Below are 138,899 nucleotides of genomic sequence, written 5' to 3'. Positions count from 1 at the left end.
TCAAAAACAATCAGAAGCAATTGTTTAACATCACAACGACCTTAGGCCTTGATAACTATGGACACAAACACAAAGCTGACCAAACACTTAAAAGGAAAAGCTGAGGAATGAGATATTCATAGGGTGCTTTGAAAAGGTCCCACTAATTCCTCAGCCATTCGGAAGTATACAAAATGGTAGAGCAGTGCACATACCCAGGAAAGACCTAAATAAATGGAAAGATATCTTTTTCTCATGGATAAAGATTTTTTAAAAAATATATTTTATTAATTTGAGAGAAGAAGAGAAGAGGGAGAGAGAGATAGAAGCATCAATGATGAAAGAGAATCGTGGATTGGCTGCCTCCTGCACACCCCCTACTGGGGATCAAGCCTGCAACCCGGGTAGGTGCCCTGACCAGGAATCGAACCATGACCTCCTGGTTCATGGGTAGATGCCCAACCACTGAGCCACACTGGCTGGGCTACGTAGTTTTATTTTTAAAACAACTTAATGAACAAAATTTGTGGTCAGTTGATTTCTTTGAGGGTGCCAAGACAATTCCATAGGGGAATTCAAAGGAATCGTCTTTTCAACAAATGGTGCTGTGCTGGGACAACTGGATATCTACATGCAAAAAAATGAAGTCAAGTTGACACATAAAATTAACTGTTACATCACATACAAAAATGAATTCAAAACTGATCGAAGGTCTAAGTAAAAGATCTAAAACTATAAATCTTTTAGAAAAAACATAGGAGAAAATCTTCATGAGCAATGGTTTCTTAAATATAACACCAAAAGCATAGCAACAAAAGATTTAAAAAATTGTACTTCATTTAAATTTAAAACTTTTATGCTTCAAATGACACTATTAAGAAAGTGATGGGAGAAAATATTTGCAAATGATATATCTAATAAGAGACTAGTATTCTGAATACATAAAGAACTTATAGGGGAAAAAAGGGGGACATATGTAATACTTTCAACAATAAAGATTTTATAAAATAAAATGGAAGGAAGGAAGGAAGGAAGGAAGGAAGAAGGAAGGAAAAAAGAAAGAAAGGAAGGAAGGAAGAACTTACACAACGCAATAATAAAAAGACCAATAATCCAAGTTTTAAATGAGCAAAGTATTTAAATTACATTTTAAATTTAGAAAATGAAATAAAGCAGAAAACCCATACATTGTCCTACCACACAAACCATACCATTGTTAGCATTTTGATATATTTCTTATCATAGTTTGGGGTTTCCTCCCCATTTTAGTTGTAGTCATAGTATAATATGATTTCCACCACATTATTCAGATTCTTCTTAAACATTATTTTTAGTATCTGTGGAATTTATGTAGCCATTCAGCTATTGCCTTTGGATGGGGCTTATTACCAATTTTAATTATTTATAAATAATTCTTTAATCACTATCTTTATTCATAAAACATTTTCTGCATTGTGAGTTATTTCCTTAAGTAAAATTGCTTGGTCCAAAAAAGTAGCAATTGTTTTTTGAAACACTTATACAGATTAATCTGGGCATAAACTTTATTCTTTTTTATGCCTTTTTTAAAAATAGATGTATTATATTTAGAATATTCTTTTTGTTAAATCTTTTATTTATTTTTAATTGTTTTTATTTTAAATCGAATTTATTGTGATAATATTGGTAATAAAATTATATAGATTTCAGGTGCATAATTCTGTAATACATCATTTGTATATTCTTTTTTTTAATATATTTTTTAATTGATTTTTTACAGAGAGGAAGGGAGAGGGATAGAGAGTTAGAAACATCGATGAGAGAGAAACATCGATGAGAGAGAAACATCGATCAGCTGCCTCCTGCACACTCCCCACTAGGGATGTGCCCGCAACCAAGGTACATGCCCTTGACCGGAATCGAACCTGGGACCCCTCAGTCCGCAGGCCGACGCTCTATCCACTGAGCCAAACCGGTTAGGGCACATCATTTGTATATTCTATTATGTGTTCACCACACCAGCTCTTCTTCCATCACCATTTAGGCCCTCCTTTTCCTCTCCTACCTCCCCTTCCCCCCTAAACTTTATTCTTGAACACATAAAAAACCAGTCACCAAAATAGTTAGTCATGAATATTAGAATTAGTATATATGCATATGTGTATACATATATACATGAATGTCAACAATTCACTAGTTATAATTCTTCAATGACAACTCCACAAATGACTGTACATGAACTTTTATTAGTGAAAGAATCATGCCCAGATTGAAATTGCATTAATTTGTAAAAACATTTCAAAGCTTCTGTTGTTTTGAATAGAATATAGTCTGTGACTATTCAATCTAACAGTTTCCCATTGCATACCTCCCAGATGCCGGGCACTGTGCTAGAGAATAAGATACAGTATATGCATTCCCTCTTAACAGAACTCACAGACTAGGGGTGTGCTGGTGGAAAGAGAGAGACAAGCAGTGCGAAGGACTACGGTGAGTGCTGGGATGACATCTTCTACCTCAGATTTCAGGACATCTGATCTCAAATCAAATTGCCAGAGAAGGCTTCCTGAGGAAGTAATGTGGAGCTGGGACCTGAGAGGAGGAAAGCATCAGGACGAGTGGCACATTCAAAATATCCCAGAGGCCCAAACAAAAACAAACAAAACCAAAAAACATCCTGCGAGAAAATAGTTGGGCAGTTTCTCAAAAAGTTGAACACAGTTACCATATGACTTAGCATTTCACGCCTAGCTATACTGGTATATATTCAAAAGAATTGGAAACATATGTTCACACAAAAGCCGATGCAGAAATATTCATTGCAGCCTTATGCATGTTATAAATCTTTGTCCCTCCCTATACTCTCAAAGTGCAAGTTCTAAACAAAAACTCCATCAGAGACATCCATTTTAGTCATATGGGCTCTAAAAAAGGTTTTCATTCTATTTGCTTCAATGTTTGCTGTACTTTAGAAATTATAATAGAGTGCTGGGGGGTGGGAGCGGCCAGGAGAGGTCAAGGGGGGGGGGGGGGTGGGGCGGGAGAGAGGAGACTCATGTGATACTTTAAACAATAAAGAATTTAAATTTTTTTAAAAAGGGGAAAAAAGAAAAAATTACAATAGTAATAAAATCACATTTAAAATTTAGAAAATGAAATAAAGCAGAAAACCCATATGTTGTCCTACCACACAAACCACACCATTGTTAGCATTTTGATATATTTCTTATCATGGTTTGTTATTTTACAATGCCTGGAGAAGGTAGAAGAGAAATCTGTCCTCACATTTCAGCGAGCAGAATAATTACCAAAGCCTCTGGATTAAATAAGATTCCCCAGTCCTGGCCCCAGAAATTCTGATTCACTAAATCTGGGATGGAATTCAAGCCCCTGCCATTTTTATCTGACAAGCAAAGCAATGACATAGATGAGTCACAGACCACACGTGAGAAAACATGCTTTCCTTCATCTTCCAAGGTCTTGACCTGCCTCTAATTAAGAAGTGGTGAATTGTAATGAGGACTAGGGAAGATAAATTCCACAAAATACACTAGCCTACAGCACAGCTGACCCCAGCAACCCCAAGCTGGAGCACCTCACGTTAATTTGCTTGCCCTTAGGGAAAAACAGAAAATAGAAAAACAGAAAATGCCTGGGCTTTAAATCTGAAGGAGTGTCTTGCCACCTTGGGACAACAATGCAATACATGAGCAGTTAGTTACCTTTATCATTTGTAAGCTGGTTCCTTTGATGGTTCTGTTAATATAGAATACTAGAGGCCTGGTGCATGGATTTGTGCACCGGTGGGGTCCCTCAGCCTGGCCTGTGGGGATCGGGCCAAAACCAGCCGTCCGACATCCCCCAAGGGGTCCCGGAGTGCGAGAGGGCACTCTGCAAAGTTGCTGTCGCTCGGCAGGTCCTGCGTGGAGCGCCTGCCCCCTGGTGGTCAGTGCACGTCATAGCTACCAGACAGTCGGACGGTCAGATGGTCGCTTAGGCTTTTATATATAGAGATAAGCTAAAAAACTACGTTAAGCTTCCTTTCCTAATTCCAAGAACCTCTGCTATTCAGTCACTGTCTGGAGGAGCAATGATAGCACCTCATGGGCACAGCAACCTAATTCTATTATCTTCAAACTTGGAGGTGCAGCGAGTCTCCCTGTCTGGCAGGGATTCCTCTCCCAGAGACACATTCCATGCGATCACAATCGCAGTACTTGCCAAACACATAGCCAGCTGCTTGGAGTCTGTGCTGGAAGGAAAAGGGAATCTATGCTGGAAGCTTTCAACTAATTCTAAAGGGAACTTAATTTCATTTGTAGTGGGCCCTGCGTTCTTCTCCTGCAGGTGTACAATTAAGTGGCAATGATTCCTCAAGAGTCAGAGCCACAAAGAAAAAAAGAACAGCCTCAACAAACTGGTCAACCGCTGCGTTGCTGTCGTTCTTACCCTGTATAACATCTTCCTTCCTTCCTTCTTTCATTCTTCCTCTCTTTTCTTATTCAAGCTGAGCGGCTGGTACCTGCTTGCACGTCCACAGCTTCCCCGCCGTAGAGGACTTCTCTATGAAATTGGTGAGGTGGGGGAGGGGGGAGGGCAGAAGGCCGTGGGCAAGACCATAGGGAAGGTGCGGTCCTTGGGAAGCCGCCAGCAGAGGAGACAGGGCTCAGGAGACCCTTTACTGGGATTACCGCTTGGATGGCACTTGTACCTTTATTTACCCGGCCAACCAGCCCAGCCCAGCCCAGGGCTATTCTTTTTTTTTTTTTTTTTTATCCTCACCTGAGGATATTTTTTCCAGACCAGTAATACTGGTAGATCTGGCCCATTTTAAGTTGTAATCAAGCATAGGAAACATTCTTCAATCAGGTCTGGCTCACACCTGTCTCATGTCTCCACTGACCCCAAACACACAGAAAAGCTACAGGTGTGAGAGGTGTGGTCCCAGCGAGGCGTGCCCTCTTGTCTTTCTGTTTCCTGGAGGAGAGGCCTCCTACCTGAAAAGGCAGGCACCCAGAACCTGGGCCAAGACGCTGGTGAGACACAAAAGAACATTATTGCTTCAAGCCAAAGGAATTCAAGAAACGATTTTTAAAATAATTGAACGCTTGATACACTTAGGATATAGCCTTTGACTGCAGAGAATGGAAGTTAACATTGAAGCAAAAGTCTGGTCTACAAAGATTGTGAACTGCCCCACTTTCAGCCACCTAAAGACCTAAACTTCTTATTTTATTTTTCCTATTACCATTTATCCCCTCTGTGCTCTCTTCCACCTCCATCTACCCTCCACCCCCTGCCCCGAAATCACCACACTGTTGGCCTTGTCCATGAGTTATCTTTTTTTATTTTTTGCTCAATCCCTCCACCACCCCCAACACTTCTCCCAGAGCTGTCTGCCTGCTCTTTATGAGTCTGTCAGAAGACCTAAACTTTTCCTTACTTGAACTCAAGATGTAATACCAATTCCAATTCCTAATAATAAAGGAATATGCAAATTGTCCAGGATGCCATCACATAATGACCAATCAGGGTGGGGGCAGGGCGGGGCGGAGCCACGGCAGGGAGCTCTCAGCACGCCTGTGCTGGGGGTCCTCCGAAGGGTGTGGAGAGGAAGGGAGAGCAAATAGGCAGTTAGGGGGATCAGGCCAGGAGGGGAGCGCAGACAGGCAATTAGGGGGATCAGGCCAGAAGGGGAGCGCAGATAGGCAGTTAGGGGGATCAGGCCAGAAGGGGAGCACAGTTAGGCAGTTAGAGGGGAGAGCAGTTAGGGGGATCAGGCTGGTAGGGGAGAGCAGTTAGGGCCATCAGGCTGGCAGGGGAGCAGTTAGGGGCATCAGGCCGGCAGGCAGATGAGCAGTTAGGAGCCAGTGGTTCCAGATTGCAAGAGGGATCCTGGATTGGAGAGGGTGCAGGCTGGGCTGAGGGACCCCCCCTCCCCCGCCATGCATGAATTTCGTGCACCAGGCCTCTAGTAAATATATTAAACAATAAAATAAGTTGGAAATTACTATATACTGTGGTTTTGTTTTTGTTATTAATTCTGGAAGTACACATGCCAAAATAGTATCTGTGATTACTTCAAGGTTGAGAAATTAGGGCTTTTCTTGTTTTACTTCATCTGTTATCTAATTTTTTACAGTAAGTATGTATTATTTGTATATTTTTTCAATATTTTAAAATATAAAAATAGTTGTAAAATTTACAAAACCCAACCTTTCATCAACTGACTTTAGTTCTGTGCATCTAAAATGCAAAGATGATTGGTATTCACAATAATAAGCACAAAAAACATTTCAGGGTCTTGTATGGTTTTTTGAAACATAAAATACTTTGTTTAGTTTAGTGCTTAGTGTAGTTCATTGTAGTTCATTCTCTTAAACTGTTAATCATGTAAAGTATATATGAGAAATCCATATTCACTAGAATAATTAATTAATCAAAGCAATCCCGTTTTCAAACCTACCAGATAATGGGAGTGTTTGCTGTGGTATCTACACACATCACAAAATACTGCTTCATCTCTGCTCATACAAATGTTTTGTTTCCTTATAGGAACACCCACTGTGAGTTACTTCAAAACCATTTCCCAACATAAGCCAGTATCTAGATGCTATGGCTTTAAGTTTATAATGGATAATGATTTTCTTTTCTCAACCAGAGGAAATGAATAAAGACATAAGGAGTCTTTATGAGGGGGAAAATACACACAAAGACCTCCAAAATGAAATTTGAGTCAGCCATATACCACCATAAAGAGAAAACGTTAACTATGGCAGAATAGAGCCACTCTGTGCCTACAATGCAGGATTGCCTGGTGATACGGGTCCACCGGTTCTGCCACTCTACTTTTCCAAGTGGCTTGTAAAGCTCTTAGCAGGAAAACACCTGGATCTCAAAGAATCCCTGGCTGTACACAGAATTAGGAATTTTAGTAGTCACTGGGTCAGCTTCCTTACACAGATGCTTTCCTCCACCAAGAATATATACTGTGTGTGTGTGTGTGTGTTTTTATTAATTTCAAAGAAAAGAAGGAAGAGAGATAGAAACATCAATGATGAGAGAGAATCATTGATTAGCTGCAACCTGGGCATGTGCCCCCCCCCCCCCCCTAGGAATTGAACCCTGACCTCCTGGTTCATAGGTTGATGCTCAACCACTGAGCCACATTGGCCAGGTGGAAACATATTTAGAAAATACAATATATCTTGTGGTGTAAAAATATAGATACAATCACTCAATTCCCCATTATCCATGCTAGAACTATATGGAGAGGGGAGGGTGAAGTGGCATAGAATATCTATAACACTAATAATTGAAAATTTCAAGTAATTAAAAAATATATTTCCATACTATTTGAATTCCAGCCCCTGTCAGTTCCCAACTGACTGCCACAGTTGGCCAAAAACAAAGCTCAAAAGAGAAAAGCACGTAAAAGATCATTCACGTTGGACACAATGCTCCTGAGAGAGGTATATACAGTGTAACCATATTTGAAAAAGGGTTCTAGGACTCAGTGTTCCCAAAGACTTCATGACAGGTATCAAGAATCAGGGCAATATTTTGTGGTCTCTCCTCAAAGCATAGAAAGATGGCTCCACAGGTAGGCTTATTATACATTATTATGAAAAATTACTTTGTTTACATGCCCCTTAGGGATCAAGAGTTAAAATTTCTATTGTGAATATATTTGGCCTCCGGATAAAGCAAAATCAGCCTTCTGTTCTTTTTTCTCCATTTGCTGTTATCCATTGTAATATTGTACATGTTAGCATGGTCCATCCTGAAGATCTGAGGCAACTTGATGCTATTGGTATGTTTTTCTCCTTCCTCACCTCTCCTTTCTTCACAAAATCAAGGCTCACATTTGGCACGTAAACAGGTGGGAAACTGAGGAGAACCCTCAGTCAACATCCTAGCGCTGGAAGGGCGTGGCTATTCCTATGTGGGGGTGGGGGGAGTTGGGGGGTAAGGGATATATCCTAGCTCTTCCCAGAAAGAAAAGTGAATGCAACTCTCCCTGGACCATCAGTTCAGGCAAAGTTATTGGCATCTGCTGAATGAATATTCCTTTTGCTCACTTTCAAAAGTTTGTTTTAATTCAAAACTTCAATTGCTCTGATCTATAAACCCTTATAAGATTTGGCAAGCCTACTTCCTCAAACCACTAGGGAAATGGGACTATTTCTGGCCCTATGTCTCCTTGCCTCAGCCCTACCTTAGCCAGCCCAGTCTCTCAGGCAATGACACCCATTGTGGGATTGTGGCAAGTCAGTGTGTTCACCACATTCACGTCCCTGAGGCTCTTCCCTGATTGACACCAAAGGATAAGGGTTCACTAGAAAGCTAATTGTATGTGGGGACAAAAATATATTAACCAAAAGCTTCAAGTCCTATAAGATTAACAATTATGGTTTCAGAAAGAGCGATGGCACAGAAACACCTGTTAATAGCTGTTAGGTTTGGGAGTGTTCACTCTTCTCAAAAAGAGAAATCGAACGCATGGAAGAATTAGACCCTCTCAAAACAGAGTCCTGGTTTTGGCACCAACAGGCAATTTGATAAATATCTTTCTCCCCTTTGTCTTGTCACTTTCTTGTTTAATTGAGGTATGATTTACATACAGCTATGCCCTTTTTAAAAAAGCTCAAGTCTTAGAAGTAGAAAAGAGAAGTCCAACTTGGGAACTAGAAATCAAGAAGTACTATTTCCATACCAAGGAGAAGCAATAGTTCAATAGGGCAATAATTTTTAGTCCAAGATGAGACCTTATTTTGACAAAGTTAGTGGAATTTTGATAAAATTTACTGTATGGTTAAATTTAGATATTTCAATTTCTTAACTGATAGTGGCTCAACACACATGTGTACGTGCGCGCGCGCGCGCACACACACACACACACACACACACACACACACCCCTCCCCATCAGCCTCACCCCTTAAGAGCTCTGCCTGGGTTCAGTTCCAGGCCCCACCAGAGTTGCTTATTTGTTGGGTGTTAGTGTATGTAACTTCAATTAGACATGGTTCTGCTTAATGACATATCATAACAGCTAATGATTGTTACCCACAAGAGATAGTTGAACAGTCTTTTTTCATTTGAAATGAGAAACACAAGCATATTTTTATATAGAAGTATAGGGGAAAATGTTTTGCTTTATTAGTAAATCTTTTTCTTGTAGCACCTTCTAAGTCAACTAGAGGATTTCTATTTTTTTCAGCATAGATGAAATTTAAAGTGAGCTGTATATTTTTCATGGTGTTTAAAAATAATAATAGCTAACATTTATTGAGCATTTACTATGTGCCAGGTACTGCATTAATTCATTTGATCCTCTCAAAAAAATCCACCTTAAACATAAGACAATTGAGAGGTTGAAGACCTTCTCCAAGCGAGGACAGGAAAGCAAGCAGCCTTGCTTCATTGTCAGGAGCTTGAGTGCTGCACTATTCTACCCTTTCATCCCACCTTTTCAATCATGTGCTTGATGTTGGCGAGCATAAGCACACACAACAGCACTGCTGTGCTAACCAGCCTGAGATTGAATGTACACTCTTAGATCAGTGTCACCATGAACCTAGACTGTCGTCACAGTAATGAACTGAACAGGGCATCTGAGCAATGAGAGGAAACAGGGGTCTCTTTTTGGATCTTACCTGAGCCTTTCTAATTCCTATCAACCAAGGCAGCCCCTCCAACTAAAATTTTCTTTCCACATTGTAGACATCCAATCTTAATCACCTTATTCTGCTGATTGAATCAACAGTCCTAAGACAGCCTGACTGGTTTGGCTCAGTGGATAGAGCATCAGCCTGCGGACTGAGGGGTCCCGGGTTCGATTCCGGTCAGGGGCATGTGCCTTGGTTGCGGGCACATCCCCGGCGGGGGATGTGCAGGAGGCGGCTGATCGATGTTTCTCTCTCATCGATGTTTCTGACTCTCTATCCTTCTCCCTTCCTCTCTGTGGAAAATCAATAAAATATATTAAAAAACAAAACAAAACAAAACAAAACAGTCCTAAGACAGAAAACTAAGACAGTATAAGCACTTGACTGATTTCTGCTTCTCGCTTGTCTTGCTTACAGGAGCAGGAGAACTCTTTGTTTCACCTCAGCCTATTTATGTCACTCCGCTGCGGTAAACTGTCAGTGGCTTCCTCTGCCTGGTCAGTCGTTCTCACACTTAGACGAGAATTTATTGTGGTGATTGCACAACTCTGTGAATACTCTAAAAATCACTAAATTGTACCCTATACACAGGTTAATTGTATGGCATGTAAATTATATCTCAATAAAGTTGCTATTTAGGAAAATTTATAGAGGAATCAAAGCATCTGGAAGTCATGGCATGCCATGTGTAAGATCCTGAAATGGTGAACCGAAAGCAATTTCACTACCAGAAAATAAGAATATGGTCTATCGCGTATATATTTACAAGATTAAAATTCACTACTTTACAACTATAAAAAAGCAAGTGGTTGAGCTAAGATTATCAGCAGTATCTAATGTTTGCCTTTAATATTAAATTGCCATTTGTTATATTACTTTATTGCCTACTAGGAAGTAAGCATTAATATCAAAGATAGAAAAATTTAAAAGGGAAACTTAAAAAATACAGTATGTTTTTATTGACTTTAGAGAGAGAGGAGGGGAGAGAGAATAAAAAACATCTGTGCCGGGGATCGAGCCCACAACCCCAGCATATGCCCTGACCAGGAATAGAACCTGTGACTTCCCAGTGCACGAGAGGACGCATTCAACCAACTGAGCCACACTGGCCAGGGCTGAAAGGGAAACTTTAAACTTGAGCACCTCCCTAAGTAAATACTTTGATGTGTTGTGTTTTTGGTTTGTTTGTTTGTTTGTTTGTTTTGTCTTCAAATTGAGATTCTAGGAAACTATCTATATTTGTAATAACACTAGGTTTTCTGGAGGAGCTCTGACAATTCCAGCATCCTAGGAAAACGCCATATCAAAATTGACATACCCTACAGTAAGTCTTTTTTTCAACCTGGCCTTCAATTACTTGTCCATCTTCATCTCTTTCCACGCCACCTCACTGTGCCCCACAGCAGTGGCCACACATCCCTCACAACCACAAGTTGTGGCTTTGCTTCTGATCCTTCTGGAATATTCTTTCCTCCTTTCTCCACTTGCCCCTTCGAAGCCCATCTAACTCCCATTTTACCTTCCTGACCTCCCCTGTCCAGGAAAGTGCCGTGAGAGCAGGGAGCATGTATATCTTACTGAATGTTGTATTTTCAGCAAAATCATAGAGCCTGATACAGAGAAAATGCTCCACAAATGCTTCTTTGTCTTCTCATAGTCTCGATGCACGTGTCTATCTGCTTACCTCACTGTTCTGGAATTATTTTTCAGTGACCCCGCCCTCACACTCTCCTTGTCTTTATCACGCAACAGATGCTCCATAAATACCTAGTACATTTAGATGAATTGAAAATACGTTCTTTAATCTCCAGATATTCAAAGTCTTAAGGAAAAACAAAACTTTCAATTTGCTAAAATACTACATGGCAAAAACGGTAAGTGGGATGTGTGTACAATAGTGTGAGAATTCTGATAAAGGAGCTCTACCTCTTCTGGCTTGTAGGTCTTCACCCTGGACTCTTCATAGAGGCTGTGACACTTGAACTGTCCCTGGAAGACTAACAGTAAGTCCACCAGGAGTACAACCAAAGGGGTTCTAAGCTGAAGGAATTCAGCACCAAGACAGAAAGTGAGAGGGTAGGGTGGTTAGTACCCGCAGTGGGCTGATGTGGCCTCCGGGGTGGGGGGTGGGGGGGTCATGGCAAGCATTGGTTGGCAGGAGGCTGGGAAAATGTGCTTGGCCTGGCAGCTCTCCTAGCCTGAACTTCACAACATGAGCAAAAGGGTGATTTGATCAGATCTGTGTGTTTTAACTCTGTGCTCAACACCCTCCCCTGCCTGCACCCTCCCAACACACGTTGACCATATAAGAGAGTTGACCAGAGTTCTAAGCGTGACATGTGGGCAAAGGCCAGAGCGCTCTGAATCTTCATGAGAACCAAGGTGAAACCCAAGACGTTGTTCTAACCATTAAGCAATCAGCCAACACCAGTGCTATGCAAATCACACACTGAAGCAGAAGTTAAGAATGTGGTAGAACCAATAAAGCTGGTTTCTATGGAAAGCCAGTATCATTCACTAAAAGATTCCTGGCCTCAGTGAAGCCCTCTGATTTCCCCAGCACTTAATTCTGTACTTATGACACTTGGAAGTTTTTTTCCTTGCTTTATGATTGTTTTGTGTTCATTCTTGGTATCACATTTTTATCTCTTTGCCTCATTTTAAAAGCTGATATCTAATATAATGCAACTTTAGAAGACACCTTGGGAGCAAGATAGGGTATAAATCACTCAACAACAAATCTTGTTAGATTTTAATTTCAAGAAGGAAGAGGTCATGTCCCACTCACCTATATAAATCCCACAGCACGAAGCGAAACATATTTGTTGAAAAAATTGAAGTAGTGAAAAAATATGGTAAAGTAAAAACATTCTTTGGTTTTTAAAAGAAGTTGATATTTTTGTAATTTTTTTCCTTGAAAAACACCTATTTACTAAAGTATTTGCATTAGATGTTTATCTTTTTTTTTTTTTTTTCATCTCTCTTAACCATGGCTCCACTGGGATTGTCCCTATAGTTTCTTTCTTTTTAAATTCTCAAGCAAGGATATGTTTGTATTGATTTTAGAGAGAGAGGAAGGAAGAGAGACAGAGAAACATCGATGTGAGAAACATTAATCAGTTGCCTCCGTAATGCATCTGGACAGGGGATCCAACTTGAAACCTTTTGGTGTATGGAACGATGCTCCAACTAACGAGCCACCTGGCCAGGGCTGTCCTCATTTTTTTTTTTTTTAATTTGATTTCCCGAAGTGTCAGCCCTTGTATAAGTCTCTTTGAAAAAAAAAACAACCCTTAGATTTCTTTATTATACCTATATGGTTTATAATAGAACAGAGATATGTTTATTTCAGCAAAATTATAAAGTAAAACTACAAACAAAAAATACTTGACATTCACTGAGACACATATTTGCAAAGAAGAAAGTTAACAGTAATCAGCACAAATATAATAAGTTATAAAGATTTGTTAACATTTTAATTTTAATGGGGGTGGGGGAAGATAACCAGAATACAAAAATACTTTTAAAATACAGCATCATTTCCACAGCACATGAAAACATTTCCATAAAAAATTAACGATTTCCACTTAGACATTTCATTTTTCAACCCTCTTTGAATTTATATTCTGAAATCTTGATGTTCTCAATTCATGGATCCACATAGATCAGTCCTGTCACAAGTAATTAAAAGGAGCACTTCCTGTTAGAGACAGCACTTCAGGCTAATATTTAATCTTAATTGGCAACAAGTTCAGTGCAAATAAAATTATATTTAGCAGCGTTGAAAATTCCTGGTGGGAAGGCATTTACCTCTTAACCCTCACTGTTTCCCCAAAGCGAAATAATTTTTCTCCTTTCATGAGTGGGAACACTGGCCATTCAAACCTACTGAAAACTGCTAATGCTAATTCTGCTGTCTGTACCATAGGCAGCTTCCGTGAACGCTGGTTTCAGTCACGAGGCACATGAGCCACCAGTGTTTACATTGGGAAAGTTTCCCCTTAGGTTGATTTACACGTACAAACAAACAAACAAAAAAAACAAAACAGGGCCTGGATATCAGTCATAACTGGATCTTACCCAACAACTTCTCTGATCGTGGAGAAGAAACCCAAAGGAGGCACTAAATCATTTCATGCATTAGCTTCCAAAGGCAAACCAGGACAGAGCTGAGGAATCTCTTAAGTCAAATTCTACTCTCTGGTAATAAGTTCATTTCACTGATTTGAATGGGAAAAGGAGGAGGGAGGAAAGCAGTTACGGAGGGAGCGAGTGGGGAAGGGAAGAAGGGAGGGAGGGAAGGAGGGAGGGAGGAGAAAAGGAATGAATAAAGAAAAAGGTTTTTAAAAAGAATAAGAAAAGAAAAGAGGGGCCATCTGATTTCAAATCTGGAGCTTTCCACCCTCAGCCAAATTATTCTCCAAACGAACAGAAGCCAGAGAACTAACAGCCAGAGAGGGTTTTGTCTGAGCTTTGTTGATTCCTGGAAGTGCCTTCCTTCTTGTTAGACAGCTGTTCCCTCTCTAGCCAAGGCCTGGGAACTGCGGCTACGGAGAACAATGTGGCTCACTGTGCTCAGACCCCAGGAAGAGGAAGACACCTGCTGCTTTTAAGCACCTGGCTCTGCCCCTTGTAGAGGTCTCACTGGCCCAAGGATGTGAGCTGTCGGAAGCCTGAATAATCCCTGAGATCCACCAGGTGCTGACAAAACATCCAGGCAGGTAAATACTGGGTAGGCCATCTCACGTGGTCTCTCTCTTTACCAACTCCTCAGCAATTTTCCTATCCCCCCTGAATTCTTTCACTCGGGGATGAAAGGGGCTGTGTGTTGGAGAGAGGGGCCCACCTCAGTCACTGTACTCTTCCCTTTCCTTTGGAGTGGGGAATTTCTCATACTGGTTGGCCAATTTCCATTTGTTGTGCTGACTTTTGAGGAGTGCCGCAAGGGAAGTCTTTCGGGTGATGTGTCTAGCTAGGTCTCGGCTCTTGGCCTTCCGGGTGGGGGAAGAGCTTCGGGCCAAGGGATAGACAGGAAAAATGGGCTTGCCCCGAGGGGCTCCCAGGAGCTGCCATATTTCCCCAGAGGTATTGCTGGTCAGGTACTGCCACGGCTTCTTCCCGCTGCTGTCCCGGACGTTCACCCGGGACGCCAGCCTCTGCACCAGCAATTTCATGACCCCCTGGTGGCCGTGGATGGCTGCCAGGTGCAGCGGGGTATACCCACCGCTGGACTTCACATTCACATCAAGAGCAACCCCTGCTTTCTGGGCACTCCCCACGAAGTCCTGCAGGGCCCGGAGGTCACCGTGCTTGGCTATCCAGTGCAAAGCCGTGTAGCCGGTCAAGAAGTCCTTGTGCAAAGCCAGCTGAGGGTCCTCCCAAAGCAAAGTCAACACGTGAATCCAAGAGCCGGTGGCAAGCTTCACCATCCATTCATGCTCCCTGGCATCCAGGGGCACCAGAGACGGCTTGTGCTCAGGTCTGTGCGGGACCAAGGCTGCGGGCGCCTGCCCACCTGGGGCCCACACGCTGTGCAGCCGACCCCTCGCAGCAACAGCCGCCCTCAGATCAGCAGGGGTTCGCGTCAAGGCGGCATCCAGCCTGGGGCTGGACGCTGCTCCTGCCTTGGAGGGTTTCCTGGACCGTGGTGGGCGCCGACTCCTTTTCAGCAAGTCCTCCTCAAGACACTCCTCATCGGAGGAGGACCATTTGGCTCTCCCCGCCAAAGAGCTCATCCTGAAGGATCTCCTTAACCTGGGCGCCGGCCAGGGCAAAGGCTCCGGGGGCTGGCGGGCGAGACCATTGGCCCCAGCTGGAACCTGCGGAGAGGCGTGCCCATCCCCTCGGCGTCTGAGGCCTTGAGGGCTCCCACTGCAGCCGCCCTCCTTTAGAGAAAGGCCGCCAGCTGAATTCCTGAGCTCTCTCCAATCTGGGGCTCCTAGGGCGCCGTGCAGCCCCTCTTCAGAACCCCCCGGGGACTCTTTGGGCCCACTGCTGCTCTCCTCGCTGCTGTGACTGTTCTGGTCCACAAAGTCATCCAGTTCTTGGAGGGACAGCTGGGAACGGATGCTGCGAAAGACCGCCAACGGGGGGTTCCCGGGGCAGGATTCCGGGACAGCCGGGAAGAGAGAATGAGGGGAGACCGGAGGGTCTAAAGGCGCTGACTGAGGTTCTGGGACCCCGAAGCCCAGCTCCAAGGGGAAGTTCTCGGGCAGCACTGACCAGGCTCTGGTGGGGCCCTGGTCCCGGGCCTCGGGCGTGTGGGGATGTCTGGCCACCCATTCCCGAGTGCGCTGCTGCTGCTGCTGCTGCTGCTGCCTGGAATGATGCAGGTCGCCCGGGGTCATCAGCGCCGGCGGGTCTCCGGGAGGAGGAGAGCGGGACAGGAGGGCAGGCGGGGAAGCCGCGCTCCCAGCAGCCTCGACGGTTGGAGGAGGCGAGAGGGGCGCGGCGGTCCCCGGCGCGGGCTCAGCGGGCGCGCCTCCCAGCTCCGGGCCGGGAGCCCTGCGGTCATCGGGGGCAGCGGGAGCCCGCGCCGGCTCCTCCGCGGCGGTGGCGGGGTCGGGGAGTGCTCCGGCCCGCGGCTCGCCCGCGAGTGCCCCCAGGCCGTTCTGGAGACATTCCCAGCAGCTGCGGCCCTGCGTCTCCGCCGCCGCGCATCTCGCTCCGACCTGGGCAGCTGCCGCCGCGGCCGCGGGCACCGGCGCCCGGAGGTCGGAGCCGCGTCTTCTCCCGTCGCCGCCTCCCCGGGCCGCCTCCCGGGCGCCGCTGGCGGAGAGTCCATTGCAACCTGGACCAGCTGCCGGGGCTGCGGCACCTGCTGGCTCCTCCTCCTGCTCCTTCCCCGGCCGCCGCCGCCGCCGCCGCGGCTGCCGCGGCGCCTCCCCTGGGCGCGCGCTGGGCGGGGAGCAGGGCGCAGCTCCCCCTGCAGGGGCGGCGGCCGCGGGCGGGTCTCGGGGTCGCTGCAGCCCCTCCTCCCCCAGAAGGTCCCGGTACCTCTTCTTGAGCACCACGTACTTGGTGCCGTCGGGGTCCTGGCGCACTGCGGCGACCGAGTTGACGAAGCCCTTGAAGAGCTCGCGGCGGCGCTGGTGCTGGCTGGGGGTCGCGTCCGGGTCGCGGAGGAAGCTCTTGAAGTGGCTCAGCAGGGCGGCGTTGGCCACCCGGCCCCCGGCCTGGCACAGGAAGTCCAGGAGTGCCTCCTGGCTCAGCTCCCGGGCCATCGCTGCCCGGCCGCCCCCAGGCCCCCGAGGGTCCGTCTCTCTCCCTCCCCGAGCTCTGCCCACGCCAGCCGAAACCTCGGCCTGTCGAGTGTCACCTGCACCCGGGGCGGCGCCACCGCCTCCATCGGCCGCAGACGCCGGCGCGGCTGGCAGCCCCGAGCGCGCCCAAGGGCCGCGGATCTCCGGGGGAGAAGCCCCCCGGCCGAGTCCCCGCACCCAGCCCGGGTGGGAGAGGGCGGCTGCGGGGCCGGCCCTGCGCGACGCGGGCCTCTCGCCGGGCGCCCCGGCAGCTGACGTCCCCGGGTTAGGTCGGAGTCGGTTTCACCTGCGCCCTGGCGACGCCTCCCGCCTGGCCCTGGGGGATGGGCCCGGCCCGCCTCCGCCGGTCCCTCCGCCCTCCGAGGTCTCCCCACCCGTGCCGCCCGTCCCCGATGAGTCAGGCCGGTCCGAGCCGGGAGAGCGCCCGTGGGCGAGGGCGGGAGCGAGCGGGAGCTGGCCGCGGACCCTCCTGGCCCCGGCAGGTAGGTGAGCCACTGGCCTGTCCTCCGTGCCCTCTCCTTGAGCTGCCTGAGTAATGGCTGGAGCCGGTGGGTGCGGGGAAGGTGCTCCTTAACCGGCATTCCGCGGTCTCTCTAGGAGGGCCTGTCTTTACCCAGGCTGGGGGGCGGTAATTCCAGGTTCCCTGCGGTCCGGGGAAACTCACTCTGCATCCCAAACACCCTCTCCGGATCTGGGGATGCCGCCCAGGTACCGGCACCCCAGTCCGTACTGAAAAGAAACATCCCTGTGCAGGTTACAGGGTGATGTCGGCCTTTCCTTTTCCTCTGTGATTGCCTCGGATTGCGGTGCAGGGAACATCAGTTTGCCAGTCGATTATCCCACCAGCTAAAATGATCAGGAATTATGCCTTGTTAAGGTATTGGATGCCAGTTTTTATTTACCCTCAAATTTGTGAACCAAAGGGACTTTTTACCCATATTCGTTTTTATTTACCCTCAAATTTGTGAACCAAATGGGACTTTTGGACATGTCTTTTGTGTTGGCCTAAGTGAAGTTGTCTTTCTCCTCTGAATGTAAGTCCCCTCCCCGCACCTCCCCCCCCCCCCCCCCCGCCAGAATCAACGTGTTAAGCATATTTCAGAGTAGCCTGATTTGACCCCACTACCTGAACATTAGAACGTCCCTAGATTCTAATTCTCTATCCAGAGGCCGTGAACTTCCTAATTCGAGTCCATTTGTAGCTAGAGGTGCCTTTTTCACCGGCCTCTTCCAGACAGTAGAATTCAGCACTTTTCCTAGCAGCTGCTTTCCCCTCCATTTTATCTGTGCACATGTTGGTCCTGCTCTTTCTTTTATTGAGGTCCTTGAGTAGAGGTCCTGTTTCTTTATCAGTCCTGTTTACGTTCCCGAGATACTTTCATTGTCTTATCTACTCACCTATCTGGCTCCATGCCCTCCCCCATTCTTTTCTTAGCCGTCTTGGCATTTCTTTCCGTCATCATAGCCCCAAATGTCACAGCAAGACTATTTCTTAAAGTCCTCTGTCAGCTAAATGTATTTCCAATTATAAAGTCTCTCTTTTCCCCTGCTGCCGTTTGCCACTCTTCTTTCCTATACTAACCCTCATCTTTCACTTTCCTTCTTTTCTCCACCATTTCTGACTGTGTCCTGAGTCCATGTCCTTGCTGCCAAGGGAGGGTCTTGAAAGTATGTTGGCCCCACAATTGTCAACCTGCTTTAGCATAACTCATTCTTTGTGATGGCCACGTAGGCCACATTAGCTGAGGTTTATTTTAAGTCTCCAACAGTAACTGATATTTTTCTGTGAATGAATTGGAATCTTTGGCTTTGTTACCTATGTCAGAAAGGAGAAGTGGGAAACATTTTTGTCTATTTTTTTGGCATTTTCTAGATTTAAACCCAATACTGGGTTGAGAGGGGGATAATGGTTTCCACTGAGGTGGAACATTAGTTTCAAGCTTTTCAGGAGGGTTATTAAAATAAAGGTTTTGTATTAAACTTCAGCTTCTTTTTGTGTTTATTTCCTGGTGTTGCATCTTAGAGGGATGGAGAGGTGTGTTCACACCTAGGGCAGGAAGGAGTTCAGACAGGAAATTCAGGTAGGTGATTAAGAATGGCAAGTGGGGGGGAAAAAAAAAAAAACAACCCTTTGATACTTTTCAAAACGTTTGGTTAAATATAGGGTTTTTGTGCCCTGGCCAGTTTGGCTCAGTGGATAGAGCATCGGCCCATGGACTGAAGGGTCCCAGATTCGATTCCAGTCAAGGGCACATGCCTCAGTTACAGACTTTATTCCGGTCGGGGCGCGTGCTAGAGGCAACTAATCGATGTGTCTCTCTCACATCGATGTTTCTCTCTCTGAGTCCCTCCCTGTCCCTTCCACTGTCTATAAAAATCAATGGGAAAATATCCTCAAGTGAGGATTAAAAAAATATACAGGGTTTTGTGGCAAGAGGACTTGAAGCACTTATAAGGGCTGGGGAGAAAAGAAGGGGTCATCAAGAGCATGATTGTTGATGTGATATTATCTTCAGTTGAGAGTGAAATTAGTAGGTCTGGAGGAGCAGAAGGGAGAAGGGGAGGGGGGAAATGCAGTTGCTTTAGATTTCTGGGTGCCCAGATAGTTTAGCATTCAGACCTTCTCTACTCCACATTCTCTCTCTTGGTTAAGGGGATGGTTAATTAGAATGCTTTTCACCTTATCTCAGGGAGCATTTTTATGCCCCCCTTCAGGTACTGTTCACTATTACCAAAAATATTTATGGAGTGTCCATGTTGCCCCGGCACTACTGGAGATGGATAGAAAGAAGAAAACATACTCAGGAACTCACTATTTGTTGGGAGCAACTAACAAGAGACATGGCCCAAACCTGCGTGTTAAGTGGCTTAACAAAGATATGCACCAGAAGCTGGAAAAGTCGAGGGGTGGTGCATAAAGGAAGAACCCCGGCTCCGCTTGGGGAGTCAGAACAATTTTCCAATAAGAAGCAACTCTGAGTAGAAGAGGTGAGGAAGCGGCAGAGGGAACAGTGGTGCAAACGCACAGAGACCTGGCTCAGCACGGTGTATTTGGGGAACTAACCGCAAATAGATGCCCTTGGCCTTAAGGAAGAGGGTGTGTGTGGATGTGCTGGGAAGGAGACTACAAAAGTAGGAGGGAGTCAGAAGATGAAGCGGGGGAGCAGGGAGGAGGTCCTCTGAAGAATTCTTGGGAGGGTAGTGACCTGACCAGATTTTTATTTCAGAAAGATCATCCTGGAAGTAAGTGCTGGTTTGAAATCATGACCCATATTAACAAGTAAAAAAGCACATTGTAGAACAATAGTGTATTTGACCAAATCTAAGACACCATTCATTGTATGGTATATACTGCTTTCAGAGATGATAAAATGTAAAAAAAAAAATATTGCCCTAACTGGTTTGGCTCAGTGGATAGAGCGTCGGACTGCGGACTCAAGGGTCCCAGGTTCAATTCCGGTCAAGGGCATGTACCTTGGTTGCGGGCACATCCCCAGTAGGGAGTGTGCAGGAGGCAGCTGAATCGATGTTTCTCTCTCATCGATGTTTCTAACTCTCTATCCCTCTCCCTTCCTCTCTGTAAAAAAATCAATAAAATATATTTAAAAAATAAATAAATAAAAAATAAAGAAGATGCCTCTTAAAGTAGGAGAAATGCAGCATGTTTACAAAGATATTACTTTTAGGAAGAAGTGTGTGTGTGTGTGTGTGTGTGTGTGTGTGTGTGTGTGTGTGTAGGAGTAAGATTTGAGGGATGGCTGAGGGGTGACTGTAACTTACTTTTTTAGCTTGAAAAGGACACTAAAGATAATAAAAGATAAATGAATAACAGCGACAAAGAAAAAAAACAGTATCAAATCTTTAGGCTGGACGAGGTAGATGAAGCTGCCAGCAGGGAGAACCGTCCAGAAGTTACTGAGAAGATTCAGAACAGGAATGCAAAGGTGTGAGTTCAGCAGTGTCAGAGAAAGGGAGATGAACAGATGGATTGAAGAGAGACTTAGTGAGTGAATTCAACAGGATTTGGAGCCAGAGGAGCCTCGTGGTGAGGAACAAGCTTGGCTTTTCCCATGTGTCTGGCCTGAGCTGCCGGATGGATGACTGCTAGCATCTACACGTACAGTAAATATAAACGGAAGAGCTGGTTTTGGAAATGGGAAAGATGATACATTCAGTTTGGGGTGTAGTAAGTTTGAGATGCCTAGAGGCCATAAAAACAGGAATGTCTAGAAGGCAATATAGGTATGAGGCTCCAAGAATATATGTCTTAGCATCTATAAATGGCCATTAAGCCACAGGCAATGATAACATTGCTTAGAAAGAGATATACAGGCAGTGGGGAGGGATAGGGAGGAAGGTGAATCCACGTTTACCAAAGAGAAAGAGGAAGCCTGTTAGGGAGACTTAGGAGCAGCTGGCGGGGAAGAGGAGCCCCACTGAGCAGGGTATCATGGAAGCGGAAGTACAGAGGCAGAAGGAGGAACGGCTTTCTGGAGCGGACGCCAAGTTAGATAAGAAGTGAAATGTGACCATAGCCTATTCGGCCGCTGAGGCCCGGTCTGGAGCAGTTTCAGAAGAGAGGTGAGGACAGAAGTCAGGTTACAGAGGGGCGAGGAGTGAGTGGGATTAGTGTAGGGTGAAAAGGACTTGACCACAACAGGAAAGAGAAAAGAGGATGCCAGATAAGAAGAATATCAGATCATGTATTTATTTTTTTGGTAGTTGTTAGGAGAGATATCATCATGTCTATGTGCTGAGGGAAGGAAGCCAGGAAAAGATAAGTTGAAGACCTGGAGGAGAGAGTAAATATTTAATGAAATAGGCGGTGGGGCTGAAGTCCAGAGTTCAGGCTGAGTGGTTCTCTGGGACAGGACAGGGCCGAGCCGTTTTTGCCATTGAGAAGAGAAGTGGCTTTTACATTAATTAGGGGGCTAAGAGGTTAGGCGACAAGTTTTGAGGAGGTCTCTTTGAGGTCGAAAAGCAGGAAGATGGGAGTAAGGGGGCTATAAAATTATAAGGTTAGGATATTATGAGCAGAACATCAAATATTCTTAAGTCTTGGGGCTTAAGATTTGCAAAGTGGAATCGTTTGGAGATGATGACAAGATTCAGAGTATGGCCAAAACCGGTTTGGCTCAGTGGATAGAGCGTCGGCCTTCGGACTCAAGGGTCCCAGGTTCGATTCTGGTTGGGGGCGTGTACCTTGGTTGCGGGCACATCCCCAGTGGGGGGCATGCAGGAGGCAGCTGATCGATGTTTCTCTCTCATCGATGTTTCTGACTCTCTATCCCTCTCTCTTCCTCTCTGTAAAAAGTCAATAAAATATATTTTTTTAAAAAAAAAGATTCAGAGTATGACCAGGTAGATGAAGCATAGTGGAAGTGAGAGGCATTGGAGGCGACAGCATCAATGCGAGGGGTGCTGAATGAGTCTTACACAAGGATACTGAAGTCATCTAGGATGGAGAGGACACCAAGATTAATCTGTGTAAGTCCTTAAAAAAATATGCCTCTTAAAGTAGTAGAAGCACAGCATTTTGGCATGAGTAACATAAATGGCATTTTGCCAGCAGTGCTTGCTCTGCTCTCATTAACAGATACACTCAGCCAACAGTGTGATATAATGACTTACACACATGTGTCAAGTTCCAGATCACTCTCCTTTATCGGATCCTCAGATCAGGTATAGGAAGTATGTAGAACAGAGATCATTGCCTTGTAGAAAGTAGCTGTCCTTGCTATTAATATGTATGTATTTCTTGTAAGATACATTCTGATGAGTTTATTCTTTGCCTTCAGTACAAACTTCTACTGTGAATGTAGAGTGACATCTCCACCCAAGAAAGTAGACCTGCCCCATGTCAGTCATCCAGGTAGGTGGGCAGATCCCCAGGTGGAACTGGAGCTAAGGTGGACAGCAGAAAGGCAGGAGGGAAAACCTGAGCACCTGCCCACGCTCCATCCTTCCCTCTCTCTTTTATCTCCTCCTCCTCCTATTCCTCCCTTCTCTCCCCCCCCCCTCCAAGGCACTCTAAAGTAACAAGGGGAAGGCATTTTCTGATGAAGCAAAGGCTCCAATTTATAAACCAGATAATGTAATGATAGAGGGCTCTCTGCACGTAATTCCCTTCTCCTGTTGTCCGTCCTTCCTTCCTTCCTTCCTTCCTTCCTTCCTTCCTTCCTTCCTTCTTTCCTTCCTCCCTCCCTCCCTCCCTCCCTCCCTCCCTCCCTCCCTCCCTCCCTCCCTCCCTTCCTTTGTTTTCTTTCTTTCTCTGTCAGTATTCATTGAATGCCTACCATGTGTATGCACTTTTCTGGGGCTGAATACAAAGTGGTTAAACCAAACAGAAAGTTTGCTTTCAGAAAACTTACATTCCAGTGGGGAAGAAACAGACAATAAACATAAAAGCGAATAAGAAAATATTACTAGATAAGTGATCAGATACAAAGTTAACGGATACAGTAGAGACTGACTAGAGAGCTACTCTACAAGCATGAACTGGGAAAGCTGCTCTTAGAAAACGTCCATAAGGAGGAGACAGCCATGTGAAGATGGAGAAGAGGGGAGCAGGGTGGGGAAAGCCATTCCAGATAGAGAGATGAGGTAATATACACCAGCAATCAGCATGACGTGTTTGAGGAACAGAAAACTACGACTAAGCTGGAGCCTAGTGAGAGAGGGAAGCTGGTGTGAGAAGTCAAAACAATGAGAAGGGTCTGGATCTTGTAAGGTCTCATGGGTCTTGGGTTTTAGTCCTAATGTGATGGGAAGCCTTTGGAGGTTTACAATCAAGAGAGTAACATGTGATTTATGTATTAAACAGATTTGTGGCTGTTGTATGAGCAGATGAAAGGAGATGCTATAAACTAGAAGCAGAAAATCCAGTTGGGACACTACTATAGAGGACCAGGTGAGAGAGGACGGCAGCTTGGAATAGCAAGGTATCAGGTATAGAGAAGGATTGAGATTTGGAAAATATTCTGGAGGAGACCCTAGAGAATGTGCTTGTGGGTTGGACATAAATTTACCAAGATGGGGGACATGGAGGTAAGACTTAATTTGTGGCCAGGAAGTCAAGTGTTTGCTTTTGGAAAGGTTAAGTTGAGGATGACCACCAGGCATCTAAGTAATGATCTAGAGTAGGCAATTGCTCAGGGGTGAAGTCAGGCTGGAGGAATAAATTTGAGAGTTTGGGACATTGAGATGGTGTTTTAAAGCTATGGGATTGAATGAATTTACTTATGAAGGGAATCTAAAAGAGAAGAAAAGAGTTTCATGACCAGCTACAACATTAGGAATCCAACCTTTAGTAGTATCTTGCTTAAATCGTGTCTCAGCTGTACTATGGCAATGAGAGGAATTGTAAAATCCATGTTTTGTCCCCCTAAGGCCAGTCTGCTGCTTGTGTCTGCAGCAGACATTAGTGTGAGAGACACCCAAAGTTAATGTCAGGGTCTGGAGCAAGGTCCCTTCCAAGTAGAAAGTCTCCCTCCATTGCCAACTTTACAAGGTATGGATTTAAATTTGTTAAACTAGTCAGTAGATTTTCCATGCACATCCTGATTTTGCAAATAGAAAAAAAAAACCAAACAGTTTTAGAGCTTAGTGTCTTATGGAACTCATGCTTGAATTAAGTTGACCCGAATCTAGCATTTTGCTCTAGAATCATAATCTTTCTTCAACTCTCTGGAGTATTTGATCCAATTGACCATTTTCTCCCCTTGAGGTCTCTGTCTTGACTTCTACAACCAATAGCCTTTTCTAGTTCTTCTACCTCCCTGACCCAACTCTGAGTCAGCCTTGCTAACTTTTCTTTCCACATTCTTTGCTCATTCTCTGGATTCTACCTGAGTAACATCGTCTATTTCCCCAGATCCCCAATTACCGCCTGTATCATTATGATGCCTGAATCTCTACGTGAAGCCCATCAGAAAACACACAGTTTCAAGAAGTCTAGTTTTGACTCTGCCCCTAACTAGCTCTTTAAACTTGGCCAATTTACAAACTCTCTGGGCCCCAGTTTCTCCATTTGTACAATAAGAGAATTAGACTAGAGGATTCTGAAGTTCCTTCCAGTTGTTCACATTCTGATTCTAGACCTGATGCTACTTCTAATAATCTTAATAGTGATAATGACACGTATTGCATACTCAGTGCCAGCCATGAGCCAAGTACCATATATACATTAACATATTTAAGTCTCCTAACAAATCCCATGAGGTAGGAGCTCTTATTATCCTTATTTTATAGTTGAGGAAATCAAGATCCAGATTATGTAATTTCCTGCTATTTTATTACCCAAAGTGGCAGAGCCAGGAGTCAAACCCAGACAGTTTTCCTCTGCGTCAGCATCCCTTAGTCCCTGCTCTGCTCTTACTATTTCCCTTTGGAGACCTCGATCCCTGTGCTGCTTTGTCCCCTTAGCCCCATGTCACTTCTGCGTCCTCTGAATTTACTCCTGTTACCTCCTCCCTTGACTCTTCAACCTCTTTCTCTCTTCACCCCCAAACACTGTTCCCCCCCAAAAAACAAAACAAACAAAAAGGACCTTGCTTTGGACCTCCCCTTTCATTCACCACCTGTAGCTCAGCCTCATCATTCCTGTACGGTCACCTCCGCCCAGAGGCCGATCCTGACTCTCTTGGAAAAAATCAGCTTCCTACCTCCAGGCACTTCTCTTTGTGGAAAGTTAACTTTGGGATGCCCGTTAGACATTTAAGTAGAAATGGCAAGTGGACAATTGGATATACAGTTCTGGAGTTTAACTTTCACAGTACCTAACACTCCGGTATGCAGCTATAAAAAGGAAGGATCTCTTACCCTTTGAGACAGCGTAGAGGGACCTGGAGAGAATTATGCTAAGCGAGTGAGAGAAAGACAAGTATCACATGATTTCACTCATATGTGGAATCTAATGAACAAAATAAACTGGTGAACAAAATAGATCAATAGACATAGAAGCATGGAACAGACTGATAAATCTCTAAGGTAAGGTAGGGTGGATGGGTGGGTAGGGAGAGATTAATCAAATAATTTATATGCATATATGCATAACCCATAGACACAGACAATAGGGTGGTGAAGGCCTGGAGGAGTAGGGGTGGGGGTGGGGGGGGTCAATGGGAAAAAAAGGGGGACATCTGTAATACTTTCAACAATAAAGACAAATACTAAAAATAATAAAAATAAATTTAACTCTGTGTTTGTTTATTTTTGTGTGACCCCTCAACCAGAATACAGACTCCATGAGGGCCTGGACCGTGTTCTGTTCACCACCAGCAAAGAATTAGCTGTGGAGAGGGTTGCTGTAATGCATTGTTTCAACCTGGGTGGCTTAAAATAACAGGAATTTCTTCTCTCACAGTTCAGGAGGCTAGACATTAGAAATCAAGGTGTTGGTAGGACTAGACTACCTCTGGAGACCCTAGGAGAGAATCCTTCTTTTCTTCTTCCAGCTCCTGATCGCTCTCTGCATTCTTTGGCCTCCTTGGCTTGTGGCCACACTACTCCCATCTGGCTCTGTCTTCACATGGTCTTCTCTTCTTTCTGTGGTTCTCCTCTTCTGTCTCTTACAAGGCCATCTGTCATTGAATGTAGGGCCCACTCAGATAATCCAGGGTGATCTGATCATAAGATCCTTAATTTAATGACATCTGCAAGTTGTTACCTTTTTACAGTTATTTATTTTATAGTAACATATACAGGTTCCAGGGATTTAGACATGGGCATATCATTTGGGGGGGCAGGGGCGGGGAGAGGAACACCATTCAACCCACTACACAAGGGAACAGGAGGAAGTTCAGGAATGTGTTTCTCCAACCTTTATTCTGGCTAATTCAAATTTCCTTCACAATTCAGCTCAGTAGTTGCCCAATCAAGGGAATTACACCCCAGTCCCATTACATACCCCTCCAATAATAATAATAATAATAATAATAATAATAATAATAATAGTTATTGCATAGTCAACAGTTTTAGGACTTTATGTGTATGAACTCACTTAATTCTTGCTACAACCCTATGAGATGGTCTCTATTATCATCCTTATTTTACTGAATGCTAATCGTCTATTTTGTTGTCTCTTTTCCCCAGTAGACCTCTTCCAGGGCAGCAACAAAGACTTACGTAGTCGTCTCTCTGTCCCCAAGACACACCACAGCGCATCCCGGCTTTCTATAAAGGCTGGTGTGTTGAATAAATGACTGAACAAGATGGGCTGATATTAGACTGGGGAGACTTTTGGGTATCAAATTAAGACATTTGGACTTTATCTTTTATATCATGTGACCAAAATCATTTTAAAGCCAAGAAGTAACAGGATGGACCCCTCTTTCAAACATATCTTCTCCTTGGGAGACATTTATCAAATATTTATCAAATAATTATCACCTCCAAATATGTAGCTCCATGCAGGCCTTCCTCCCGAGCTCTAGAGTCACACTGCCAGCTTCTTGCTGGGTGTCTCTAGGCCCAAATCAGCATGTGCAGACCAGCCCTCATTATCCTTCCCTCCCGCAAAGTCACTCTTTCTGTATTATCTAGCTCACAGGCATCCAAACTACTGGTAGACAACTTGAATTAATTCTGGATATTTCCCTCACCCCCAGGCCAATTAGTCATAAAGTCCTGTCAACTCTATCTCCTGAACTTCTAATTTTGTCCATTTTGTTGGCCACTGACATATTTCAGGCTCTTGTACCTTTCACTTGGACTACTGCATCAGCCTGTTAATCACTCTCCCTGCTTCTAGTCTTCCTGCTCCAACTCCAGTCCATCCTCCACTCTGATGCTCATCTTATAGGCCTAAAAACTGGATCTGATCATGTCACCCTCTTACTAAAACAACAACCAAAGCTCCAAAACAACTCTGAATCGATTCTCTGTTGCTTACAAGATCAAGATCTTTAAAATCTACCTTTCCTCCCTATTCATTCACTCAACACGTATGTATTGAATGCCTCCTATATACTGGGTGCTATGCTCATTGCATTCATACGCTGGTAAGGAAGCTGCCCCCCACATACACAGATGGACTAGCTCATGGCACAGGCAGGGAGGGAAGTACCCTAAGGGGAGATACTGTAATGGGAAGGGGTTCATAGCATCATTCCCATCTGTTTTCTTTCAATACATACTGTAACTTTATTGTCCCTTTATCCCTGTGGAATGGGTAATGTAGATTATATTATCTAGTTTTAAATTAATCTTTACCAAGAAGGCAAATGATTTAAAGTAATTCTCACAAAGAAACTATGAATTAAAGATAACACTAAACGTTAAGCCCAAGGGACTGAGACTCCACCTAATACAGAAACATATGAGACAATGGGAGATACAAAGGAACAAGAAACAGAGGGCTGTGGGTTTAGAACAAGAGGCTTCGTTGCACAGGCAGCATTTTATAAGAATGCTTCTCAAGGTGTGGCCTGTAGGTCCCCCTGAATTTGACAAAAGCACATCTTCCTTCCTTACATGGGAAGGAAGTGTAATTCCACAGATTTTCAGTTTTGCATGCAGCCAGGGGACACTTAGTCATCTCCCGCATGCGTTATTACCATTTAATATTTATAAACTGCAGTTGGCACACATCTAGAGTGCTAAGGATTCTAATTTAGCACGCGACTGAAAAGCCTGGCAGCCACAAAAACGCTTGGCAAGTGCACATATGCAGAGAGTTGGGTTCCTCCCAAATTTCAAAGGGCCAATTTCTTACCATGTGTCATCACTAGTATACTGAGGTATCTGAGGTTCTGGTGATGACAAGTCTTTTCACTTATTAATAGCGTATTACTGTTAGTTTGGTGCTTATCATTATCGGCTTATTCTGGGTTCGTTCATTTGTTGGTGTCTCACAGGCTAGCTTTAGGCAGCAGCTCTGGAGACACAGCGTCTTCCATGAACTAGGGCAAGGTATGTTATTCTTCTGAGCCTCAGCTTTTCCATCTCAAAATGGGAGTGTGTGGCAGAAGTGCTTATCTCATTGGTGTGATGTGGGCAATCATTGGGTTAATGCGTGTAGTGTTTTCACAGATGGTACTTAGAGAAGGTGCTGGCACATAGCACGTGGTGATAGTAGGACTTGGTTCAGCTCAGCGTGACGGAAAACCAAAACTGCAGTCTAATTAAGATAGAAGTTTATTTCTTCACACAGAATCATGGGCAGCCCATAGCTGGTATGGCACTCTACAGCAAGCATGTCAAACTCAAAGGCTAACACGGGCCACATAAACAAGGTTTAAGTTTATGTGGGCCGCAAAAAAACAAAAGCCTCAATTGTCATAGAAACGTAGATTTATTTAGAAAAGTATAGTATATACAAAAAAAAGAACATGAGCCATGATAAAATTAATGTTTTCTTCCTGACACTTGGCATCTCTTCTCTGCTATATCTTTCCTTCTTCGGGGGAAATCTGGTTGGCAGTGATTACTTTCAAAACTGACCCAAGGTGCCGAAGCCGGTTTGGCTCAGTGGATAGAGCGTCGGCCTGCGGACTCAAGGGTCCCGGGTTCGATTCCGGTCAAGGGCATGTACCTTGGTTGCGGGCACATCCCCAGTGGGGGGTGTGCAGGAGGCAGCTGATCGATGTTTCTCTCTCATCGATGTTTCTAACTCTCTATCCCTCTCTCGTCCTCTCTGTAAAAAATCAATAAAAAAAAATAAAAAAAGTAACCTGACCCAAGGTGAATGTCAGTCATTCTGGATCTGACAGGAGACTTACTTCCTTTCATAATTGCTAAATTATGCTCACAATGTAAATAACTGCTCACAATGTTATATTGGCTGGGCCGCAAAAATATTCATTGTGGGCCACATGCAGCTTATGGGCCGCGAGTTTGACATGCTTGCTCTACATCTTGTTGTTTCACGATTTCTCAAAATGGGATTGACCTTTTATAGGTCTAGATGGCTGTTCTAGCACCAGCCGTCAATATCTGCATTCCAGCTAGCAGGAAGGAAGAATGACAAAGAGGAGAGCACAAACCCTCTCCAAGGACATTTCTCAGAAGTTATATACAGCTCTTATGCGTACATTCCATGGACCAGAACTCGATCACATGGCCACATCTAGCTGTAAAGGCAGGCTGGGAAAAAATATTTATATTGAATAGGTATGCCCCCAACTATGGAAAGGGGAGTTCATTGCCACAGGACTGGGTTTATCAGCTGGAACAGTATTGGCCTTTTGGGCAGGACACATCTTTATTGAATGAGGCTGTCTCTACATTTCAGGACATTTACACCTCCAGGCTCCAGACACACCTACATGCCAGTAGCATACAACGCCAGTCATTGTATCAACCCAATGCTCCCACACACTTAGGAGGCAGCATTAGCCTTCCATTTTAGGTTCCTGTGGCAGGCATTTTGTCTGCCTAGAGCAGTAGTATATAACTTTCCAGGGAAATACTCCTCATAGCCTTGTGTTGGATAGCCATCTTCTCATGTAATCCTTTCTCTAATAACAGAGATAAGAAAATAGGTCAGTCTCTAACTCAGGCCAGGCCAAATAAAATCTTTCCCCAGGTTTTTAAAAAATTGGACTTAGGGGAAGAATCTTAATTTCTTCACCGGGGAAGACATAAGATCTAGTACTCTTCATACGTTACTGATGAGAATGTGAAATGGTTCTGCTCCTTTGGAAAACAGCCTAGCAACTCCTCAGAAGGTTAAATATACATAGACCAAATGACAAAGCAACTCTACTCCCATTCATATATCCAAGAGAAATAAAAACACGTGCACATAAAAACTCATACATGAATACTCATAGCAGGGTTATTCATACCAGCCAAAAAGTGGAAACAGCCTAAATGTCCACAAACTGGTAAGTGGATGAGTAAAATGTGGTATATCTCTATAATGGAATACTATTTGGCAATAAAAAGGAATGGAGCCCAGCCAATGTGGCTCAGTGGTCGAGTTCAACCTTTGAACCAGGTTGTCACAGTTTGAATCCTGGTCGGAGAACATGCCCGGGTTGGGGGCTCCATCCCCAGTAGGGGGCGTGCAGAAGGCAACAGATCAATGATTCTCTCTCATAATTGATGTTTCTATACCTCTCTCCCTCTCTCTGGAAAAAAAAAATTAAAAACATTTTTTAAAAATTTAAAAGTATAGTGCTTTCTTAATTTTATGAGTCATTCTAGCGAATTAATCTAAAAAGAGTCATAGGAACCCCCAAACTTATAGTCAAGCTGATCTATCAGAAGTGCATATGGCCCCCTGGACTTGTGGCTGGGGTCTGAAATGGGGGCAGTCTTTTGGGACTGAGCTGGTAACCTGCGTGGTCTGCATAGTGTTCAGATTTGAATGGAATTGTTCAACACCCCTTTGGTGTTGGAGAGTTGTTAGAGTGCTCTGGGGAGGTAGCATTTGCTAAGTGGGCCATTATCTAAAAAGTCTGAGAACACTACAGCACAGGAAAGTACTTAGTACAAAAGCACCCAATCTTGAATATAGAAAGAAGGTAGCAACAGTGCTACTTGGAGGCACTTCTTAAAGTGAGCGATAAAGTATTGACATTTTAACAGTTGAACTGTACTTTATACTATGAATGTTTACTAAGGGTACTTTTCAAAAGATACTTTCTCTTCTTATTGCCCTTTTCAAAGACAATGAGTCCTGTTTACCCAAAATTATCAGGGGTGGATTTGCCTGGAGATGAAAGAGTAGAGTGAGAGGCCCTCTTTTAGCCATGTGATTACACATGTTTCCATTAGGAGAATATCTCCTGGGATGTTGAAACAAAATAGCTGCTGCTATCTAAATATATATGAATGGTGGTGTGAATGTAACACGATACTTCTTTCAAGACATAGTTTTATTACATTGATTCTTCTGGAAAAGTTGATTGTTTCCATACTTGCCCTGTACCCTCCTCTCCTCTTACTCTCCTCCTTTTGTGCCCTCCACTCCCAGGTAGGAAGAATGACCTTCTTGGGAATTTATATTTATAATGGCAGAAATACTCAGGACTTTACAGGGCCAAGAAACAGTGCATTAGAAAAAAATTACATCGCTCCAAAAAGGTGGGAATAAAGGATTTTATATCCTGATCTGTATGGCAGTGAGTACGGAAATAAGGACCATAGTTTCAGATTTAGACAAGGACAAAGCTTCAGAGCAATTCGTGTGGCAGGATATAAAATAAATATTTGTAAAATGAACATAAATAAGGAGTTTTTTTAACCAACTGCAAAAATAATAAAGAAAATAACTGGTCAATGTGTATGGATATAGAATCTTCCTTATGAAGAAAGGATGATATCATATCATTATCACATCTGTGACTGCTCTTATTAAATCAGAATCCCCACATTAACTCACAAGTTAAATAATAAATGATTTGTTTAATAAAAGATGTTTCCCCCACTAAATACAAGCAATGGTTTTACTGTTATTTCAAATGAGAATATTTACTATACTTCATTGAATTAGTTCATCAAATAGGGACAAAAATGGTATAATGACTTTTTTCTCATTTTAAAAGATTGCAGTTACAGTCTTATAATGGGCCTTTATAGATTTGCCTTTTGTGCTAGGAAAAAAGCACCTTGTGTTAGTTTCCTAATATTTTAAAACTACAGGTGTCTCTATTAATAGCACCCCAAGGAAATGGTGAACATGAAATAAGATTATGCAGACAATTTTTAGTTTGCTAATTGAGTAACACTTTAGTTCATCCCAAGTGGTTCCTAGAGACTATAACAAGTAGCTCATTTATTTTTAATTGCTAATTTAATTTCACTTTTATTTAGGAAATGACTTCATAGGAAAAAAGTGTTAGGCAGCAAGAAGAGAAATAATCAAATAAGTAATAATCTTCAAGATTCCATCAGGCACAGGGCTCATGATACTATTTAGAAGAAATGAAGCCATTCCGTAATTTTGGCTTTCAAATCTAACGTATATTACATTTGTAATAAAAATAAATATGCATCTTTTTATTTCTAAATGAGTTAAATACATTTGCCTACAGTGCTGTGCATTGCTGTGGAAGGAGCGCTGTGTGTGGTGGTCACGGTGTTGTGCTAGATCCTGTCTGAAACCATCCAGCACTGTGATCTCAGGCTTCCAAGTTAATGTCACATTCCTGATTCCTGATCCTTATTCTAGGAAACAGCCTCAAGAATCTCTGATGTCCCTGGCCAGTGTGGTTCCGTGGTTGAACATCGACCTATGAACCAGGAGGTCACAGTTCGATCCCCGCTCAGGGAACATGCCTGGGTTGCAGGCTCAATCCCCAGTGTGGGGAGTGCAGGAGGCAGCCAATCAAGGATTCTCTCTCATCATTGATGTTTCTGTCTCTTTCTCCCTGTCCCTTCCTCTCTGAAATGAATAAAAATATATATTTTTAAAAAAGAATCTCTGATGTACTTCCTAGCTCCACATTTCTATGATTAATTCCATAATCTTTAGGTTGTGCCTACAACATTAACATGTTTTAGGAGCAGTAATGAATATAGGACTGCAGTCACACTAAACAGTTCCCCAGGCTGCCACTTACTTGCAATGTTACTGTGGACAGGTAACCTCTCTGAATTCCAGTTTACTCAACTTTAAAACTGGCTTAATAATACTATAGCGGACACTGTTGATGCTCTGCCCCTCTGCCCAGCCCCTCCGCCAAGCCCCTTAGCCACTGCGGCTGCAGGACACAGCTCCCCATACTGTGTCCGCTGCTCACCTCTGGGCCTGCCTTTGTCTCCTTTGCTGCCCCTGTTCTTTCTGAAAAATAACTCATGTATCAAGAGTTTAAAATTATTCAGACTCTTAGATCTAGTAATTTCACTGCCAGGAACATTTCTTAAGGAAATGATTAGAAATTTAGACACATGTGTGCAAAGGTGTTTATTATCCAATTTTATAACAATCCTATCTAATAAAGAGGGAATATGCTAATTGACCCTCACACCATCACAAAAGATGGCGGTGCCCACAGCCAATAAGGAGGGGATATGCTAATTGACTGCCACGCCCTCAAGGATGGCGGTGCCCAGTCCCCTCAGCCCCGCCAGGGCAACAGGCGCGTGGCCGCTCCGTGTACCTGCCTCCGGAGTCTTCCAGTCCTCTCAGCCCCCCAGCCGCCCAGGGCTGGCCCGAGGTGCAGGCAAGCCTCAGATGGCAGCCGCTCAGCTGCCCAGCCGCCCAGCGCCACCCAAGGCTCAGGTAACCAGGGCCGGCCGAGGCTTGTGCTGCCAGTAGTGGCAGCAGCAGAGGTGTGATGAGGCGTCGCCTTCCCCTGATCGCTGGGTTGCCTCCCGCCCTCTGAGGGCTCCCAGACTGTGAGGGGGGCAGGCTGGGCTGAGGGACCCCCCTGCTCCAGTGCATGAATTTTCATGCACCGAGCCTCTAGTGCTTTTTATAATAGGAGGAAGGAAGAATGAAAGGAAAGGAGGAAGAAAAGAAGAAAGGAAAAAAGGAAGGAAAGAAAAAGAATTGGAAACAACCTAATGTTCAATAACTAGGGAATAGCTACATAAATTTTGATGTGCTCATATGATGGACTATTTTTCAGTCAGATAATTTTATTTATCTATAACATGGTTGATATCTCACGCATAAAAATTTCTATAGCTCAAGAAAAAAAGTTAAACACTCCTTATGGAAATAAAAGGCAAGTGAGTAGCAAAGTTAACAAAGAAAAAAAGGCTAGTAAAAATATTTTTAAGCTTCAATCACTAATGGTCATATAAACTTAAATGTAAAAATCTGTAAGCTATCATTCTTTACTATGAAAATGGAAAGGATTTTAAAATATGTACCCAGTGCTTCCCAGAGGGCACAGGGCTTTTCTATAAAATAGCAATAGGTATCAGAAACTTCAAAATGGGCAAAAAATACCCATAGCCTAATTGAGATTTCTTGAAATCTTTCTGTAGGAACTTGTTTCTACTCCAAGTTAGTTAGATTTTGAATGAAAGGTAAAAAGGAAATATGGTGCATATTGCTATCTGAAAAGGCTACATAATGTATGACCCCATTTCTGAGACATTCTATAAAATCTGTAAACAGATCAGTGGTTGTGAGGGGTTCAGGAAGGGTTGGCTAGATACAATACAGGAGGAGGTTTTAGGGTGGTGAGACCATTCTATATGATACTGTATGGATCATATATGTAATGGACACATGACACTATGCATTTGTCAAAACCATAACTTTATGGCATAAACTGCAAACCTTAATGTATGCAAATTTAAAAAATAACGTAGGAGGTTGGGGAATCCCAGGATGGAATACAGAGTGTGGTGAAAGACTCGATCTGTGTTACAAAGGTAGGGAACAACCTCACCGAAGGAGTGGGAGGGGAAAGGTGCTGACCTGAGTGATATTGGAAATGAGTGGAGCCTGTAGATTAAAGGCAAAAGAAACTGTATATAATGTAGAACATACAAACCTTGTGCTCTAATGATACAGTTGTTGCTAACGGGGTATTTGTTAACATCCTGAAACTACCACAAATGTACACTAACATTGGACAATGAGGTAAGTGGATGGTGGATGGTGAGAGCCAGGCTTCTCACTGGTGGAGTGAGAGGTTACAGATAAACAAGGAAGAAGGCGAGAATGATTTATGTAGTAATGGATTTCAGTTGGCATCATCAGAATGAACTCATGTTTATCTTACAACAGATACAAATGGCTACACATAGAAATATTTACTGATACTGTATGTGCATATAAACAGGTTAGTATACACATATTATTTCCATACTCAGACTCCTGAGATCGCCTGGAAGCAACCACACTCCAATGAGCAATAAGCAAACCTGGAGCCCAGGTTTTGGTTTCTAATACTATCTATGCATATAAAAGACTAATATGCTAAGTGTCCCATCCGACCGGTAGCTATGACGCGCACTGACCATCAGGGGGCAGACACTCAACGCAGGAGCTGCCAAGTTGTAGTGATTTGGCAGCGGTGGTTCTTGGGTGACGCACCCTGAAACCAGAGAGGAGGGAGCCTGATTCCTCATGGGGCCATGTGATTCCACTTTTGGCCGTGGGTTATGTTGTTGCTGGGGCACTGTCGGTACCGAATCTGGTTTATTGCACACTTGCATTTGCGTTCCACACCCTGTACAACAGCAACTTTGCAGAGTGCCCTCTAGCACTCCGGAACCCCTTGGGGGATGTCGGAGAGCCAGTTTCACCCAATCCCCACAGGCCAGGCTGAGGGATCCCACCTGCCAGAGGGACCCAGCTCACTTCGCAGACAAGCCATGGTACCACCCCAGGTGCAGCCAGTTGGGGAGGGACCCCGGGAGGTTGGCTCCAAGGCATGTCCGGCCCAACTCGCCCAGTCCTGCCCCACAGGCCACCTTATAATTAATTTCCTTTCAATGTGCACAAATCCGTGCACCAGGTCACTAGTTCACCAATAAAAGGAACCAGAGCCCTTCAGAAAAAAATGGCAGATTCAAGGGTTGGGGCAGGGAATATACAAGACACGCCTGGAACGTTTTGTAGTGCCCGAAAGTAAGGAAGTGCTCAAACAAACAAAACCAATGGTAAGGATGTGTTAAAGGGACACAGTAACCAACTGAAAGAGCTCCCAATGCTATTCTTATTACATCATATCAAGGGTACGACACTATCAGCATGACTCATGATTGATGTTGACCTCAATCATCTGGTTGAAGTAACTGTTTATCAACTTTCTCCCACTGTATGATGTAATGAGAATTGCATTTCACCTCTTTGATCTTCCTACCACAGACTCATAACCTGAGTCTGATCATGAGGAAAATATCAGGCAAATCCAAATTGAAAGACATTCTACCAAATGCCTGACAAGTACACCTGAAAAGAGTCAAGGTCATCAAAAGCAAGGAAAGTCTGAGAAACTATCATAGCCAAGAGGAACGCAAGGAGATGTGACAAATGAATGGAATGGAATATCCTGTAAGGGATCTTGGGACAGGAAAAGAACATTAGGAAAACAAAGGAAATTTGAATAAACTATGGATTTAAGCTAATAATAATGTATCAAGGTTGGTTCATTAGTAACAAATGTAACACACTAATATAAAATGTTAATAATAGGGGAAACTGGGAATGGATTATTTGAGAATTATATATACCATCTTCACAACTTTTCTGCAAATGTAGAAACATTTTTAAGTAGAAAGTTTATTAAACAATGATAGTCAATAAAAATAACTTTGAAACTGGAAAAAAATAAAAAGGACCTACGGCTTGTGATAAACAAATAAAACACAAATCGCTTTCAAGGAATTTGCTTCCCAGCCACCCGGAGTGCATTTAGCAAACAATCTCAACTATCAGCTCCTTCAGGGTCTGCCTCAACTGCAGAGAGATGCCCCTCCTAAGGTAGCCGCTTCCAGAAGCTGCCCATCTAGTGACGGAGCAGGGTGGGTGTAAGGGCCCAGGCATCTCTGCCTGAAGACACACAACTCTGATGGGCACTATTTACTCCCCACCAGTTGGCTGAGGTTTGATTGGGTCCACATTATAATTCAGATTCTCCCTGTGCCCAATCCTGCTTCTTCCCACTTTTCCCCACGTTTTATCTCCAATAAACATCTTGCACACAAAACTCCATGTTATCATCTGCTCCCAGGTTACTGATCATGGGCTTCCTCTTTTAACAGAAGAGTTTTATAGTATTAAAGATAATTTCCCTCTGAGCCTTGCCTGAATCCCCAATTGATGTTTAAATATTGAAACATATTTACTTAATGCCTTCTCTGTTATCATTTAAAGAAGTTTATAGCCCGGCTGGCGTGGCTCAGTGGTTGAGCATCGACCTAGGGACCAGGAGGTCACGGTTCAAGTTTCAATTCCGGGTCAGGGAACATGCCTGAGTTGTGGGTTCAACCCCAGGTGGGGGGCGTGCAGGAGGCAGCCAACTGATGATTCTCTCTCATCATTGATGTTTCCACCTCTCTCTCCCTTTCTCTCTGAAATCAATATATATATATATATTTTTTTTTCTTCTTTTTTTTAAAGAAAGAAAACTCTGGGTACACAAGACACTAAAAAGTATTTATTTCTTGAGGAGAGGGGTGGGAACTATACAGGTGGTGAATCGGTGGGAGACTTTATTCTATACCACTTTATATTATTTTATTTTTAACCATATAAATATAATTACTTCTGAGACTGATTTCCCCCAGTATCTATTTTTCATTTCTTCCTTTCACAAATAGCATCCGCCCCCTCCCCCACGTTTCAGTGGAGCGTGTTAGTGCCATATAAGAGATTACATATCCTAGCCTCCCCTGCAGCTATTTTCATGTGACTGAAGTTCTGCAAAGAATTGTGAGCAGAGGTGATATGTGCTATGCTCATGTCACTTCCTTTAAAGGAAATTGCTTTTCTACTTCCTCTTCTTCACTTCTCATGGGCTAGACTACGGCTACGGTGTTGGTGAATCAGTTCTGATCAGAGTAGATGAGGTAACAATCAGAAGTTGATGGAGCAACAAGATAGCAAGGAATGTGGACTCCTGGATAACCACAAGCAGCACAGCTGCCAGGCCTTTCTGGACTGCTCACCACCTCCTGGACTATTTCATGAGAGAGAAATAAACATCTTTTTGGGGAGGGCCACTGAGTTTTGGGGTGTTTCTACAGCACCTTAGCCTATATCCAAACTAATATATCAATTTAAAAAACTGCAAAGCTAATATTTGGCAGTGCAGGGAAATGTACAAATTGTCCTGACTCCCAAGACCATGTTTTTCACTGTAACTGATTAAGGAGGCAATCTTGCAATGGCCAATTCTATCTTACTAAAAGATGAAGCATGAAGTACAATCTGCCAAAATTTGTCATACCAACCAACCAAACACACTTCTGTCAATCCAGGTGGGGCAAAATGAAAGAGAAGAAACTTGAGACAAAGGGCTAGTGACTTTTGAAATCTTAGGTTAGGAAAGGAGGATTAATAGCAAATTGAACTGGGAAAAATTAACAAAAGGAGATGAACACAATCCAATAGATTAATAGATGAGAGGAAGGAATTTATGACTGAAATAAATAAAGGATGTTTTACCTCATTCAAAAGAAACAAGTCTACAAGAAAGAAGGTGAGGTGCAGGGTAACCCCATGTACAAGTTACTCAGCTGGTGGAAATTGAAGATGGTAGAATGGTGGATAGCAAATAGATTGAGACTAAAGGTGAGAATATACAAGTCATATTGTTGTCATAATATACAGTTATGTATGTATGTATGTATGTATGTATGTATGTATGTATGTACAATTCTGTTCTAAGTCAGTGGCAATATCTAGGGGGACTTCAACTACATAAATGGAGTCAGGAGACTTCAGCTGTATCAGTGTTCTAGGCTCACAAAAAGGAATAATACTGACACCACAATGACTGGCCACAGGGAGAAAGGAATGACCTGAGAATTACCGATGCCAGAACTAGGCGAACTGACCCAGCTCCAGGGCTGGCTGCCAAGGAGAGTGACCAGCAGGCCAAGTCATCATACTCCAGGGAGCATGTCATTTCACAGGATGCTCATTAATGAGATTAGATTTTAAAAGAGCCTGAATTAAAGAGGAGCACAAGCCTACAGGGATTGATATTTTCTTGTAGGCTTAGATAATTCTTGCTTTTAAAAAGAATGCCAATCCTCAAAAAACTAAAAATGAAACTCCCATTTGACCCAGTGATCCCACTTCTAGGAATATATCCCAAGAAACTAGAAACACGAATCAGAAAGGATATATGCACCCCTATGTTCATAGCAGCACAATTCACCATAGCTAAGATTTGGAAACAGCCTAAGTGCCCATCAGGAGATGAGTGGATTAAAAAACTGTGGTACATCTACACAATGGAATTCTACGCTGCGGTAAAAAAGGAGTTCTTACCATTTGCAACAACATGGATGGAGCTGGAGAGCATTACGCTAAGTGAAATAAGCCAGTCAGAGAAAGATAAATATCACATGATCTCACTCATTTGTGGAATATAATGAACAACCTAAACTGATCAACAAAATCAGATCCAGAGACAGAGAAACATCCGTCAGACCGTCAAACCTCAGAGGGAAGGCAGGGGAGAGTGGGGGTAAGGGGGAGAGATCAACCAAAGGACTTGTATGTGTGCATATAAGTCTAACAAATGGACACAGACAACAGGGGGGTGAGGGCATGAGTGTGGGGGGGATAGTGGTGTAATGGGGGAATAAGGACACATGTAATACCTTAATTAATAAAGAAATTTAAAAAAAAGAATGCCAAGACATTTTCAAAATTTGGTTTTTGTTTTTCAAATAATAGTTGCCACGAGCAGGCGAACAAAAAAGGATGAAAACCATTGCTTGGTGCTCAAGATATCATGCTTTCAGATTAAAAAACTTTTATTTTGTCTCCTCTCTGAAAGAGAATTACTTTAATGAAAAAGGTATAATGAACACAATCAAAAGGCCACTGGCATACTAGAAGTAATTATTTACATGTCCATTATATTAAAAAATGTGAACAACAACAACAAAGGCTCCTGAAATCCATTGTAGTAAATGAGCAACCAATTGTTTTGACTTAAACTTTCCAGGCCTAAATGAATTACCTATGGAAGACTTTGCATAAGTGATTGTAGAATCAATATTATTTGGTTTTGGGAAACCAGAGAAAAGTAAGAAATTCCAGAAAATTTGAAGAGGGGCAAATATTGTTCTGATTTTCAAAGAGAAGAAAAAGTAGCAGGAACAGGGGGAAGTTTGAGAATTATTGGTAAATTTAACAATTTCTAGAATGAAATTTTTAAATAAATGTTTTAACAATAGGGAAAGAGTTTGAACTCAAGATGACAATTTCAATCAAATTTTTTTTGTTTCTATCTATATCTATTAAGGTCTCAGTGGACCAAAAATTTATTGCAGATGTTTCAAATGAAGAAACTTAAAAATAAAGGGAGTACTTTAGAACTGTAAACCCTTTTTAGTCTAGTATGATCACCAGACCAGCAGTATCAGCATCACCTGGGAGTTTGATGGAAATGGAGAATTTCAGGCCCCAGACCTACTAGTTTAGAATCTGCATGTTTAACAGAATTCCCAAGTGATTCATATTTACTAAAATTTGAGAAGCACTGAAATAGGCAAAGTTAGAAGAACATATAAGAGATGGCAAGGCATCCAAACACTAGTAGCATTAAGAAGTCATTACCACTCCGAAGGCTGAAGGAACAAAGGGAGGAAATTATGACACTGGAACCAGTTGATATAATAAAAATAATTGACTTGTATATTTTAAGTGGGTGAATTATATAGTATGGGAATTACATATCAATATTAAGAAAGAAGAAAAAAACAGAAGATGTATGCTGAAATCTCCAAAATATTAAAGAAGGTGGTGAAAATAAATGGAGTGATATACCATGTTCATGGATTAGATTCAATATTGTTAAGATGTTAATTCTCCCCAGTGATTCTATAGATTTAATGCAATACCAATGAAATTCCACCATTAATTTTGTAGACTTTTACAACTTATTATAAAATTTACATGGAAAGGCAAAGGAACTAGATTAGACAAAATAATTTTGAAAGAGGATAAAGTTGGAGAGTTGATTATCCCCCATTTCAAGACTTATTATAAAACTATAGAAAGCAAGGCAGTGTGGTATTGGCAAAAGAATAGACATATTAGTTAATAATTAAACAGAAAATAGAGTTCAAAAATTGACAAACACATATAGTTTATTTTTTACTAAAGGTGCAAAGGCAATTCAATGGAGGAAGGATAGTCTTTTCAACAGATAATGCTGGAAAAATATATGAGAAAACTAACATCAATTTTTATCTCAGACCATATACAAAAAATTAACTCAAAATAGATTACATACCTAAATGTAAAAGCTAAGAATCCATTGCCAAATCTGAGATCATGAAAATGTACTTGTATATTTTCTTCTAAGAGTTTTATAGTTTTAGCTATTAGATTCAGGTCTTTGATACATTTTGAAATGATTTTTGTACATGATATGAGGTAAGGGGCTGAATTTATTCTATTGCTCTGCCTGTACAGTTGTCCCGGCACAATTTATTTTTTTAATTTTAAAAATATATAATTTTATTGATTTCAGAGAGGAAGGGAGAAGAGAGAGAGAGAAACAGCAATGATGAGAATCATTGATTGGCTGTGTCCCACATGCCCCACACTGGGGACACAGCAGGCAACCTGGGCATGTGCCCTTGACTGGAATGGAACCCAGGACCCTTCAGTCCACAGGCTTATGCTCTATCCAGTGAGCCAAACCAGCTAGGGCTACTTCCCCTTTTTCTTTTCAACAGGCTTTTAAAAGTAATCAGTGTAACCAAGGAGCTGATCCAGAGAGCGGGCGGCATTTGCCCCTAAAGGTCCTATGTGTGGAGAGGAAGTAGGACGCAGTGTAGCACCATGTGATGGTCCGTTCATGCCGTGGGCCCCGCCCAGCGCAGTTCCTTAATTCCTGGAAGAACCATCCTCAGTGCGGCCAAGTGTTGCCTGGCCGGAGGGCCCCTGCTCCTTTGGGGCCTGGACCCTACGACAGCACTATTTGTTTAAAAGATTATTCTTTCTCCATTGAATGATGGGCTTGTCAAAATAAGTTGGCCATAGACATTTGAGTTTATTTCTGGTCTGTCAGTTCTATTCCATTGATCTTTATGTCTATCCTTACGCCAGCACGACACTGTCTTGATTACTGTGGCTTTGTAGTAAAATTAGAAATCTAGAAGTGGGAGACTTCTAAGTGTTAGCTATTCTGGGTCCCTGAATTTCTATATGAATTTTAGAATCAGATTGTCAATTTCTACAAATAAGCCAGCTAAGATTCTAATAGGAATTGTGATGAATCTTTAAATCATCTTAACACTATTAAAGTTTTCAATCTATGAACAGGAGATGTTTTTTCTTTTTTTTTTTTTGAGATGTTTTCCCACTTACTTAGATTTTTAAAAATTTCAATAATTTTGGGTGAACATTTTACAGTTCCTTTGTTACATTTATTCCTTAGTATTTAATTCTTTTTGATGCTGTTGTAAATGAAGTTGTTTTCTTAATTTCATTTTTGGATTCTTCATTGCAATTGTGTAGAAATACAATTGACCTTTTGTATATTAATCTTGTACTGAGACAACCTTATTGAGCTCCTTTATTGGTGCTAATGATTTTTTTAAATAGATTCTTTGGGATTTTCTATACACAAGTTCATGTCTTCTGTGAATAGAGATAGCTTTACTTTTCCCTCTCCAATTCAGATGTTTTAAAATATTGGTCCCATTTTTACATATAGAGTTGCAGGAGGAGTTCAGGATCTGCTGTCAGTTATACTGCCTGAAATGAAAGTGACAATAATTTTTAACTTATTTGCTGTCTCTTACTGTGTGTGTTTTTTTCCAATTCATTTTTACTGGAGTCAAGATGGTCTTGTGTTAGGTAAGGTTCTTTGACTGCAAGCCACAGAAACAAACCCTAGATAATTTAAGGTAACAAATAAAAATAAATTATGGAATGCATAAACTCTATTTGTACTGTTTTTGTATCACTTGATTCAAGATTCAAACTTAGCAGTGTCTGGGCAAGCTTAGATCACATGCTCTGTTGGATATATTTTGTAGTAAAAGGAAGACTGATGGAAAGTAACTTTAGGAACCTCTTTTGTAGGGGCATTTACTTTCCACCAAGGTGGACACATTCATTGGAAAATCACCCCAAATAAACTGGGGTTCCATTAAAAAGGAAGTAGTAGATCATGCGCTACTAACAATGCCAAATATTTACTAGAGCCCTAGCCGGTTTGGCTCAGAAGATAGAGTGTCTGTCCATGGACTGAAGGGTCCCCGTTGATTCTGGTCAAGGGCATGTACCTCAATTCCAGGCTGGATCCCCACCCCAGTGGGGGCGCGTGTGGGAGGCAACCAACCAATCAATGTGTCTCTCTCACATGCTGTTTCTCTCAGTCTCTTCCCCTCCCTTCCACTCTCTCTAAACAATCAATGGGAAAATTATCCTCAGGTGAGTATTAACAACAAAAACAAACAACAACAAATATTTACTAGAGATTTTTTTCTAAATGCAAATATGTCACTTCTATGCTTAACCTTCTTGATTCTTCATTTCCCACAGGATCAAGTGTTAAATCCTTAGCATGACAATAAAGGTTTTTCTAGCCCAGCCCCTAGCCTCATTTCTATTCCAGTGCAGCTCAACATTTATTGAAAACTAGAGGCTGGGTGCACAAAATTCATGCAGGGGGGGAGTCCCCTCAGCCCAGCCTGTACCCTTTCCAATCCGAGACCCCTTGGAGGATGTCCAACTGCCGGTTTAGGCCCGATCCCTGAGATCCTGGACCGCTGGCTCCTAATTGCTCACCTGCCTGCCTGCCTGGTCACCCCTTACTGCCCCACCTGCTGGCTTGATCGCCCTCAACTGCCACCCTTCGCCAGCCTGGTTGCCCCTAACTGCCCCCCCCCCCCACAGCCTAGTTGCCACTCATTGCCCCCCCCCCCCGCCAGCCTAATTGCCCCCAACTTCCCCCCCTGCCGGCCTGGTCACCCCTAACTGCTCCACCACCCCCTGCTGACCTGGTCGCCCCTCATGGCCCCCCCTGCCAACCTGGTCGCCTCTCATGGCCCCCCCACCGACCTGGTTGCCCCACACAGCCTGCTTGTTCAATCATTTGGTTGTCCCTCACTAACCCCGCTGCTGGCCTGGTCATAGGCAGCCATCTTGTGAGGGCATGATGGTCAATTTGCATATTACCTCTTTATTATATAGGATATCAGACTTTGTGCTGTAAGCTGAAATACAAATAAGTTCTCTTGCCTTGAGGCACTCAGAGCCTAGTAAAGATGTATATAGGTATGACCACTTCTTAATTGCCTAACTTGTCTTGTAATAATAGCTATGGTGACCATAAGTCCTGGTTTTTGCCTATTGTCTTAATAAGCTAATGGTCTTTTTTCAATCTCAAAAGTTGCTAAATTTGGACAATAAATTCTAGGTCACTCTAATTATAGCATACCTATGTTTTCTCAGTTAACTCTGAGCAAAACAAGTCTGTGAAGGACTGAATCTGTTAAGATCCTAGCAGAAATGAGATGGTACATTCTCAGTGGGTAATTTGAGTAGAGTTTAATAAAACGACTATTTGCCAGGGTGTGGGATAAATGTAGCAAAACCATGAGGAGTTTACCGTGGATTATCCTCGGGAAGTAACTGACCTTTGGTTGAGGAATGCAGCCAGCCTGCAATGGTGCCATAGCAAAGGAGCCTGGGGGAATAAACACCAACACTCCTTTTCTTTGTGGCTCTGTGGTTGCTCACCATTGCCTGAACTCAAATGGACAGTAAGGGAAGGAAAGCCCTTTGAGCTCCAGCTTCTGGGGGCAGAATGGAAGATGAAGAGTGGATCTGGCACACATGTGCACCATCAGGACTCACTGCTAGTACTCTTATTTCACAATAGAAAAAGATGAGCCCTGACCAGTTTGGCTCAGTGGATAGAGCGTCGGCCTGCAGACTAAAGGGTCCCAGGTTTGATTCCGGTCAAGGGCTTGTACCTTGGTTGCGGGCACATCTCCAGTGGTGGGTGTGCAGGAGGCAGCTGATCGATGTTTCTCTCTCATCGATGTTTCTAACTCTCTATCCCTCTCCCTTCCTCTCTGTAAAAAATCAATAAAATTAAAAAAAAAAAGAGATGAGTTGAAGAGAGGATATCTTGCTCAGTGTCACATAGCTAATAAGCAATAAACTGGAGTCTCAGGGCCCCGTTTTCCCCAATGTGCCAAGCTCCCTCTAAGGATCCTACTCCAGCAATGCCAGGGCACCTGTCCTTGGGACAGCACCATCACCCAGGAGACCGCGGGACCTCCATCCTATTCCCTTGATTGGAATGTCCTTCTTGCTCTCCTCCCTGTTCTGCTTTCCTTGGTGAAACCTTCCCTGTTCTGACAGGAGAATGAATAGCTCCTTGTACTTTGCTTTAAAACCCCTTAATTCATGGATCGTTTCTAGGATTTGGATTATTTATCAGCGTTGTTTAAAGATCTCTCAGCACACTGTGCACTGATTAACAATCAAAGAGGCATCCTAATTTTAAAATGTTTAGTTCTTAGCACAGTGCTGGGCACAGAGTTAAAAAGGTAATTTAACCCTTTAGCAACGCTAATAAGGAGGAACTATTATTAAATAGATTTTAAAGATGAGGAAATTGAAGCACTGAAAGGTTAAGTAATTTGCTCAAGTTCACATAGCTATGAAGTAGTTTAAACCTGGGTAGAATGGTTGTAGAATGATGTTTAAATAACTACAGAATGGAAACTGACATTCTGAAATAGCCTTTCTTGGCCAACAGTAATTCAATATTTTTATTAAATATATTTATGCCTAACTGCCCAAAAAAAGTCAGGGAGGTGGAAATTTAAGGCATTGCTCCTAGTTAGTGAAAAAATCAGGCAGAAGCTGGGTAAACTGTAATGATTTTTGTCCTAAAAGTGTTTCTTCAAACAGTTGAGATCATGGAATAGGTGACTTTAAGCTTTTATGATGAGAATAAACTAACCTACCCACAAAAGGAGGGAATTCATACTCTTATCTAAACATCCAACCAGCTGTTTTCAACACAAGCCTTTACAAAGTAAATAAAAATAAAACAATGAATTGGTTAAGTCTGCAGTCTGGCCTGGTCTACATCACACAGAATGGCGAGTTGGCTCGCAGTTACCATCACATCCCGTTCGGAGCCTGTGGGGCAGTCTTTTCCTGGGGGTTGCCTGAGACCTCCTGTCCGCGGGCAGGGAGGCGGTCTAACCCTCCCCACGCGAGGAGGAACAAAAGGCCGACATACAGAGAGCAGCAGAGGGATGTACTTCTCTTCCTCCTCCCTTTGCATGGCAGCCATCCACGTGGTCATCTTAATTCAACACTTACTGAGCATTTGCTGTATGCTTCACATAAAATGGTGGCCCATGCCTCAAAAGGTTTGAAGACGAGGGGGCAGAAACCGGTCAAAACGGAAGAGGTTAGTGTCTGCAAGTCTGAGTCCGCCCACACACTTAAGAGGTCCCCTTTCGGAGCCTCTCGCCATTCGTTCAGGGAGAGTCGGTGAGAGTCAGACTCTCATCCCTGAGGGTTCCCCCTGCATCCAGCCTGGGTGGCCTGCAGCCCTTCGACCCCTCCTGGGGCAACCCAGCGTCGGCGTCCCAGCAGCTGGACCCCTGCCCGGAGTCCACTCACCTTCCGCCCAAGGCGGCGCGGCGCGTTCGAATCCTGCCTCCCTCCCACCCCCGAAATGGCAGGAGGGGCAGACGCAAGGCCCCCGAGAAACCTCGTTCCTGCAAGTCTCAGGTCAGACCCGGAGGCACCCAGTCTAAAGAGGTGGTTTGTCTGTGACCTAATCCAACAGGCCGTGGACTTCCCTGCGGGCGCAATCCCGCGGGCTGATCCTCGTCCTCCCCCGCCTCCGCACAGCCCCTGCCCTTCCATCCAGCTGGTCCCCTTCCCGGGGTCGCTATCCTCCATCACCTTGTGGTCGTGGCCCCCTCTCTGCGGGGGAATCCACAGCTCCTCTGTCACACCCCGCTGTCGGGCCTCGGCCCCCGGCGCCGCACCACCGGACAGGCAATAGGCACACCGCCACGTACCCCAACGTCTGCTGGAAAAATCCTTCCCTACGGCGGGGGAGCGTCCCCGTCCCACGCGCCCGGAGTCGCGCAGACTCCAGTCTCCCGCCGGGCGCCGCTGCCGCCACCCCAGCCGCCACCCCCGCGCGCGCCTCCCCGAGTCGCCGGGTCTGTCTGCCGCGATCACATAAGGTCGGCTAAGCCCCCACGTGCGGCCGGCGGGCTCCGTTACACCGGGGAGGCCTCGGCCCTACGCTCCGGGCCGTCCACGGCTGCACGCATTCTCCAGCGGGGGCGTCCTCCGGTTCCTCTCCAGCCGGCGGCGGTGGGCCGTCCACCTCAGCAACTGCTGCGGCCTCTTCCCCTCCCTGCGGTCCCGACCCGGCCGCATGCCCCAGCGACAGCTCCCCGCTTCCTAGCGTCTCCCTGCAGAACGGATCTCTGCAGGAGCAGCTCTTCCCTGCTGGGGGGCTGCCCAGCCCCACCTCGGTGGCCCACGTGTCCCCCCGGTGGCCCGCACCCCTTCCGAGCCGGCTCCTCCGGGTGGCGCGTGCTTGCCCTGGGCTAGCTTTCCGCGAGACGCCGTCCCCGCGGACCTTCCAGCCCCGCGCCCCTTCCCCTGCTCCCCAGCGGCTCCGCGGTCCGCTTCGCCGCGCGCTCGGCGGGACCCAGGCTGGGATCTCCGCGCCCCGGCTTGACTCGGGCTGCAGCACGTGGTGGAACGGGTGGTGGCGGCCAACCCACCGGCTTGGGGGGGGTCTTGGTGGCCCAGACGAGGGTCGCTCCGAGGGCCCCGGTGACATCCCCGGAGGGCAGGCCTCGCGGTCTGAGCCTGGGGGCCCGCCCACCACCCTCCTTCGCGTCGCCTCAGCCCCCCGCGCGAAGGCTTCCCCCCCCTTTCTGGGGAAGCAAATGGTGCCTTCCAGGCGAGTGGCCATGTTGCTCTAATAAAGCCGGAGGGGCGGCGGCGTGCCGGGAGCAGACGCCGCTGGCCGCGCGCGGGAGCCGGGCGCGAGCAGAGCGCAGCCGCGAGGGAGGCGCGGGGGAGGCGAGCGGGAGCCGGAGCCGGAGCCGAGCAGCCGCCAGTGTTGGCGGGGAGCAGCCGGGGCGCAGCCGGAGCCGGGGCGCAGCCGCGATGGCCGTGGCCGTGGGGAGACCGTCGGTGAGTGCAGGGGCCTCGTTTCCCCGGCCCGCTACTCCTCCGGCGCGGGGTGGTCCCTGCTTTGGGGCGGGTGCCGGCGTGCAGAGGGGGGCCCGGGCGGGGGCGCGGGCGGCGGCGGCGGGGGCCGGGAGTGTGTGCATGAATTTGGGCGCGCGTCTGGGGCTGAGGCGAGGGCGAGGAACCCCCAGGCTTGGCTGTGGCGTGATGCCACAGTGTCTCGCCTCGGTGCGCCCCGATCCCCAGGATGTGGGAGGAAAGGGACCTCTCTCCTATGTTCCCTTGAGGAAAAGATCCTTGGAGCCACGGTGCTCCTCGGCTGCCTGCCTCTCCGCGCTCACCTTTTCCCTCGTGACAGCGGAGAAAGGCGCTGGGTGCGGGGGTTTCCTCCCGTTTCCCCCGCGTGGAGAGGCGCCCGGGGCATGGGGACTGGCAGCCCCAGCCCTGTGTGTCCCTCGGCAGTAGCAGCGGGTCAGAAATAAAGGGGTGGGATTCCCCAGTGCTTTGTGAGATGCCGGACACCCCCAGGCACACACCCGGGTGACCTGGCCCTGCCCAGGGTGTGCACAAAAGCCCTACATTGACACACAAAGTTTTCAAAGGGCTCCCTGGCCGGGTGGGTGGAGGCATTAGAATGCTCTGCGGATGGAAGGCTGGGGGCGGCGAGTCTGGGAGGCGGGGACCCGAGGAAGAGGAAGGGCGGGCGGGCGCGGGTGCCTGGGGAGTCGGCTGCCCCTCGGCGCGGGGCGAGCGAGGGAGGGCGGAGGAGGAGGAGGATGCTCCAGCCCCGGGTTTGCGGGCGGGGCAGGGGCCGCGCCTCCTGGGGTGCGCGCCTCCCGGCCCGGCTGGACTTGGAGGGTGCGGGTTCCGCCGGTGCTCCGCATCCCGGTGGAAGGCAGAAGGGGCGGCGGCGGCCTTTCCTTTTGAGTGAAAGGAGCCGAGTGGGGTGGCCAAGGCGGAGTCCTCCTTCTCTCTCTCTCCCTCCCCATTTCTTTGTCGGTGTTCCAAGTCCACTTTCGCCCCACCGACTTTGGGGGCACTTCCCGCGAGGTTGGTCCTGCTCTACCCCCTCTCTTTCCATTTCCTTCTCTTCTCCTACCCGTTATGGTGTGGCTGCAGGTGGTCGCTTGAGAAATTTCGTAGACATAGACAAAAGTCCTTAGGAGGCACTGGAAACTCCGAAACTCCAGAAATGCAGGCTGCGCCCCCAGACACCGGGCTCGTTGTCCTAACTCCTGCTCAGATACACACACTCCCCCGCCCTCACGCCCGCACCCCCATCCCCCACCCCACTCCACCCCGGGAAATTCGGGGGATTCCTCTGCGTGTTCCAACTCAGTTTGGTGATTCCGCTGCCGAGATGTTTTCAGACATTTTCCGTGGCCAGAAAACGTTCAGTGGTCATATTGAAGTGTACCTGTGGGTCTTTCAGGCATTTAAAACTCTTAATAGTTAATGACACACTCTTCAGAATCCAGATTTCTTGCACGCAAATTGTACTCTTGATAATTAGTGGTCAGAGATTGCTGTTATTGAGGGGATTTGTAGTCTCTGCGATAATCTTTTTTTTTTTTTCTTTCCTTTCTTTCTGGTGAGAAAACGGGTTTAGAGAGGTCAAGTTTGTTCGGTGAAATTACTTCCCTACGCTACATATTTCCAAGGCACAGATCCCAATAACTAAAACAACAGTACCTACTCTAGATAATTGGAGAGCATCTGGGAATGCAGTGTTATGGGTGTGTGTGTGGGGGGGGAGGGTGTCTTTTTTCTGAATACCTATGGCTGGTGCATTCTTGAGGCCTGGGGAGGTGGAAGAAATAATTTGCTGCACATTGTCTATAAATTAGTTAGTTCATATATGCCAGTTCAATAGGAACAGTATGTGGATTTAAGATTTAGTTGTGTGGCCGTAATCATATCCAACACCAGGTCTGTCAACCAGATGTGAGCTTAATCCCACAGAATTCTTGTGGAAGACCTCGCTCATGCAAATAATAGAGATTTTTAAAAAGTGTGTGCACGGGGGCGGTAACCGCTTTCTCTGCACATTCCCCTTTGTCCCTGGAATTAAGATTACATTATGTACAGTTTAAAAACAAGACTGCTTTCTTTGCCTAAGCTGTGGTATGGGTGATCAGGAATTGACTACAAAGTTGAAGTCTTTTCATATATTTCCAAGGAATCGCTGAACTGCTTCACGTTGTTGTTCACTCTGTAAATGTCTTAAGTGTAGTGTCTGCCTTTTGTCTTCTAAACAGCCCGAGTACTTGTAGATTCTCCAAACACAACTCCAAGAGATCTGCATTGCATCCTTGTGAGAATTCTCTACCCCTTCTGGTCCCTTATCTATTCTATGATGATGAGAACAAAAGAAGAGTGTGGAGAGAACATAGTCACCCGGGAAGTGGATCTGTGTGTGAATGGAGTTTCTCCAGTTATTTCTTTAGAATTTGATCTTTACAAAAAGTTGTTAGAAAAACAAGAGCATAGCTCCGTTCCCTGAAAACTGCCTCCCTTGTCCAGATTGAAGGAAAATTCATTCAGAATAATTTGCCCTCAATTTTAGACATTCTTGAATTTGAACATTTTAGTGTGATATCTCTGGTAAATAGGACCTTTTACTGGGCAAAAATCCTTATATGACAAATGTAATAATTTCTCTTATGAAGTGATTACAGTAGTCCCCCCACCCCCCCTTATCCACAGTTTAATTTTTAGACGTTTCAACCTTGTTCCAAAAATATTAAGTGGAAAATTCCAGAAATAAGCAATTCATAAGTTTCAAATTGGCCCGCCGTTCTGAATAGCATGATGATGGGCCATTTGCTCAGTCCCGCCCAGGGATGTGAATCATCTCTTTGTCCTCCTTTGTCCAGTTTATCCACACTGTATGCCGTATGCTCCCTCCCCTTAGTCACTTAGTAGCAATCTGAGTTATCAGGCTGTTGTACCACAGTGGTTCTGTTCAAGGAACCCTTATTTCACCTAATAATGGCCCCAGAGCATTCAGATATGCAAAGAGAGGCCGTAAAGTCAGAGAAGTGATTCCAAGTCAGGGTTGGGAACCTTTTTATTGCCAAGGGTCATTTAAATTTTTATAAAATCATTCACAGGCCATACAAAATTGTCAACTAAAAATTAGCCTGCTATATTTGGTCAAACATTTAATTAACTCACCCCTAATGCCTTGCCAGGGCCAGACCAAATGATTTCTCAGGCCTTATTAGGCCGGTGGGCTGGACATTCCCCACCCCTGCTTTAAGTGAAAGGATGAGAGTTTTCAGTATGGAAAAGAAAAACAATCTTATGCTGAGGTTGCTGAGATCTACTGTAAGAACAAACCTTTCCCCCCCATGAAATTGTGAAGAAGGAAAAAGAAATTCATGCTGAGAGATCAACTTACATAACTTTTATTACAGTGTACTATTATAATTGTTCTACTTTATTATTATTAGTTATTGTTGTTACTTTCTTACTAATTTATAAATTAAACTTTATCACAGGTATGTGTGTACTGTTTGTGGTTTCAGGCATACCCCACCAGATTGGGGGGGGGGGGGTTACTTTATATCTAGTTGTAACCACTTAAACCTCAAGGCTGAATTCAGTTGTTTCTTAAGTGGATTTGTTGTTGGCTAGAAAACGAAAGCCCCAGTTCAGTGTGACACTCTTTATTTGCGTCCTAATCTTATCCCTTAGTTTCTCCATTTCCCACGGCTGGTTTTGGGCTTGGCTGTGAGAAGACCCTGAAGCACATCTGTGGTTTCCAGAGTGTAACTGATGATTAGCAAGAGCATTTCTCTCCCAGGAATGTGTCCACATTTTGGATGAGTTAGTATTTTTGCATCCAAGCCCCAGGGCAGCTTTTATTTTTATTTTAAACAGAGCATGGTAATTTACTCTACCTGGGAATCGGGCTTTATGTAGCTGGTCCACTCTCTAAGGTGTGGAGCTCGTCCCATTACAGAGGCTAGGAGTTGATGGGAACTTTAGCGCTCATTTGGCTCAGCTTCCTCCCAGTGCGGAAATATTTATTCCTAGCAGAAGGTGTGTGTTTAAACTTTTCCAGTGGTGGACATTCCCCTTCAAGAAACCTGTTTCTTTTTCTGTTGAGCAAGAAGAAATGGAAAACCGAGTTCATTCATTCGCTCATTTAACACTATTTATCAGTGGACAAGAGAAATTCCCTTCTTCCCCGGAGCTATTATTTTCTGAGAGATTTAGTGTCCTGTGCATTAAAGTGACAGACTGTAGTGGCCTATGTAAGCCATTTAGGGAGAAGGGAACTGTTTGAGTGGACGGTGATGTAGGTAAAGGATCTCATAGGTCTGAGGGTCATTACATACAGTTCCTGAAGATGCCGTCTGTCTTCAGCAGGGGGAATATGGGGGCTGACAATGAAATGTCATTTTCCCTTGTTGTAAAAGTGCCATTTCTAGACTTGAGGATGTGGCCCACGTGGAGAAAGATTAATGGAGCTGAAAAAAGTCCAGGGAATGGCCATCCAAATGATAAAGGAAGGGGCTGGCATGCAGGGGGAGGTTTTTAAAAATTAAAACTCTTTAATCAGTGATATAAATTATATACAGTGAGGCTTTCTAAGCAATTATTAAGGAATCCAAGAAGTGTTTGAGGTGCAGTGATCTCTCCTTTTATTTTTATTATTATTTTTTTTAATATATATTTTATTGATTTTTTACAGAGAGGAAGGGAGAGGGATAGAAAGTTAGAAACATCGATGAGAGAGAAACATCGATCAGCTGCCTCCTGCACACCCCCCACTGGGGATGTGCCTGCAACCAAGGTACATGCCCTTGACCGGAATTGAACCTGGGACCTCTCAGTCCGCAGGCCGACGCTCTATCCACTGAGCCAAACCGGTTTTGGCGTGATCTCTCCTTTTAAAATCTTTTGACAGTTGTAAATTTTTTTTTTGTCTTTTAAATTTTATTTTTTAAAAAAATATATTTTTATTGATTTCAGAAAGGAAGGGAGAGGGAGAGGAAGATAGGAACATCAATGATGAGAGAGAATCATTGACCAGCTGCCTCCTGCACACCCCACACTGGGATGTGCCCTGATCAGGAATCAAATCTTGACTCCCTGGTTCATAGGTCTACACTGAGCCATGCTGGCTGGGCTAAAATATCTTTTTTAAAAATATATATGAACTGTGGGTTTTATCCCCAATGGGGGGCGTGCAGGAGGCAGCCGATCAATGATCCTCTCTCATCATTGATGTTTCTGTCTCTCCCTCTCCTGTCCTCTCTGAAATCAATAAAAATATATTTTTTAAAACAATGATATGTCTACATCACAATGAAAAATAGACCCTAGGAATTGATTAAGATAAAATTACACATATCCCACCAGCCTGATATAAAAGCTCTTAGATTGTTAGTGTATTTTTATTACCTTTTGAGGCTTGCACCAGCAAGCACAACCCATTTCAAATAAACTGCTACTGTATGCCTGTGTGGATCGTGTCTGACTATTTGGACACTCATATAACGAAGGAAACAGATGCTTAGTGCTTTCCAAGAGGCCACCCTGTGCCTGTGTCCAGACAAAGGAATGAATGATTTGGATGGCCTACTTTGATTGATGGCCAAAGACCCAGTGCTTATACCCACTGGTGATGCCACTGCTGATAATGATCTCCGGGTGTACACTCCCTGTGGAGCAGGCTGCAATTTGTTTTCTGTGCCTGTGTTTCTCTTTATAGGACCTTAAACGTGGTTAGGACTGAGGCAGGGGTGTGGAGTGTGGCGTATGGGATGCTCTTGGGTTTTTATTGTTTATTGAGAACTGTTTCTTGTAGCCTTAGTCAGACCTGTGTCCGCTGGGGCAAGTGAAACTAAATCATTTTTTAAACAAAGACCCAGATATACAGCTTCTATTCTTTTCCCCAAGGAGTCCTACTTTACAATATAATTGATACCCCCGCCCTTTATAGAAATCAAGATTGACAGAAAACTCCCTCCCAGCTAAACAATACCTCTCCTGACCCATTCAGGCCTGCTGGCAGCCCATCAGTGCAGCCGCAGTTGTACATAAAACAATACTTGGGCTAAAGTGATACTGACCGACTTCTGAAAAGAATTTGCTGGGTGACCTAAAGTCAAATGTGCATCATCCCAGACCCGGCCTGTGGTGGAAATCGGGAGTCTGTTCCCTGACAGGACCAGAACCAAGGCATTAGAGCCACCTTTATTCAGGATCTGTGCCAACGAGTGTGAGGGCCTTGCTCAAGTCAAAGGATGCATTCTCTCCACCTACTGAACTCTGACCCGTGGAACAGAGTGTGCTGTGTTGATGGAGGGGACAGGCTGAGGTGGAGACTTCCTGCTCCAAAAAGAACAGTCTCTGGTACCCGAATGGAAGCTTTGTTCCTGCAGTTTTATTTGTTTTGCATTTGAAAAACTGTGGTAAAAATATATAACATAAAATGTATCTGCTTGTTTTTGGTGATTAAGTAACATTCCTTAAGGAAGAATTTATTGATTTTCTTATTAAATTTTCTTCTTAGAGAAGTATAATCACAATGATATAGGTAGGTTGGAAATTGCAGAAGAAAACAGCCTTCAGTAGCCAAACGCATCAATAATTATTCTTGGCTTCCTAATCCATCTGCTTTATCAGATATTTCATGTGTACGTTCTCTGTGCAGGTGCTGAGGTTATGATGTTAAGTATTTGAGATGCTGTCATCAAATTTCTCTGGAGGATGAGTAAGCAATAGAACTTAGCAAGGAAAACGAGGTGGAAAGGTGTTCCAAGCCAAGGGAACAGCATGCACACAGCCCTGGAAGTGAGGCAGAGCCTCTTAAGGAAACCCGGCGTTGCTGTGACATCAGTGTCCGGAGAGTGGACAGAAGTGAGGCTGGGCTGTGGGAAGAGCCCACATCATGCAGCATTCTCCCAGACATATGCATAGTTACTACACAGCTCTTTACATGTTTTATATTCCATCCACCCCTGTCCTTCAACCTAGGATATCTCAGATTCTTGGAATTGGTTGATGGAAGACACTGAAAATCTGCATAGTAGTAATTCTCCAGGATTCAGTACAGTAGAGGGGAGATGGCAAAGGATCAGGGAAGTTAGTTCCTTTCATGGCCAAAGTGGCAAATGGAGCCTTTAAACAATAAAGGAAGTGAAGATTAAGGAACTGCACAAAGAGAAGGAGGCGGGGTCCAGTGATGGGAGAGAGAAAGTGTGAGTCTTAGGAGCCTAAATGAATTGAAGGCAAAGAGTATGATTATCCCTGTTGTTCAATAACAGCGAGTGTCCAGTAGTATCATCCCCAGGTCAGTGATGGTGGTGACCTTCAGAAAGACCTTCTGTGCTGCTCGCTGTGGCCCCAGCTCTGGGACTGTGCTCCTGGAAATGGTTTTGAGGCCATTAGGACTTGTAGCTGCGTGACAGAACAGAATTATTTCCCTGGGGATGCTTCTGAACCAGTCCTTTCTCAGCCGTCTGTTCCTCAATGCGGACGCATCAGCTGGCACCCTGCTTTGCTTGCTTTGTTTTCTCTCTACTGAGCGGCTGTAGTAGATAGCGTTTTGGTTAAGAATGTGGGCTTTGGAACCAACTGCTGGGGTTCTGGGGAATCATCTCTGCCGTTGACCCACTTTTGGGGCTTTAGGCAAGTGTCTTACCTTGTGTACCTCACATTCCCCATCTGTGAAACAAGCATCATACCTAATAAAATGGTAATATGCAAATTACCATCACTCCGCTACGCCCACGATTGGGCCAGCGGGAGACACAGGGGGCGGGACTCGGGGTGGCTGGGGTGGTGATTGGGCCGGCAGGACGCTGAGCTCGCGTTGCCAGCGGCGATGCGAGCTCAGCGTCTGCGCCATGGCTGTGCTGCAGCACAGACGGGCCTCTGGGGCAGCGAGCCGGCGTTTTGGAGGTTTGGAGGCGGTGCGGGTGGGTGGGCGGCACGGCTCCCAGGGGAGGAGTCTGGCGGCAGTTGGGCCGCAGGAGCGAGCGGGGGTGTCCCGGTGTCCCGGTGTCCGCAGAGGAGGCGGCGGCGGCCCCAGCATTCCTGGGTGGGAGGCGAAGGCAAGACCCCGGCCTGGGCTCCGGCCGCAGGAGGACCATGCCCCCGCCCCGCCTCGCCCTAGGGGCCCAGGGACTTCGGAGCTGCCGGCCACACCGGGCCCGACCAGCGGACAGACAGCCTACACGTGCATGATTGAATCATGCACTGGGCCTCTAGTAAGAGTATAAGAGTACCTCCCTCAAAGACTCATGGGATTAAATGTTAGTATACAACATGCTTACCATGATGCAGGAAATATTCGCCCTCCGTGAAAGGCATACAAATACTGAAATAATAAGGGCTTTTAAAAAACATGTTCATATTGATTTCAGAGAGAGGGGAAGGGAGAAGGAGAGAGAGAGAAACATCAATCGGCTGCCTCCTGCACGACTCGTACTTGTGAGCAAAGCCCGAAAGGGCATGTGCCCTGACTGGGAAAGGGAACCGAACCAGTGACCTTTGGGTGCATGGAACAAGGCTCAGCCAACTGAACCACAGCAGCCAGGGCAATGAGGGCTTTTAACTGAAGACCGGGCTCACAGCAGGAGCATTTGCCCCTTCTCTCCCGCACCTGAAATGTGCAGTCTTTGCCTTTTTTCAGTCACAGCTGACCTTTGAGGCTCAGCTCAAACATGCTCTTTCTCTCGAGGCCTCCAACACGTATGTGTCACTCATACAGTATTCTGGAGCTCCTCCCACTTTCTTTAAGTTACTTTTTTTAAGTAAGGAGGAATTACCAAATATAGTTGTGCATGTTAAGCAATATATCCTGCTAGCCTTGAGCACATTCATATGTTCTCAGCCTGTGTTGCCAGACTGAAGGATGGAAAAGGACTTCCGGGAAGGGACCGTGTTGTGCCCCCTCAGTAATGAACACTTGACTGGATGGGTGAAAAGTGATCCTGTGGATCGATTGAAAAGTGATCCTGTGAATCGATTGGATGAGACTTGTGCTGGATGAGACTGTGCAGCCCACATCCTCTCAGCCTACTTTCTTATTCCAGCTGTTGCTGTGGGAATTTCAGGCAGGTATTTACGCATCAACAGCATGTGCCCCAGGCTTCTCTGCTGTAGAAAGGAGGGTTCTGCTTAGCTCCTCTGACCTATGTACATATCTGAATGTCTAAGGGAATTACCATCCCATGGGCCAACCGTAGGCTGATGGGGATGGAAGCTGGTGAATAAATACTCCTCTCTCTTGTCACGAAGTCCGACAGTTCTGTGGCACAATCTGGGGGTCCCACCTGGTCCCCAGCCAGCAGGGGTGATTATACATCCATACTAGTATGTATACCCCTAGGATGGCTGGCTGTCCTTTCCTGTTACCCTGTTCCCAGTCCCCACTCCTGTTTCTCTGGATCATGTCTCAAAATAGCTACATGCATGTATGTCCTTGCCTCAGGCCCCTGCATTTGGGGGAAACCTAGGTGAAAACGCCTTGTGTCCTGGTTTGGGTCTCGTTTACCTTATGTAAATGAGGGAGCATGAATGTTACTTTTGTAGCATACCATGTTACTCTGGACATTATTAAAAATATGCTCAGAATGAACTAATCCTTTATCATATTTTTACAATTTATTGGAGGGCAGACTTCAAACTGTTGTAAAAACTAGACTCAGAAAAGGAAAAGGCTGGATATATCACCTAACCTTTCCTGTAATGTTCATTTTTAGTTCCATGCAATGGAACTCTTCACCCTCGATGAAAGTGTTTGTTTCTGAGTGCCTAGTGCCTAGTTTGTTCTGTGACTTACCCATTTCAAATCAATTACTTTTTATCTATTTGAGAAACTAGATACAGAGTATATGGGGGGAAATATGTTTTTGATACATGAGCTATGAACTTGTGCCAAAGCTTAAAACTGCTTTGAAAAAAAAGTCAGAGAAAGTTTGGGCTTACACTGTCTGCATAGATTAGGAAAAAAATGAGGTCATGATTCTTGAAACAACATTCATTAACTAATATTGAGCAATTTTAAGGGCCCAGATTAACTTAAGTATCTGCTTGAGAGTTTGTAGGCAAATTGTTTGTCATCTCTTCACTTTGTGTGTGCCTAGCCCAGAGGAGATTTCTAATAGCAATTTCAGAAATTGTATGAACCAAGCTGATTTATTTTTCAGATCTCCCCAAATCTGTCACCTTTGCTCCACTCTTTGAGATTTGGTTTGAGTTTTTTGGTGTGGGTGGGTAATCTAAGATTATATCTCTGCCTGATGGAACACCTTAATTATTTATCTATTATATACCTCTTTGCTTGCAAAGCCATTTCAGTCCTTAGTCAACCTCTTAATCACTTCTACCCTGGGGAATGTTGGATGTTCCACAGTTGAACAAATTTATTTCTGAGCCCTCTAAAGAAATCTGGTAGTTGTTGCTAATCCAATTTGCCCCATTCAGAAAACAGAATTCCAAGGTATTTTATGACCTTAAGGCTGAAAATTAAATTAAGGTATGGTTTCAGCCATTGAAATGCCTAATAATTAATTTGCTGCCACTGGCTGCTATTCCAAAGCTGGCTTTTAAGCTGTGCGGAAGAAAATCTGAGTCTCAATTGGATTTCATCACCTAGTCAAAGCTGAGGTGAAGAGGACTCTTAGGGACTTTATGTAATAGAGATTTACACAGGCGTATTGTGGAGTTAGGGATACTGCTTAATATTACTAAATCTTCTTTCTTGAAGAACTTGTATTTTATTCCTCGATGGGTTTTCCTATTTCCCATTCATTTAGTCAGCAAACATTGAGCCCCAGCCAGCACCATGCTTGAGTGAAGATGTCTAAACCACATTCCTTCTCATTCTCCCACCAAATCAAGCCAGAACCAAAATCTGTTTTGGGGGGTATATGGATCTCCCTCTCACTGAGGTTCAAAATCTTGGATACATTTTGGGTCAGCAGTGAGTTAGCACGTTGTGTTTGTCCTTCCCACCTGAGTCTCAGCAACTGGCAGCCTCGTTCATGAGGGTGCATCATCGACCAAGCAGATACTTTAGGACCTTCAGTGTTTCTAGCCCGGCACCCCCTGTTATTGGAAACACGTAAGACGTCGCTCCTGCTGAGAAGCCTACGATGGGATTGAGAAGAAAAGTCAGGCTCAGATGATGTTCAACCTCATGATTGGGAGGGTCTTCAAACCATCAGCCAGCCCTCCCCTGTCTCTTAAGGTAGAACTAGGTAAACATCAGGAACGTGGTTCAGAATTCAGGAAGAGTAAGGCCCATTTTATTTCTCGTCCCTTTTTGTAATGTAATTTGAGGAGTGCTATAAAGAGAACCCCAACTTTCTTTCCTTCTAGGCTACCATTAGCAAGTTATTACTTTGGTTTAAGGCAGGGATAAAAAGGGCACACCAAAGGGAATTGAAAAGTTGTATCAGAATCGGAGGGAATGTTTTCAAAATCGCTGCCAGATTAATAGTGCACGCCATTCCTTCCTCAGAGCATACTGACTGCCCACAGCATTCCAGATGCCTTTGACTTGCAGACTACTATTTTCTGTTAGGACACACATGCATTCCTGTCCCCACATGCTAACTGGATCAGTAAGCAAGAACCCCATGCTTACTGGGTCAGTGGTTTGTTTCCAAACCTGCTCATGCCAGCTATAGTAATCGTCATAGTGGCATAACTTAATAATCCATGAACCATTGAGTGGGAAAATAGAGTTGCTTCTAAATAGATGCTTTGGGAAGATTTTAGTAAAGTTGAGAATTTTTGCTACAAAAAAACTGCTGTGAAGGTTATATGGTTAAAATAGTTATTAAAAGTTGGATGAGAAGAGTAAAAATCGAAAGAGTCTGCCTTTAGTTTGCATTGAAATGATTTTAAATTCTGGGTCCACTTGAAAGAAACTAACTGGAAATCATGGATAATGCCTATGATTGTACTAGAAGGACATCTCTAATTGGAATCCCTCCAGTTCATTAGGATGAAAATAATGTTGGCCTTTGTCTAAAAATTGGTGAATGAATGTGTGTTTATATGTTTTTAAGGTGAAATAAATGTTTAGGCTATAACTATTATTTTTAAAATCCCAGTCTTTAAATGCTCTTTTTAGATAAATTACTTAATCCCTGCTCCTAATAGCAATTTTTCTAACACAGGCCTCTACCCTGCACAGGTAGAAGGGGGAAAAAGGTTGATTAATACTGTTCTCCTGAATTGAGATACAGATATCTCTGGGAGAGTTAACTCACTTGACTTATTTACTTCTTTTACACTTGATGTAAATGGTTATTACGTTTCTTTGTGGAGTTTTTTTGTTTGTTTTTCTCTGATTTCAGAGTGGAAAGGACACGAAAAACATTGCCTGTTTAATCAGTTTCTCTTAGTCCCAAATATGATTTTGGACACAAAATAATCTCATTTTGGAAAGTCAAGGTTATTTTGTGATCTTTTACATTCTCTCTCAGGTACACATGAAGACACACACTCAAAGGTATACTCAATCTGTCTGGGAAACAGAAACTCTCATTGGATATAGATGAAAGCTTGGACCACAGTCTTCGTAGTTAGCCTTCCAGGATTTTTGGATTTTTGTGCCTTGACTTTTTTGCCCCAAATAGTTCATTCCAGCTATCCTTGGATAATCTCCCATCAGCAATTTGATTTAATTTTTTAATCCTAACCATGAGAAAATTGTGTTAAAAACAAACAAGTAGATAGGTGCTTTTCTATTTCAAAATAAAAGAAGTGGGAGGAGAAGACTTAACAAATTGGAAGCTAAAATGTGTGACTTCTCCATTTTTGAAACTAAAACTGGAGTCATTTCTCATGATTTTTTTTTTTTTTTTTTGCCTCTAAATGTACATTTGGAACGTTGCTGCTAATTTGCACATTGGCTTCACCACTAAGCTCACTGCACACATTGCAGTGATGTCCTCATTGAAGTGCAGTTTCACACCTTTTCCCAGTGATTGGGTTTCAGTGGGTAAAGGTTGGTCTTCACAATAACCCTGAGATAGTTTGATTAGATTCTTGACCCAACCCCTTCAGCACCTATTTGATGGATCTGGATTCAAACTTACCCTAGATAGAAAGTGATGAGCTTAAGGCCAAGTCTTTTGACTGTTGGTTATATCCTCTGCTTACCAGATGGAGATACTACCCTAGCCTGCAGAATAGCACTGTCCAACGGAACTTTCTGTGGTCACAGGAATGTGTTACCACTGCATGGTCCAGTATGGTAGCCACTGGCCATATGTGGCTATTGAATACTTGAAATGTGGCTGATGTAATGAAGGAATTAATTTTTTACCTCGTTTAATTTAAATTTAAATGGCTTTAGTGAAGCTTTAGGAGTATAATCTAGAAGTATTGATAATATGATCTCTCTCTCTCTCTTATTATTTTAGAAAAACTGTTTTATTAAGGAAAATTCCAAACATATACGAGTAGAGAGAATGGTATAATGATATCATCCAGCCCAATCTTTTTTTAAATTTGATATGTCAATTACAGTTGACACACAATATTATATTAGTTCCAGGTAAAACATAGTGATGAGACATTTATATACTTTATGAAGTGATCACCCCAATAAGTCTAGTACCCATCTGATACCATACATAGTTATTACAATATTATTGACTATATTCCCTACGCTATTCTTTATATCTCCACCCAACCCAATGTTATGTCATCTATTTCTCTTCCTTTCCAACTTCCTGTCTCCCCTCCATACGTCTGTCCCCCAAGTTATTTTGAAGTAAATCTCAGGCACAGTCCTATTTTTATTTAAGGGCTAAGCTGGTGAGCTGGCAGAAGGAAGAGGTACTTAGGGATCTTCAAGTGTATTTGTGAATTAAAAAAAAAAAAAAAGACCTGAATTATAGTATATGTATGGTAAAAGTTATGGTTTGACAACAGGTAATGGGTAAAGAGATGAGGGATAGTCTGTATGCTTGAAATAGTTTATCACCATCATCCTCATAATGAAGAGCCAGGCTTGAGCCCAGAGATGGACCAGTCACTGTGCCAGGCCTTGTGCTTATATTGAACTTTTGGTTCATGGATCATTTAAACATTATCTGTATGCAGTGTTTATCACTGAGCTTTATTGAATGCCAACGGTGCTATAGAGTCTTAGGAATTTTAAAAGGTGAAAAGCAAGCTGAGGATCATTTTGAGCCCAATCTCCTTGGAGCACTTATTTCCAGAGAGTGGTACTGGATTTGATGCACATTGCCATGGCCCAATGCTTTCTGTCATACCCAGGTTGACTGATTGGCCGAGCTAAAACTTGCAGCACTAAGTCACTGCTACCTAGTTTTTAAAACGGCAGATTTTTCTGACCACTTTTACAGTATAGATGTGATTTCTAAGTCTACTTTCGGTATTGTAGGTTATCCTTGTTGGAGAGAATTGTTTTGTAATTAACCAGTATAAAGAAGTCATTTATGAAATGGTATCTTTTGGGCTAAGGATTTATGCCTATTACTGGCAGAGATTATTATAGAAAATGCATGTTTGTTTTCACTATTTCTGTTTATAAAAGAAACTCTTGTAGCAAGCACGTTTTGGTCATGTGGATACATTGAAGGAAATAATGCTTGCATCAATGATATTTAAAGTGCATTTTTCCTTCGTAACATAAAGCAAAATTGTTGCTGTGCTTTTGCAGTTGAATTTAGGAGATAATAATGATTTTTCTTCCTTGTGATGGAGTGCAGAATATATATATAGTCTAAATTTGGAGCCCTGTCCTTAGGATCTCAGGTATGAAGGGGAATGAATTTGTGATGATCAAAGGATCTTGTATCATCAGAAATGCTCCCAGACCCTGGCTCAGCTGTCCTATTGGTGGAAAAAGATAGTATGCTTTAGAAGAAGAGTTATTAAAAATGTCAGCAACATTCTGAACAGCCTGGGATGCTATTTCTTTTCCATGGTCAAGTCTCTAATAGAGTCTGCCCTTGGTGTTCCCTTCATCTTCTGTCAACCACGGCCTTGGGAGAGAGGAAAGAGCGATGTCTAATCTTATCTACATTGCAGCTCACTTCAGGTTGCTTTTATTCTTCCATGATTCATGGAGATGGTGAATGGTTAGTGAACACCCTACATATTAATGTTACCATGACTCAAGACTTGGGCCATTTTTGCTAGTCATACTCCTGTGAAAGGAGCCTTCTTATCTCCACTTGACAAGAGCTACTATTTGAATCCATGTAGGGCCAAGAATAAGATTTAGGAAGATGTTTTGTCAAATCAGTTGCTCTGTCCTTTTCATTGCAGGGTAGAGACAAGAAACTATTAGGGCTTTTGAAATGACTGTGACCTGATTAGGAAAATATAACAACTATTTTTAGCAAAGAGGGCAGAAGATTAGTATGTGTAGCAGTGTGTGTGTGTGTGTGTGTGTTTAATATATTAAAAGCTTACAGATTTTGAAAAGCTTTTATAATCGATCAAATTTAAATTTAGCAATACCACATTTTGAAAAATAAAATTAAAAGTGCATGTCATCTAGATCTCAATTAATGCTTACACTTCGTTACATTTAGAAAAACGCTTACCTTGATATAGCCATAACAGTAAGAAATAGAGGTTTGCCTTACGTGATGTAATCCCGTTAAGGTATTCATGACCACTGGTTTATCACACAGCTTTGGAAGGCCCCAGTTCGGCTCTGGATCGAATCTTTATGCCGTGGTCAGGGTAGTAGGGGAGAGAAATGCAGACACCATCTGTGACCAGAGGGAGCATCACCTGGCTCATTTACTTGAGGGAGGAAAGTACCAAAAGGGACAAGGCCCAGATCTTCAACCTGCTGTGAACGGGCAAGCACAGACCACCTCTTAACTCTAGATGGAGAAATGAGGACCTTAGTGTTGCCATAGTTTTCAGTTTTTTAGGAGAAGATGGACATTTAGAGTTTGAAGTAATATTTTCCATCTGAAAATGTTGGCAACTAGATCAAATATTTTTAAAATACTGTGTGGGCCACATAAACATGTTTGTGGGCCGAGACTGCCAATTTGCAATCTGATTTCCACTGGAAATAATTCATTTATTTTTCTTGTATTTGAATAAAGAAAGCATTAAAGGGTGTGTTTTTTGGGGGGAGGGTGGGGTATGCTTTTTAGAATGTTTTAACATTTGAACGTTTAAAGACTTTTTTGTTTTTAAAATAGAAGTGAAACAATTGCTTGAACTCTGAGATGAGAGTGTATAGATTATTGTTTGAGGGCAGCATCAAAACTTTTAAGTTGTCTCCTTAACAGGATATCTCTCCAAACAGGTTTGAGCTGTAGATCAAGCTGGGAGAAGTGGAACCAGAGTTGAGAGTTACACGGCTATATAGGACCCAAAGCAGAGAGAGCAGAGGGATTGTTGAGTGTGTGTTTGCCCCCAGAAATGTCTGCAAAAATATGTGCTATATATAGTGAAGGGGTGGAGTTTTTTCTTCTTGGTTGAGATCCAGTGACAGTTAATGGCTGTTCCTGACAGGCTGTGGAATTATTTATGAGCTGGCAGTAGGATGATGTAAAATGCGAGTGGATAGAGGTAGAATCTGGTCTGTTACCCCAAACTCCAATAAATGGTTAGTGCTGAGCCAGGAGCGGCTTCCGAGGTCACCTGATCCAGGGCCTTCCTTTGAGATGAGGAAACTGAGGCCTGGGGAGTCAGCCGAGGCTTAAATTTCTCATTAACCTTTCCCCGCCCCTTTTCTTTCCTCCCTTCTTTTCTGCCAATTGAAGAATGTATTTTCCAGGAAAAACTTGGGACAATTAGAGAGTCTCAGGAAAACAAACAAGAAAAGCAGATATTTAGTAATCAGAATATTTAGAAAACATCTTCCTAGCAGGTTGATTGAGCTTTTCTTTTCTAATTGTTAGAACATTTTTATTGATAAAATTTGTTTTTCTATGAAGTTGTGATACCCTTACTTCTTAAAGCCTACTCTTCATGATGTTTTTGAGAAGCAAATAAACCAGTGAGCTCGTCAGAGAAATGTGGCAAAATGACCTATAATTCTGCAGAATTTCCTAGTGGTAGGCCAAATCACACGAAGTCATTGATTTTTAGCTGTTTCTGAACTACAAAACTGGTAGTTTCATATGATTCAAGATAGTAACTTGAGCAAAAGGGTAGTGAGGAGTATTGGGGTATCTTTCTGTTCTTTTAAAGACATCCTTGGCATTTTACATGGTCATTGATCGTTCAGCCCTTCTCAGTAAATCCTGCTCAAACACCGTTAGGTCCGAGCATTTTTACTGAGAAATGTGGAATCGAAAGCTCCGTGTGCACACGTGGAACAGTCTTCCTTCCCCGTGTTATGTTTGGCTTGAAAAGCCTCCCTTGTCTTGAAGAAAAGACTACCCAGCTAAAGTCCGATGCTGGATTTGTTTCCCATTTTTCAGGCCAACAGAAGCAAGTTAGAATGGAAGTCTTGGTCCAAGCATAGTACTTTGATATGCAGTTATATTAATATTACACCTCTTATTGAATATGTGAGACGCATAAAAACATTCCCTGTTACTGTAATCGAATCCTAATTCTGACTTGGCAGTGGTAGTTGGGGGTGGGGGTGGGGTGAGGGGGTGGAAAGGGCTCAGAGAAAGCATTGTTGTAAACTTGAGACCTTTTCTTCTGGTATTGGCTTTGTCAAACCAACTTCTGTAGAAGTGCCATTTTCATATTTTGGAGGTGACAAATATAAGTATAAAATAAAGGACATTTGAGCGCTCAACTCTGATAGTTAGGGACAAATTTATTTGAGAGATGTTATGCCCTCTGAATCATATCTAAGACCCCTAACCAAATAAAATAAATCTTTTTACTTTTGGCATCGAGGGAATTCATAATAAAAGTATGCATGCTTGTTTTCCTTAAGAAATTAGGAAAAAAATCCACCCCCAAATCCAATCCATAGGAGAAAGCCAAATTCTACCAGCTACATGGCTCATCAAGATCAGCGCACCACAGCTGAATAAATACAACCATCCCAAACAGCAACTTGGCAGTGGACCTTTCTGCACTACTTTGAACCAAAGGGTTTAGTTAGAAATTTACTTCTGACATTTCAGACGCCTTTTGAACTATTAGTTTAAAATTCGAGTGCTTACTCTAGTTCTTAAAAAGCATTTCATGATATTTGTTTATGAACTGTAGAACTAAAGGGCCCCTTTGTTGGGATACAAGGTTTTCCAAGGGGAAGGGTATTGGAGAGGCTGAGCCTGTTTCCCCTTAATTTGTTTCTACAAAAAGGCCCTTCCATACCCTGCCCTCTTCAGGATAAGAGCTCCCCTCCCCAGGATTGCCTGCACGCCCTCCGGTGACCCGGTGCCTTTCTTCCCACAATGCCCTGCTGCTGCTTGCAGGGCTGTGCACATCCCCTTCTTTCCCACTCCTGTCTTTGCATCACCTAAATGCTTTCTCCTGGCCGCTCCTCACTGCCCACACCTGCTTACTCATCCTTCCAGACTCCAGGCTTTCCCCTCACCAGGCTGAGGAGGACTACTGTTCCGAATTCTCATTTATCTTAGGCTCCTGTGATAAGTAGATACCTTGTTGTACCACCATCATTTTAATGCCTGATTCATTTTTGTATCATAAATCCAGCAGAAAATAGTTCCTGGCCCAAAGGAGCTCCTCGGTAAATGCTTCACAGATAACCGTGTACAGGTTTCTATCTTTGTAGAAAGCCTTAACCAGTAAAAATTACTGTGGCATAACATCCTGGGAGGAATTCTCAGTTCTTATTAGTTAATGGTTGAACACATGATAGAGGGAACTCAGGAGGGCTAAGAAGTGACCACAAATGCAATGGGCTAAAGATTTTAATTTTAATTTCGCCCGTTTCTTGTCTCAACCCTGGGTTGTTCAGACCATACCAATGGGCATTGGCAGAGCATAATATAAGTTACTCCTGTCCACCAGGTATATGGCGCAGTGACTGGGGAAGGCAGCCTGGTAAATGGTAGTTCTCTTTGACGCTGTATTCATGGCCTTCCCCTGGCTTACTCTTCCTGATGATTGAAATTACATGTATAGCAATGACTCTTGAAACTATTCTGTGTGGAAATTAGTGGGCTGCTTTCAGTATTTTCATTTTCATCACTTTATTACCTTTCAGAGAGCTGGCAACATGCTTGCTGGAAGTTCTAGAAATAATAGTGTGAGAAGGGGTTATTCAAAGGTGTCTGTGGTTTGTGGGATTCAGGCGAAGACTAAGTATTTACATTTTAGAAGTTTATATATGATAGCTGTATGTATATCTTATATAAACATACTTAAATGACTAGCAGAATTGACATGGAATTGATAAGGAAAACATTTTAAATATTATCTATTATGAAATTGCTTAATGTGGACAAGACTGTACCAGGTGCTTTCTATAATCTCAGCTGAAACTGTAACAAATCTATGATAATAGATATTATCCTCACTTTACAACTAAAGAAAAAGAGACTTAGAAGAAACCTGCCCCAAAGTCATTCAACTCAAAAATGGCAGAGCCGAAATTTTTACTCCTAACTGACTTGTAGCCAATGTTTATGATACTTTTCCACGCTACTTTATAGTTTGTTTTAATGACAGAGAGATTTTTCCAAGCCCATCACTTAAGATATTGACATTTAAACATTAAATCTAAAAATGGCACCACAGATTTTAAGCAGACCTGTCTGAGATGCATGTTGGTGATAGGCAACACTAATTATTTTTTAAATTTAAATCATTTTAGCGATTGTTCTAGAGCAAAATATTACAATGGTTGTTTCAGCTAACTACTGCTTAAGTATGATCTTTGAATCTTGTCTGGGTGTAGCACATTTATGAACATGCCGAGACTTTTATGAGCTTCTTTGAAGGCTAGTAGTTGCTGTTGGGAAATTAGGGGAAAGAAAACTGCCTTAAAATGGACACAGTGTTGCCCTAACCGGTTTGGCTCAGTGGATAGAGCATCGGCCTGCGAACTGAGAGGTCCCAGGTTCGATTCCAGTCAAGGGCATGTACCTTGGTTGCGGACATATCCCCAGTAGGAGGTGTGCAGGAGGCAGCTGGTCGATGTTTCTCTCTCACTGATGTTTCTAACTCTTTATCCCTCTCCCTTCTTCTCTGTAAAAAATCAATAAAATATTTTAAAATAATGGACACAGTGTTTGGGCTGCTCAGTGATGCACTGCTCATCTTTTTTTTAAATCCAAAATGTGTTTATTGGGATGGTTCCCCGCCCATCTTCATTCGGGTGTTTTTAGGGCTGCCTCCTTCTCCAGTGGCATCCTCTGGGAGCCTTGCTTTCCCTCCTGTCGGCTGAGGAGGACAGTGGAGCAGCCAGCACACCAACCACCGTCCGTGCCGACTGAAGGTGGTAGTGGCTTTACAGCATCCCGGGCATTTCACACCCGCGACCTGGGAGCCGGGGCTCTGCACCAGGCGCTTCCTCCTGTGCTTGCCCTGTTCTTCTGGGGAGGGATGCAGGAGAGCCTGAGGGCGAGGCATGTTGTCGTGGGGTGGTCAGCGCTGCCGGAAGAGAGATAGGCTGCTCATCGTAACAGAGCAGAACGAGCCCTAGCTGGTTTGGCTCAGTGGATAGAGCGGTGGTTCGGTTGCAGTCAAGAGCACATGCCGGGGTTGCAGGCTCGATTCCCAGTTGGGGACGTGCAGGAGGCAGCCGACCAATGATTCTCTCTCACCGTTGATATTTCTATCTCTCCCTCTCCCTTCCTCTCTGAAATCAATAAAAAATAATATATATATATATTTTTTTTTAAAAAAAGATCAGAACGAGCCAGTGCGGGTCTGGGTGTAAAATGTCAAGTTGTTGTCACAGTGACTTTTCTATCCAGCTTCACCTGGTCCTTTAAAAACTAGGCCTTTTAAAATACGGGGAAGTAATGTCACTTTTCTAAAGTAATTCTGAAGTAAAGATGGCCAGTGGCTCCACGAGATTCAGCAACCTCGACAAGGTGAAGCTCTCCAACTTACTACGATGACCGTGAGGTCGGACATCTTTTCCCGTGCTGATTGTCCTGGGCATTTATTCCTCTGTGAACAACCTAGCCAAATCCCTGCTTTGCTCCCTCCACTCCCAACTGGACTCTTCCTTTCTATCTTGTGTGCAGATAATTTCACCCAGTCTGCCCTGTATCTTTACTTGTGTTTTTGGCGTCTTGTTGTAGAGAAGCTTTAAAGGTACCATCTTCTTTTTGTTTTGTGTTTTGGTGTCTTTTTTTATTTTCAACTAGTTCACTCTTCACTGAAGTTCATTTAATTGTGTTTTACAACTGTTTTGACTTTTGCTCAGTAATTTAGTGGAGACAAGAATGCACCAGAGTCCATGTCTCCTGGGGGAGGTGTCCTGACTAATAAATTTTGAAACAACTCAAAGTGGAGACAGAAAGGGAAGAGCTTGGAACATGAAAAGGAACAGAGCTGAAAAATCCGTCCTTTCGAGAGGCACTGGCATTTAACGCAGAGATCTGAAGAAACTTTTGTGAGATAATTAACACCTAACTTGTAATTAGCATTTGAGGACACGCTGTGCTAGATGGAAGATAAACGAGGGAGCCCTTGAATTAGCAATAGGGTCGTTAACTGAGTTAGAAGTTTATTGTTTTGGAGGAGAGATCCCGGTTTTAACTCATTTCAGTTGGGTTATGCCCAGGTTCATAGATCAAAGTAATGTTCTGGTATTGATAATAGTAAGTGATATTGGACACTCCCTCTACAGCAGGTACTGTGCCTAAGCACTTTATGTGCATTATTTTATCAATTTATGAGGAGGTGCTGTTATTATGTCATTTTACAGATAAGGAAACAGGCCCAAGGAGGTTAAATAATTTACCCAAAGCCACACCGCTTGTAAGTAAATGGGACCAGGGTTTGAATTCAATTCTTTCTGACCTCAGAGCCACCCAAATGGGATTCTTCCACATTTTTTAAAAAAATAAAAAGTATATTTGATGATACTGAGTGATAAGCCCTTGAAGTCGATGATTGTGCCTATTCTGCTTTAAAATCAAGCTCATATCAAGCAACTGAGGGCATGCCCTGAGTTAGCTGCTCTTAATGGAAGTGAGAAATTTTTGCAAGACTCTACACTTGAAACCCTTGAAAAGGAAAATCAAACCCCTTCCCTCCTGGGGTCCTTGCTTTTCTCCTCTGTCTTTGCTTCCTTCTGCCAGGGTGCAGCATGGGTCAGCCTCTCCCGCCAAGGCCTGGCCTTGCTCTCCCACAGCCCTTCCCGGAGGCAGGTCACAGGTAAACCTACCTGTTGCTGTGGCGCAAGGGGATGGGGTGGACCTTGTCAGCATGTATGTATGAGACACACACGCATGGGAGGTTACCACACAGAGCATACGTGAGGGCAGCAGCCTGCTTGCAGATGCTCAGGGCATGACCACCTCCCTCGGGCTTCTTCATCAGACCATCCCAAACAGAACCTTCCTCTTTAGTGAACACAGGGCACATAGCAAGCAAACAGGACAGAAACAAACATGTGTTTATATGGAAGAAATGCTGCGGTGAATCACTGATACACTGTCACAGTGGGTTAAAAATACAGGTTTTGTTACATAGTGGCTCTGAGACCTCGGGCCAGTTTATAACCCTGTGACTTAATTTCTGCATCTGTAAAATGACGATCTTACCAGGTTGTGAGGACTTAAACTTTAATGCATGTAACACAATTAGAATAACGCCAGGCATACAAGAACCTTGTGTGTGTTAGCTAGTTTTATACATTTAAAGCAATAAGCTGCTATTTCCAGACTGGTGGTCCTAGTACTACTACATCAGTGTAATTCATGGACATCTTTATCTTCTTATCTCTGACTGTTTTGGTGAATTGATGTCACTTTTGCCTGCCCTTGCGGATGAAGGCATTTCTGTGGTCTGTGGAGAAGTGGGCTTCTGGCTTTTGGGCTGTCCTCTTCCCCCACGGCCACCTTCTTCGGATCACTCGGATGTAGTTCCTTGTTTAAACCTAAAGGATTGGGTTTTCACTCTTTTAGTATGGGTGGTGATTGGACGTTCTGCCCTTAGCATTTGAAATCTGGATTGAGACATCCTGGGTGTCTGTGCTGACTCTTCCTACTTCCTCTTCCCATTGCCCTCTGCCTCCTTGCACTGACCCCTCAGCTACTTGTTGGCTGTTTACAGCTGGGGAAACCATGGTGGGCCCTTTTACACTGTCCTAGATGCTGGGGAGGCAGAGCGAACACCACATGCGGTTTCTGTTGCTTGGGGTTTTCATAGATTGTCAAGAAGGAGGGACTTTTGCCGAAACCGGTTTGGCTCAGTGGATAGAGCGTCAGCCTGCGGACTGAAGGGTCCCAGGTTCGATTCCGGTCAAGGACATGTACCTTGGTTGCGGGCACATCCCCAGTGGGGGGTGTGCAGGAGGCAGCTGATCGATGTTTCTCTCTCATTGATGTTTCTGACTCTCTATCCTTCTTTCTTCCTCTCTGTAAAAAATCAATAAAATATTTAAAAAAAAAAAGAAGGAGGGACTTTTAATGTAGATTGTCAAGAAGGAAGGACTTTTAAAGAAATCATCTCATCCAGCTCTTTCATTTTGCAGAGAACGCAGCTGAGACCCAGGAGAGTAAGTGACCTCCTTACAGCCCACAGACTCTGAAGCCAAATGCCCTGACTTTTGCTGTTACTACAAATCCCAGGGCAGAACAACCGAGGCAGTCTAGATAGTTGGTTTGTCAGCTAATTCTTTGAAGTTTCCCATTGCCCAGGGGGCGGGGGGGGGGGGGGGGAGGACCCAAACTCCCCTCCCGGTCCCTTACCTCCTGTGTGGGACCATGGCCACTGACCAATTTGTGGTGATAAAAATCTTACCAGTTTGGGGGCTGCGCTACAGGTGCAGCGAATCAGGCTTCACTTAGGTCCTCACTGCCGTTAGTGTTTGTGGTGAGCCCTTGTAAAAGCCCCCGGAGCCCAGCCCAGGCTGCTGTGGGTGCTGCCTGTATGGGGCACCTCCAGCCTGTGGACCAAAGGATACAGACTACACAGAACACTGAAAGCCTCTCTACCGTCCCCCGGTGCCTACTGCGACCGTGTCAGTTTGGGGCATTTTGGGTTAATTGGTATACTTTATACCAAAGCAGAGTACTTAGCCATTCTCCCATGAGGCTTTGTTGTAACTTCAGTCCACTTGTGCTCTTATTAAGCTTCAAAAATATTTCCTTATTCATTCATTAAGAAGAAGAATTTCATTACATGTTAGCATTACATTTTATGAAATATAAAATAATTACATAATGTTTCAAAAGAAAGCGTTAGTGAGCGATGCATTGTTTTACATTTTTGTGTGTTCTTTTTGATACCCGATTTAATAGAAGACAGCTGCGTCTTCAGATCTGCTTCTCTCATTCACTCTGGTGCAATACCCGGCTTTGGTTGAAGTACCAAACAGATCCAGCCTCACAGATACGTGGTTGGAAAGCTTCCTGAGGAGGTCCCGGGGAGCCACTGACCGCACGTTACTCCTCGAAAGGAGCTCTCCCAGCCTCTGTATCCCCACTCATTTCCCTCTGGGGACGAGCAGTGAGTTTCCGGATAGATGGCATGGAGAAGGAAGTGGGCACTAATATTACTTAGACTTTAGGACTCTGTGCTGAGAGTGGTGTGTAAGGAAACACTATAAAGAAAAAAAGAAAAAAGCCCCAAAGCCGGTTTGGTCCAGTGGTTGGAGCGTCGGCCCTCGGACTGCAGGGTCCTGGGTTTCATTCTGGTCGAGGGCACGTACCTCGGTTTCAGGCTCCATCCCGGGCCCCCGTCATTTTTCACTTCCTGCACTGTGTTAATGTAGAATCTGAGGCTCGCCGTTCTCTCACTGCTGTATGAATCAACAACTTGGAGACTCCGGCTCAAAGATGGGGCTAGAATCGTGCGTTCTCTTGGTGTGGGCATGGTCTGGCGACAGTGACCTCCCTCCACGCTAAGCCTTCTGTGTCACAGTGATCCCGGCCCACCAAGGGCTGGTCGGTTGTTTTGCTTTCTGTTAGATAATAGGCTGGTTTTGTGGTCCTAAAACTATACTAAGTAGTGCTTCTTGGACAGCGTAACCCACTGTTTGACTTGCATTTGGATCCCTTCCCCTGTCTGCTGTGCCTTCTCATTTGGCTTGAGTATTTTATACTTCTGTTTTGATGACTGAATACTTCTAGCGAGGTTTCATGTGAAGCCTGATAGCCTCTCTAATGCAGGCTCTGGCAACTTTTCTCCTCTTTCCCCCTTGTGAGTGATAAAATACCATAATTTAAGAAGTAGAGATTGTTCATGGACCCTTTCTCCACAGCCCCCAGATGGTGACACGAAAGCCCAGGGGAGTGGCAGTGCCTGCCATTTAAGGCAGCAATTGGGTTGGAAGCCCGGGCGGAGTTTTAGCTGTGGAATGGAACAGCTGAAGGAGCATTGTGTGTATGTGTGTGCTTACTGGTTTTAAGGTGGATTGATGCAGCTACACAATGTTATATGGAATTAAATGGAGAGAAGAGTATAGCATTCTAAAATCAAAAAGCATTGCTGGGAGAGAAATTTAGACCCTAGGAAAAAAGCCCAAGAGGAAGCAATTACCATTTTCTTTACTAGAAGAGGAGAAAGTGATATTAAATAACATGTGACTTTAAGTTTATTAAAGTTTGATTTAGAATGCTTTGCCATTTGTCGCACTTACAGAGATATTATTGCCTAAAGAAATGACCCTGGGATATGTTTTCACATGATTGAGTAAACGATTTGTAATTTCCTCATGGATTATTAGGAAATAAGGAAAACAGGTATTTTGTGTTGGTGCCACAGTGGCTGATGGCTTAAACATTTGTCCCAAATTTCAAGCTGTATAGAGCACTACGCGTAAAGGAATGCAGTTTCAATGCCTTCAGAGGTGGGAGTCTAAGTATTAAGTGAAACAATACAGACAATAATAGTGTGGCGAAGGCTTGGGAGGGGCAGGTGCAGGGAGGAGGGGGTCAATGGGGAAAAACAACAACAACAAAAAACACACCCAGAAATGGACATCTGTAATACTTTCAACAATGAAGATAAATTAAAATAATAAAAAGATTAAAAAGTAAAAAAAAAAAGATATTTCTTTCTTCTGTAGTCTAAACTTAAATAATCTGGATGATAAAGCTCTTCAGCGTTCTGCTCTAAATAGGATGAGGGAATGAATCTGGAGATGTTCTCTCATCCCAAAAGATTTTTTAGAATAATTAAGTTGGTAAAAATGGCTTGCTAGTTCTTTGTGCATAGTAGTACGTAGGGGTACAGAAGATATTTCTTCTTCTCTAGCCCTTACTTCTGAGTTTTGGGTTTTTTTCTGTGGGGGGCGGGGGGGATACAGCCATTGGTGGGTTTGCTCATAGTGGTCTATGAGAAGCAGAGGAGGCAGTGATAGGAGTTTCTGATGTGTTAGTCCTGTGGTTTGAAGTAGTCAGGACTGCTAACTGCATCCTCTCTTCTTCTCTGATGCATTTTCTTTACATCTTCTGTGTGATTTTTCTCTGCAACTGCTTTTTTATGGCTTTGCCAGAGTAAATAAGAAAGGAGGCTTGATAATCTTCGCTTTTTACACAAGTGAGAGTGATTGCTGTAGACTGCTCAACTTTAACCTGTAATGTTTAGGTTAGACTGTGCCTTCTGTGTGAGAAATAGAAGAAATCCCTTCCAGTAGTTGCTGGTGGAAATGCATCGCTTCTCAGGTTCTTTTCCCTCTTGCGTTCTGCTCTCCCCACTCCCCTTGCCTTTCCTATGTGTTCCTACATGGCGTAGGGCCTGTGTGCATGGTGGCTTAGGGCCGTGTGCATGGCAGAGCTACCTCTCCAGCTGTTTCCAGCATTGGGAGAGGACCACCTCTGTAGTGTAATGCACTTGTGTGTGGCTGTGGATGTCCCCTGATGACCAACACACACACATCACTCTGTGGTTCATAAAAGGTTGACTAGAAGTAGCTTTTTTAAAAATATATATATATATTTTTATTGATTTTTTACAGAGAGGAAGGGAGAGGGATAGTTAGAAACATCGATGAGAGAGAAGCATTGATCAGCTGCCTCCTGCACACCCCCTACTGGGGATGTGCCTGCAACCAAGGTACATGCCCTTGACCGGAATCGAACCTGGGACCCTTCAGTCCCCAGGCCGATGCTCTATCCAGTGAGCCAAACCGGCTAGGGCTAGAAGTAGCTTTTCTGGGCTCTCAGGCCTTGCTAATGTAGTGGCAAGGGCTTTGAAGGCAGCCTGCCTCACTTTGAATCGCCACTTACTTGAGCAGCTCAATTTCTGAGCTTCAGTTGCCTTGAACTATAAAATGGGAATAATAGTACATACCTGAGAGGAGATGGTGAGAAAAAAGTGAGTTCAATGTAATGTACCCAGGATCGGACCTGGAATGAATTAGTACACACACAAAGTCATGTACAGCTTAATGACAAAGATGTGTTCTGAGAAATGCATTGCTAGGTGATTTCATCATTGTGCGAACATCATAAAGTTCACTTACACAAATTTAGATGGGATAGCTTACTACATACCTAGGCGATATGGTATAGACTATTGGTCTGTAGGGGAGGAAAAAGAATTTTCCCTTTATCCTTCTAGGTCCTTGCTGAGATATCCCGGTAATAAAAGATTAACAGGAGAAAAACAAAGTTTAATTAACATGCATACAAGGAACAGACCCCAGGAAAACTGAGTACTTACCTTTTTTTTTTTTTTTTTTTTTATGGCTGAAGCCACCATCTTAAATACCATCTTCAGCTGAAGACCAAAGATGGGGGTGGAAGGAGTCAGTTATGGGAGTTTACCCCGAGAAGCACAGTGAACTGGGTACGATTGTTACCCAAACATTAATGGTTGTCTTCTGCATTGATAAGAGTTTCTAGCAATAAGGTCATCCCCCTCTACCAGTACAGGGAGGGAGACACCCTCACAAATGGAGATTTCTCATATAAATGGTAAAGTTACATCACAAAGGGTAACTTCTACTTGGTTTTCAGAGCTTCTCCCAGGTCTACTGGGTTTTTTTTGTGTGTGTGTGTTTGTTTTTAATTTACCAGCCTAAAATAATCCTTATGCCAAAGAAACATTTTGGGGTGACAAATTCTGTTCCCCTCCTGTCCCTAGGCTACAAACCTGTACAGTATGTTACTGTACTGAATACTGTAGGCAGTTGTAACACAATGGCAAGTGTTTGTGTATTCATTGCTCTAAGACAGTAGTACAATGGCTATGATGTCACTAGGTGATAGGAATCTTTCAGTTCCGTTATAATCTTATGGGACTACCATCGTATATGCCATCCATCTTTGACTGAAATGTCATTATGTGGTGCATGACTATATATTCATTAATACATACATACATACATACATACATACATACTAACATACTAACTTTAGCAGAATAATTTTCCTAAGAGCAAGTGCCACTATGATGTTAGACCTCTAACTAGGCCACGTTGGTTGCTGCTAAGTGCTGGGAAGGGATCAGACCGAAGCATGCCGCTGGAACACTAGCGGCTCTGTCTCTTCCGTTCTACGAGGCCTCTGAGACTTCACTCCTCCCCCAAACACACCTTAGCATTTTAGCTCATAATGAATTCTCCCTTCTGCATGGCAGTTGTTTTTCATTGGGGGAGGGAGGGACAGACTGTTCACTCTGTGAGAACTGAGTCTCTGTATTCATTCATCCTAAACATACAGTAGTGGCTACATGTGACATTGTGGTAAATCAAGTTCAAAGTAAATGAGTAAGATAGGGTTTGAGGAATAGAGTGAAGAAATAAACTATAGAGTTACTATAGTCAAGGTGCTAAATTACTAAAATGAAGTAGGTTGAGGTATGGGGAAATGATTTTCTTGTTTCAACTAGCCTGGAAATGTAGACTTTTGAACTTTCCAGTCCTGCGTCAATGCCTGGATATACATCAGACCACCTGGCACCCATCAGCCAGATTGCCTGACATCTGACTATAACCATCCTGGACCAATCCTAGAGCTAAGAATGCCTGACTGATTCTTCTTAAGGATGTGCTTTTCACTATAAGAACTTCTAACTTTTCTTTTTCTTCGGACACTTCTGGCTTTTGCCCAGTTGTGTTTCCCATTTGCAAACCCTAAAACCCTTGAATAAATCTTTATCATTTATTTCTAGCCACAGCCTCCAGATTCTTTTGAGTTTATTCGATAGTTTCCTGTCCTCAAGAAATTTACATTCTTCTGGGGGCCTGGCTAAGTGTCCTACTAGGTGCAGGATGTGACATGTGGCCCAAATACAACGCACATTTGTAAAATACAAAGCAATGGTGTTTAATTTTAGGAAACAGGGAAGGCCAATGAAGAAGATGGCATTTTGTCTGGAATTTGAAGAATGAGTAGGATTTAACAGAGTTGAGGATGGAGGCATTCTCTGTGCAGTGGTGAGTGTGCTTTGAAGAGAATCAATTGTCCAGCTTGAGGTATGGGTGGTGATAGACTTGGAATCTGGAAAAACTGGTTTGAATGCTGGCTCTGCCTTTTCCTTAAGCTTTGGCTTCTTCATCTGTAAAATGGAGCCAATAGTAATCTGCTTCACGGGGTTAGGAGGGTTGAATGGGAAGATTTTTTTTAAAGGTCCAGGTATGGTGCTTGGCAAAGGAGTGCCCAGTAAACTATTGTTTGGTTGTGGAAGGAGGAAAGCGTTGAAACCTTTGAAGGGCAGACCAAGCATGGCGGTCGTGGAGTATCTTGTTCGTTTTTTGCTAAGCTGCACTGAGCATTGTGTTTTTTACGTAAGTGTTCAATGGTTGCTTTTTGGTTGATTGATCAAGAGAAGTGTTCACCCCCTGTCTTTTTACTTCTCTGGTCAAAGTGGTAGAGCCTGTTCCTTCTTTTCCCTGCTCTGAATATTTTTTAAGCTTTAAAAATATATATATATATATTTTTAAACTTTAGAAAGAGGGGAAGGAAGAGGGATAGAGAGATAGAAACATCAATGAGAGAGAAACCTCGTGCGGCTGCCTCCTGCACTCCCCCTACTGGGGATCGAGACCACACCCCGGGCATGGGCCCTGATGGGAAATTGAACCAGGGACCTCTTGGTCCATGGGGCAACACCCAACCACTGAGCAACACTGGCCAGGCCTTGCTCTGTGAATATTTTAACCTTCATTATTCGGGTACCCCAGGCAACTTTGAGTTGGTATTTTTAAAAGATACCAATCTACTTTCCACCCTGATCCCAGAATCTGAGGTGAGATATGAGGAACATTTGTTAGTGTTCTGCTCTCCATGAGGAGTGAAGCTTCACTGTTTCTCTGTCCATAGACACCTGGTTTTACAGTGGTGGTTCCCTGAGTGTGTAAGCGAGCAGCCCGATGACTTGTGGCTGTCATGCTGTCTTACCGAATTATTAATATCTGGGCTCCAGGGTGTGTAGGAAGTTGGACTGAGCATAATGAGGAATAGCTGCCAAGCCTTATTTCCTTTCCTTGGTGGTTGCAGTCGCCACATTGCACAAAACCCACTCCTGGTAAAAACCAACCTAAGTATGTGCCGATGGTGCAGTTGTGGCCAGCGGGGTCTCACTCTGTGCAGCCATGATTACAGCCAGATAGATGGCCTGACCCTCACTCTGTGGGAGGGATTTGAGGCTTGGATTTTCCTCAAATCCAAGTGGCCAAAGTTGTTCTTCCTGTTTTTTGCCCATATAATTATCATTTATTGCCTCCCGCCTGCCCTTCACTTTTGCTACCTGCATAATAATTATCCTAATGAACCATCGGGCTTTGGAAGAGTTTAATGGCAGCTACTTGGATCAGTGCCTACGACTTTTGCTAATTCTGTTTTCTTTCACCCTGGGTCTCATTTAGCTTTCTCCGTGTCTCCTTCCTACAGAATGTATGAATTGCAGCAAGGATCTCCTGCCAAGCTAGAATCTTTCAAGTTTCGATTTCAGCTTCATGCCTCCCTGTAATCATGCTGTCAAAGCCTGTCAGAGACGTATTCCCATTCACATATCCCATAACTCTTAATCTGTTCATCGAGGAGCGTTGAGGTGGAACTGGACCCCCTCTCAGTGTGAAGTCTGTGCTTTGTGGGAACAGCATGCATGAAAATGTAACCTCTGGTGTTAGTTGCACATACTTTACCATCTATTTTTAAGAGCTGCTGGGATTTTATAAACAGATTGTTGTCCATAGTAGAGGTTTCCCAGTGTCCTGCTTGGGCCCTACTTGATTATTCAGAAATACCAGGATAATGATGATGATGAAATGCCTCTTTAAGAGACAGTAGAAAGGGGGAAGGGACTGTGGGAACATTCTTTTGTGGCCGCATGTGAAAAGAAGGTTTGTTTTGCCTTAGCTGATGTAGACAAGAAAGCCTGCATCTAAAATCATCCATCAATAGGAAACATTTGAGAATAGAGGAAAATTGTGATACGGCCTCTTGGGTCTGCTCTCCCAAGCACCCCAATATGTTTGAGAAAACCCCTACGCCCAGTTTCTCCTACAGCTGGATGGATGCTTCTATGATGCGTAGTCCATCTTCTGTACGACAGCAAGTTGTCTGTTCTGCTAATAGGAGCATTTGTTTTTTAGGGATTAATTGGTTCTATTTTTTTTAGAAGAATAAAGTAAGGAAGAAATAAGAAAGCTTTAGCTTGATTAGAATGGCAGAAATTGTAGCCATAACTAATGGAGTCAATCTGTTAAGTTCTCTGCAAGATATGCATTCGGTTTTTTAATGCTGGGAAGGACGTTTGTATCAAATAGCTTACCAGTTGGATCCTTGCCCAGGCTCTTAATCTGGGTTAAAACCTTGGCTAAAACGCAATTCTATACTCGGGATTCTTTGGGCTGCTGCTCCGGCGGGAGGGTGTGCCCCTAAGTACGTGCCCTGGGTGGTGGGAAACAGAAAACTCCTTCATGATGTGGCTGCTCAGGGATTGTTCCTACATCTCTCTGTCCCTCAGCGCCGGGACACCCCGGGACAGGTGCGGGCACACACGTGTTTAGTTATGTATTGCTGATGTGTGTGTCTTTAGCATGCCTCACTTAAAGGAATATTTGCAATAGACTGAAATGTGAATCAGTTTTAAAATCTTATGTCCATCATTTTTAATTATTCTTCAGTTTTTCCAGTCCATTGCTGTCCATGCGCTTTAGACCTCATTCTCCTCCCGCTGCCTCCCTGACGGGCTCTCCTTCCTGTCCTCCCGTCTCCATTCCTCCTCTGCAGCCACCCAGATCGTCTCTACCGTCTCATGACCTGGGTCAGGTCTGACTCCCTCTAAGAACGCCTTCCTTTTTGGCTCTGGTCCCGGTTGCTCTCTGTTGTCACACCCTGATAACCTCTGTGCTATATTTCATCATCAGACAGCTTGCATTTGTCTTCTCTTTTATCGCAGTGACTTTTCTCCCCAGCGAGGCGTAAGTTCCTGAAGAAGCTTTTGCATTTCCTAGAATTCTTGTTCCTCAGGACCCACCTAACTATTGGCAGTTACTTTCATTACTTCCTCCAAAGGCGAGTGACTCTCCAGCTAGTTAGCTGTTTGTGGCCTTCTCAAATGTGGTGTAAGACAGTGTGGAAATGCCTGTCTAACTCCCAGAATAGTGAATATGATGGGGCGGCATTCCCTGTTTAGGTTTGTTCCAGCACAGTTGACTTGAAGAGATGACTATCTTGGCTGGATCTGACCTAATCAGTCCCTTAAAAGGGATAAGGCTCTTCCTGAAGACGGGGATTTGAAATGTGAGAGGGATTCTCTGATGCTGCCATTGACACTGAGGTGGCCCGGATGACTAATTACTGTGGGTGACCTTTCAGGGCCGAGTGCAGCCTCTGGTTGACAGCCAACAGGGAGAGACAGACTCAGTCCCACAGCTGCAAGGCATTGAATTCAGCCAACCACCTGAATGAGTCTGGAAGGGGAATTTCCCCCAGAGCTTTCAGATGAGAACTCAGCCTGGCCAGCACCGTGCTTTCAGCCTGTGATATCCGGAGTGGAGAATCCAGCCATACCCTACCCAGACTTCTGACTTGTAGGACTAAGAGCGAACGAATAGGCTTTGTTCCAGCCACCACGTTTGTGGTAATTTGTTACATGGCGATAGAAAACTAAGATATGGAGGCTGGATCCCGGGACCGGGTGAGGCCACACACACCTGGGTCTGGGTGAGGCCACACGCCCCGGGGCCCGGGTGATGCTGGGTCCCAGGTCCGGGTGAGGCCGCGCGCCCCTGAGTCCGGGTGAAGCCGCGCCCCTGGGTCCAGGCGAGACCAAACCAGAGGGAGTCGGACCTGCATTACCACCATTTGTCCACCATCCAGAGCTGAAAAGTCAGTGCCGACATGTACACATAAGGAATTGGTGGACATTGAAATCGGGTCTCAAAAGAACTGTTGGTCCAGAAAGAAACTTACTACAGACTGATTCATTTGCCTGTCAGCATAACTATTATTGCTCGTCTCACATTCGGTTCTTATATTTCTAGTAACACATGATCTCACTCATCTAGGGGAAATGATGAACAACATAGACTGATGAACAAGAACAGACCCAGAAACAAGGAGGCATCGATCGGACTGTCGGGCCTCAGAGAGGGAGGGTAAGGGAGGGTGGGGGTAGGGGGGAGAGATCAACCAAAGGACTTGTGTGCATGCATACAAGCCTAACCAATGGTTGGGGACAACAGGGGGGTGGGGGCATCCGTGGGGAGGGGTGTGGGATGGGAATGGGGGGATGAGGACAAATATGTGACACCTTAATCAATAAAGAAATTAAAATATTTAAAAAAAATTTAAAAAAAAAAAAGGAAAAAAGAAAACTAAGATATGCCCGAAATTTATGTCAACAACCTCTATTCCATCCCATCCCGGTGGTGTTTCATCCAGGGCTGCGATTAGGATGCCGTGCAACTCTCAGGAAGGCTGGAGTATTTTCAGCAGGATTGTTTAGTAATGCTGGCAGGGTGGTAGCACATGCTAATGTGTATGTTTATTTTCTAAGAACGTAGTTGCCATGGCTTTGGCCATTTTTTGGTGTGGGCCCTCAATTTTCAGGTGCTAGAAATGTACCCCCGCACTCAGTGATGCTGTGGATCAGCCCAGCTGAGGAACTGAAGGTGCCTTAGGAGGAGGAAGTGGCCAGGTTGTGACATCCCGGGTGCTTTTGTTTATGGTTGCCTGAGAGCTGGTTTGGATTTGTTTCTCCTTTCTCCGAGACTGTCATTACACGGTCATTGCAGTGACTAAAAGCCCCTTCCATTTCCAGAAAGGGACAGAAATAAACAATATCTTTCCAAAAGGAAGTGGCTAATTTATATCTGTTGAGAGAAATGGTGGCATAGGGAAGGAAATGTCCGATCCATATTTCATTCCTTGATGATGAATGCATGTGGCGCCTAGGAATACATGGACTGAGCCACAATATTTCTCAGATAGGAAGCACCGAGGAATGGATGTGTGAATATGAGGAGTCCAACTGTACTTAAAAGCTCAGGAAAAAACTTCCAGCTGATATGGGTCCCTTAATTATCTTTGACCTCCTATTCATCATTGTTTTGAAAAAGCTTGTCTGAAAAAATAGACCACACCGTAAAGGCAGGGCAGACAGGACAAAAATGACCCAAATGAGCAACTGTGAGCATTTGGTTGGTGTTTTTTCTCCGCTGCAAGATGACAGGTGCTGTGTTTGAAATGGGTTCGGGTTATCTGGGATCGCACTGGAGAGCCAGCGGGCTTTAAACTGCCGGGCGACCCTCCTTGGCTGTCTCCTTAGCTCTCCTAGGGGGCTAGCCCCGCGAAGGGTTTCTCACCATCTCTGGGATGTAGGGGTGTGAGAGAGCAGCCGGAGCATCTGTTTCTAATCGGATCGTGCCTTTATAAATACTTCTTGCCTGTTTGTCACATTGCTTCCCTCCCACCCCCGTCTTCTGTGAGTACTGCCGAATATGTGCGTCCCTGGAATGCACATGTGGGCCCTGTCTTCCCAAGCACGAGCCTTTCTGCTGATCAGCACTTTGAAACGTTAGGCTGTTCCAGGCATTCGCCACTTGGACTCAACCGCGAGACTGGTCTTTGGAAACGAAAGGGAATGTCTTTTGTGTTGGTGGTGGTGCTCATCCTCGGCACCCAGGTAGATTGAACCTCTCAGCGCGGACACTGACTTTTAGAGGAACATCCTGTCTGCAAGAAAGAAGTGCTCCCACCTTTTTCAGTTTTGGGATTGTCGCTCTTGGTGTGACAACCTGGGGCTCGTTGTTATGTGAGAAATCTGATAGCTGATGGGGCAGAGGTGAACGCCCATGAGAGACACCAGCACGTTTTTGGAGGAAGTGTGGACAGTTACTGCTTTATGCGAAGGTGGGAGGTAGAGAAGACAGGCAGGAGACGGAACTGGAGGCAGAGGTGGAAGAAGGAGAACAGAAGCAACACTGTATTTTCAGGCCTTGGGTGTCAGGCTTCACTCTACAGCCATATGAATTCTTGTCTTTGAAGCTGGCCCAAGTGTAATGGAGGAAAGGGTGGCCCGGGCACCGGGCTGCTGGGTGTTGGGCGTGGTTCTCTCTCCACCTGGCCCTGTCATTGTACCTGCCTCCTTACCTGAGCATAAGGAGGTTGGAAAATAGAATTTCTGGGAAACATCACACAGGATACAAATTTTGGTGCGGTCTTATTGCGGGCAGTGTTAGCAAATGGGCTCAGAAATAGAAGTCAGCTGGTAGGCGGAATGCACTTATGTCAGTTAAGAGGGTTGGTGGGAGAGGTCGACCAGAAAGAAGGTGTGATGAGCGGTTATTGCATCTGGGTGTAGAGGAGAAAGGCTAACCTGGGGCAGGTATCTTCAAGACGTCTTCACTCTCCAACTCAGAAGACAGTGGAGAGTGTGAGATGATTGGTTAAAGCAATGGGCTTTTCCTTCTGTAAGGGGGGGTGGCTGTACATTTATTCAGACTTTTAGCAGTATTCGTACCAATTGCTATTATTCTAGGGCCTCTCTAACATGTTGAAGTAGATGTTGCCATTTGACATGAGAAATTGGAAGTAGGACCGATTTGAATTGAGAATGGGGGTGGGTAGGCTGACTCCCACTAGGAGGTGCTGGCCTCGAGATGCCTGGGCGGAGGATGCAGAGGAGGGAGGCGGGGCTATGACTGGGGAGTTGCTAGCCGTGGTTGGTCACTAAAGTCACTGGTAAGGAGGAGGTCGTTTAAGAAAAGTGTGTCAAGTGTTAATTCTTGCTGCAGCCCTGTGAGATAGTGCTAAGAGGTTAAGCGACTTAGCCTAGGTCACAGCTGAACAATGGCAGAGTTGCCCTGAGTCCCCTGACTTCCTGTGTTAACCACTTTCCACGGTACCATCCCACTTTTCTGCTTACTTTTATCTTCTGTTATTAGAAAAACTCATATTTTCCTCGTATATTTTATACCCACCTATTCGCTGCAATAAAAATTTCAGGCTTATCTCCTTTAAAAAGATTTTTTACTATTTAGTATTTATTATTGTTATTAGCATACCCTAACTTTTAAAATTTCACTCTCTATTTTAAAAAAGTGTGAGGTAGGTTTTTTTGTGGGTGGGGGAGGTAATAATTCAAATATTACAGAAACATAACAATTAGGAAGTAAAATTTTCCGATAATCCTACCACCCTTAAAGAAAAACCACACCACCACATTATTTTTGCAAGGATCTGGAAAAGCAAATTTTTGCTCTCTGTTGGCAGTCTTTCAGAGAGAGTTACTTGGAGATGGCACTTGAAATTGGGGCAGCTACTCAGTATTAATCGAGGTCTTTTCTGGGTATTTGGTGGTGTTTCCTCGGGTGGCTTCCTCGGTCTGGCGCCGATGTCCCTGGCTCTGTGACTTGGGAGCTGTCCCCTTTGTCTCACTCATAGCTTCTAGCTGGGCTGCACTCAAGTTCTTTCCTCATATGGTTTTCCTCCTGACTATTCCCCTCTCCTTCTTGGCTCTCTCTCTTCTGCTGAATGTGTGAGACAATTTCCTTGGGGGTTTTCTTGGCTCCAACCTTGGGATTCCGTGGTATAGATGACAAGCAGAATAGCAAATGTTGTCCCAGTCATCCTTACAGAACATGATCCTCACTGGTAATGAGATGCCTCAGACACTGATAGTATGAACGTTACCCCAGCAATGCCTAGCCTTGCAAACATCCCGATGCAGGCTCCATAGTTGTGGTTTGGGTTGATACTTTGCATTCCAGTGTTTTCCCTTTTGCATGGGAACTAAGGGCGTTTCCCATCTTCCCTCCAACTTTCCCTTCTTTAAGAGAGACTGTGACACCAGTTCAGTACTCTCTAAGATGTACTTATGTAAGGGTATGTATTTACAAAAGCGATCCATCAGGCACTTGGGTAAAACTTAACTTCTTGGACTGTTGGTGAGGCTAGAATTTCTCCAAATCCTGGCAAGTGGCCAGTGGTCAGTCAGGGATTTAATGTGAGAAGCAGCATGTTCTCTTTGCTTCTCTTCAACGGGACCTAAAAAAAAAAAAAAAAGACAACCTGCGATGAAGGGATATGACCTTTTCTCTGAGTGGGCATCTTCTTTATGGAGAAAAGACAGTGAGCAAAGGGAGGGTGCCCCGTGGTTCCATCTCCGCTCCAGTTAAAATTGGACATTCGTTTTCTTAAGACTTGAGTCTTCATCGTTTCTGTCTCCTCCCATTAGGCAATGCTTGTCAGAAGGACTCTCTGTTTTCATCTGAATATACAAAACCTGCATATTACCTGTGCATAGGAGTTACCTACTAAATTAATAATACTTAACAATGCTGCAGACAAATACGTGTTTTTACACACTACACAGACTGGTGGGTTCACTGGAAGAATGACCAGTTAATCACCTACGTTCTAAGGTGGCACAGCACCTGGTACTTTGGATCGCTTATGGGGGTGCATTTGTGACTATTTGATTAGCACCTGTGTGTCTCACTAGACGGTGAGCTCCATGAGTTAGGAATGCTCTGTTTTCTCGCCATCATCCCCTTAGCATTTAGCACAGTTATCCAGCACATGTTGGTACTCAATAAATATTTGTTGAATGAATGAAAGCATGAGTAAAGGTTTACTTTTCTTCCTGAAGACAGATGATTAACTTACACAGAAGAGTTATTTCCTGTTTTGTTTTGAGGCTATAAACCCACTCTTCAAAAACCTTGTGGAAGGCTGCAGATAGAGCTGAAGGGGGAAAAAATGTTTTGAAGCAGGGCATTTACAGAGGGTGCGTTTATAACTTCTTGAAACCAGGTCATAATTATTGTAGTTAAACACGCAAAAATTAAAAAGTTGGGTGGGAAACACGGAGGTAGGCACATAGATTTGTTAGGTTTGGAGTTTGGCAGGACAGCTGATAGAAACTTCCTTTCAAGGGTCATTGAGAAAGTGAACCGTCCTGATCTGGCAAGAGAAAATAGACAACCAGGAATTTTTCATCCCGTGTTGGCTTTCCTCAAGCAAAATGACAGATTTAGATTTATGCACTTCCGACTTCCAGCCTCAAGAAACCTTAGAATTCACCTTAGAACCGAAGACTTTGCTTAGAGGTCGTTTCTTTAGATCTCCTCATTTAACAGATGAGAAAACGTAAGACTGGGGCTTAAGTGACTTGGATCAATATAATTATCATAAAATGAGGCGTTGAGAAGATTAGAATCAGCACCTCTTGTCAACAAAAACCTCCAGCTCTCTAAATGAATGTGAAAAAGAAGTAATCTCTTAAAATTAGAAAATAATTTAAATTTTTAAGGGGCAAAGATCTTTCTAAGTTGTAATACTCTATCTTTGAAGGTAAAGATTAAGTCTGTTGTTTTCAGCATACATTAAAACTATATCACCTTGGTAACATGCCCTGGCTTCCGCTGGCTGATAAGGATCAGCTGCTCTAGACGAGAACCACATCTCCCCATGCCTTCAGTTTTAAAAGTAAAGAAGGATAGCACTTCACTTTTGAGTTATGGTGAATAGAACCCATCTGGGCACATTTAGTGGGTTAATTTCAAGAGGCTCCGGGCTGGATTAAAATAGAAGTAAAAGAGAAGATGGGGGCCCAGAATGGTTTCCAGCCTGAATGGCACCACCCCCCCCCCCCCCCACCCCGAGCAGGAATGGGGGTCTCTGGCTCTCCCCCAGCTTTGTAAATGACTTTCCTATTTCGGGTGGATTTTCTCCTTGCTACAATCCCCATGCTGGCTTCCATATCCTTGTTGTTCACTCGGTTCTTTCCTTTGTGGTTTCTCCTCCCTGGTGAGTCTGATCAGCCCTTCTGGCATGCCGCAGGAGAGCCCCGGATTCACTTCAGACTTTGAAATCACGGCCTTCTCCTCCCCCCACCCAATTTAGGGAAAGGAAACCCAGGTTTCCTGAGGACGGGATAAAGGCTAGGCACTCTCATACATGCCATTTCCTTGGCTCCTCCCAACACCCTGCCGAGTGCTTTGTTTTTACTGATGGAGAAACAGAGACTAAAGCAAGTAGGAAGCAAGGCTCTGGGGTTCAAACCCACGGCTGTCTGAGGCCCAGCCTTTGCCATCCTGCTCCTGGTTACGCAGGGTTCGGGATCGTGGAACGTATTTTAAAGCAGCACTCAGAGTGCAAGTGTGCGCACACATTCTTATATAATTTGTCTGTAACGATTTCAGTAATGAAGTCAGCCTGGCATCTTCTGAAATACTTGTCAATGAATGATACACTTCAAAGCATACATTCATAACAAAGTGACCTTTTAGGCATAGAGGGCGTTTATCTGGAAGTCTGCAAACTGGACTTCTGTTATCCTGGTAGATCTGGAAGCTCTAGCCTTCTTAAATGGTGCCTTCTGATTTTCCCTAGCACGCCCCCCCCCCCCCCCAATGTCACCCCATAGTTAAAGTCATGGCATTTATTACTGTTACTCTTGCGGCTTTATCTTTACTTATGTCCTTTCTCTATCACTACATTGTATCCCTTGTAAAGGCAGGAGAAGTGTTTCTCAGTGAATAACAAAAATAGCATATTTTGCTCCCTTGTGCTTTGAGCAGTGAGTATTTTTGAATGAACAAATAATTGTATCCATGTGGAGATGCTCCGAAAAGAGAAAAATGAGATTGTCAAGTTAAAGACTGGTGATTTTATTTTATACCACAGAATTTAGTCACAACCCATTTCAAGGTAGAAGAAGCATACAAATCATCTAAGTACAAAACTAGATAGATTAGCAAGTGGAGGACTAAATCAATTAAGGTCTTCCTACTTAGTGGCTTCATGTTGGTCAAAACTAAGCCTTATATTATTGGCTTCATGTGCCATAGTTGCGAAAATCAACATCTAGTCTCAGCCTTGCCAGGACCAGTGAAAATATACTTGGAGCTACTTTGCCAATACTAACCCTTGACTTCTACCTCCTATAGTTAACAACTTTAGAGAATGACAAGGTTAGAATATTTTTTCCTTTCTATTTTAACATACTGGATTTTTATATACAATATGTTAAAATAGAAATTTGGATATACAACACTCAAATCATTGTATTGTCTGGGGCTACCAGGAACTTAGATCAGCGGTTTTTGACTGGTGTGCTGCAAGAATTCTTTTAAAACATGCAGTACTGCCCTAGTCGGTTTGGCTCAGTGGCTAGGGCGTTGGCTGCAGACTGAAGGGTCTTGGTTTGATTCTGGTCAAGGGCACGTACCTCGGTTGCAGGCTCGATCCCTGGCCTCTGTTGGAGTACATGCGATATGTCTCTTACATCAGCGTTTCTCTCTGTCTATTCCCCTCCCTTTCACTCTCTCTAAAAAATCAGTGAAAAATATCGTCGGGTAAGGATTAACAACAACAAAAAATATGCAATACCTGACTATTTATTCAGGGGCACGGATCTCTTCCCCCCCTCCCCTTTTTTTTAATTAAAAAAAAAAAAAGGACAACAGCCAACATAACAATAGCTGTCCAGTGTGAATGATTCAAAATTATACCGTTGTGTTTTTGTTTTGTTTTTTGTCAGATCGGCAAAAAATATATTTTTTGCTGTGCCCCAGAATTTTAGTAATTAGTTTGTGTGCCATGAGATGAAAAGGTGGGAAATCGCTGACTCAGATTGTGAGACAGCGGTGACTAACGGCACGTTCCGGCTCCTCAGTGTACTAGCTGTGTGACCTTGGGTAAGTTACTAAACTTCTGTGCTCTGGTTCCTCATCTGTGAGTTGGGGTTGGGTAATAATAGTAACCGAATTGTTCAGGTACATGACCTAGTTCATTCACGGTTAGCGCTTTCCTGGAACATTGGAAATGGTCGGTAAATGTTAGCTGTTACGGTGATCATGGAATACCAGATAGCTTGAGCCACCTTTATGCCATCATTGTTTTCCTTTTCTTGATAAGGAGCAAGTCCACTGAAATTTCATAATAAAGACAATGATGGAGGTAAATTTCAGTGGGATCTAGAAGGTTTGGTTATGTAAACATTGGACCTCCCAGATGGAGGAAACTGGGATTGTCCCAGGAAAGGTGAGGAACTCAGGTGAACTGCAGTGTAATGTGCTCTATGGGGAGCAGTGGGCGATCCAGTAGGAATAGAGCAGGGGTCCTCAAACTTTTTAAACAGGGGGCCAATTCACTGTCCCTCAGACCGTTGGAGGGCCTGACTATAGTTTTAAAAAAACTATGAACAAATTCCTATGCACACTGCACATATCTTATTTTGAAGTAAAAAAACAAAACGGCAAAAACACCTGAATGTGGCCCGCGGGCCGTAGTTTGAGGATGCCTGGAATAGAGGTTTGGAGTTAGCCCATGGAGGTCCTGAGATGGCCGGCCAGGGTTTGGGACTGTGGGCCTTTGAGTACTGAAATCCCTTTGCCGGCGAGGCACAGAGGGGATTAGAGGGAACAGGATCTGGGCCAGGAGACAGCCGGGAGGCTGTTGGATAGTGGGACTAGAGAAGAGGATGGGGCATTGCTGGCACTTCGGAATGAATACAGGGTAGGTGGGTCTTAAGCATAGATAAGCGCCACTAACAGGCAGAGGGAACTCTGGCGTAGGGGTGGTTTAGGATAGAGGAATAGGATTTCAGTTTGGAGAATATCAATTTGAGGTACAGATAGGACAACCCAAGAAAAACACCCCTTTGATAGAAATTCAGGACTGAATGCAGGCAAAGAGATCCATGTCAGAGATCAAGTGCCTCGGTTCTAAGAGCGGTAAAGACAGAAAGGAGGAGAGTGCCTGTGACCACGCCCACAGACTCCGAAGGGACCCCACATTCTTTGGACAGAGGCAGCGGAGGCAGGAAGCAGTAAGCTTGGCGCGGTAAGCACCGGAGTGCGGGGTTTGATTCCGCTGCTCCGTGTGAGTTAGACCTCTCTTCACATTGCCTACGTGCCTTCCAGTTTTTTCAATCTGTTCATGGATCAAAAGAGAAAAATGCTGGTTTCCCTTTTCCCCATCACATGCTGATGGGCAGTAACTCTCAGGATTCCTTTAATACTGGGCAGAGAATTAGGCTCAGATTATGGAATTTTAAAAATGGCATTATAACATTTACATATTTTTTGTTACAAAGTTAGAAGACGGAGACTGAAGACATACCTTCAAATTTAAAAAAAAAAATAAATTTCAGGACCAAACTGTTTTATAACCCTTCATTTTGTGTGTGGTTTTTCCGTGGGTATAAAAATACTCAGTGGACGTGGGGGTGGTTTCTCGTGTTTTGGAAATGGTGAGAATATGAGATGCTGAGCATTGGGTCCTGGGATGAGAGCTATAATTACTAACTGATTCTTTACCAGGATTGGCTCCTGGGTGGGTATCTGAGTTTAAAAACCCAATACTCCAGAATCCCAAGCAGTGAGCCACTCCCCCTCCCGATCCCTGGAAATTAAAATTGTGATGGAGAGGAGAGGGGAGATGGGATGATGGTTCTCCTGGGCCTTGTCTTCTCTTGTGCCATTTGCTGAGTGTTCGAATCAGGGATGTGACTGAAATGCAGGCTGGTGTGGCTTCTCCTAGCCTGACACACAGCAGCCACTGCACAGCTGTGATGGAAAGAGGTCTAAATATAACCCAGACTCATTTCAAATCCTCCTCCCCCAAGTCTTGGCGGATGTGGTACACGCCCTAAAAATACCTGCTGTCTGAACCTTGAGGTATCTGAAGAGGAAGGGACGGGCGAGAGAGAATTACCGCCGTGTGGTATTTGGGGGCGGACGGGCCAGCTACCAGGCCTGCTGCCGACTGGAGCCTGCCCCGGAAGCTGTTGGTGAGCTGCCCACCGTGCCATCCTGTTCAAGGATAAGTGCCCACTCTTGAGGCTAGTATTCACTGTTGGCAGGTTTCAAGGAAACTATTCATAGACTGAGCATCTGTTCTCTGTCCCATTGACCTCAAGCCTGCAGCTGCCACCATGGTATTCAGGCAGCGTGATGGCTTTTAGTCTTGTTCAGAGAATCAGGATTTTAGAGCTGGCAAGGACCTTAGACATTATATTGTTCATAAAACAGTCCCTTAAAATCACTACGTTCAGGGAATCACATTTCTCCGCCTCTGTAGTGACCCTGGCGATTTGGACGTGGAGTCTCAGTCCCAGATTACTAAAAGACATCCCTCTGATCATTATCTAACCCAAATAGGCATAAAGGAAACCTGCATTTTATTTTTAAAAAATGTTGGCTAAGTGACCCTGGCTAATGCCTTTTTTTTTTTTTTTTTAATTATTAAACTGTAAATTTGAGGCTCTTTTTCTTATCCAAATTTTAGCATTTTGAATATAAAGTTCATTGGCAACATAGCCAGAACACCAGGAGTCGTGTTTTCAAGAAGGCTTCAGTATCTAGTTTCTGGAATCCCAAGCCATAACTGTGGTATTGTAACTGAAGGAACATCGCTGACCTCTGCTTTCCTGGGAAGGAAAGGTTTCGCAGGTCATCTCCAACACCCTTGGGATGCCTTCAAAGTCATGGAGGCAGTAGGCATCTATATATAAAAGCCTAAGCGACTGTTTGACCGGTAGCTATGACACGCACTGACCACCAGGGGGCAGACATTCTGCACAGGCATGGAAACATGGAACAGACTGATGAATCTCAGAGGGAAGGGGGGCAGGGGAGGGCAGGAAGAGATTAACCAAAGATCTTATATACATACTAGAGGCCCGGTGCATGGATTCGTGCACTGGTGGGGTCCCTCGGCCTGGCCTGCGGGGATCGGGCTGAAACTTGCAATCCAACATCCCCCCAAGGAGTCCCAGGTTGCGAGAGGGTGCAGGAAGCTTCTCAGCTGTGAGCCACTGTGAGCTTCCCAGAGCTCCTTCCATGTATCTGGAAGAGTGTTATTTAGTTTTTACTGTGGGTTGAAAGTCATTTGAAAGTTTTTCTTGAGTGTTCAAAGCTACCAAAATGGTTGGAGTTTTTTGTGTCTCTTACTACGTATCTGAAATAGTCACCTCCATTTTCCCTGGACCGGTGCACATGAAACAGAGAGTGAGGTGTGCTGGAGACCATCCACTTGGGAGTGGATGTGATTTTGTGGAAAGAGCATGGCTTTGGGTTGTTAGTCCCTTCAGTTGTGTAGAAGCCAAAGAGGGTGTGGGTAGAGAAGCAAGCTCTTTCTTCCAGGCACGCCAGGAAGAAAGGAAGGGAGAGGGTGTTTTCCGTAACGTGTGGTACCCAGGTGGCACCGTTCGTGGGTTCTCAAACATGTCCCCTCTGTAATTCCAGAATGAAGAGCTCCGAAACTTGTCCCTCTCCGGCCATGTTGGATTTGACAGTCTTCCTGACCAGCTGGTCAACAAGTCAACTTCCCAAGGGTTCTGTTTCAACATCCTGTGTGTTGGTAAGTGACTCATCACCTGCTGCCGGGCACGGAGTCTGACCTTCAGCTGGCAGGTGCCTGTGAGAGAGACTCATTTCAGGAAATAAGCAGAATGATATTTTCACTTTCTCATTAGAAAAGCGGGACAATAATACCCACTGTCTATATGTCCCACCGTTACGATTCTTGTATTTGGGTACATGCTTTGTAAGTTTTGTGGTGTTACTCAAATTATTTTTACTTAGTGGTCAGTTTAATGTTGTTATTAAATCATTATTTTCATTTTTGATAGGGGGAGGGACTTAGACCCTAACTAGACACTAGTTAAAAGCGGGAACTGAGATGTACATACATAGTAAGACCACCAGAAGCCGGTTAGGCAAGTGTTTCTCGGGTCTCTAACTGCAGTGCACCAGTAACCTCCACTAGGGGTTTTTAAAAGATATTCTACCTACGGTAAGTAAAATCTGAAACTACTCTAACTACTTTAATAAACACACAGCATTTAAAATGTTTGCTTTGAGAGCAAAAGACAATTTAAAATTGTTTTATATTTGAAATAAACTTTCTGCCCAATTGTCGGATTAACCTTTCATCCTTAAGTTGGAATCTAAAATTGACCTAAATGTATTTCTGTTAGACAAATGGCCAATGTCAAAGCGATCTGGCTTACTTGTATCCTCAGTACATTTTCTTCATACCCTTTGAACATCACACACTAGCCTAGGCCGCTGGCTGTGGTATTTTTCTTCTTCTCTCTAGTCAGATCCCTTTTACACCGAGAGGGGGAAGGTAGAAAAGAAGGTGGGGAAAGGGGGAGACAGAAATACACCTCTCCTGTAGATTTGAAGCAGCAATGCTCCTGGGACAGATGATGGCCTTTCCTTGGACAGGTCGCTCCGGATGAATGAGTGGCCCGGCTAAGCCGCAGGGCAGTGGTTTGGGCGGCACTGGTTTGTTGCCATTGTCCTCTGGGCACGCACCCCCCAGACTTCACTCTGAGGAAGAACAACAGGAATTCTGTGTTTCTGTAGAGCCCGGGGGACCCAGGCTTGGCAGAATGTACCAGACTCACTTCTCTTGTCCACGTAGAGTGAAATGACTTTAGAAAAGGTGTGCACTCAATGTAAGAACCACCATTTTTTAGTGATACCCATTGCGGGGAGGGGCAGATGTTCCCTGTTGGGAAGTATTTGGACATGTTGCTTGCAGGTGCTGCACTGGGTGCTCATCAGCAGAAAGCCACCGGGGATTGGCACATGGTCCGGCTCGCTCTCTGGCGTGCGGTCTTCAGCACCGTGTGAGGAGAAGACAGGACCAGGCAGCCAGCTCTCCTGCTTGCTCTCTCCTTCTCCCTCCGTGAAGTGAAGCCATTTAAAATTCAGCAGGGCGCCTCCTGAGTGGCAGCTCGTTCTACAGCGTGGCCCAAATGAATTGCCTTTTCTCTTACAGTAAATGCCGCTTGCAGAGCCTGCAGTTCCTCATTAGCATAGCAATTTGTTGGCAATTTGTTGATTTTTTTTTTTTTTTCTATTGAAAAGTGGGCTAAATTGTAGGCTGATTACTATTCTGGCTTCTCTTCCCTGCCTCCCCCAGCCTTGTCTTCAAAATCAGCTTCACAAATACCTGGGAGAGTTATGTCCCAGCCCCTGCAGGTTGGGAAATTTTCCAGGGGCACTGGGCTTGCTGGACGGACCTGGTGTGACAGGGTGTATGGTGTGAAGTGGGGGTGTTGGTTCCTGGGCCGACCCCTGGTGTTAAATAAATAGCACAGTTATGATGCTGGTCGGAATTCCTCCCAAGCCATGTCCATGCTGCCCTGTTGGATTTGCAGAGCAGCTGCTATTTTGACTCACCTGGGTGGGTGACAATACCTATGATGCTTAGATTTTTTTAGATTCTGGTTCTATTCTTAGACATGTTTAAAATTAGTTTTTCAAACTAACAGAAATAGCCGGAACCGGTTTGGCTCAATGGATAGAGCGTCGGTCTGCGGACTGAAAGGTCCCAGGTTCGATTCCGGTCAAGGGCATGTACATTGGCTGCGGGCACATCCCTGGTGGGGGATGTGCAGGAGGCAGCTGGTCGATGATTCTCTCTCATCGATGTTTCTAGCTCTCTATCCCTCTCCCTTGCTCTCTGTAGAAAATCAATAAAATATATTTAAAAAAAAAAAAAACTAACAGAAATAGTACATACTTTCTGTTTAAAAAAACAACTCCCCCCCTTTTCGTTTTTCACCCTCATTTCCATTCCACAGAAATAACACTGAAATCCTTCTAGAAACTTTCTACATCTTTCTGTACTTGGAAATTATTTTTGGAGGCTTAAAACAACACCAATTCATTACTATTAGTATTATCTTGTGGTTCTCTAGAAGTTCAACACGTGTCCCCCTGGGCTCCATTCGAGGCATCAGCAGGACCTTTCCAGAACCTCTAGGACAGCGGTCGCCAACCGGTGGTCCGCAAACCACTGGTGGTCCATGAGGTCTGAAAGGTTTGTGACCACTGCTCTAGGGGAGACTACTTGTCCTTGCTTTTTTAGCTTCTAGTGGCTCTTGGACCTTCCATTTTCAAAGCCAGCAACATTGCACTTCTCTCTCTCACTCTTCTTATAGTAGGAAAATTTCCATAGAGAATTGCTAAAATCCAGTTTACACTCAGTTAAGACTCTTCCTCAACCCCCAACACAGAAAAGGCCGTATATTGAATGGTGGCCTGAGTCCCCAGGGAGGGTGTGGGGTGAGCCCAGCCCCAAACACAAGAGGTTCCGATGGGAAAGAAGACTTGGTCAGAAGGCGGACGGGCATGAGAGAGGCACACACTAGACATAGACAGCAGCTCTTTCACAATTACACAAGAACTTCTTAATTTTGGTTTTAGAGCTCATATTCTTCTGTGTTTTTTTTTTTTTTTTTTTTACATATATTTTTATTGATTTCAGAGAGGAAGGCAGAGGATGGAGAGAGATAGAAACATCAATGATGAGAATCATTGATCGGCTGCCTCCTCCACGCCCCACCCTGGGGATCGAGCCCACAACCTGGGCATGTGCCCTGACCTGGAATTGAACCGTGACCTCTAGGTTCATAGGTTGATGCTCAACCACGGCACCACACTGGCCGGGCTGTGTTTTCTTTTTCTCACTCCACAGTAAGTCCTGGCTGTCCTTCCACGCCAGTATATCAAGCCAGCAGATTCTTTTCCATAACTCTTTGGAGCCCTGTGGTTAGAGCCAGCATTAGCTCTTTGGGACACAGGGGTGTCAGCATTAATATTAAGCATACTTATCCTCAGAGAGTGGAATGCATCAAATCTTTTTACCATAAATATTTCACAGCAAAATATCTGTATAAGAAAACAACTCTCTCTGTCAATCAATGGTCCATCTATTTTTAAAGTAAGAGCCTGTGAAAAAGGGTTCTAGCTTTTGACAGCCCTCAGGGGAATAGGTGTCATATTTAGCTTCAGAGCATCCATGGTACTTTCTTTTCTCCCTGTCATCCTACTGTCTATTTGTAATTTTTTATACAGTATGTGTGTGTTTGCTGTTTATAGCATCATTAAATTATTTTCATGTGATAAGTATGGAAGGGAATTGAGGATTTTTAAAAAAGTTATGAGCCTAGTAAGGAATCTGATGATGTTTCTCAAAATTTGTTTTGTGGCAAGGTGCTGTAGGTCGCAAACAGAGGAAATGAACCGGGGCAGAAACTAACCCTGGCATGAGCTTAGTCTAGTTTTAGAGGCACTGAATTAAATGTCTGTTATTAGCATCCATCTCTGATGAGCTCTGGAAAGAAATGTAACCAAGAGTGAGAGAGTAGTGTTCACTTAACCGGGAAGAGAATTCTTGAAGCTAAACTGGGTACCAGAGCACCCGGGAGTTCATAGTTCCCTCACTCTCCATCTTGCTTGCAACACACTGAATCACCCCAAAGCTGCACGTTGGTTTAAATAAAGCCTTTTCTGTCTTACCCATGCTGTATTACTCCAGAGAATCTAAATTAGTCACAATTTACAATTTAAATATCTTTCTCATTCGTTTTCCAAAATGACACTAGCTCTGCGAGAAACGTCAGCATTGATGCAGCCGTATGTGGGGTCTCTGTGCACATGCAGAGATGGAGAAAACACTGCAACACCCGTGCTTTGGAAGGGGAACCAGCTCAATAGCAGGGCCAAAGTAAATCAACGGTGCATTTTGAAAATAGATATTTTTAAAGTAACTCAACAATAATTGTTTTGAGGGAATGACAGAAGAGGAATAGAAAACTGACCAGTTTAAGATAATTTTAGCCAAGGCTGTAGTGTCAACATAAACTGTAGGATTTTACAGTCAAATGGTGAACTTTTTTTATTCCATCTTGCTTTTCTAGGAAGGCATATAAAGTGGTTTACAGGGTGAAATGAATGAGTAAATGAATAAAGATACAGTTAACCCCCCAAAGTAAGGTGAAGTCAGAGGTAGAGTCAGAACTCAAAGCCATCAGACCTGCCTATCAGGAATGCGTTTGCCTTTCAGCCAGTGGGCAGAGCATGGAGGAAAGCCATTCAGCAGATACGTATTGAGCACATGTTATGTGCCAAATATGGTGAAAGTTTAGTAATGACAGGTTTATAGTATCTGTGAAGTTAAAATAAAAGAGTTCCTCTAGATGAAACACAACTTCACCTGGAAAAAGTGGGTTTTCAGAAAAGATACATGTCCCCACATCTCGGTCTAGGTTCCTGAGTGTCCCCAGGTCAGTGTAGGGGATCCATGCGATGCCAAGAGTCACATGCTTTTCTTTCAAACCCCTCATGCAGGCGGGTGGGATTAGCCAACGCATGTTTCATCCAAGGCGATTCTCTGAGGAGATGAAAGGACACAGCTTAGGTGCAGAGCGCTCTGATTATCTGGCTCCAACCGGGAATGAAACTGGGAATCGTCAGAGCAGGTGGCAGACCTTCCTGCACAGGGACTGGCTAGTCAGTCATCCCAGTACTCAGCCTCGGCCATCAGAGTACAAACGCTGCATCACAGAGCAACTGTGTGATCAATCTACAAGTCCCTTCTAGTTAATTAATAATATAGCCCTTCTGCTTGTTTGTTGTGGTTGGGTTTTTTGCTTGTTTGTTCTTTTAATGTCCGACGAAGACCTTGTAGACTCAGTAAGCCTGAGAACAGAGCGGAAGAGGCGGGGCTGCTTTCCGCTGTGATGCTGGTGTCATGCTCACCAGCATCGGCGGGAGCAGAGAAACAGAAGCCGGGGGGTGGGGGGGGCACTTCAAAAGTAAATCTCTAATTATTCTAACAAGCCTTTAGGTAGATGAATTTACAACAGAAAAAAAAAATGACACAAAAAACAGCAAACTCGGAAAAATCTACCCAAGTGGCAAATCTCAGCATAAAAGATCATCAGGATCATTTTTCTTTCCAATTAACTTTTAATAAAGGCCAGGTATTCTGCTAAGGAGTTTGGAAATGCTTCAGCGTTGGTGTCAGTCATTCATTTTCTCAGAATATTGTTACCGCTTTAGTTTGACTTGGAACCTATGCCTGGTAGGCTTTCAGTTACTCAATTAGAATGAACAAAAATATTCTTCTCAAAAGTAGAGAAAATGTCCTCCTTTCGGAGGCTAGAGAGAGGCCTCAAAAACTAATGCATTGAAAAACTCTCCTAGTTCTAGAATTACTTTTATTCCAAAAGCTGTCATTTCTTCCTGAACTGCTTTTGGTGAATCACACTGCTTCTGGAGTAGCTGTATCTAATTACAGCTCTTAAAAGCACAGGGCATGGAAATGGAAAGTAAAGCACTCTGAAATTTAAAGGAACAGGGGTTTTTCCAACCCACTGATTAACCCTGTGCTGTAAGTCGGGCCTGGAGTGCTAATTGTTCATAATTTCCTCCCTAATGTAAATGATAATTAAAATTACCTTAAAAAAAAAAAAAAAGCATGGTGTTCCTGATTGACGCGAGCTTTATCTAATTCTCAGCCAAGTCAATGAGATGGTAATTTCAGTCCTGTCATGGTAACCGAGAGTCCCTACCATGGGAATAGAAGGCTTTATTGCTGTCCTTAGGGAAAGAGATGAAAGTTGAATGGATCACTGTCTACAGACAGAACCTTTACCTCATAAGGTAGTTCTGCTGTCGTCCCTTTGTCCATGGCCTGAAAATAAGTAAATTGTGAAAAGAAGTTTGCTGCACTTGGGAAAGTTACATGTGTCACAGGGACGTAAAATGACTGGAGTACCTACAGTATTGGGTTGCCTACCTGATTCTAAGTACGCTAAGAGTAAGATCCCTGCCCTAGCTGGTTTGGCTCAGTGAATAAGAGTGTCAGCCTGCAGACTGAAGGGTCCCAGGTTTGATTCTGGTCAAGGGCACATGCCTGGGTTGTGGGCTCCATTCCCAGGAGGAAGAGGTGTGCAGGAGGCAGCTGATCAATGATTCTCTCTCATCATTGATGTTTCTATCTCTCTCTTCCTCTCTGAAATCAATAAAAAAAAATTTTTTTTTTTAAAAAAAGAGTGAGATCCCTGTTTTCTTTCTATATCCATTACACAGTAACTTTGTTTTGCTCAAAGTTATTTTGTTAAGCCACGAATCATGGATATGAGCTTGTTGAGCTCTATCATGTTAGGGAGCACAGACTAGTTTAGATTACTCTCACTACGGGCCTTTCTGGTAAGAACATTCAGGAAGGTAAGGAAGACAGGAAAACGTCCCACCTGCTACACAGGCAGACTTCACGGAGATCTGGAATGACATTCAGGACGTTACAGAAGTTCACTCAGTGTCTGCTGTCTCTTTTTATTCACCATTTTATGCCCAGCACCTATGCTTGTCACATAGTAAATGCTCAAGTATTATTAACGATTAGAGGCCCGGTGCACGAAAATTCGTGCGGGGTGGCGGGGGAGGGGGGGAGGTCGGGGTCGGGGGTCCCTCAGCCCGGCTTGTCCCCTCTCACAGTCTGGGAGCCCTCAGGGGATGTCCTACTGATGGCTTCCTTCTGTGGGAGGCAACCGGGCTGCTCAGGGGAAGGCACCATCCCCATCACCCCGTTGCTACTGCTGCTGCTGCTGCCACTGCCGGCCTCAGCAGCTGCCTGAGCCCGGGCCTTGTAGCGGCTGTGGCTCTGTTGGGATGTACGTCTGGAAGACATCTGCCCTAATTAGCACATTACCCTTTTCTTAGTATAGATTGAATTTCAGACACTAAGCTCTGTTGTGTCTTATCTGCTCTCTTTCTCCTATATTCCCAGCTAATGGTCTGTCAGCATCTTACGTTTACCTGAAGCCTTTGCTGCCTCATGGCTTCTGCTTATTCACTTCTCTGTATATCTTTTCTTATGCCATTGCCATGTGTGCAGATTGTGTATCTCTCACTCAAACTGGCAAGGAGGGGAGTTCTGATTGGACAGACAGGTCACTGCCCAGGATGGGGCACTGTCTCAGAGCATCATGGTTAGGCTTCCATGGGTGCCTCTGTTCAGGGCGCCAGCCCTGGTTTAGTTACCCGTGGTCACTAGGTATAAAGTATCGTCTTGCTCATAAGAGGAATGTGGTTATGGCAGACACTTAGAATATTATTCCCATCCTAATAAATTAGAGTCTGATTGGTATTCATTCAGTCATGTTCCAGGTCAGACTGGGAGAATACCACAGCAGGCTAGTTCGTCGTATTCCCAGAATGTGACACAGAGCTTGGTACAGAGTAAGCAATGGGAAAATACTGGCTGAATGAAGGCTGAAAGGAGAGGGAATGCTTTGATCTTGTATGTATCCGGGGCCCAGTGGGCAAGGTTAAAAAGTAAGGCAAACAAACTTGACCGACTCATCCTCTAAGTGAATCATTGTAGTCAATGGCAAGCCACACAAGGCTGCTTAACTAGAGAAAGCTCAAATCCAGAAAAACTCCATCCTACTTCACTTTTGCATTATGTTGGAAAACAGTGAGTAATATGGAACTTACAGTTGTTAAGTGGATTTTGCCATTACAGTGGGAGACTTGCCTCCGGGCTGTAAATCCCAGAGTTCTTGTCTCCCCATGCAGTGGTCACCATCCTAACAGGGATTATCGGAACCCTTTAGAAGAGGAACTGCTCCTAGGATTTGCTGGAAGGGCTGCAGCATAATTAGCATGTTCAGATTGAGTTGGAAATCTAATAGGGAGATTTTCCAAATGCAAAATAAAAGGACTTTCCTATGGATAATGTTCTTTGATTTCTACTTCCCTTTTTCCGCCATCACATATTTAATCACTAACACCAGCACCAGTGACAAAGGTGGGGTGGGTTCTTTCTCCTTGCCAACTATTTTTGACTCAGAATTAATTTGGGAATTAGAATTAGAATGAAGGAGGATTTTGCTTGGTTTTATGATGAAGGTCAGGCTAAAGCTCTCTGTAGCTCCACATTTGTGGCTCGCCATTTGATTAGTATAGTGGTACCAGGTACCTGCCACTCTACTCTGCACATATTAGGGTCTCGGTAAACACTTAATGACTTAAAATTATCCGTGTGAATTAATAAGGCCACTGTTGCAGGTCATTTAACACGATTCAGTTTCATTGTTGCAGACATCACTCTGAAGCTGGGAGAACTATCTACTAAATGTTTACCATCTGGACTCCAGCTGAATAGGAAAAGACAATGAGGATAATATAGAGCAGTGGTTCTCAGCCTTCCTAATGCCTCGACCCTTTAATACAGTTCCTCATGTTGTGGTGACCCCCAGCCATAAAATTATTTTCGTTGCTACTTCCTAACTGTAATTTTGCTACTGTTAATGAATCGTAATGTAAATATCTGTGTTTTCCGATGGTCTTAGACTCTACGACCCACAGGTTGAGAACCGCTAGCAGGGTCGCTTAAGACCATCGGAAAACACAGATGTTTACATTACAATTCATTAACAGTAGCAAAATTACAGTTATGAAGTAGCAACGAAAAGTGTTAGTCACACACACTTGGGTTAGAACCCTGCTCTGTCACTTAATAATGTGACTTCAGGCAAGTTACCTACACCCTACCTGAGCCTTCGTGCCCCGGCTGTGAAACGGAGGGGATGGGAGCACCTGTTTGCTCCATGGAGGATGGTGATAGGGTTTGAATAGGTCATGCATTGGAAGCTCTTGCCACAGCACCTGGCACAAAGTCAGCCCTCAGTCACTTAGCGGGTGTGTGATTATTACTGTTATTCTCAAAAGTGTTGTTTTGGAAAATGTCATTCTTTATGACAACAGTACCTGGTATCAGATAATTCAATATAAATGGAATATGTCCTTCTTTCTAGTAACAGAAACTCAACAGTATAGTTTCTTTTAGGTAACAGTTTTACACACCAACAATTAGGAGAAGAAGAGATACACGTTATGTCTTTGTAATGTACAAACAGGTTGTTTCCCTAGAGCTAAAGAAGAGTATCTTAATCTGTAAGTTCAAGATCTTTTCTGCTGAATAGTTTCTAAAAGTTACTAAGACATTTCTAGGGAGGTATTGGATACAGCTCACCTGGAAAGAACTGTCTTTTCGTGGAGGGAGTACTGGTGATAGTGACTTTTTTAGAAGTTGTACAAACATGGTTATGAAACACTCCTGAGAGGCACTGACGCGTTCTCTGATTCCTTCCCCTGTGGTCATGTAGGTGAGACGGGCATCGGCAAGTCCACGTTAATGGACACTTTATTCAACACCAAATTTGAAAGTGACCCCGCTACTCACAATGAACCAGGTGTCCGGTTAAAAGCCAGAAGTTACGAGCTTCAGGAAAGCAATGTCCGGCTGAAATTAACCATCGTGGACACCGTGGGATTTGGAGACCAGATAAATAAAGATGACAGGTATATCTTGGGATTTTGCGGGGATATAAATGGATGAGGCAATAACGTGACCCATCCCCGGTAAATTCAAAGGCTGAATGTTCCCTGATGATGGGAGTTGGTCCAACTGTATCAATGAAAAGATGAGACAGTCTTGTCCTGAGAAATCTTCTTTAGGTCAGAATCAGCCTGTGTAATTGATTCCAGCTAGTGTCAGCAGAAACGGGATGAGTTAGGAGGAGTAAGGTAACTTGTGGCATTTTCCCAGGAGGGCGATGGAACCAGGTTTGGGAGATTTCCCATCGGGAAAATCAATCTGAAGGAACAGAAACATACAACTGCCCCACAGGACAGTTAGCGGAAACCCCTGCCACCAGCCACCGGTGACCCTGAGCTAGGTCCCTAGAACTGCCACCACGTGTGTCCAGATAACCAGATGCCTCCACCATCGCCTGCAAGAAGAACCCTTGTCCCTGTGTGACTTCTGCCTCGGGTTGCTCCTAAAAACCCTAAGCGAAGAAAACATTTTTATGAAAGATCTGTTGGGAAAATCTTAGTTTCTGGCTATTTTAAATATTACATTTTATCTCAAAAGAAGTTTGAGAAAGTTAACATAAAACTGTCCCAGGCCCAAAGATGCGTCCAGGAGGGGGGCTGCCAGAGACATTTTTGAGCAGTGACAGCATTATGGGAATAAAACACCACGTCAACAAATGATGGTATGTTTACTTAGCACTCAGAAACTTCCTTAGTACCAGCGTTTTTCCTGTTTGGATTTTTATTCAAAACTATGTATATTATATACATGTGTTTTGTATAAAGGAACTTGAACTATTTCTTATCTAGAAATGTGCATTGCCTAGATAGATGGGGGGGGGGCAAAAGTAGGTTTACAGTTGTTTGTATGGAAAATAATACAATCCTACCTAATAATAGACAAATATGCAAATTGACCGTACCTTCGCTATGCCCACGATTGGCCAGGAGGCGTGGGGGGCGGGACTCGGGGTGGCCGGGGTGGCCTATTGGGCCGGCGGGACGCTGAGCTGGCGTCGCCAGCGGCGGCGCGAGCTCAGCATCTGCGCCATGGCTGTGCTGCGGCACAGAAGGGGCCTCTGGGGCAGCGAGCTCACCTCTTGCCGCGGACAATCAAAAGCAGGGAGCTGGGTGCCTGTCCGCTCCGGCACCAGGCCTTTCAGAAGCCTCTGCCGCACTGGAGGCTTCTGAAAGGCCTGGTGCACCAGCGGACAGGCACCCAGCTCCCCCGCGATCGAAAGCAAAAGCGTGTGAGCTGGGTGCCTGTCCGCTCAGGCACCAGGCTTTTCAGAAGCCTTCCCGCGCCGGAGGCTTCTGAAAGGTCTGGTGCACCAGCGGAGAGGCACCCAGCTCCCCCGTGATTGAAAGCGAAAGCGTGTAGGGGACCCTACACGTGCATGATTTAATCATGCACTGGGCCTCTAGTAATTAATAAATAGTAATACAAGGATATAAAGTCTGTTTCATGTACTCACAACTGAAAACCTACTTTTGCCCACCCTGGATTTTAACTATCACTTATCTATATGAGCACCATGGTAATGACAAAGAAATATTTAATTCCTTATATAGCTGAGCACTGAGCTCTATTTTATCTATAGAGCAATTTAAATGCTCTTCAATAAACATTGTCCGGTAATAACAGGAGAACGTGTTATATATAGTGAGAGATGTTATTTTGCTGGTCAAAAAAGGACTATCTGTATATTGTGTAGGGGTCGGGGACAGCTGAGCTCAGCCCCTGCAGCTGAGCAGTTGCTCTTAACTTCTGACCTCAGTGCCAAGCAGCGATGGTGAGGCTACTGCCTGAAGGCTGTTGGTAATGCCCAGTGGAGTGGATGAAGAGAAAACCCTGGCGACCAGATAAAGAGCACAGGTGCATTGTGGGAGCCCAGGAGAGACCTGGGGCTCCTGGTCACTGTGCAATCCCAGTGCGCACTCAGAGCAAGGCGTGTCTCCACCTCCGACCCACACGGTTTCTCCCTGGGGTTAAAGTGTGTGCACTCTGGTGGGAAGGCAGCAACTGGACCTTTTCAGGATCCCTTTCTGCAGGAATGAGACTATCCTCCAGCATCCTGCTGCTAAGATTCCACGTGCTATTCCAGCTCAGAGTCATGCCTCAGTCCTGCCCCTACATTTTTGCCCCGCCTCTAATCAGGGTCTTTGCCTTAGACGGGTGGGCTTGCACTCACCTGCAAGTGGCTAGTCCTGTGCCGATCCTCATCACTGCAGCTGGAGGCCTCTTTAAGAAATTATCTGACTCATTTGGGTCAAATAGTAGTTTCCAAGGAGATTTAGAAGAGAGGAAGTGTGATATTAACCTAACCTAGATACCAAATATTTTTTTTCTTCTGAAATTTCTTGACAGCTGTTGCATAACCTCTTTCAATGGCATTTAGAACTCTGTGCCCCAGAAGGCAGTGTTGACACTATGGACTGTAAGCCCAAATGACTACTGTTTAAAATAGTTGTTCAGATAGGCCCTGCATCCATCAAAAAATTGGAAGTGGGATATGCATTTTTGCATTGCTATGTAACCGTATGGTAAAGGATGTGCTGTTTCTCTGAACCCATGATTATTTTACTAGTGTGGGGATTAGGCAAGCTTTTCTGCCATTGATGCAAGACCTCAAGAATGTCCCAGTTTGTTTATATAGGCTTTGGACATGTCAGCATTCCTCCAGCATTATCTGCCTGGGACCAGGCTAGCTAGAAGGAGGCAGGAAGAGAGATCTGGTAAGGTTTCCTGTTATGTTTAATAGCACGATTAACTCTTTGTGGATTAAGGACTTCCTTGTTTTGTTGTCTGTGCTCTTTGGTGAAGAAGGAAAGGGGTCTGGAGAAGAAGGAAACCAAATGTTGCTGTAAGAGCTGGAAATCGAATAATTAGCCCTACCTTTGGGAGATGGAGATAGACTGTCAGTGGTTTATTAACTAGAATGATAAACAGCCCTGAAAAGCATGGATGGTTGAAATTCACTTAGAGAGAATCCTCAAACTCATCAAGTCTTCATCAGAGTTATAAAAATGCAATTGAAATAGACTGTTTAGTCTTTGATTTCTAATTATTTTTTAGCACGAAAAAAAAATTTTTAATATATTTTATTGATTTTTTTTACAGAGAGGAAGGGAGAGGGATAGAAACATCGATGAGAGAGAAATATCGATTAGCTGCCTCCTACACACCTCCTCCTACTGGGGATGTGCCCGCAACCAAGGTACATGCTCTTGACCAGTATCAAACCTGGGACCTTTCAATCCACAGGCCGACGCTCTATCCACTGAGCCAAACCGGTTAGGGAGAAAATTGTTGTTTTTTTTAATAACGAAAATTGACTTTGGCTAACAGCAAGATAGAAAAAAATACATGGTAGGTATCTGGTCATATATAAAATGGAGAGTCAGCCCTGAATGATGGCATTGGCTATTTTGCAAGAATGATCAGTGGGTGGATAAAAAACATTGTGTGAACATTTATTCCATCAGTTTCATAGTCAAACATTTACCCTTTTATTGTGTTTTTTTCATGGCTGGAGGAATGTGAAAAAAAAAATGAGTGGTGGGTAAAAGGGAATAGCCCCATGCCATAAAAGGAAATCATGTGAAAAATGGAAGGGCTAGATATGATGTGCTCTCCCCTCCCCCCATTTCCTCTGGTTTATATGGCTACAATCCAGGGGCGTTAGAATTGGCCAAACTGAATATAAATAGGTGTCCTTTCTCTAAGAAGGGAAACTAGCAAAAGGCAAAATAGGGAGTCAGCGTCCTTGTCTTTGTAACTGAAATGCCGGGAAGGGGAAGTGGAGAGGAGAGGAGACGGGGCAGGGGATCTGTGTGAAGGGTTGCGAACCAGAGGATCAAGCCACTGGAACTGTTTCCTCAGCATCATTAAATGTTCCACACAGGACTAGTGATTTTGGTAAAGAGTTCCCCTGGAGTACCTTTTTTATAAGGTTAGATTGATACACAAAATAGATGGGCTTTTGTGTGTGGGAGGTAGGAAGGGGAACCCGAGGTGTCTGCCTTGACCAGCGGTGTGGATGGAGGTGCGTTCACTGTGCTGAGGGACATGAAGTGTGGGCTTGGGGGCAAGATGAAGTGTTTGATTTTAGACTCATTTAGTTAGAAGAGCACCTGGAGACATCTAGTAGGCAGTCGGATGGATGGGTCTGATGCTCAGGTGAAGGATCAGGGCTGGAAGTGGAGATTTGTGGATCATCATCGGGTGGGTGGCAAGTGAAACAGAGGAAAAGCTGTGACTTTCCAGGGAGACCATGTAGAGAAAAAGAAGGAGATGGAAAGATGGGCCAGCACTCCGTAATAGGAAGTCAGAGGAGGCCTGAGATGTAAGAGAACAATAGGTTTCCTCGGCTGTATTGAATCCAGGGCAGAAAGCATTCCTCACTTGAAATGGAGAGATGATGGGCCTGACTGGCATGGCTCAGTGGTAGAGCATCAATTTATAAACCAGGAGGTCATGGTTCGATTCCAGTCAGGGCACATGCCCAGGTTTCAGGCTCAATCTCCAGTGGGGGGCGAGCAGGAGGCAGCCAAACAATGATTCTCTCCCATCCTTGATGATTCTCTTTCTCCCTTCCTCTCCAAAATCAATAAAAAATATATATAAAAGGAGAGATGTTCTATCTTCCATAATCTTGGAGCATCAGAATCAAACCAGAGGCTAAAAGGGAAATTAATAGAAAGCAGAACATGCTTGGACAACTGCTGGGGAGGAGGTGCTGCGAAGCAAATCAGGAACTGGGGAGCCAGAAAGGAGCAACTGCTGTGAGCTGCTTTTCCTCCCCTTGGGGCTGGGAGGGTGCTGGGGGAGTGTCTTGATTTCCCCCAACACATGCCTCAGTGTCAGGAGACTGAAAGAACAGGCCCTGGACTGACGGCATCATGGCCTTCATTGGAGGGGCCTGGTCCAATGAGCTCAGTGGCAGAGTGGTTGCCATGGAACCAGGTGAGGGTAAAGTTCTCTTGTTTTTTTCCCTTTGTCTTTTAAAAATGTCAGGCATGCTATTTCTTATTTGTTGTTTCTTAGATGACAGTGAAATAGTTATATCTTACTTTATGTGCTAGTCCTTTACATATATTAGCTCACTCGTTTACCACAGTAGCTCTCTGATATAGATACCATTTTTGTCCTGGATTTATCTATGAGGAAACTAAGACACGGGGAGCTTTAGTAGTAACTTGCCCAGAGTCACACAGCTAGTAAGTTGTAGAGCTAGACTGTGGTCTGAGGTGGTCTAGCTTGCATCTGTGCTTCTAACCACCATCCTATATAACTATCCTGGAATAAAGATGAGGATTACTATTGTTACATAATGCCTGCCTATATTTTAAAATTGAAAAACATAGAAGACTTATCACTTGCTCATCCTTTTCATTGGAATTTTGCTTGCCATGATTGAGAACTTTATTCTTATTGCTGAGGCACATTCCACTTTTTTTTTTTTTTTAACCTCTAGAGACTTGTCTGCTTAAAATGAACCAAGGGTTTTGTGATAAGTTTCCAAGAAAAATGCCATCGAAAAGCTTTTTATCTGACGGTTTGGGTTTGAGTCATAAATTTGTTTGGTTTCTCTGTTTTATTTTTATTTTGGTTTGTTTTTTTTGTTTGTTTTTCACTTAAGGTGTCTGATGTCATCTTCATTTTAAAAGACTTGTAGTTCCCTTTCAGGGATTTCAGTTAATTTATAGTCCTGGGGTTTAGTGTTGGAAGGTTTTTATGTTTCTTAAAGTTTAAATCATTCCTCAGCACCGTAGTAAGTTGGGAAGAATCAACCTTTTGTCTTCCCAGTAGGCCGGTCTCATTGCTGCTGACTGACTTCTCCTGAGCAGCTAGTCCCCTGGGACCCGGGAGAGTCCATGGCTTATCCACAGTGACCTATGCACCACCTGATATGCTTTTAATGATTGTGTTTATGGTCAGTTCATCGAATCACACATAATCACCCAAAAAAGATTTGAATTATAACTTGGTGAGCAGAGGGTTATAAAATGTATCTTCAAATCATAACATTTAGAGTTGGAAAGAACCTCGAAGCTCACAGTGGTCCAGGCATTTCGGTTTATAGCTGGAATCCTGGAACGTGCACAGGGCTTTATGAGCGCACAGAGAACGCCTAACCTCCGGAGGAACGGGCAGGGGACCGGGCCGGGCTCCCAATGGGAGGCGGTGCCATACCCTGAAGTCACAGACCAGTTTTATTTTGTGCACCAGAGTCAGTCCTTTGGTACAGGCTGTCAAAATCACTTTGTTGGGACAGATTTGGAGGCTCAGTTTTGCCCCAAGAGGAAAAAATGCCACCACCTCTTAGCAGTATCTTCAAGGGTCCCATGGGGGAATCGACCGCATGCGACACCTGTTTATCCTCTGTTTTGGAGGATGACTGTTAGGCAGGACAGTGATGGGAAGGAGTCTGTCCCAGGTAGAAGAGCTAGTGTGAGCAAAGGCGTGGAGGCAGAGCTTGGTGTGCGTGGCTGGGCCAGAGACAGTGAGCCGGGTGGTGTGGGACCCAAGACAGAGGCCCTGGATGCAGGGAATTGGGCTTTAGCTCTCGGGGCAGGGGAACCGTGGACATTCCTGAGCATTGTACCACGCCGAACTGCCGGAGAGGCCTTGACTCGAAGTGTGCTGACTGGAAATGTGCTTTAGAGAACGTTCTTCTGCATTCCAGCTACAAGCCAATAGTGGAATATATCGATGCCCAGTTTGAGGCCTACTTACAGGAGGAATTGAAGATCAAACGGTCTCTCTTCAACTACCACGACACCAGGATCCACGCGTGCCTCTACTTCATTGCCCCTACTGGGCACTCACTGAAGTCCCTGGACCTGGTCACCATGAAGAAGCTGGACAGTAAGGTACTCACCGCCCACCCGTCTGCTGCCCGCCACTCTCCTGTCAGCTCACCTTTGTTCCAAGACCCCACTTTATTCTCTGCTTTCAGTGTAAATGTTTTTTGTTTTGTTGTAAAGAAAAACATTTTTTTAGAACAGTTATGGGTTCATAGCAAAATTAAGAGGGAGGGACAGAGATTTCTCACATACCCCCGCCCCCCTCCCCATGCACAGTCTCCCCCATTACCAGCATCCCCCTTCAGAATGGTACATTTGTTACAATTGATTACCTGCATCGATACATCATAATCCCCCAAAGTCCATAGTTTACATTTAAGTTCCCTCTTGGTGTACATCCTGTGGGTTTGAACAAATGTGTAATGACATGTATCTATCATTATAGTATCAGACACAGTAGTTTTGTTGCCCTGAAAACCCCCATGCTCTGCCTGTTCGTCCCCCAACCCCATAATTTGTGTTTTCTGGTTTATAGAACCATAGGGTTGAGCAATGTGAGAAAAATGCTTCAAAACTTCTCTGGATGTTAGGAGAAAACCAAAAAACAAAGCCATGTAGCTTTGTTACAAAGTATTTTTAGTTCTTTTTTCTTATTTTTTAAATAGTTTATTGATTTTTAAATTTATTTTTATTTTTTTAGAGAGAGAGGGAGAGAGAGAAAGAGAAACATCAATGAGAGAGAAACATCCATCGATTGGCTGCCTCCTGCAAGCCCCCTACTGGGCATTGAGCCTGCAACCTGGGCATGTGTCCTGACCAGGAGTCGAACCGGCAACCTCCCGGTACACAGGACAACACCCAACCATCTGAGCCACACTGGCCAGGGCTATTTTTAGTTCTTAAATTAGCATCAGTGTATGGTCTGGTGAGTTGGGAAATTACTTAGTGGAGACAGGGAAATGGTCGCAAGAGGGGTTAAATTTATCGAGATTGAAACATAAACTTACTATGTCTTTGTTTCCTTAAAAACTTTCGCAACATCTCTTAAAAGGTGTGGCTTTAATTTGAAGTTTAGAATGAAAAAAGAAGTTCATTTTTTATCTCTGTGATAACAGTCCATCTTAGATTTTGAAGCTGACTTGCACCCATGAGTTGAAAAGAAGTGAAGTCCTAGTTTCAGTTTGACCCCTGAGCTTTCCACATTGATCACCTCTCTCTTGCACAGCATTTGAAGGAAGGAGCTGATCTGCGTTTCAGTTCATTTAATTTCCCATTTTGAGGTAAATGGGAGATAGTCGATTTCTGAAATAAATCAGCAGCAGATGAGAACAACCACAAAACGAAGCTATGGTATTTTCTCCTAAATTCTCACTTCCTTTTGAGTCCAGTACAAAGTCTCGTCATCCTTAGGTGGCTTTGTTGGGTGTTACTTTATTTTATTTTTGTCCAGGCAACTCTGTGTAGAGATGCTTTCTCTCCAGTGGGGCATAATAGTGAGAGAACGCTGGAAGCGCAGCCTGCCCCCGGGGCTCCGGGTGGGTGGCCCACCGAGGGCCGCAGTGGCTTGGTGCAGGGCCAGCTCCTCAGGCGTCCAGCACTGGTTCGCAGGAGAATACTCCAGCTGCCTGAAAGGGTTACTGCAGCTGGCGTGCTGCTGGAGGTAAATAGAAACCCTTCTTCACTGCCTGTGACCCAGTGCAGTGAGCTGTTCCCTGCCGTCCCACCCGGAAAGCGGGTGGGGAAGAGCGGAGAGGCAGGTGGCTTCCTCACCGAGGCCGTGGATAGACCAAGCAGGGCTAATGTTCATATCCAAGAGGCTAATGTTGAGTAGCGTTGATTTTAAAGGGAAAAGAAAACAAGGAAAAACAAACATAGCTCACAAAGGAAAAGTCACCACAAAGCAGGTTAAACTGCTTTCAGACAACGGGTGTAGTTAGTGCTAGGGGGCATCTGAAAAACAAAACAAAACAAAACGTATTGTCTGAGCCAAAACCGGTTTGGCTCAGTGGATAGAGCCTCGGCCTGCGGACTCAAGGGTCCCAAGTTCGATTCCGGTCAAGGGCATGTACCAGTAAAGTGGAGATTTAAGGTCAAACTGAAACTAAGACTATGATAGTTTCTGCAAAGATTTGCAAGGGACTGATCTACTTTTCAGTTCATTTGATTTTTCATTTTGAGGCAAATGGAAGGTAATAGATTTCTGAAATATATCAGCAGCAAATGAGGACAACCACAGAACAAAGCTATGGCATTTTCTCCTACATCCTAACCTCCTTTTGAGTTCAATACAAAGTCTTACCAAACTAAGACTAGGATAATTTCAGAAAAGATTTGCAAGTCCCCGAGGATGAGGAAAAAGAGACCTTAAGTCTAAATTGCCTGGTTTGTCTATCTACTCTGATCAAACTGGCCAAAAAACAGTGGCCCTCTGGCATTTTGTCTGTGTGGATATTAACTGAACAGTCAGTCAATGTGTACAAAAGATAGCCCGTGTGAGCAGCCAGAGGTTTCTGTTCCTTAGGTCCCGGTCCCAATGTCCCACTGTTTCTCCCTCCCCCCCCACCCCACCGGTCAGTGATGTGTTGATGTGTTTTTGTTTTTTGTCTGCCCCTTGCTGGAGGAAGCCCAAGCGTGATGAGATTGGGAGTTGGTCGAGGAGTAGGGTTTTCTATCAACATGTCATCTCATTCTGGTTTATCAAGGATTTTTGATTTGGCTCTTGGGATAAAAGGAGACTCGAAGGACTGCAGACGTGACCTGGAAAGCCTCCCTAGAGACCCTCCTCTGGCCAGGACGGCTTTCTCACGGAGTCCGTCCCTTTTCACCCGAGCTGGGTGGAGAGCAGGGTCCCGGGTATCGGATGGCAGCAGCATCTTACTGAAGCCTCGGTACCTACGAGGGAGTGGAGGAATGTTAATCTTCAAGGTGAATTTTTAAGACTGCATGCTGTGGACAGCGCTGACAGAAGCTGGGAGACGAGTGTCCCACCTCAGGGTCCGGGGTTTGCCCTGCAGGACACCTTGGCTCTCTTCGGGGCTTTCTGCTGCTGTCACACTCCCCTGGTCCAGGTAACTGATAGCTGAAAGCGAGCCCGGCCTCGGGCATAGGTCTCCTTCTGGCCTAAAGAACTGGTTGGTGTGATTTTGAAAAGTTTAAAAGTAGGTGAAACCATGTTTCTTTTGGTGAATACTTAGGTGCTCCCCTCAGGTTATCAGAAGGACAAAGGGATGTTTCCTGCATAGAGCTGAATATTCCACTGTTCTAAGGAAAACTTTACACGGCCAGGAACATGCAAAAATCAGGCTCCTAAGGAGCGGGGAGGGGCCTAAAAGGAGTGGCTGGTTCTTCAAAGGATAGGCTTCTTTGTTATCGCCTATTCTCATCCAGTAACTTCCTTTTACTCTGTGCCGAAGCGTGAGGTAGCCCAGGAGAGGAAATGGCAAGTAGGCTTCCAGCGCCGAGGGGGAAGTGAAAGTGTTCGCAGGTGGAACTAAAAAATCATCCCATGTCTTCTTAATTTTGCACCTACGTCCAAGGTCCTATTGTCAATATCACCTCTATTCTTTAAGTGAAGTTTTAACGTTTTCCCTTACCTGTTGGCTATTTTCATTCATTTGTCTATTTTTCTTACGTTGGAATTGTATCTGTTTTATAGGTGAACATCATCCCAATAATTGCAAAAGCTGACACCATCGCCAAGAACGAATTACACAAGTTCAAGAGTAAGATCATGAGTGAACTGGTCAGCAATGGAGTCCAGATATATCAGTTTCCCACGGATGAAGAAACGGTGGCAGAGATCAATGCGACAATGAGTGTAAGTCCCCAAGTGAGAAAGGACCGAGCAGTGATTTTCCAGAAGGCTTTGCTTCGTATCGGCATTGTAGAGCGACTGGGACCCTAGACTGGGGGTTTGATGTCTTCAGTGTGGCCCAGCTCTGCCACCAGTTCAAGTCAGTTAGCCACTGTGCCCCTCAGTTTTCCCATCTGTCAAATGGGAGCGTTAAGCAAGGTGATCTCACGTTTCCTCCCCACTCGATAACAGTTATATGATTTCTACCGCGAATCTTGAAGGGGGTGCCAGCCCAGCACCGTTTCCCACGGAGCCGCTTGCGGGAAGTAGCTCTCTGCTCGCTTGTGCCAGGGTTGGAGAAACATGGCCGCCGGCCCCACTTCGCTTCTGAGATGGTTCCTGCCGTTCCCCCTTTCTCAGAGTCCGTCTGAAATCCAGTGTGTAGGTTCCATTCATAAAACATTCCAACTTGGATGCGCACCTAGTTACTCCTGACATACTTAAAAGTTTTTTAAGTATAAAATAAATACCCAAAAGATCATTCTTCTTTAACACTTGCATCCATATGGACAAAACTGGTTCTTCTCTTTTTAGAAGATTTGAGTTTGCAGCAAAGTGAAATTCCGTTTCTTGACTCCGCGGGCCCCATTTCAAATGCTCAAGGGCCACATAGATTAGCAGCTACTGTATTGGACAGCTTGTGTCTAAAGCTTACTGTCCAGTTACAAAGACCCAGGCAGTTTCCCCGTGGATCCAGCTCAGATCAAATATTCAGAATGGGTGTGGATGGGTAGGATGCGCGCGCGCACACACACACACACACACACACACACACACACCCACGGCTGCAGCGTTTCCCTCTTCTACCCTCCCGGCTTCTCCTGCCCCCTGAGCAGAGGCCTGCAGCAGCGGGGAGAGTATAGAGGCAGGTGGAAAACCAGCCTTCGCCAGAGCTGGGGAGGTAACTGCAGCAGGTCCTTGAATAACGGCACTTTGTTCACCGTCGTTTCCTTATAACTTTGATGAGTGAAGGAAAAGGCCCACTGTCCGTGTGGTGGTGTCGCATTCTCCCCATATCTGCGTGTGTTTTCTCTGGATACTCCGGGTTCCCCCACATCCCAGAGATGTGCATGTTGGGTGAACCGCGTGTATCTAATTGTCCCAGTCAGAGTGTGGGTGTGGGTGTGAGTGTGAGTGTGGGTGTGAATGTGGGTGTGGGTGAGAGTGCGAGTACGCCCTGTGGTTGAAGGGCAGGCGTCCTGTCCAGGGAGGGTCCCCCTGAGCTTCCGGGAGAGGCCCTGGCCAGCAGGTTGGGAAATAATGATCTTACTTGTTTTTATTAATCTTTTCTGTATGTGTAGCTCACATGCATTTCCATGTGCAGAAGTATTTGGGTCTTTATAATTTCGGTGATGCTTTTGTGACCAGAAATATGCCATAGGAACTTAACTCTTGTTGATGTCAATTAAACTCTAGTAAAATGATCTCATTTTAGGGTCGTTTCACTTAAAGTTGCTGTTTCCAAGAACCTGTTGATGACGTTCAGTGAGGACTCATTGTTCTCTCCATCCTTGTGTTGTTGGCAGGTCCACCTGCCATTTGCCGTGGTCGGCAGCACTGAAGAGGTGAAGATCGGCAACAAGATGGCCAAGGCCAGGCAGTACCCGTGGGGCGTGGTGCAGGGTATGTGTGGGGCAGGGAAGGGATTCTTCACATTCAACCTCTGTGGTGACTGACCACGTTTGTCACTCCCCGCCGTGTTTGAGGGGCTCCTTAATCGTGGGCGGGTGGAAGGGAGTGGCAGGGTTGTACACCTGGCAGTCGTGGAGGTGAGAAAGAAACAGGGACCAGGTAGGACGATGGTGACAGTGGAGAGAGGTGGCTGCAAAGCCCTAGTGCCAATGAGGCAGCCCCTAAAAAATGGCTTGTGGGAAATTCAGTATAAATTCCTGATAGGAGAGTTCTTCCCTAAAAGTCTGAACCATTTTCATCAGTAAAGTATAAGAAAGCTGCAAAGAGTTTCTTGCAAACAAGATAATACTTATCTCTCCATACTTGTTCATCTCTGGGAACATTGTCCTCCAATTAAATGTTATTTCAGGCCCAGCTGCCATGGCTCAGTGGTTGAGCGTCAACCTATGAACCTGGAGGTCATGATTCGAGTCCCTGTCAGAGCACATCCCTCGGTTGCAGGCTCAGTCCCCCGTGTGGGGCATGGAGGAGGCAGCTGATCAGTGATTCTCTCTCATCATTGATGTTTCTATCTCCCTCTCCCTTCCTCTCTGAAATCAATGAAATTTATTTTGAAAAATAATAAAATGTTATCTCAGTAAATATCTGAGAATTAAGAGGATGTCTGATCTATATTTGGCGCTGGGAACCATGGCCACAGTGTCTAACCTGAAGAAGCTTCCCAGACGCCAGCTTGATGGGCAAGGACTGTGTCACCTGCCCTTGCCGAGCGCTCTGAGCAGGGTGTCCAACGCTGTAGATTAGCACGATGGCTCCAGAAAGGCCCTTCATTGGTTTGAGATCTGTGAGTCCTGTTTCCTTTGTTCAGAATAAAGGCAATAAGTCTGTGAGAAGAAACAGTGCCATTGAGATCCTAGGAAAATTATAGTTTTTATGAATCTTACCAATTTCTCTACCACGAGAAAATTTTCTTCATAGTGTTGCTGATAAATTAAAGGAGGTGGTATATTAAAAAATCATCGTGCAGCTCCAGATAGCATGGAGAAATAGGCCTGTCTTTTTCTTTTATTATATACTAGAGGCCCGGTGCACAAATTCATCCCCGGGTGGGGTCCCTCGGCCTGGTGAGTGATCGGGGCTGTATCACCTAGTCCCATTCAGGGCCGGCCAGGGGGAGGGACCGTGGGAAGTTGGCCAGCCACAGAAGGTTGGCTGTGGGAGTGCACTGACCACCAGGGGGCAGCTCCTGCGTTGAGCGTCTGCCCCCTGGTGGTCAGTGTGCGACATAGCAACCAGTCAACCAGTCATTTGGTCACTTAGGCTTTTATATATATAGATTTTTATTGATTTCAGAGAGGAAGGGAAAGAGAGATAGAAATATCAGTAATGACAGAGAATCATTGATCTGTTGTCTCCTGCACACCCTCTGCTGGGGATAGAGCCCCTGACTGGCAAAGCATAACCTCCTGTTTTGTATGTGGACGTTCAACCACTGAGCCACACCTGCCAGGCTAGGCCTGTCTCTGACGCCAGACGTCCTGGTGTTTGAATATAGACTCTGCTTCCTCTGTGTGAGCTAATCCATGCTTCTGTGTCTACAAAGCAGGAGTCGTTATGAAGAGTAAAGACAGTATTTGTCTGTCTCCTCCCACAGTGCCCGGCACTGGGCAGGCACTTGGCAGTCACTCCTGTCGTCAATATTCTGGTCAAAGTCAGAAACGTTGTCTTCATTGGGAAGGGAGGTGGATCCAGTAGAGGATCTTCCGGTGGCTTTGAGCGATTTCAGGAGCAGTGGTGACAATATCTTGGACACATCCCCTCTGATTTTCAGTGACTGACCGCAGCCCCGCCCTCCGCTTCCCCTCCCCCGTCTCTTGCAGTGGAGAATGAAAACCATTGTGATTTTGTGAAACTGCGGGAGATGCTGATCCGCGTGAACATGGAAGACTTGCGAGAACAGACGCACACCCGCCACTATGAGTTGTATCGGCGCTGTAAGCTCGAGGAGATGGGGTTCAAGGACACCGACCCTGACAGCAAGCCCTTCAGGTATGCGGCCACCTGGCAGTCGGGTGTTCCAGGACAGTGGGGAAGGTGGAGTGTTGTGAGTCGCCGAAGTGCTTGTTGGATTGAACTGTTGGAGGAAAGCACCTGGTAGGGCAGGTAATCTCCTATTGCCAGGCAGTGTGGCAACCACTTTATCGGGATTGTCTACCATCGGCGTGGTTGATGTCATTGTCGTCATCCTCATTTTACAGAGGAGGAAACTAAGGCACTGGAGTGTAAACAACCAGCCCGAGGTCCTACAAGTAGGAAGTGTGACGGGTGCAGGGGGAGGTTTTGAACCCGTGCTCTTCATCGTGACACTCACAGAGGCACAGAGGCTGGCCCGGGCATTTACAAAGGCGCAGCTGCGCCTTAAGTTTGCCTCATTCATTTGTGCCAAATCGGTTTGACTTCCCAAGGCTTGCTCTTTCAGAAGTGCTCTGTTAGCTTCCAGTGGTTTGATGCAATTCTGACAACAAGTGAGTAGGAAAGTGGATAACTTAGAGAAAATTGCTTACAGTCCACATCTTTGATGGATGGAGATGAAGAGGCAAAATGTGAAGGGGAAAATATGGAAATGAATGCATAATTAGTGGCTTAGCAACGGCCCACGCCTTGTCAGAGCCACGTGTGGAGAGGGGCCTCCCAGGGAGGGTGCCAGGCCTGGTGAAGTCTCAGGGGAAGCGGGGGGCTGCCACGCCAGGCTCGCAGGAAAGGATTGCTTTGTCCAAACTGAGCCCTCACAATTTCTTCATGTAGATGTGCCGTGGATCTGGGCTCGGTGTCTTCTACTGATAGGAGAGGGGCCTGGGGGAGGTCCTCAGAAAAGACTATCTTCCTCCTCTTTTGTGGCAGCTAGAACTCCTACTCTGATACCTGGGAGCTGGCTGGCCATAGTGCCTGAGGCAGACTCCATGCCCCCAGATCTGAGCTGCCCTAGGGTGGTTGGGGTTTTTTTGGATTTGCTATAGAGATAGTTTGGAAACTAGGGAGAAGTAGCAATAGCACCTTATGAAACGCCAGCAAATGCTTCTCTGTTTGTATGGGTGTGGGTGTGGGATTTCTTAAGCTGTGTTACCGAAAGTAATATTTCCGTAAATATATTTGTCCTGACTTAGAGATCAAGCTGAGGCATGGCATTTGATTTAAACTATTGGGCTCTACGTTCTGGGGGAGACCGTCATGGGGAGGATGGGGTTTAAAATAAAAATAAGACTCCTCCCTGCTCTATTGTGATTGGTAATACAACTTTAAAAGTAGCAATTTTGTGAGATATCTTTAGGTATCCTAGTGGCTCTTGAGATGGTTCGCTGAGTGTGTTTTCTAAACTGGGGACAGGAGGGAAATGAGGGGGGAGGGTAATATTTGTTAAGCACAAAGTGCTTTACTCACTCTGCCCCCATTCATTCCCAGAATCATATCCCTGGAAGGTAAGTCCTACTGTATCCACCCACATCTTATGCATTGAGGCTTAGAGGCTGTGCCCTTGCCTAGATGAGTCAGTCCCTCGCTATGGCCAGAACTCAAGCCTTGATCTGTCTGGCCCTAGTACCCATGCATTTATCTCCCTACACACACCACCTCTCTCTCCTAAAAGTCATAATCATATCTTCGGGGTCTACCTGGTGTGCTGATCTGGAAGATACCAGCCAGCCCAGCCCAGACTTTCTGTGTATGAATATGTGGGATAAAGCTTGGCCAGTAGGAGACAGCCTGTTAGTGCTGCCCTGTGCTACCATCGGGCACATCCTTATGGACTCATCCTTGTTCTTGATGCACTTGTCTTTCTGATCACCGCAAAACTAAAGAGAAGATGGTGCCCTTTTCTGTGTCTTTGACATGGTCAGTGGCAGCCTCATCTTATTTTTGGAAGATGGTGAATAGAAACTCTATGAACTGAGGTTTCTTATGCAGTTTTATGACATTGTCCTTGTTTGTGACTTTTGAATAGTCTTCAGGAGACATACGAAGCAAAAAGGAATGAATTTCTGGGAGAACTTCAGAAGAAAGAAGAAGAAATGAGACAAATGTTTGTTATGAGAGTGAAGGAGAAAGAAGCTGAACTTAAAGAGGCAGAGAAAGAGGTAAGCCATCTACCTGTCCTTTTTCAAGGGAGAGAAATAAGCAAGGTGTTGTATTAATACTACACGTTAAGTATTAATACCTTCTCCAAACATTTTATCACTTGCATGGCATACTATCCTAGCAAGAAAAGCAGATGAGATATTCTCATCCCCGTTTTACAGATGATAAAACTGAGTTATAAAGGTTAAGCAATTTATGCAGTCACATACCTAGTTAATAGCAAAGCTGAAACTAAAACTCGATCTTAGGTCTCCAGACCTGGTCCCATTTTCTTCGTACCTCTGTATTTCCTCAGTGTACACGTCTTGAAATAAGAGATTTCAGGTTCTGTGGTTGTTATTATGTTTAGTCTATCAGCCAATTCAGTTAGCTAAACAGTGGATGGCCCCTTCAGCACTGATAGGTGATGGTCTCTGTATACCAAGTATGTCAAACTCGAGGCATGTGGCTCGCTGGCCGCAAGTTTGACATGCTTGCCACCGTACCTCTGCTCACGCTTCCCTTTGTGGGCATGCACTCTCTACTCCAACATCCCTTTGACTTCTGTCATTCCTCAGGACCAGGCCAATGAACTGCTTCCTAGAAGTTCCCATGGATTTCTGCTATAACACTCATCCTAGTGGGAGAGAGAGAGAGAGGACACTCATCCTATTGAGAGAGAGAGAGAGAGAGAGAGAGAGACAGAAATATGTTTGCCCCATGAGTATCTCGAGTACTTGACTGATAGTGCAATACATTTACAAATAAAACTGTTTAATTAATTTCCTCACCATCCCCTTTTAATTGATCCTGATAAAGACAACTGAAACTTAGAGCCCTAGATGGTTTGGCTCAGTGGATAGAGTGTCAGCCTGCAGACTGGAGGGTCCCAGATTTGATTCCAGTCAAGGGCACATGCCCGGGTTGTGGGCTCGATCCCCAGTGCGGGGTGTGCAGGAGGCAGCCGATCAATGATTCTCTGTCATCATTGATGTTTCTATCTCTCTCTCCCTCTCTCTTCCTCTGAAATCAATAAAAATATATATTTTTAAAAAGACAATTGAAACTTAGCGATTAAGAACTACTCTTATCACTAGGGTGAGTCTCTTATTAGGAGCATGGATAATTTTTCTTCCTTATGCTCTTTACAATGAATATGTATTTTATTATCAGAAATCTAGAGGCCTGGTGCATGAAATGTGTGTGGGGGGGGGGGCGTGTCCCCTCAGGGGATGTCCGACTGCTGGCAGTTGGACAACCCTCTTGCAATTTGGGACCCCTTGCTCCTTATCGCCTGCCTGCTCGCTGCTCCTTACTGCTCGGCTCGCTGCACCTTAGCACTGCCACGGAGGCGGGAGAGGCTCCCACCACCACTGCTGTGCTCACCAGCCATGAGCCCGGCTTGTGGCTGAGCAGCACTCACCTGTGGGAGCACACTGACCACCAGGGGGCAGCTCTGCATTGAGCATCTGCCCCCTGGTGGTCAGTGCACATCATAGCAACCGGTCGTTCTTTTTTTTTTTATTATTTAATATATTTTATTGATTTTCCACAGAGAGGAAGGGAGAGGGATAGAGAGTTAGAAACATCGATGAGAGAGAAACATCGACCAGCTGCCTCCTGCACACCCCCCACTGGGAATGTGCCTGCAACCAAGGTACGTGCCCTTGACCGGAATCGAACCTGGGACCCTTGAGTCCGCAGGCTGACGCTCTATCCACTGAGCCAAACCAGTTTCGGCGCGACCGGTCGTTCTGGTCGTTCTGCAGTAACAGTCACTTAGGCTTTTATTATATAGAAGTGTGTAAGGGTCCCCTTTGGCTCCACAGGGTCCACGTGTCAAAGGAGAACAGGGTTCCACAGGGTGCTTTCCTGTCTCCATATGGCTCTTCCCAGAGCACCGGCCGCTGCTGCGCTTCTGTAATTAGAGCACAGACAGCAGCGTGGCGCAGGCCTTGTTCTGAGCAGGTCCGAGTAACCTCATACCGGTCTGCTTGCTACTCCCTTCACCAAGCTTGTCCTGCCCTCTCCAGCTCCACGAGAAGTTTGACCTCCTGAAGCGGACACACCAAGAAGAGAAGAAGAAAGTGGAAGACAAGAAGAAGGAGCTGGAGGAGGAGGTGAACAACTTCCAGAAGAAGAAGGCGGCTGCCCAGTTGCTGCAGACCCAGGCCCAGCAGTCTGGGGCCCAGCAAACCAAGAAAGACAAGGATAAGAAAAAGTAAGCAGGTGTCCCCCCGGTGCTGGAGCCCTCTAACAGTTTATTCCTCCTGCATGTCTCTGCTTTTCCCATTTCCAGACTGGAAACTGGTCTGTTACCAGGAAGATCCAAGCAAGTATTTTCTCCACAGTGCAGGGAAGAAGATACAGGTTTTTAAAGTATTTCTAAAGGGTACACAAACATTGCTTTATGGGGCTTGGCCACATGACCCAGCAGTCAGGACTGGACTCACTTTTGTCTCCAGTCTCGTCTTCTGCACCAACACTAGGACTTTGGGGAAGACGGTTTATTTCTCTCACGACCCTTCGGAGACGGTCCTCGTGACTCCCGATAAAGAGCATCCTAAAGTTACGATGGATACAGTTATTTTTCTAGTCTGCATTGTTAGGCTTGATAAGCCAGTCATTGGTCCCCAAATGAAAGATTTGGAAGAACTGCTAGTGGCCACTAGTTTTCCTCTAAATTCAACAAGATGATTAGTTGTTTTATTGCGAAAATGGGGTCACAATCCCATCCAGTTAAGACCATCCGCAACTACCCTCAAGACACGCCTGTACCCACGCACAGAAAAACATTTTTAAACATGGCTTTGGTTTAATGAGCCAAAGGGTCAGAGCCTGCTCTCGTGTTGGTCACTTCCCATGATGCTCCAGTGGCAGCTCCCGAATCCACTGGAGCTCAGGGCCTGCCTTGTCATTCTCCGGTGATTTGAAGTTTCATGTCAAATCCCTTAAAGACCAGACAGTGCAGTTTAAGGCATTAGCTGCTGGTTTGACAGGAGGCTCGGGGTCAGCGAGATGCCTGGAAAAGCTGTGTGTGGCTGGATGGCCACCCAGGCAGTGCTCTCAGGGCAGCAATAGGAACACTCGGAAATTGCTTGGGATTCTTGCTGTCCATCCTGAGACGCTAACATTCTAGGGGAAAAGCTGACAAGTAAACCATAAAAATGGTGGCACTCGAGCAGGCAAAGACCCTTTTTTTTAAATGTAGACGATAGGATTGAGTCTGCACAGGAATTGAGACCCGCCATAGGGACTGGTCGCTGTGTCTTGGTGAACAGACTCCCCTTGAGGAATCGTGTCACGAAGCCCATGGTAGAAATCAAAACGCACTGCTGCCGTGACACACGGAGAGTGCTTCACATTGTACTCTGCACGCTGGGCAAGCTCGGAGGCAGCAGAGAGTGCATGCGGAGGGCAAGGGGCAGGCACGTTTTCTAGGCCATGGAGAGGCGTCAGTGTGGAGGAGGTGTGACTTTAACGGGGTTGGTACCGACCCAAGTGACGCGAGGACCCCAAGGGCCGAAAACTTAGTTATGCTAGATGAGTTCTGGCTAACGATTGCCTCGAACACAATCTAGTCCAGGAAAGCTCTTTGTAGCTACGCACACCGGCAGAGCGTCGGCCACTGGCCGTGACGCTCCCCGTGCTGAGCCAGTACAGCAGCTGTTGCGGTGAAGACAAACGGAAAGCCATTTGACATCAGACCTTTGTTGACCCACTCACCCAAGACAGAAATAGGGATAGGGGTGTGTGTGTGTGTGTCTGTGTGTCTGTGTGTGTCTGTGTGTCTGCATCTATAGGCATGAATGAAACAGGAAAAGCTGCTGACTCCCAGCTTAGAAAACCCAAAGCTAAGTCTTTCTTATCCTGAAGCACTAACGTATGTAAAGGTATATATTTTAGAACTAGAAGTGTTTATAAAAGACCAGCAATGTTCTAAGGATATTTCACGTATACTGGATGTGCCTTTAAGCAATAAAAATTCCAAGAGCTGATCGGTATTGTGCCTCCATTTAAAGAAAAAAAAAAATCTATCTAGTAACAGACTTGCCAGCATAGGGAGGTTTTCCCTTGCCCTGTTGAGCATCTCAGGTTATTTTCTTCCCGTCCTTGGGCCTTAGCGACGTCTGATGCTCTCAGTGTGCATATGTGCAATGTGCATACGTATTTCAAGTATGTGTGGATTCTACTTTGGCCTCATTTATATATTCTCATGTATTATTCGTGGAATTAGGGTTAATTTGGTGCGCAGGAGTCACCAGGTTTTGTGCCTGCCCATGGCACGTAGTTTTCAGTAACTTCTAGGTTTTCACCCTTTTCCACACTTGACCCTTTGAGCAGTGAAATCCACTGCCGGTTGGAGTCCTGAAGTGTAAAATTAAATAAAACAAAAACAAAAGCAGCACCACTCCTCCGACTGCCGGTGGAGAGTTCTGAGGAGAGAGGACCACAGACAGACAGAAGCCGGGGTCCCCAGAGCAGCACTCGCGTAAATGGAAGACTCTTTCCTCCACGGGCAGCCGCGGGAGAGGCTGGGTCCGTGTGCAGCTACTCGGAGCTGGCCTCGTTCTAGGGAGAGAACAACAGAAGAGAGGCTTATTTATTCACCTGCTATGTTCCCCCCGCAGAGCCTGACTCAGTGTTTCTCATAGTTCTAAATTCTGTTTTTTTCTATTTTAATGACATGCTCCCTTTCTAACGTAGGTAAGGCTTTATCCTTCTCCTTGACCTGTAGTGGCATGAGATCACATAACATTTCCTAAGATTACAGACAAAGTAGAACTAACCCTGGCACTGCCATTAGCTGGACCCCACCTCCTGCCATCTCTGGCCACCAAGTCACTTTCCTTGTTTGCGGCTACACCGCAGTGGTGGGACTGCCCGACGGTAAGTTGTTCAGTGGACAGTGTTCATCTTTTCGGAGGAGTTTGCACAACTTGCCAGCAGCCATTTGCTGGTTACGATACATTCAAAAGAAAGTTTTAAAATTCGTCATTTTAAAACTGTACCTGGCTGGCATCTGATAACTATAGTTTATACAGTCATCCACTCACTTTTTATTTATTTTTTTATTGACTCTTGCTAAGGAATGAAGTTGCATGATTTGGACTTGCCTACAGTTAGACGTGTGGATCTGGGATTTGGCACTGCCTTGAACCTGTACGAGGGGAAGGCTCCTGGCATTGCTCTGGCTGTAACCACGTACTGATTGTCCCTTTTCATTTCCTTCCCAAGTGGATCAATAGCATGTCCTCCATCCACTGTATTGCAACCCCCAAGTTAATTATTCAAAGTCATTTGTAGCATATTTATTCTCTTACTCCAGGAGCTCAGAAATGGAAGATGCAACTCCTCTTTAGTACAGATGGGAGACCCAAATCTAACACAATAGATAATGGTTTTGTGTTATTGGACAAAATGAAAATCAAACAGTAAATCTCCTCCCATTAGAGCACGTAGTGGTCTCACGGAGCCACCTGTGGATTCTAAATTACATGCAAATGGGAACTAACCACGTGTTCTTTAATTCAGTATCAAAGCGTTGCTTTTGCTTGTCATGTAGAACAGCTTGTTCAGATTTTTGGTTTCGATGTCTGTCGGTTCCATAATCATTGCATGAGCATTCACCATCACCAAACGCTGGTGCTGGCGCTAATTTCCCTTCCTTTTTTGTTATTATTGCTAACTTTTTTGTTTTGTTTTTTAACTTGCAGTGCAAGCTTCACATAAAGCCTGGCAAGCCAAGGATGGTCCCACATTCACCTGCTTTTGCAGTAATATTGTATCGCTGCCATCTGTGTCCTTTTTTTTTTTTTTACCTTTCCCCAGATACCAATAACTCTTAACTCATTTTGCTGAATGTTGTTGGGTGCTGGAAAGTGATAGAACAAGGGAATGACAGCAAAAGCTCTGTGCAGCTGGACTTTGCCTCTGGAAGTAAATGAGTTGCCTTTCATGCCTGTTCTGAGTGGCGGCAGGAAGCATGCCTGCTACTTGTATGTTGCTTTGGACGGAGGGAAGGAGGGTAAATTGCTACATGTTCGTCTGACAGGAGAACTCACCTCCTCGGCAGCTGAACCATAAACCTGAATATCCATGACAACTTACTGTTCTTAATTATTCATGGTGGCAAAAGCCCTGAATTCACTCTGTCTCTTCTCCACACCCACCCCAAACCCAAGATAGCTTTGCACGTAGGCAGGCCGGTGGGTAAGCTGTGTATGACTTTTGAACTTGCATGGATTGCTCACTATTATAATAACATTGTTTGGTCTGGGTTGTGGGTCTGTTCAGACTGACTGTCTCTGCTTATGGCTTTAAAAATGTGTCTGAACCCCTATCTCTCAAATTCTGGCCAAGTTGAACTGTAAGCGGATCAAGGCTACACTGATAAAAGTGAACATAATCATAGTTTCATAATCGGCAATCTCAAAAGTTGGATAAAGCAACATTGCTTAGAAGAAGCTACTAAGATGATGGGCTTGCCACAGCCTCCTTACTACTCAGAATTAGCAGTCTTCCATAAACACCGAAATCTGCTCTCTGGGTGGAGAGGAAGACCTAACGACTGACGCCAGGGATTCGGTACCTCCAATAACATTTTTCAATAATCAGGAGAAGAAAATTTTCAGAAATCCTTCAAATAAAAAGTGTGTTGTAAATTGTGTATCATCTGCAGTACAAATTTGAGGGTGACTTGTCAATTTCAGGTAGAAATGGGAAGGAACATAACACAAACCCACAAGTCAAAGAAAGTAGAAATTCAACTTCACCTCCAACCTCCTTGCATAGGGTCCTTTTGCTATTTGGCAATAAAGGGAAGAAAAAATATTACAGCTGGTCTTTCAAATCCAGCTGTCTTGAAGGAATTTCCTCACCTTTCCCTTCACAACTAGCTCACCTCCCTCTTTATGCCAATCAATGAAGGTTAGGACTAACCCATATGCCATGACATAGGCTACCCCCCATTGTTGTATGGAAATGGGCATATGTAACCTTTTTTCCATACTGTTCCTTTATAAGGCTTATCCTTTCGTCTTGATTTTTCCCCCCTTCTAATAACAAGATCCTACCAGCTTTCCCTCTAACTCTATAGTCTCCTGTTTCTTACATTAAAGACTGCATTTCTCATGAACCCGATGCTTTATTTCCTTCTGCATTTTCCTCTGGACTTACTAGTCCTACATAAATAGCATAGAATACACTGCCCCTCCCCTGACACACACACACACACACACACACACACACACTATTAAGTCTATAGATGATTCCAGTAAATACTATTTTTCCCTTCTTTTGGTCCTCAGTCATACTCGTAGGGAAAAAGAATGGTCTTCCATGAACTGATTTGGCTTAATTAGACCAAGTTAAGAAATCGGTTTCATTGGAGCACTAAGTTGGGACAGAAACTACAAACTAGGAGCAGCATTAGTGGTATTGAGACAAGTTTCAGAGTAACTGGGCCAAGGTTTCTGGTTTTGTCTTTTTTTTTTTTTTAACGATTCTAGTGTGATGCTGGCTGTGGAGCAGCAGCTATCGGATGGCTTGCTGATTCTAACCACGGGCTGTACTTGCTCATTTGCTTGCACCAGACAAAAGCTTGAATCCTTGTGTTGTATGCTTGTCCCAACTGCTGCTTGTGTGAGCATTTTTGTGCTTTGTAACAGGAAATACACTTCTAAATTCTCAAAATGCATCACTTTAAAGCGAGCCTCGCCTTGAAAGGCATCCAGCTGACTTTGATTCCAAGATTGTTGATTTTTTTCCCATTAAATTTTTCACAGTAAGATAAATCATATGGAGAGTCAGAGAATAAAAAACCAGAAGAAATATATAGACTATAGAAGCTTTTTAAAAATGCATTGCTTCCGAACTTTCTCCTACCCCTGCTCCCTGGCCCTGTTTAGTTTGTTATTGCTGTCCTTCTTTCTGTATCTGTGCCTTTTTTCACAGTAGTCCTTGGCTCTGCACGGAGTAAATGATACCCTCCAATCTAATTGGATGTGCTTTCGCCTTTGCATGTAAGTACGGTAGTAAGCAACCTTTGAGGTTTTTGACTTTAAAATTAGAGAAACATCTGGGATAGGTGGATTTTTTTTTTTTCTTTTCGGAGGGGGAAAGGGAGGTGATGGTTTGAGAAGCTTTTGGTTTAAAAATAAAAGCTCACTACATTTAAAATGGCCAATTTTATATCTTTTTCACGAGAAATACATGGATTCAATTTTTCTTTGATATCAATATGGAAGTCAGACATTACTAGCCCCCCACACAGCACTGTGGGTGTCAGCAGATATTACAGAGCGCCCTGGGTCCCATGTAAATACAGTTAGAATGAGAAACTGCCACCTCCCACTGGAGGAAATCAAGAGGAAACATTGCTTATGCTAGGCTGCCTCTATGGCTGTTGAATTTTTTGTGATCTTGCTTGAATGGCCTGGCCCTCGTGCTAACTGCTGGCAGTGATCGCCTCTATTTTTTAAGCCGGACGGCTCCAGCTGGCCCCTCCCCACATCTCGTGTCCAACCACAATGGCCAGCCTCGGGCCTCTCCCAGACTTCAGATACCGTAGCAGTTGTGCACGCAGTAGGATGTGGTGGGAAGACATTTATGAGAATTTGTTGGGAGGTCAGACTTTTCCAGCTTCGGCTCTTTATTAACTGGTCAGGGTTCTGGCCAAAAAGGGCACCTCCGACGGGGACATTTAACGTAAAGCTGGGCACAGGCTACTACCTTCCTCCTCTGCTTTGTAATCTCACCAGCAACAAAAACATTCTTCACATCTGTGCACCCCAAACAAATGGTTTCCTCGCTTCCTTGACATACCCAGGTGTTTCGCATACAGTGTGATCAGGTTTTTCAGCTGTTACCACCCTTGTCATACTGTCTGTGTGTGGTCCTACCAAAACTGTCCATTCAGACCACCTGCTTTCTCATTTGCAAGTGTTTGAAACTGTCAAGTCTCGGCTTCCAGAAGTCTTGGTTCCATTAACAGAATATGTATGTATGACTCTTGAGTGGAAATTATGACCTACAAAGTCTAGATTGTACGTAGGTATGAAGGGGATTTTTTTTAATAAATTGAAAATTAAGCTGTGAACAGCATTAGAACTTTGTCTGTTTCTTAATTTTAAAATATGCTGATATGCCTTAAACTGTAGTAGATCATTGTCATTTTGCTATTGGAAAATAACCAATGTGTTCCTAAAACTGTTGTGTAATCTACTTTCAGTGTTAATGCAAAATTGTCATCTATGTAAGCTGCATGTTAGCCTTGTCTTTTTTTTTTAAACTAAAATAATTGTATTGATGTGAAGCATATCATTTTTTCAAGTATGAAGGTAATCACTTAGCAAACATGCTCAGTAATGTGGTGTCTGTTACAGTAGGAGAGTGTGGCCAGGTAATCTATGCATATATCACTAGTGCCAACACACAACGTGGGGGGAAATATATTTTTACCCAAACATTGTGTGCCCTTTTGTGAGTTCTTTTAGTCCCTGTTGGATATGCACATGCACCCATGCCGATTACATGGGGAAAAAGACAGGGAAGAGCCCCCGGCTTCCCTGCCTCGTCTGGTGGGCAGCACCCATCTCGCCAAGATACCGTCTGGGGTCCTGTGCTTCACATGCCATCTCTACCACTTGCTCCCCCATCCCCAGGCCCTTCCGTCCTGGCCCGTGTCCCCCGGTGCCCACCGCCCAGGCCCAGCGGAGGCACCTCTTCGCGCCTGGCCCTTGCTGCCAGCCCTCCTGCGCTCACACCTGTGCTCGGGAAGTCGTCCCTTTAACTGACACTGCTGTCCTTTCCCAGTTCGTTACAGAGACGCTCTTACTTTTAAGCCTGTATGAACCACATTTGAATCTGAACTTTCTTTTTTCTCTTCTGTAGCTTCTTCTTTATGTAACCATCCTGTTGACAAGCCCTACTCTCTCCTAATGGACATAGAACATTAGAAGAGCAGGAGCTGTCTGTTCACACGTGTTGGGGAAGAGTTACCTCATTTCCACCATCGCCTCCTTTTCAAGTCTGGGTTGAATATTTCACTGTTGTTTGTATTTGTCAATGTCTGTTTACAAGCCACTACCCATAGTGGTTACTAAAGTGACTTATCACTACCAAAAAGTTATACTATTTACAAGGAAATCGAGTGAAACAGAACTGGGGGCCAAGACCCAAGGTAGCCCTGTGTTGGGACCCTCTTGCTTAGCCGTCAGGTTCTTGACGTTGCTGTCCAAGAATTCATGGCAGGTGCCCTGACCTGAGGTGGCCCCACCCGCAGGGTTCACACACTTGACCTCATGTTAACTCCATACCTCCCCCCCATGAATGACATTCTGAACAACCCCATTAGGACCCTCTCAACCATAAACCAGGCCATGAGATCTGGGCAACATTTTTCTTCCCTTTGTTAATTTTATGGGTTGTTTGGGAGTTTGTGTTTGTTTTTGTTTTTTTTCTTAAATATTTGGTATTGCATGAACAGAGATGGCTGCATCTTTCTTTGGTGTGTTCTATTGATACAATGTTTTTATTTTTCAGCTGACCATCTGCCTCTTGAGAGAGAGAAGTGGGCATCCTTCCTTTAAATTCACGAACTTCTGTTGTTTTATTTGACTCTCTCTGTTACCTGCATCCCTTATTCAGCTGTTTTGGGATTTTGTTTTGAGAGAAAAAAGAAAAAAAGCCAGTTCTGCTTTATGTATTGGTTATTCAAACTTAGTTTTGGTATCAAAATTAAGCTAGTTTTAAGCTCAAGGAGAAATTTAAGTGAAGTCACAGAACTCTCTTAAAATGGTCTCATCTCAGACACACACACAAAAAACCTTTTGCTGTCACTGAGGTTTTGACCTACATGTTTCAAATATGCCAGTACTGGGTCCTTTTCTGCCTCTGGGACTCAATTTCTTTTTAAAATAACTTTCTGGTCCATCCCTGCCTTTGGATTTATGTGAAGCTCTGCTTTACCCTCTGTCCAGAGTTGTGTTTGGGACCATGGGAAGTGAACCGCGAACAAGCACCTAGCCTGCCCAGACAACAGCCTCGTTAGCAGTGGTTCTGACCCACAGCCTTCTCAGAATTACCCAGGTGGCTTTAAGTTACCCTTTGACTTCACTACTTGTCTATGGTTTTTGCTTGTTTCCATCATTTTTCAGCCCCACAGTAGGTAGAGCACAAAAACGTTGTTGGCACGCGTTGCGTGTGATGAAGATCCTTTGGAATGTCCCCTCTACTTAAGAATGGTGACACATGCCCTAGCTGGTTTGGCTCAGTGGATAGAGCATCAGGCTGCGGACTGAAAGGTCCCGGGTTCGATTCCGGTCAAGGGCATGTGCCTTGGTTGCGGGCACATCCCCAGTGGGGGGTGTGCAGGAGGCAGCTGATCGATGTTTCTCTCTCATCGATGTTTCTAGCTCTCTATCCCTCTCCCTCTTCTGTAAAAAATTAATAAAATATATATTTAAAAAAAAGAAAAAGAAAAAAAAAAAAGAATGGTGACACAGGCTTCTGTTGGAAGGTGAGATAAAGGAACAGCCCCTGCCTCTTGAATCATGTAATTCTTGGAAAGAAGTTTAGAGCAATTAGCTGAGCAAGCTGTATTTTTTTACTTAGACACTGCAATTAAATGCAATAGTCAGATTCGTCTGAGCCATAAATGATCAGATTATGAGTAAAGAGCCGTCCCCTCAAGGATAGAAATCTGCTAGTGACCAGTAGCTGGAGGGGGTAGATGGGTGGGTACTCACTCATTTAATGCCAGGACATGACAAATTAACACACCAATTATATAGTAAACTATTGCCTGTGAAACCACTGTTGTCACTAAGTAAAAAACTTTTAATTTTTAAACTCATTTTTAATATTTTAATACCAACTTTACCCATCATTTAAAAAACAAATTCTGCATCCAGTTGTAGACATTTATTGACCAATATTTAAAAAATCAAATTAGGCAGGATTATTTTAAGTAGGGAAATATGTAGTCTAGTGTTGCTATTCCTTTTTTCCCTTTTTAGTCCTCAGATTAAAGGGAGTGTAATAGTAATCATCTTAATGGAGGGACTGGGGAACAAGCTATTCTAAGTAGATTGGCCTCTGATCAGTTACCAAGGGAAAGCTGATCATGGACACACACGATTGGTCAGATGCCTGCCAATCTCTCCCTTTAGCTGGCATTTTACTCCAATAGGGTGCCTTTTCTCAAGTGCTGATAACACTGGTAGGTTCTCAGGTTCTGGCTGTGAAACCATCGCAGAGCTAATGATCATCAGTAATAAAAATTCATTTCCATGGTTGACTGAAAAAGTAAAGCAAGAATTGATCCCCCCCCCCCAAAAAAAAAGAATTGATCCCCAAAACCTATTTGCATTGGTAACAAGCTATTTTCCATTCAATCTTTAAAAATATTACTTGGTTTCAAATACAGGCTGTGCTTTATTGCTCCAGGTGTGGCCTGGATGGTCTGCTGGAGGCTGCCGCAGCACTGGTAGAGAGATTGATTTCCTGAATCAGTATGTGCTGAAGGGCAGATAAAATTAGGTCATCTTTCTAATATGCTTGGCCAAACTTTTCCCCATCAACTATACCTTCAAATGAAACGTCCTTCATAGTTATTTTAGTTTTATTTTTTGCCTATCGTTGGCCCAGCTTACGGATAAAAAGTTCCAATATCTGAAAAACTAAGGGCATAATTTTCACTGTATTCAAATGACATTTCTACACAAAACCTTTTGCTTGGCAGATGACTTATTTTCTACCCTGGAGATTGGCATTGATGGCAATGCCGCTCACTTTGAATATCCTGTACCTGAATTCTGAAGGCCCTGGTGTTTAGTCCTTGTGATTGACCCATCTGGCTTTCAGAACAATCTCTAGCAGGCAACTGGCACCCCCAAGCTGGTGAGGGGTGAGGATATGTTCATTGTGAGTCTAGGTATCCACTCACCTCTCTCCAACATTACTATTCTGACAAGTAGCTATATACAAGTGAGATCTTTTGGTTGTGAGACATTCAGATCTGGCTCAAATGATTTCACTTCTGGCTCAAAATCAGTTACGTACTCAGTGCTGTGAGTTGAATGACATTTCAGTTCACTGTGGAAACTGTTCTAAATTATGGCATCTTGATAGATCAGAGGAGGCAGAGGCTATTATATAACAAGGTTGGTCCCTGTCCCACAAGTCAAGTGTGTATGGGGTAGGGTGCAGAATAACATTCTCTATAGAGCTTGTCTCAACCACACATTCTCTGTACAATGCTTTTAGACCTCTCCTTGCCCTTATCCCACCCATCCACCCACCTTTCCCACACCCTCCCTCTTTCCAAATACTTTTTTATTCTATATTCAGCATTAGGCCTACATCAGGTGCTGGAGATATAGTCAGGAACCATGAATTGCACTTGTCTTTCTGTATACCTCATAAGCAAACTTCTGGAGTAAAAAGGTAAGCCCTTTGCTAAATTGCTGGATGGATCATATTCTGAAAAGCAAAAGCTCACCACCACCACCAATTGCTTTTCAGTAGTTGCTTGTTTAAGGTTGCCCTTTATTTTGCAGTGTCCTCTTGCCCAACTAACGAAGCGTTTCTGAGAAGTGAGAAGCCAATTCACTAGGCCTATGCTATTCTTTGCCCCACTGTTGTGTAACACAGAGGTCAACAATTCTGGCATATTATCTGCTCTAAAAGGTTGTACTTTAAGAGTCAAGAGAAAGGGAGGGGTTCTTCCCATTTCATCCTTAACTCAGAAGTCCCTGGGAACTAAAAAACTAGAGTTGTGATAAAGTCATTCCTCTGATAAAGTCATTCTTTGTTACCTCTTATTACACCTTTTCAATAACCAAGAGATGTCAAAGGAAGAGTTATGTCTGTCCTACACATGGATCTTACATATTACTACATCATAAAAACCACTAAACTCAATATGGTGAGGGAAGCTTTCTTTCATTTTAAGTCCTTGATGCAAGCTGTGCTACAAAAGCCTGCACTCTTGTCATTTCTGACGTAAGGGTTGGTCACAGCCAGCTCAAAAGGAGAGCATCAAGGTATTAATTTGTAAAACTGCTTTGCTTGTTTGTTTTTTTTTGGTGAGAGACATATCTAGCCAGCCACCTGTCTCATATCAACGCAGATTTTGCTTATTTTCCCTCAGTCCCACGTGTACAGTGATGTGAATTTGTAACTGCAATTGATGTTGAATATTGCCTAGCAACAAGAGATGAGTATTCAACTACTCATTTCCATACAGTAAGCCAAACTCAATTTCTCCCAGAAATTTAAGAGGTTTCATTTTCCTGGAAGCACCATCTAGTGGCCAAAGCTCAACACAATAACAGGTGTAGGAGACACTGTATTGACACAGTTTAAAGGCTAATTTCAAGAATTCTGGAGTCTTCAGAAGTAACAATTATGTTAGAAAAAAACTTCATGGTATCAAATATAAAGGCTAGAGATTTGAGATGAGTTGGAATTTGAAACTTGTTAAAAAGTCTTAGCTATATGGCATTGGACAATTATCCAACCCCCAACTTGCTAATGTGCATGAGGCATGCTATCTCCCAGGATGGTTGTGAGAACATTTGGCACGGTATCTACCCTTTCCAGTTGAAAGTGTACAAACTGCCTTAAGGATGAAGATAACAAGCTCCCACCATGTTGGATAACCATTGGTGATTGAATCACGTTTTTAGTGAAAGGCCACTGTGCTGCTTTCTTGTTTCAGGAACTCTAGACTGAGTACATTAGACAGCTTGAAAACCCAGGTATGTGGAGTGCAGAGGACATGCACACATGTTGGTTTAACAACACAGGAGAAAAGAAAGACTCCTTCTTGGGGTGGGGGACAGAAAGCAATGTCTAAGTTCCCTCAGTGGTGGGAATGCAGGCTCAGATTGCTCACATCAGCTTGGCTGAGTGAAGAGCTATGCTCTAGTTCCTTCAGAGCCAGAGGCATAGTTTCAAGAACATTTCTGATAAATCAGTTGTATCTGACATTTGGGGTACCACCCATCCCCAAACCTCCCCTCCCCTTCCACACTAATATTAGACATCACCTGTAGATAAAACATTTAGTTCTCCACAGATAACCAACTTCATACCAATCTTGCAAAAAGAATGAAGTACATATTTAGCTTCTCCTACTTTGATCTTCGAGATACAGTATGCACTTTTCACCTCTACTGAATGGAGGAGGGTAAGAGAATGATTTATGTCCATCCAGTTTATTCCCTTACCTTTGTGCAGGCTTCAATGAATGATAGGTTTTCTAACCACCAGGAGGCACCTGACAATTATGGTCCATAAAGGTCCAGTTTTCAAATCTTGGAAGAAAATAGCTTATGATGTGATGCCAAGATTTATTTATTTATTTAATATATTTTATTTTTTTACAGAGAGGGAGTGGGGGAGGGATAGAAAATTAGAAACATCGATGAGAGAGAAACATCCATTCAGCTGCCTCTTGCACACTCCCTACTAGGGATGTGCCTGCAACCAAGGTACATGCCCTTGACCAGAATCGAACCTGGGACCCTTCAGTCCGCAGGCCGATGCTCTATCCACTGAGCCAAACCAGTTAGGGCTGATGCCAAGATTTAAGTCAAGTAACCTGGGATAGGCTAATGAGAATAGTATCAGGTAAAACAGGATCTAATTTAACAGAAATGTTAATGAAAAGTTCCCCATTGTTCAAGAATACTGTACTTTTCTGTCCCAATCCATGAGTTCAAACCCCTCAGAGACAAAGTTCTCCAACAGCCCAGGTTTATGAGTGAGTGCTCAGAAGGGTCTGGTATCCAAAGTACTATCATTTAATTGACTATAGATTAAACTAGAGGCCTGGTGCATGAAATTTGTGCATGGAGTGGGGGGGGGTCCCCCTCCACCCAGCCTACACCCTCTCCAATCCAGGACCCCTTGGGGGATGTCCGATTGCCGGTTTAGGCCTGATCCCCGACATCCCTCTCACAATCCTGGACCACTGGCTCCTAACCGCTCACCTGCCTGCCTGCCAGATTGCCCCCAACTGCCCTCTCCCTGCCGGCCTGGTTGCTCCTGTCCCCCCCCCCCCCCCCAGCCGGCCTGGTCACCCTTTACTGCCCCCCCACCCCTGCTGGCCTGGTTGCCTCTAACTGCCCCCCATACTGACCTGGTCACCCCCTGAACAGCCCCTCCCCCCACTGGCCTGGTTGCCCCCAACTGCCCCTTTCTGCTAGCCTGGTTACCCCCAACTGCCCCTCCTGCTGGCCTGGTCACCCCCAACTGCTGGCCTGGTTGCCCTACACAGCCTGCTGTTCAGTCATTTGGTCGTCCCTCACTAACCCCCCTGCCGGCCTGGTCGCAGGCAGCCATCTTGTGAGGGTGTGACAGTCAATTTGCATATTACACTAATAAGAGAAATATGCAAATTGACCATCACTCCTCTATACCCACCAGCCAATCTGGAGCAAGTATGCAAATTAACCCAACAAAAATGGCGGCAGCCATGGAGCTGGAGCAAGCAGAAGGCTTGGGTTGTCCCTGGTGATGGAGGAAGCCAAGCTTCCCACCCACCCTGGCCTCCGCTCAAGGCTACAAAGTTTCAATTACAGAAGATAAATCTCAGATACCTGCCTCCAGCCGCCCTGGCCTCAGCTCAAGGAGGCGCTGAAAAAAAAGAAAAAAAGGAGGGGCTGGGAGCCTGGGTCACCAGGGGCTGTGGCCAGCCTGCAAACAGCCATCAGCCCCTCACCCAAGCTGGCCACACCCCCATAGCCCAATCCCTGTAAACAGGCAGTCGAACATCTCTCGAGGGGACCCAGATTGGAGAGGGTGCAGGTTGGGCCGAGGGACACCCCCCCGCCCCGGCACAAATTTTGTGCACCGGGCCTCTAGTATAGGATAAGCTTTGAGGCATAACAACTAACCATCCCTATTCAGTTACCCATGAAAGCAATACTATATTCCAAATGAATTTACCAGCAATTTTTTTGTAAGATTAGAAAACCTCAAGAACAATTAAAATCTTCCTGTCATTAACTTCTGTTCAAAGTAGCTATTGAACTACAAATGTAGTATTTTGACCTGGACTCAAATGTTATCACTAGCTTTTTACATAATAAAAATGTTATCTGTTGAGTAGAGGTGGGGGGAATTTAAGTGCCACTTACTTTACAGAAATGGTGAACATGTACTTGTACACTTCTTGAAGCTCCCACAATTAAGGAGAATTAAGAAACAGAACAAGAGACCAGGAAAAGTGGGGTATTTTCATGTGTATCTGCCAGTCTCTTGCTATTTTCACCCAAACACTTCATTTTTTCCCCCTTTATTAAGGTACTAGAGGCCCAGTGCATGATTTAATCATGCACCTGGTGCACCAGCGGGCTGTCCGCCGGTGCCCCAGGCCTTCCGAAAGCCTCCGGCGCTGCAGAGGCTTTCGAAAGGCCTTGCGCCGGAGCAGAGAGCCGGCCAGGTCCCCCGCTTTGGCCTTTGATCGCGGGGTCCTGTCTGGCTGGCTGTCAGCCGGTGCCCCAGGCCTTCCGAAAGCCTCCGGCGCTGCGGAGGCTTTTGAAAGGCCTTGCACCAGAGCAGACAGGCGGCCAGGTCCCCCGCTTTGGCCTTTGATCGCGGGGGACCTGTCCGGCTGTCCGCCGGCGACCCAGGCCTTCCGAAAGCCTCCGGCGCTGCGGAGGCTTTCGAAAGGCCTTGCGCCGGAGCAGAGAGCCGGCCAGGTCCCCCGCTTTGGCCTTTGATCGCGGGGTCCTGTCTGGCTGGCTGTCCGCCGGTGCCCCAGGCCTTCCGAAAGCCTCCGGCGCTGCGGAGGCTTTCGAAAGGCCTTGCACCAGAGCAGACAGGCGGCCAGGTCCCCCGCTTTGGCCTTTGATCGCGGGGGACCTGTCCGGCTGGCTGTCCGCAGGCGACCCAGGCCTTCCGAAAGCCTCCGGCGCTGCGGAGGCTTTCGAAAGGCCTTGCGCCGGAGCAGAGAGCCGGCCAGGTCCCCCGCTTTGGCCTTTGATCGCGGGGTCCTGTCCGGCTGGCTGTCCGCCGGTGCCCCAGGCCTTCCGAAAGCCTCCGGCGCTGCGGAGGCTTTCGAAAGGCCTTGCGCCGGAGCAGACAGGCGGCCAGGTCCCCCGCTTTGGCCTTTGATCGCGGGGGACCTGTCCGGCTGGCTGTCCGCCGGCGACCCAGGCCTTCCGAAAGCCTCCGGCGCTGCGGAGGCTTTCGAAAGGCCTTGCGCCGGAGCAGACAGGCGGCCAGTTCCCCCGCTTTGGCCTTTGATCGCGGGGGACCTGTCCGGCTGGCTGTCCGCCGGCGACCCAGGCCTTCCGAAAGCCTCCGCAGACAGGCGGCCAGGTCCCCCGCTTTGGCCTTTGATCGCGGGGGACCTGTCCGGCTGTCCGCTGGTGCCCCAGGCCTTCTGAAAGCCTCCGGCAGCCATGGTACAGACGCTGAGCTCGAGGCGCCACTGGCACCGCGAGCTCAGCGTCCTGCTGGCCCAATCAGCTACCCGGGCCACCCTGAGTCCCGCCCCCTGCGCCTCCTGCTGGCCCAATCGTGGGCGTAGCGGAGTGATGGTAATTTACATATTACCATTTTATTATGTAGGATTACATGTGTCCTTATACCCCCCATTGCCCACCCCCCCACTCCATTCCCGTTCATGCCCACACCCCCCTGGTGTGTGTCCATTGGTTAGGCTTATATGCATGCATACAAGTCCTTTGGTTGATCTCTCCCCTTTATCCTCTCCCTCCCCTCTGAGGTTTAAGCATCTGATCATCTGATAGATGACAGTTCATTCTTTATCTTCCTTCCTTTACTTACATGTAAGTAAAAGTTTTTACTTTGATTGGATTATAAAGTCATAAGCAGGTAGGGAGCCAACCCTATCCTAAGAATTTGAAGAAAGTCAAACAAATGCTGTTAAACTGGAACAAAATCAATAGGTTAAAATGCCATATTATTTATATGTGGATCTGTGCCTGCTCTCAAAAACAGTTCCATTAAGATGAGAATTTAATGTTTGGAAGGTCCACAGTCCACCAGTGAGAAATATAAAAGAAAAATTATTTGTCAAAACCCTACATCCTTCCCGCTGGTATGGCTCAGTGGTTGAGCATCAACCTATGAACCAGGAGGTCATGGTTCAATTCTGGTCAGGGCACATGCCCGGGTTGCAGGCTCAGTCCCCAGTGGGTGGGATGCAGGAGGCAGCAGATCAATGAGTC

General features: G+C 44.7%; 2 protein-coding genes across 2 annotated transcripts; one reads left to right on the top strand and one right to left on the bottom strand.

Moving 5' to 3' along the window:
* Positions 1 to 13,032: 13,032 nt before the first annotated feature.
* Positions 13,033 to 17,841, bottom strand: SOWAHB (sosondowah ankyrin repeat domain family member B). Its single transcript, XM_079769640.1, has one exon. It carries the CDS (start codon positions 16,849 to 16,851, stop codon positions 14,476 to 14,478), a length of 2,376 nt encoding a protein of 791 aa, XP_079625766.1. The 5' UTR covers positions 16,852 to 17,841; the 3' UTR covers positions 13,033 to 14,475.
* Positions 17,842 to 48,461: 30,620 nt separating this feature from the next.
* On the top strand, positions 48,462 to 130,941 carry SEPTIN11 (septin 11). Its single transcript, XM_079769680.1, has 10 exons — positions 48,462 to 48,643; positions 93,339 to 93,453; positions 103,073 to 103,268; positions 109,973 to 110,159; positions 113,749 to 113,910; positions 115,473 to 115,569; positions 117,459 to 117,627; positions 119,576 to 119,708; positions 121,722 to 121,909; positions 125,406 to 130,941. Exons 1-10 carry the CDS (start codon positions 48,617 to 48,619, stop codon positions 125,419 to 125,421), a joined length of 1,290 nt encoding a protein of 429 aa, XP_079625806.1. The 5' UTR covers positions 48,462 to 48,616; the 3' UTR covers positions 125,422 to 130,941.
* The last annotated feature ends 7,958 nt before the right edge of the window (positions 130,942 to 138,899 follow it).

The sequence above is a fragment of the Cnephaeus nilssonii genome, assembly GCF_951640355.1.
Source record: "Cnephaeus nilssonii genome assembly, chromosome: 1".
Taxonomy (NCBI): Eukaryota; Metazoa; Chordata; class Mammalia; order Chiroptera; family Vespertilionidae; genus Cnephaeus; species Cnephaeus nilssonii.
The sequence above is the reverse complement of the archived record's forward strand: the minus strand, read 5'-3'. Positions and strand labels throughout refer to the sequence as shown.

What these genes read in the sequence shown, in the direction of transcription:
- SOWAHB (XM_079769640.1), bottom strand. Translation starts at nt 16,851, where the DNA reads ATGGCCCGGGAGCTGAGCCAGGAGGCACTCCTGGACTTCCTGTGCCAG.
- SEPTIN11 (XM_079769680.1), top strand. Translation starts at nt 48,617, where the DNA reads ATGGCCGTGGCCGTGGGGAGACCGTCG. An exon ending in TGGCCGTGGGGAGACCGTCG is followed by an intron (nt 48,644 to 93,338) that starts GTGAGTGCAGGG and finishes CTGTAATTCCAG; the next exon opens with AATGAAGAGCTCCGAAACTT. An exon ending in AGATCAATGCGACAATGAGT is followed by an intron (nt 113,911 to 115,472) that starts GTAAGTCCCCAA and finishes TGTTGTTGGCAG; the next exon opens with GTCCACCTGCCATTTGCCGT.